Raw genomic sequence first — 144,179 nt, 5'->3', positions numbered from 1 at the left:
CTCCCTCTCCCACTGCTATGACCTTGTTTCTTGTTTTCTGTTTCCCTAGCTGGGCAGAGACAGTGTGTGCTATGGCTGACCAGTATTTTAGTGTGCTAAGGAAATGTTTAACAATACAGATCTGCTCATCTTTCCCTTGCTGAAGTCACTTATTTGATTTTCTCTTCTTTACTAGCAGCCAATTATTATGAAGTCTGTAGGAACTTACTTTATGATTTCTCTTGCTTTTTAAAAGTTCCTGGAATTTAGTTCAACACAGTTGGAATACTGTGTGACACAATTTTACATTTCTCTTGAAGTGTTTCTTGAGTACATTTTTCTTGTTTACGTATTTGTCAATGGCCTAATAGTACAGATGTTGGCATTTTGCAACCTGCTTTGCTACTTTACTTTAGGCTATAAAAGAAGAGTAAGCATTAATAAATGCTGTATATATCCCAGAAGTGCTATTATGTGCTAATATATGGCTTCTTATAGAGAGCTCAGTAAGGATGAAGAAAAACCCTCACAGTAGAAACGCAAAACCTCATTGCTGATCATTTTCATGAGTAACTGATGGGGATAAGAACAGCCTGATTCCTATTGTTTCCTATCAAATCAAAGGTAGTTTTCACACTGAGCATACTTACAATTTTTTTGTATGATAAACAGCCTAAAAAGCAAATAAATATGTCACATGATCCCAGGATTATGACAAAGACTCAGATAATGGCAGTAAAAGTTACGTTGACTTGCTGCTAGTAAATTATTCATACATATGAGAAAGTATACAACATGGAGCAAGGAAAATTCCAACAGGATCTAGATAAATTAATCCACTTCACAATGGGGATAGTCAGGGGTTGAGACAAATTGCCTAGAGAGGTTGTATAATTGCCATCCTTACATATACTCAGATTTTCTTTGGATCAAACCCTGAGCAATCTGAATTAACTTGAACATTAGACCTGCTTTGAGCAAAGGCATTAAACCAGATGATGTCCAAAGGTCCTGCCAACCCAGTTAGTGTTCTGTTCTAGATGATGTTCTACTTGATTGGGAATTTTACACTGGAAATAAGAGATCCCAGGTGGTTGGTTATGTGTGATCTCTTCTTCCTACCTGAGTAAATATGCAGTAATTTTAAGTAAGTTGCTGGCAGTTTGCGGGAGGTTGATCTTCCTCTCTATGGTGCAGCACTGATGAGGTGACATATGGAGTGCTATGTCCAGTTCTCAGAACAAAAAGGACATGAAGCAAGTCTCAGGGCCCCAAAGGGCCCACGGGGCTCCAAAGATGTTTAAGATATTTGAGAATTGTTCATATGTGGAGAGACTGAGAGCTTGGGGACTGCTCAACTTGGAAAAAAAAAAAGTCTCAAGGGGATCTTTCCAGCATATATAATTCCTTGATGGGAGGGAATGAAGATGAAGAAATCAAGTTGTTCTCAGTAGTGCCCACTGACAGGAAAATAGGTAATGGGTACAATTTGAAACACATTAAATTCTATCTGATAACAAGAATTGGGGGTTTTCGTTTGTTTGTTTTTACTATGAAGTTGATCAAAACTAGAACAGATTGCCCTAAGAGTATGTACAGCCCCATTTGTGGAGATAGTCAAAACTCAGCTGGATACAGTCCTGGACAACCTGCTTTAGCTGACCCTGTTTGAGCAGACACATTGAATTAGATGATCTCAAGAGGTGTCTTCCAACCGAAAAAATTCTGTGAAATGTTCAAGTTTTTGAAAGCTGTAGAATGGCATTTCCTTCAGCTGTCTAGAGAATGAGTATCCAGTGAAGGTGAATACTGTGGTTCTCTCTAAATGCCATTCAGATTGCTACACAATTCCTATCAAGAAAACTGGGGATTGTTTGTTTTGTTAGTTTCCTAGTTCAGATGTGCCCGGTTAATTCTTCCATGTGCAGAATACAAGTAACTCTTAGGATGACTGGAGGGTAGTTAGAAGTTACCCGGAAATATACTCCAGAGTAGCTTGATAAGGATGTAACATTGTACCAATTGGATCTCCTTGCAAAGTTAGATTTACTCACTCATTTAAAATTTTGCTGAGAATTTTGCTTTCTTGACCAATGTTTATTCCTTCTCTGAAATTTACTTGGGAGCTGACATCAAGCATTGGTATATTTTAAGAAGTATTAGAGCTGCTTTAATGAAATCCTTGGAGTTCACAAGTTCTTGTGTGTCTTGGCTGTTCCTTTAAAAAGATACATTTTATTCATATTAAATGTAAGTAATCACTCTGTTTCACATCAGGATGATACAGTAGTTCTTTAGGGATTTCAGTAAACTACTCCTCAAGGATGATAATGCTTAGAAAGCAGCATTTATTTTCTATGTGTTAGGAAAGCTCATATATGTGAAAAAGGACTTGGCTTTTTTCAAAAAGTAAGCACTGTATTAGAGGACAGTGAGGACTGCTGAATAAAAGTCAGTTGATGAGAAAGTCAGAAGTTCAAGAAACACAAAAAAATGAGAGCAGCTGTATTTTCATCATTCATTGGAGGACTATAATCACCGTCTCTGTCATACCATGTGTCCTAGTGGTACTGTATTGTGTCCCCCACCACCTGCTTGTGCTGGATATTGAGTTCTGTGCCTTTTAGACTGGATCCAAGAGCGAAGGGAGGGAGCAGCGATGGCGCGCAGCTTTGTCTGCTGAAGCTTCACTTTTCCCCCAGGTTCCTTTCTCTTGGTGTGTTGTCTGCAGCATGGATAGAGGCATAAAGCTTTCCTTTGCTTTTTAAGCTAGTTTGTAGTCTGTGAGCTGAGTCAAGAAAGTTTTTTCCTGGGATGGTGGCTTTTTTCTAGAACTGCTCAGCTTTTCTCCAGTGCAGAACACCAGGACAATTGTGGCTGCCCTGTGGCCTGAACACTGAGCCCGAGCCCTGGAGAGACTGAGCAAGAGCTGAGCCACACTCACAGAGGACTCTCTGGACTTGCCATCTCTTCAGAACAGTGAGAGGCTTTATCGTTTAGTATTATTCATTTTTCCATGTTTGTGAATACTTTGCTTGTTAAAGAAACAGGTTTTTTCCATTTTCTTCATGGAGATTTTCTCCTGAACAGGTTGGGGAAGGGGCTGCTGGAATCTGCCTTTTCAGAGGAGACACCTTTCGGATGCTTCCTCCCAATTTTGTCTCAAACCAGGACCAATATTTTAGCGCCCAGTGTGGGGCTCAAGAAAATGGAAAAAAGAAAAAAAAAACTGTACTAATTGCATTTTGGTTTTACTTACTCTGTATTGGGATAAAGCAGTCAGTAGCCATGCTGCTTGAATTCATAATGTCTCTCCAGCTTGAGGCATTGGTGTCTCCCTGGTACATTGGCCTGTTTGAGGTAATAAGAGTTTTCTGGTCCCTAGGCTTGTTTTCTTACCCACAGATAGCTCCAGTTTTGTCCCTAACCTGTAGCTTTTACAGAAGAAGGGCACAGATTAAGATAACTATTTTGCTGTGTGTGGCAATTATAATTTATAGAGAGTTAACAAAGGTACTGGGGTTTGTTGAAAATGTGTATGGTCTATTATTTATCAGTCCTAATCCCCATCCTAGCTTCTGTAGCCTGTTTTGGGGGTTTATTAGTAACTGCACTCAGTTTGTTAGAGGAGGAAGAGAAGGGAATGAGGTTTCCCAGCCTTTCCTCTCATTCTTCTTCTTTAAATATGTTATGTCACCTTTTGAGAAAGTTCAGGTACCCCTGAATGTTAAAGAGACCACTTTCCTGATATTTTATCTGGTAAGCTTCCTCTGTATGGTCTTCAGCTTTCTAGAGTGAGGACTGAGATGTCCAGAGGAGTTGAGGAGACATCTGACCCAGGCATGGACCCATGCATGGAAAATCCTGAGTGGTGTGGGGAATGGGAGAAAGTGGGCCAGACCCTGAAGGAATTTTCTGACCCAATAGCCTGGGACTTTCCTCGTCAACAAATTCAGAACCCAGATGAGGTGGGGAAATATTTGCGAGAGAATCAGGACACCATGCTTCCTGTCACTAATATATGACACTTACTCTGATGAGTACTTACTCAGTTAATTTCTTAATTCTGTTTCTTTCATAATATGAAATGACTGCCTTGTTTGATTCAAACACTATTTTTGTTACCTTTGAACTGCTATAAGTAGATCAAAATGCTCACATCAGTTATATGGACCTGTATTTTTAAATGAATCTGTTGCATGCAATGATAGGAGTTAACTATCTCTGAATTTTTAATTAATTCGTAAGCATTTATTAACATAATTTGCTTCCTGATGATATGAAGCGTAAGTATTTTAGGATCTACTTTCCTGTGATAATGAAATGAGAGCTTCTTCTGTACTGCTTCTCATTTGCTCTTTATGTTGTGGTCTGGAAAGGTGCTGAAAGCCTCAGCTTTCATCACCCTCACTCAGCATCTCATAAATACAGCTTGGTACCAGCAGGACTGAGTTCCTGCAGTGTGGAGAGATGAGGCAAGAATCTGTCATGTACACTGTCACTTACCTGGCATGGGACTGCTTGTCTTTAAAAGAGGGACTTCAATATGACTTATGGGAATCAATACCAGTTGTATGTTTGCAAGTAGCCCAACTGCTGTGTGAGCATTACTGCATGGCCTACACAGTATAACAAATGACACAACTGAGTTTTTAATGTGCTTGAATAGAATACTGTGCATCTATTACTGTGTAAACACGAGCCCAGCTGATTAATTAATTTAGAAAATGTTGGGTTCTTTTTTTTTTCAAATGGGACGCTTGATAAACTATGCTATGAAATCCCAGTTAGGATACAGTTTAGTTTTTAAAAATGTCTTTCCAAATGCAGTGGTTTGGAAACAGCCAAGAGAGCATCAGCAGTTGCTTGTTTTAAATGCATGTATATAGGTTTAATAATGCTGTATCAAACTACATTTGAGCGGGGCCACTCTTATGTACATTCTGAAATAAGTCAACTTCTACTAAACTGACTGAATGTGACTAATGAAAATATTCCCATGAGATGTATACAGATGTATACGAGTTTTTGTTGTCTCTTTCTCTGTTTAGTGTTCTTTAGCCTGTGACTTGTCAGTGCTTTGTGGTATGAAACTGCAAACAGTGGTTAACAGTAGAAGGTTTAAACCATTAAAACACAATTCTGTTAAGCTATACTTAATCCTGGGGTATATGTATGTGTATATGTATATTCCTGATGCATCAGGCACGCCATCACCTGCCAGTCAGAGCAGGTGGCTGCTGTGCCATTCTGCTCTACATTGGTACAGCCTCGCCTTGAGTGCTGGGGTACTTCTGGCCACTTCAATGTAAGAAAGAGCTAAAGCTGTTAGCATGTGTCCAAAGGAGGGCTGTGAAGATGGTGGGGACCTAGAGGGGAAGACTTATAAGGAACGCGTGGCTCAGGTTGCTTGACTTGTTCTGCCTGGAGGAAACTAAGAGGAGAATCCATAGAGTCTGCAGCTTCCTCATGAGGGGAAGCAAGGGGGCAAACACTGGTCTCTTCTCTGTGGTGACCAGTGACTGGACCCGAGGGAATGGCCTGAAGCTCAGTCAGGGGAGGTTTAGATTGGATATGAGGAAAATGTTCTTCACCAAGAGAGTGGCTGGGCACTGCAACAGGGTCCCCAGAGAAGTGGTCACAGCACCAAACCTGACAGAGTTGAAGAAGCAGTTAGACAGTGTTTCCTGGCACATGGTGTGACTCAGGGATGTTCCTGTGCAGGGGCAGGAGTTGGACTTAAGTAATCCTTGTGGGTTCCTTCCAGTTTGGGGTACTCTATGATACTATGCAGCTTCAAAAAATTTTTAGCTCTATAAACTTTTGTTCATGTTGTGGAGAAATAACCTCATACAAGATCAACATTTTATCTGGAAAAACCATTCCAAAAATCAACTCTGTTGAATTACTCTGTGTCTGATTTATCATGCATTCATCACTGTACTGTAACTTTAATTGTAGCAAATTTTGATGCACCTGACTCAGACTAGCCATTGAATTGATGTAAATTGAGATCTATTGCCTGGTAAATATTACAGCAGTAGGACTAGATGGCAGAAACAGGCCAAAGTTATTAAAGCCTTCTGCTGTTACAGCACTTACACAAGGATGAAAGGGAAGAGTGCGCTGGAGGGCCGCTGCAAAATAAGCATTTATTTCAAAAATTGCAGAACAGAAAAGCAAAGACTGAAAACAGTCACAGGTAATGTGGTGGCATTGCAGCTAATACAGGAAATATGTCTCCTTTTGTTTCTGTCATTACTGTGAAAAGCCGTATAAAAGAAATTTTCTAGAAATGGAACAATTGGAAAATTAAGGCAGCATCAGTTTTATGGATAGTTACCTGGTAATGTGATGGATTTCTATGACTGTGGCGGGGGGGGAAAAAGCAGATGCACTGAGCCACGGAGACAGCTTTTACTCGTGCTAAGCTCTTGGCCCGGTTCGAGGAAAGCACACGTATTTTCACGGGTTTTGGGCTAACTTAGCGCAGTGTTTAGTGTTTGCGGTTTTTGCGGGCTGGAGAAACGGGTTTAACTTCCACCCTTGCCCGGGCAGAAGCTGAAGTTATTTTTAAGAAGGCGCCGGTGCCCCAGCGGGTGTGTGCCGAGCCGCGGGCCGGGCGCCGCCGCTGCACTTACCTGGGGCGGGCAGCGCCGCCGCCCCGCTGCCGTCCGAGCGCGGGCAGCCCGCGGTGCGGGGCCGCGCTGGGCTCCGGCCGCTGCCGCCCCGAGCGGCGCTGCGGGCTGTGGCGCAGCGGGGCTCGGCCGGGAGCAGCGCCTGCGCGCCCGTCCCGCCCGCCCCGGGACCGGCCGCGGCAGCCCGGCGGGGAGGAGGGAGCGCTCCGAGCGGGGGAGGGAGGCGCACGGCGTTTCCCTTTCTCTTTCGCCGGGCGCCCGCCCGAGGCCGCGGGGCTTGCGCCAGGTACGACCGGGGCCGCGGCGGGGGCGGGAGGCGCCGCAGGTGCGGGAGGGGAGGGACGGGAGTCGGACGAACGGGGGGACAGAGCCGGGCGGCCGCCGCCCTCTCCGGCCGCGGTCCCGCGGGGCCGGGACGGCGCGGGGGCTGCTCCCCGCGGGGCCCGGCGCGGCCTGCGGGCCCGGCCCGGCGGGGCGGGGCGGCCGCGGCCCCTGCACCTGTCACCGTGGCCCCGAACCCGTCCCGCCGGCGGCCGCAGCCCGGCGGGGCGGGGGGCGCGGCCTCGGAGCTCGGCTGCCGGCTCACGGCGGTTGCTGTTATGTAAATTACAGCCCCGTGCCGCTGCCAAGTTCATGGCGACGCTGGTCCTCCGGGGCATCGCCGCTGTCCGGCCAGGTTCACGTAGCTCTCTTTTTCCACGTGTGTTACAGGTAGGAAAATGATTCGACCGGCACAGGAGCAGGAGTTATGAGCTATGTCTCAGTGAGACCTGCGGAATTAAGATCAAATGCCCGGAGAAGTCCAGTCGCACAGAGCAGCGCCACAGCTCTTGTGAACTGTGGGCATCGACACCTCTCAGACTTGCTTCTCTGGCCCCAAACACTCTGCCAGCATTTCCTGCTCCACGAATGGCTACTCAGAGGAAGCACTTGGTGAAAGATTTCAATCCTCATATCACCTGCTATATCTGTAAAGGCTATCTCATCAAGCCAACTACAGTAACGGAGTGCCTCCACACCTGTAAGTAGTACTTTGCAAACTAGTCCCTCCTTCATAAGTTATGTGTTTTGAAAGTGTTAATGTGTTTAATATGACCACTCTGCTTGTTTTTTGTTTACTGAGTTTTTACATTAAATATTCTGAATTAATCCAGTTTCTTCTGGAGTTTCCTAAACACTGGTCTGCAGTCTGGGTCATCTTGAATGGTGTGCAGTTCTGTGCTCCACAGTACAAGACAGATATGGAGCTCCTGGAGCGGATTCACCAGAAAGTTGATAAAGGATCTGGAGAACCTCTCTTACAAGGAAAGGTTAAGGGAGCTGGGTCTGTTCGGGCTGAAGAAGGAGGGGCTGAGAGGGGTCCTCATTAAGGTGTGTAAGTATCTAGAGTAGTGTCAAGGGGATGGAACCAGGCTCTGCTTGGTGGTGCCAACCAATAGAACAAGAGGCAATGGGAAGAAACTGATGCACAGGAAGTTCCACCTGAACATGAGGAAGAACTTTACTTTATGGGTGACCAAGCAGTGGAACAGATTGCCCAGACAGGGTATGGAGGCTCCTTCACTGGAGATATTCAAGGGCAGTCTGGATGCAATTCTGTGCAATGTGCTCTGGGATGACCTTGCTTGAGCAGAGAGTTTGGACCAGATGACCCACTGGGGTCCCTTCCAACCTGACCCAGTGAGGATATGTCAGCTCTACTGAACACCTGGCAGAGTACTGAGACCCTTTTGTTTGCCCTAGGCTAGCGGTGATTGTGCTGGCTCTTAACACCAAACTTATATCACTGTTGCCTGTCTGATCACAGGTGAGATCATTAGGTCAGGTGTGCTCTTTTGATAATATAACCATGCTTGAAATTTAAACTAATGAATCTGTTGGCAGTACATACAGATGGATACACTAGTTTGGTCAGTTCTGGCCCACATCTCTCTAATGTGTTCCATGGTAAAATGCAGAGAAATACTTGAAAGGTGGCAAAATATTTACTTAGGGAGTAGATCTCTTTCAGTGAACTGTCTCAGGAAAAGACAGTTTATTTAAGTTGTCTTTGCTCCTACTACATCTCAACCATTGTCATGTATGAAGTATATTAAATGTATGAATGGTCCTGTCAAGCTCTGTCATCTTACTTTCAGAAGCTTATTTACATGCTTGCTGTTTTTACATTTATTTCTGAATAGTAGTTTCACTGGACCTCCTTTAGAATTTGACATCTTTCCAAATAACATTTGAAAGCTTCTAAAGGAAGAGTAAGGGGAATTGTTTGTCTTCTAGTAGATTCCCCATTTTTAAACTTTTAATAAATATCAGTTAAAAGCCTTGTCTTGGCATTTCCTGTCATTTCTATGCAGTGTTGTTCCTGCAGTTGTTACTGTCTTCATTGTTAATTTTTACAATTTGATGTTACATCCCTACTGTATGAAGCACACAGAGAATTAAAACAATGGAAGCCACTCTGCAGCAGGAAAACTATGGCACAGTGTCCATGACAGAAACATGGTAGGATAATTCACAACTGGAGGGATGCAGTGGATGGCTATAAAACTGTTCGGAAGGGGTAGGCAAAGAAGGAGAACTGGTGGGGTAGCACGGTGTGTTTGGGAGTGTTTTGAGTGTCTAGAATTCAGTGATGGTGATGCTAGAGTGTTCATGGGTAAGAACTGGGGGCATGGCCAGCAAGGCAGGTACTGTGGTGGGAGTCTGTTCCAGATCACCTAACCAAAGTGAAGAGGCAGATGAAATATTTGAGAAGCAGCTGAGGGAAGTCTCACAGTCACTAGCACTTGTTCTAGAGGAATACTTCAATTTACCAGGTACCTACTGGAAATAGTAGAAAGAAGACAGTCCAGGAGGTTCCTGGAGTTGGGTGGAGGGTAATTTCTTGACATAGTGGGTAATTGAGGCCCTGCTGGATCTGCTGTTTATGAACAGAGAAGGACTGGGTGATGTGACAGTTGGAGGATGTCTTTGGGCACAGCAATCACAAAAAGATAGTTTTCAATTCTTGAAAAAGTAAGGAGGACATTTAGCAGAACCACTTCCCTGAACTTCTGGAGGGCAGATTTTGGAGCCTGGTTGATGGAATCCCTTTGGGAGGCAGTCCTGAAGGGCAGAAAAGTCCAGGAAGGCTGTATGTGCTTTAAGGAGGAACTCCTAAAAGCACTGGTTGTCCCCATGTGCAGAAAGATGAGGAAGGTGACCAGCCTGGCTGTACAGAAAGCCTTGTGTGGAACTTAGTAAGAAAAGTAGAGTTTATGAATTTGGAAGAAGGGACAGTCAACCTGGAAGGACTGCAAGGATACCATGAAGTTATGGAGAGAGTGAATTAGAAGGGCCAAAGCCCAACCAGAACTTATTCTGGCTATTGCCATAATAGACAATTAGAAATGTTTGTATAAATACATTATCAAGAAAAGCAGTGCTAAGGAGCATCTTCATTCTTTATTGAATACAGAGGGAAAGTAGTGACAGAGAATCGGGAAAAGACTGAGGTACTTAACGGCGGTAAATTTATTAGAGAGAAGTAAATATACTCTTAAATTCTCTTTGCCTTTAAAGAAACTGGAAAAATTCCAGTATTAGCTAATTTTTAATGGTTGAAGTTTAATGAACATTAGTAACTTTTATAAGGTTGGAGTTAGGGGAAAACAGTTACAACAGAAATCAGATTTAAGAAAAAAAATATTTCGGTATCTTTTTATTGATATAATTTATTTATTTACTTTTCCTCCTATTACGAAACAATAATGGCAGAAGGAGCATTCTCTTCTCAGCAGCATCTGCTGCTTTTGTTCTTTTGTTGTTTGTGAGGTCTCCGCTGAACCAGCTCTGTTACTGCCTAGTTCCCAGGTTGGAGCACAGGAATTTTACTGAGCTGCCATACAGTTACACAGGTGTCCTTGCTGAAAAACTGCCACATGTTTGGGATGTTAGGTAGAAGTGCAGGAAAGAAGGTGGTGTTTCTTTAAAGCAAAATCTAATACAAAGATACTGCAAAATACAAAGCTTGCAATGATGGCGAGGAAAATTAAAAACTTGAAAAAAGTGGTGATAGGCAAATCTTATGTCTGCAAAGGAAAAGGTGATGGCAGAATTCAGGAAGATACTCTGCTAAGTAGTAGTGGTAGTTATCTTGTAGAAAGTATTTAATATTTTAATTTTTTTTTTCAAATATAGGTATTTTACCATACAGGTATTATTCTTCAGTATTGTCCAAATAGATACCACAGAATACAATGATTTTAACTGTCCTTTGGTATTTGTCTTGTACTTACTAATTGCTGTAATCGAAAACAGTGTTGTACAAATGATCAAAATCTGAAGATATTAATGGTTGAAGAAGCAGCATAAATTCATTAAATACTGGGAGTAGAGTGTATTACTCTGGACAAGATGAAAAGCATGTATTGACATAGATGTTCTCCAGGATCATAGGGGAACTAATGTGACCAGTAGTGACCAAAGCAGGGAATTAGTTCTGTATCACTGGAAAATAAATTCTGCTCTGAGAAGTGAGTGCCTTTTCAATAACAGATGTTTCTGATGGCGCTTTTGAAAATGTCGGACAGATAACTCTACCCTGGGAAACCTAAATGCAGGTTGGGTACCAGAAGTGAAAATTTTCCTGTCTGTTGGAAAGGAAGTGGTTGTGTTACTGCAAAATTATTTATTCTGTAAATTCAGTACTTCATTTCTTTTTTGCCTCTTCCAGCAGAATGGTTTTGTCTCATGGACTGAGACCTTTTTTTCTGGTCTGTTACACAGTTGTCAAGAATGTTTAAGAACTACTGATGGAAGCAGGCTGGATGTGAGCTAAAGGACATGTCCCATCATCTGTCTCCTGAGTCACTCTGTTGTTTAGTACAGTGTGCACTTCAAAATTTGCAAAATAAACTTTCCTCAAGAACATTCTTCAGTATCTTGAAAAATAACAGACTGTTTACACAGTTGTCGAAACGCTGGTTGAAAACATCTGGAGGTTGTCTAGGCCAGCTTCATGCAGGAGGCAGGTTAGTTGCCAACGCTGCCAGGGCAAGCCATGTCTCTGTGTAGTTGGCATTTGAATTTCTAAGCAGGGAATCTCCACAGCCTCTCTTAATAACCATATCCAGTGCTACAGTCTTTATCTAGTTTTTCTGAATGTCCTGCCAAATGTTAACATGTGACCATTCCTCCTCATTGTGATATTTGCCACTCCCAAGAAGATGAGCTCTGTCACTTCTGTAACTGCTGTTCAAATTGTACCAGCTATTATTACATCACCTGCCAACCTATGGCACTATTTGCTTTTGGCAAATTTCTATTGCCATTTCCTGATTACATTTTTGTCCCTCACATAGTTGGAAATTGACTCCAAGGGACATGATGTAATCTGCCATCTTCCCAGTGAGCTAGAGGAGGCTGTTTAGCTCTACTTCCCTGGGCCATCCTTCCTCTCTTCATTACAGGTGGGCAGAACACACTACCCTTTTCTAGTCATTGGGTACCTCTCATAATCACCCCGAATATGGTGATAAGCTTTCATCTTAGTGAATCCTACCTGTCCTGTAGATTTAAATACATCCAGTCTTTCTCAGTAAGCTTTAACCTCCTGTTCCTTGGCAGTTGATCATCCCTCTCCTTCCCAAGTAAAACTGGCATGCAGGGAGATTTGGGATCAAATGCTGTCTTTGAAGACCAAGGCAAAAAGATACTGAGGACTTCAAACCTTTCTGTATAAGCTATTCCTAATTTTTTTTTCTCTCATTCATTAACAGGCATGTTTTGTTTAAGCTTCCTTCAGCTATTAGCATACTTAGACAATTCCCTTATGTCTCTTATCAGTTTTAGCTGTGGCTGGGCCTTGGTTTTCCTACTTTTGTCTCTCTCAGAGTAGTGATTTTATATCCATTTATTTCCCATTCTTGTTTCCACTTCTAATATGATCTACTTTTGTATATTAATTAGGAACCATGTGCACTAAGCAATTCTTGTGCACTAAGCAGTTCTTCTGACAAAATTCCCCATACAGTGAACTGTATAGCTCAGCCTACTCTTAAGTCTCTTTCCAGTGATAGTCTCCTCGGGAAATGTGATGAGCGGTTGCTTAGACAAGCTGAAGTCCCATCTGCTGAAGTTCAGAGTCCTAGCTGTGCTGTTTAAGTGTGTATCCTTCCTCAAGGTCCTCAACCCACCTCAAGGCAAGCTGCTGTCTGTGGCTGTATTCATCGCCAGCTTTTCCCTGCTTATGAACAGATCAAAAGGTGCATTTCTCCTAGTTGGTCTCTCTAATATTTGTGTTAAGAAATTGCCAACCGAGACAGTCTAGGAGCTTCCAGAAATGTCCTTCCCTGCAAGAACTTTACCAGAGATGTAATTTTCAGTATCAAATAATCTTTCAACCAGAATGGTTTTCAGATTTTGCTAAAAAACCTACGCTGTCAACACAGGATCCCAAAAAAAGGTCACTGCAGCAAAATTTCTCAGCCTCAGACAAGCAAACTGAGCTGCCTTCAGACTCCTTCTCATGCAGAAACTTTGGTCAATGGCATGTAGGAGGGCCTACATGTTATTTTTAAATAGTTTTCAACACAAAAAGTCTTTCTTGGTTATCACATACAGAAATTCTCTCTCAATAGAAGAGAATCCAGTGTGACTGTGTCTGGTAATTGTAATTAAGAGTGGAGTAGTCCCACTCATATAGTTTCTGAGAAGGGTGGTTATGTGAATTGAATTTTTCTGTCCTGTTTTTAAGCAAACAGTTTTCCTAAAAGTAAGTGCTTCTAAAGCCAGGCTTAAGGTGGATAAGTAAATACTTCAATAAACATACCAAATGACTTGTTACACCTCTGTGCCATCAGTGAGGTGGGTTTGATGTTCCACTAGCTGTGCATATCCTATGCCCTTCCTTTGTCCTTTTCTCACTGAATCAGAGTGATTAACTTTGAGAGAGGAGATCCTTGGAAGAATTCAAAGGATGAGTTCTGACAAAGAATTTGTACCACAATTAACTAATTAAACTTTATCTTGCAGAATACTTCATTTTTAAAAATGCAGTATGTAGTTTATATGTGGGTACCTCATTAATCAACATTTAAACAATAACCTGGAGGGATACATGTATATGTAGATATTCATACGATACGTACTTTTTTTTGTTTGTGACATACAGTACAGTCTTGGCACTTGTATCTGTGTTTTTCATCTGATTACAAGGATCTGAAAGAATGTGTGAACCAGATATCTCTGTGTTGGAAAACAGCATTGTTATGATTGCCAGCCAATTAGCATATGTCACACAAGTACTTTTATCAGCCATAGAAAGTCTTCTTACATGAGTTTAACTTTTACTGTGCCTTATCTGAAATGTCATTGTACAACTATGAAATTCTGGTTCTCATTTCACTGGCATGTGTAGCATATACCTCAAAATTCTGCAAACTGTACATTTTGTTTAAGCAGTTTTCTTTCGCCTGTTTGCTGCCCTACCATGACCTACAGTAAAGCAGAGGAAAACATGTTATTTTGTTAATCTGTATTGGAAGCATTAAAGGGTTTTGGTTCAGAGTTTGTTTTTGTTTTTTTTTTCCCTAAGATGGTGAATTAACTATACTTTTCATTTAATTGTGTTTAAAGATTCCCTTTTTGCCTACCTTTTTCACCCAATATTTAGATTTCATCCCATTTTCTGAAGCTGCAAAGAGATAGGCTTTAAAAAATATTCAGTATTTTACATTGAGAGGAACAGAGGACGATTATATCTATTATATAGGAAAATATTGGTTGATGATCCCACCAGGAGTATCATGTATCAGTTCATTATTCTTGAATGCTGGAATTTTTATGTTTTTTTTACCCTTATATTCCTGTTGGTAAATCACATTTAATTTTGGTCAGCAAATCCTCATAGCACCATAGCTCTACATGAGAAAAAGCAGAAGTTGTTTTAGATTACTTCAGTATTGATTTACAGTTTCACGGGGGTTTTAATGGTATTGAGCTGGCTGTACAAACACATGATCCAGATCTCTGTATTTACTGGCATAGAGAAACATCCATATAGGACTGGAATAAGGTTCTTGGTTCCTTATGATATCTTCTCTGTGTCTGTTTTACTCAAAGACCTTTCCTACACTGGAAATGGAGCTCTTCATTAATCATTAGGTCCTTTCTTGGACTGTGCATGGCTTCCAAAGGTGTCATCTCCTCTCAAAAATGAAAGGTATAAATAGAGCATAAAAATATATTCCTACTAAGGAATTCAGTTCCTTTCCATAGAATGGTTTATATTATAATTATTTCTTCAAGTTAAATTATTGTGGATATTGGCATGCTTTATGTTTAGCAGTGTTTAGAGTTTGGGAGGATTTATGAAGTCAGTTATCTGACTTAAATAAGTGTATTAGTTACTGGTCCCATGGCATGGAGTTCTCCTGAATAGTAATAATTTCAGATTTCTTCTAGATGTAAATGAAAGCTGTAGGTCAGATAGGCTCTATTTGTCTTTAGTTTGGGAAACAAACTAAAAACCTAGGAAGCCCAAATGTAAAATATCTTTACAAGTCAAATCAGTGCAGTAAGAACAGTGTCATCTCATCACACACTTCAAGAACTTCTGCAACATGAGTGGAGCAGAAATCCTGAGAGCAAGTGAAGGGAATTAAAATCTCTTAAGAATTTCAGAAAGTTTTCCTAAAATGCAGGGAAACTCTTTCAGAAGGAGGCTAATTCTACTGCTTACAGAAAAGAAACCAAATCATTTTGGTAGTGATACTGAGCCCCTTCTCCTTTTGAAGAATTTTTGTGCTAGTTCTCCAAGTCTCTGTTGCAAAAAAAAAAAAAAAGAGAGAGAGAGAAAATGGTTTGGGCAGGAACAGACCATTAGTTCTGATCCTGCTCCCATGGGCAGGGACACCCTCCACTAGTTCAGGCTGCTCAGAGCCTCATCCAGCCTGGACATTTTCCAAAATAAGAGAAGGATATGGGCTGAGCTTATCAATTCCAAAATTAATATTGACCAGTTCCAATTACATTTATACAATTTTTCCACTTTGTTTATTCTTCATTAACTTGGTGTTAGGTGAGAAAGACTCTGTAGAGATGCTGCTGTTTATACCAGACAGAAGGCTGACCAAGAAGATAAAGACTAACTCCTTCCTTTATTATAGGAGTTAGCAGATGAAACTCCATTGAAAAAGAGTTCTCTTTAAGCTCAGTTTCTATGAAGGCAAGTTAGAAGAGCTCTAGAGTAAGCCAGATCCTTCTGTTACTTACCTCAGTGACTTTCAGCTGAATTTCCAAATGGCAGTAATTTACATCTGTGTTAGATTTCAGAATTTCATCATCATACTTGTTCCTCAGACATTCCCCTTCACACTCTTTAAACTGAGGTTTTCAACTAATGGCATTTCTGAGACAGCCAATGGCTCTTAACCTGGTGGTTCATCAGTATTGTCATCACCCACCACTCACCCATACACTTTCTCCTGACAGAAGCAGTGTATTCAGCACAATATAGATAGGATTATGAGCTATCAGGTGCTGCAGCTGAAAAGCTCAACAGAAGAGTTATTTTACAGTTCCCTGAGAAACTTGGTCTGTGAAGTTAATGTCTTTAAGTTAGTGATTTAGAGCAGTTGGAAGAAACACCTATGTGGAGGTTTAATGTGTGTGCATTATCAGCGTCAGCTGATATGATATAACCGTTCTAAGGCAAATACCAGCTTTGTTTGTTAAAGGAAGTTCAAGATTCCTAGAGTTGTCTTATAATTAGGATTTACCAGCTTGTTTAGAGATGTTCATACTTCTTTAAGTAATGGATAAAAAAAATTACAGTGTTTCAGCAGAAAGCATATTGCAATCACAGCAGTCCATTTATTTTTTCAGACCATTTACTGATGAATTTGCAGTTCTTATTTCAGTGTAAGTGAATTAATAATAAGAAAAGGATAGCATTTATCTCCATCCAGAACACTGTTGTGCAGTAATAATAGCAGGCATATTTGTTCTCATCAGCTTGGCTTCCATTATTAATGACATTAAAATCTACAGTCTGTAATTAATCATTTGGAAGCAACAGTAGTGTAGCACCTTGTTTAGTTTACTTCCAGTTGATTTGTTTTTAAATTCACATTGTTATTGGTTTACATTTATTGGTTTAATATGGTCCTGATTCTGATTTTTCATTATAAGATTCAAATACTAAATGTTGAATGTACATTTTATCATTGCTTTGGAAAGCACTATGTCAAAAGGGAAACGCTTTTAACCTGTGTGCAATTTCTGTGGCCTTTTTTCTTACAATAAGTATTTAAACCAGTATTTTCAGCTGCAAGCAACACCATTGGAGCAGAAGTGGTGTGTGTAAGAAATTTTCAGATCAGCTGAGGTGATGGTGAACTCTGCTGGCTGAAGTTCTCCAGCACACGCCTGAGAATCTGTCCTTTAAGGTGCTACAGGCTATGGGCTTGGTGTGTTATGATGCTGGGAGAATTTGAAGTAGCAAATATATCTCATAATTTAAAGCAGTGCTTTTCTAACCTGTGCTGCTGACCTTGGTGTCTCAGCAGAGCAGAACTAGCTGGTTTTGAGGAACAAGAAGGGGTTAAGTTCCATTGTAATTATTTACTTTAAGACAACAGTCTTATTTCTGATGCATGAAGTAGCTACCATGTATCATTATGTCATACTTGAGCAATATTATTTAGATTTTGTGTAAGTGGGTTTTTTCCTTTTTTTTTTCCTTCTTTATCTTAGTTTGTAAGACTTGTATCGTTCAACACTTTGAAGACAGCAATGACTGTCCCAGATGTGGCAACCAAGTGCATGAGACCAATCCACTAGAAATGTTAAGGTAAGAATCTGTTTCACAACATTTGCTGAAATGGAAGAACAACAACAACAACAAAAATACCTTAACATCTTTATCCTAAAAGGGAAATAATTGTTTTGCTTATTTATATAATGCATATATTAACATATATTAATGTTCTAAGCCATATAGGTTGTCATTTTCTCAGCTCCCATTACATTCTAAATTGATTTTTTTCAGGTATAGTAAAAGGAAGAAACATAAAGGAAAGACACAGAAAAAACCACAGAAATAGTGCTTATACTGTACAAGTTAAAAAAATAAATTTAATATCTCTATCAAACAAATAAATGAACCAGATACCTCTTATTCTTTACATGAAATTAAATTCTAGAGGGTTGTTTTTTCAAATTATTTCAGGCATTCCAGACCTCATGGCAACTTTTTCTTTTTAGAGCAACATATAGAAAATGAATCATGTTAAAAAGTGTTTTTTGGGGCCTAAGTCTACCAATCGGAATTGAAGTCTGCTGTAAGATTAATGAAAAGTCACTCATGAAAAAGGTTTCACATTAAAAATGCTCTTTTTGGGGGGATTTTTTATATTAAATTAATACACCTTTTTAAAAAAACAGTTATTTTCCTTGAAATTCTGGATTCACTTTTAGAGCTGTTATGTTGAAACAAAGATGATAGACATCCAGTAAGATAGAAAAATCAAGAAATGTCATCATAAGTGGAAGAATTTCATGTTTTTCTTGAGTGATAAAGGCCCTCACTCCCAACACTAACTCCACCCCACACCCCAGTATTATTATTCTGTAATACTGTTTTGAACTTAGGAGGACTTATTGTTACATCAATGTAAAAATATAAATTCACATCTGGAACTTACTAGACTTGGTATAATTTCCTAATGTCATTGGTTTTGTTACAATTTCTCATACATTGCTTTTATTTTTGACTGATCCATGTGTGCACTACCATTCCCATACTTCAATTATGTCCCAAGAGGATAAGTGAGAGAGATTGAATTCAGCAACTGTGAAGGGTGTTATCAGCCTAAGTCTTTGTCATCTGAATATTTTTTGAAGGGTGGTGCTCAGCAGGTTTATGTAGATTATTTTTCTGATTTCCTGTCAGTTTCTGAGGTGCTGTGTGAGTCATAACAGAATATGCTATAGGCTACTAATAAACTGAAAACAAAAGCATTAAAAAGTTTCTTTTATTCTGATAGGACCACTTCATATGAGATGAAAAATGCATTTTCTGAAACATGCAGTAGATGTTTAGTGAACAAATATTGTCCTCTGAGCAGGAAGTTGTAGATGGGTGAGGAAAGTTGAGAACACAAGCCAGAAATGTGGGAAGAGCTATTTCTATGCAATTATTTCCTGAAATTCCTTTTAGAGTCATTTGGTCTCTTTGCCAAGAAACTGCATATAGTTAGTAGCTTCCTGGCTGTATTTTATGAACCAACTTTAAACATTTGCTAAACTAATAATCAGAAGAGCATGTGAGCCAAGCAATGGAATGGTCTTTCCTGGATGTTGCCTGCCTAACTTAATACAAGTCTTACACTCTGACCATGGAGATCAGCCCTCATTGCTGAAGAATGCAGTCATTGTCTGAGAAATAATGTTGAACACCACTTAGTAGTTTTAACTAAGATCTCAGATAAGCTTTATAAACTACTTCTAAACTCAGTTCTGAGTAACTTCATAACTATGTGAGCTTTCTACATGTACCTCTTAGTTGGCAGCACTTAGGGTCTGTTGTAACTACAAGACTAAATCTGAAATTCAACATCGAGCTCTGAAATGAAAATGTAGGAAGAGTGTTAAATCTTAAGAATTGCCTTTCCCTGATTTACCAGAATTCTGTACCATCAGTACTCAATAGGGTCTATGTTGATAATGCTATGAAGGCAGACTTCTTTCTCTCACTAGCATACTCCTGTGTATGCAAGTTTTTGTCAGCAGTAGTCTTCCTTTGGTTCACATTTGCTGATAATTATCGAGTATTGATGTTGTAATTCATTCAGTATTACAGAAGAGGTGAAATAAGGAACTATACTAAGCTGACAGAAGTGCTTGGTTCTTCTTTCTATATATTCTGGTTTGGAGATTTGGAAGATGTGAGAGTGGAAAGAGGCATCTCTAAAATATCAATGTTCTTGTTTCAGCATTATCAGGAAGTATCGTAGTAGATGACCAAGACCACCTTTTTCAAGCACTTTTGTTTTGGAATGGGTTTGATATGAGTCATGGAAATACAAATCTTTATGTCAGTGCTTCCATGTGTGGATTATGGGAACACTGAAAGATGCATCTGAAATTGAGAATCTTGTCATAATTTCATTTTTCCCTGAAGTTTTAGTTTCCATGCATTTAAAGATCAGATAGGACTTGTTTTTTTTTTCTGACCCTTGTCAGAGTATTGATTAGTATTTATCCTCTGTAATGAAAGAAGGTTTTTTTGTTTAGTTTTTTGGAAGAAAATTAAGTCACTGACTAGAGTGGGAAGCCGCTTCTTGCTTCTAGCATTGTAAATTTCCAAAGTGTACTGGTTTTTTTGCTATTTTAGCAGTACCAGTGGCTTTTGTTATGGGCAATTGAAAGTAAATTAGAAAGTGGTAAATGGGAATTTTCAAAAATAAATGAAAGAAAACCAGCATGTATTATACCATCCTGAAGAACAGAGGGATTTTTAATTAAGGTAGGGACGTTCTCTTTTGAAGTCCTTATTTCATTTTTCTTAATGAGTAAATTTTGAAGGTTGGAGCTTTCTTACAGTGTGAAATGAATTCAAATTTCTAAGCCATGCTCCCAAGTTCCCAGTGCTCTGCTGTGGGGACTTCACAGAAAGCAGTACCATGTAGTTACCTTAGATACTGACAGAGGAGGCTACAAGATACACCATCAGGGAAGGTAGACCTACATTGTCATCTATCAGAAATCAAGCACTCAGACATCCTACAATTTTAATTTCCTTCTTATCTGTGAGAAAGTGCTCTCTGTGCTGCTTTGTTTCATGAGAAGTATGTTTCACTTGCTGAATTTTTGTTGTTGTTGATGTCCCCTTAAGAAGAAGCAATTACAAATGGATTGTGGTTGTAGCTGAAATATGAATATTCCTAAGGTAGGATTGTATCTACTGATGGATACCACAGGGATCTAGTCTCAGGACTTGATGGTTGAGTAATGGGTCTAATTGTAGACTTTGAAGTACAAGTACAAATTCTGTAAGGGGAACCTTGAATACTCATATATTTATTTTGAGATAACTGTTTTCAATTTATATGAATTGTAGGCATTCCTCAACAATCAAAACATTGTCTTACTCCTGCTTTGCAATTGTTGGTGAGCAAATGCCAGAACAGCTATGTTTTTTTTAACAGGCCTATAGTATTGGTACTACAATATTATTAATACCATGTATACACATGTATTTACAAATATATATGTAAAGAACTGTATTGTTATTGGGATGAAAAAATAAGGCAGTTTAAAATATGCCAGATTCTGACTGAATGTCAAGAAACTTGGTTTCTCTGTATTACTCAGTATTTTATTTTGTCACGAGTTTTTGTTTAGGTTGTGGGCAATGGGAGTTTCTGTAGACAAGAGAGAACATTGAGGGCAAAGGAGAGGAAGGAAAAGGAAACAGAATGAAAGCCAGAGGAAACTGCCGGATAAGAGACCAGGAGAGGAAGTAGAGCTAGAAAGCAGATGATAAACTAAATGGATGGAAGAGTTGGTTAAATTCAAAGAAAAGGAAAGTATTTTAGCTTCAGCAGCAAGGGTAACTACAGTGTGTACACTGGAAGGGACCATAATAACTAATTTTGGACTAATAACAGGGTATCAGAGGACCTGCCTGTACTGTGTGCTCTGTTCTGGTGTACAACACATGGCAGATTTAAATAGTTCAAATTAATTATGTTGGGTACTGAGAACTGTCAAGTGAGAGCAGCATGCATGCACTGTGGTCTTCTTTATCCTGCCAAGACTGGTTTGTCTGTGGTGTGGTAAGTAGGGAATATTCTGTTCAGTTTTTTGTAACAGGCTTATAAACAAAGCACTTCAACACTTAATATGATAATGGAGTTTATCATTTTCATGCTTACTACTCATATGCTGGACCTTAAAATTGGATACTGCTTTTCCAGTCTGTTCCTTCTAATAACACTATTGCTTGCATGTAATACAATTTCAAAAAATGAAAGTTTTAGAATATATTTTTCCCTTTTGTTTCATTCTTATCTTTATACATAAAAAAAAATTGCTTAGTTTTTTCTATGATAAATTAATTTAGGAGATGGTTGAGATAAGCTTTAATGCATGTCGTCTCCCAAGGTAAAATCAGTTGGCTTTGACAGGATGTATTATTTACCAGAAGAGCGTGACTCATTATTCAAAAGTTTTTGTTATTTAAACACTGTAAGTACTAAAAATGGTTGCTTCCATTTAATGTGAAATATATTTTTTCCCCTCTGAAAGGCTGGATAACACGTTAGAGGAAATTATATTTAAGTTGGTGCCTGGACTTCGAGAACGTAAGTTTCTCATTTGGTTTTGGGAACTGTTTGGGTTGGTGGAGGGAATGGATATTTCTAATTATATCCCTGGTATTGATTTAAAAATTCACATTATTGTTCTTATGATGTTAACTAGAGGAACTGCAGCGAGAGATTGAATTTTGGAAGAAAAACAAACCTCAAGAAAATGGACAAGGTGATGATTTTTTCATCTCTCATCTGTGTATTAAGTGACACTACTTATTAAGACCAGTTTCTTCACTTACACAAGTACATTTTGTTTTCACTGAATTCAAAGATACTACAGAAACTTATAACAAATCTGTGCAAATGTATGGGCCTTCACATACTATTGTTTATATCTATCAACCAGTTGGTTAACAAATCCTAGCTTCTTACCATTATTTTTATTTGCATTACCCTGGGCTCTCACTTTCAGTGCTCTCACAATTGTCCAGCTGAATTCTTAATTTTCTTAATAGAGCAAGACACAGAATTTTTTAACAGAGATTTTACAAATTACTTTCTGTTACCAAATTTGACCATCTGTTAAGTAGGAGGCTGTCAAGAATTAGTTATGACAAGTAGTAAAACAGTTTTCCACACATGCTAAGTAATTGTTTTATATAGATTCCACAATGCTTGCTTGCTTGCTTGCTTTCAGGTTTTTTTGTTTGTATTTTTTTTTGCTTTGTTTTGTTTCATTTTTGTAGTTGACCCATTAACTTTGAAACTCAGTATTGAAGTGCTAAGTAAGGACTACATACAGCTGGTTTCATGCCCCTTTAATTTGACGTCAGGTTTTCAATACCATAGCCTATTGTACTTGATTTTAAAGAACTGTTGAAAGATTCTCTTAAGTTAAAAAATAGTTATTTTCAGTAAAGGATAACTGTCAAGTAAACATCTGATAATATTCTTCTGCATTCATTTATTTATAATGTCTTCTTTTCAACTTCATAACATTTCATTTTCTTTCTCACAAGTTTTGTTGATTTGCATTTGGCATCCATTGTTGGGGACAATGTTATTTTCTCTATTACGCAAATAAATTAAGAACTGCAGAACAATTTATGTTGGTTTTCTGCAGTATACGATGTACTATACTATATACCAGTTCAGTTTTAAAAATACTTAGAAAATATTTTTTGTGAGATATAGACACTTCTTGACTGTGTAGAAAATGGTCTTCTGCTGTATATATAGAAAGAATTAAAAGATAATTTGCAAACGTAGAATGTGACTTACTTTTGACCAACTTACTCTTCTGGTTCTTACCTTCCTCTCCTATTTGAATTTTAAACCTAATTGAGATGATTTAGTAAGTGTAGTGAGAGCTTGGATTGTTTTGTGACTGAGAGGAAGGCTCTAACTCACAAATTACACTTTGGAGTAGCTACAGCTGTATCCAACTCCGTTAGTGACTGTAGCCTGGGGCTATGGAACTTTGTCCCTACAAACCATTTGAAAGCCATGACAACTCATTGAGACAGATTATGAGCACTTAAGCTATCTTCTGCCTTTAGAACAGCATTTAGAATCTTGCCTGGGAAGAAATTATTTGCTGAGAATAATTTAATTTAGAAGAGTCTGTTTCAGTTGTCAATATCATGCCATGCAATCAGATTGTCACTGTAGTTTAAGAGTCTGTCACTTATGTCCTCTGCCACAGGTCACAGCGCAGTTCCTCACCTAAGCATCTAAGAGCTGTAAAAAAATCCCAGGACTTAATATTTTCACATACCAGAAGGAAAAAGTTCCAATAAAAGCATATCTCAGGCATTGGTGACTCCTGTAGGAGAGTGGTTACCAGAAAGAATTGATAAATGATGAAATACCATAGTACAGAGGAAAAATAGTCATTGGTGAACAAATGCTTGTGACAGGTGACTGCATCTGCTCAATTAAAAGAGTTTGCTTCCTGGACTTTCAGTAAAAAAGAAATGAAAAAAAATCTGTAGTTTGATACTATAAATTGTGCTCATAGGAAGATGATGGAAGCAAAATGTATGTATGATACGCATTCAGCTAAATGTATCAATAGCTAGTAGGGACTTGGGGATAAATCTTTCATAATTACTGAAAACTTAAAAATTTTAAGAGAGAAAAGTAATGAATATAGCTTAAAACTCATCTTGAATATGTAAACTGAACAAAGGCAACTAATTACTGTGCCAAGAAATTTAGTCATGGCTTGGTGTTTATTAAAGTTTACATTCTATTTTCTCATCTGAAGTCTTCTAAATTCCTTTAGAAGTCTGGTAAGCATAGGAAAGTAGCAGAACTTGATTTTTTGAAGTTTTTTAAAAAATATGAAAGCAGCTTATTCAAGTTAATTGTGATAATGTTTTATTCCAACAGAGAGCAGCCTTTGTTTTAAATCAAAATAAGTAAGTTGGGGATACAGAAAAAAAAAAAAAAAACAAAAAATGAATATAATATGATTATTGTATACTGCACTCTAAATCTGTAAAATTTACTTCATTTTATGATTATTACTTAACATCCATTGCAGCCTTATTTAGATGTACTTGCTAGTCTTAGCATTTGAGTGCTCAACTTTGCTAAACTTTAGTACACTATACAAGGTATATATATACCATTTCCAAAGAGTAAAAATTTTAAACCAGGAGCCAATAGAATATGTTAACAGCAGAGTGAAAGGGGATAACATGTTGCATGCGATTATGTAGTTTGTATAATCTCTGCTAAAAATACACAGACCTCTTTTCTTATATTTTTTGTTTTTCAAGGGGAATAAGTAAATATATGGCTATTTAGTTATAAAATCCTTCTGGAGAAAAACACCTGGAGTTCTTACAATGACCTGCCTAGGTCTGGTCAGAAGTGGATGAAATCTAAGGTTTAGTTTACCTTGTGATTACATTACAGGAACTTGTCTTCACTGTATTATTGTGACAGTTAATATATATTGATTAGCCATGCTACTTTGATATATAAGTCTTGGGATAAGTTATTCCACTGTTTATTTTAAAACATTTTTGTCACTGAACTGCCACACTGTACACTAGGTTTGCATGTCTGAGTGATCATGATGCATGCACAGTTGCTGGGTTTTAATTTTTGGACATATCAGAAGTAGACAGCCATACCCAATATAGTCCATCAACTGATTATTTTCTCTTCCATAGAAATCTGTTGCTTGCGTATTGCATTAAAATTTCAGTACTAAAAATTTGTTTCCAGAGATTTTTAAATTTATCAGTTTAAGAAGGCACTAAATTAAAATTGTGTACAGTTAATGTGAAGAAAATAAATGGCTCATAAAAATGCTGTATTTCCTTAAATATGTGATTTTTAAATTACTTTATACTTAAATAATATGATCTTCATATTTTACAGATGAAAGTCCAAAAACTGATAAACCCAAAGTAGATGAGGAGTGTGATGAAAATGAAGAAGATAAAGACTATCACAGGAGTGACCCACAGATTGCAATCTGCCTCGACTGTTTACGCAACAATGGGCAGTCAGGAGATAATGTTGTCAAAGTGAGTAGCAAACAAGCTGTGCTGCAGTTATTGGTGACAGAATAGCATCTTGTAGGAACCAAATAATTTTACAGCCATTAAAAATAAAACCTTAATGTAGTGATCTGTTCCCACTTCCATGTTTATTTAGTCCTTCCCTTTGAAGCATTCAGTGCATCTCTGGAATTCTGTGAAAAATACAGTTCTATGCAGAAAGCCATCTGTGACAGTGGAATTTTTGTTTGTGTGTGGATTATAGTTTTGTAGTCTACAGCCTTTATGGGATATAACTGCATTACACAACAGATTACAGCACACCACAGAGGTATCTATAAAGCTAGCTGTAGGTGAGCAGCCTCATACCTTCAGGGTTACTGTTTTAATGTGCCAGAATGAACCTACTTAGCAAATATGTGGCACCCTGAATGCTTGGGATCCAGATCTTTCGAGCTGTAAACCTGATTCTGACTCTAATGTGTTATCTGTGGCCTTGGGGAGATCACTTCAGTCTGCAAAATGTGTAGAGTTAATACCTGCCAATTGCTGCTTTAAGAATTAGGGAGATTTGGTTTCTCTTTCTGAAGGGGATTACCTAACATACTGAGTCTAGAAGAAAGTCTTCAGAAACCACCTTAGATTTTAACAATGTTTTATTAAATTACAAATAGAAGAATGAAAAGAAAAATAAATGTAAGAACTTTCCTAATAAAAAGTACGTATATTTTCTGTGTGTTATGTTCCATGTGTAACTTTGGGGGTTCTTATCACTTCTAAGAAATGCAACATTTGTTTGACCCCCAGCATTACTAACACGAACACATAGATTTCTTAGGGTCTTGTGGGGGTTTTGATGGTTTTGGTGGTAGCTGGCTTTTGGTCTTTTTCTTTCCTTCCTTCTGTATCTTTTAGAAATATCTTTAGAACCAGAGATGGGCCAAATGACCTTGTTTATCATCTTTTAAATTTTGAAAACAAGTGAACAAAAATGAACCTCTAGTGTCATTATGAATTAGAAGAGAGTACAACTGGTTACTGATTGAAAGAATTATCAGTTCCAGCTGTTCTTGCACTAAAGATTGCTCACATTTTCCAAAATATCTGACATGGTTTTTTCTGATTTGTTGCTTTAGGGCTTAATGAAGAAATTTATCCGCTGTTCTACTCGAGTGACCGTGGGAACTATCAAAAAGTTTCTCAGCTTAAAATTAAAACTTCCAAGTTCCTATGAGGTACATTTGAAAGAAAGATGTTTGCATTTTTATTTCCCTACAACATAATCTATTTCTATGAAATTTAATCATGTTTGAACCTGCTTTCTCTTTGCAGGGATACAGGAATTTAGACTGAAGCACAGACTATTTCTTCAGCCTGTTCTCTTACAGGAGCCAAAGGCTCAGTGAAGGGCAGGCTGCCTTTAGCAGCTTTAGGTGCTTTAGCACCAGCAGCAGCCTCCCAGCTTTGGTTAGGGGTAGGGCTGAGCTAGGTTTGATGCACAGGTTATAACTGTGCACAGGAGTTTGTCACTGTGTCCTGACATGCTGACCAGCCTTTTTGGTGTCATTTGGTTTTTAATCTGTCAGGTATCTTAATGGCTTGTGTTATAAATAATCTGCTTACTTCAAAATGTTGACTCATTTTTTTGTCTGAAACCCAGAAATCCTTGTAGCTCTATTGCAGTGACGGGCAGCAGTAAGATGCTATAATAAAGTTTAAACTAGAAATTTTTCACTCTGAGATAATTTTTTTTCACTATCTTTTGTCCTTTTCAGTTAAGGAATGTCTGTATACTTTGAAGTGCATTTTTATTGTAATTTATAATTATTTTTAAACTAATTTTTGAAATTTTCTTTAAAATCTAATTTTTTAATTAAAATTGCTGCACTTCTAGTTTATATCTTTGGGTTTAAAAGAGCAGTGGCATAGCAAGGTGGCATTCAAAATACAGCACAAGGCTTTCTCTTCAAACAGATACTGTGTAGTGCAGCTAAATATAGGAAATGTTTGTCTGCTGGTGACTTCATACCTCGGTAGCAGACTTCCTTCTGTCTGCTGCTTCAAATAAAAATACAAAAGTGAAAGAATAGCAGCTGAATACCAGTGTACAAAATAGCATATTGTCAGCATGCTGTTTTCATCCAGGTTTGATATACATGTCTAATGGAATTGTTGTATAATGATAGGAGTGGAGGGATTACCTCTGAAGATTCACTTAGCAGTTCATTTAGGCATTAAAATTCTGCATCCCTTTGTCTTACTGTTTGTTCTGTTATATTTTAAGCTGGATGTACTATGCAACGGAGAAATCATGGGGAAGGATCATACTATGGAATTCATCTATATGACAAGATGGAGGCTAAGAGGCGAAAACGTAAATGCTGTTACATTATTGATAAATGATGTTTTGGTATATTTATTATAGAGACTATACATGCTTTCACATCTTAGGCCCAAATGTAATCTATGACCCTTCAAACAACCCCTATTTAAGAATGCCTTCTGCATGTTTTCTCAATTTCTTATGTAAAACCCTGTGGGTGAAACCCTACAGCACATACATTGTGTAGAAACTTCAAAATAGTGGATGTATGATGTGTACATGCAAGTTCTGCTCAGAGTTTTAAGTAACTAAAAACCAAAGCCCTTGTTCTTTTTCAGCAAGTTTGCTTTTGGTGACCTTTTGAGTTACAATAGTTGGGGAATCTGCATCCAGCAGTCCTTCAGTAAGATCCTGTTTTATTCAGTCAATAAACTGAAAGTGACACTGAAAAATTACTGGTGAAATCTAATTGTTTCATTACTGTTTCTGTTAATACTACATCTATTCTTTCTGAATATGCTCTCTAACAATAACATTCAGATAACAGCCAGATGGGTTTTCCTTGCTGCATATGTATATTTTTGAATTGCAGTATTTATCTTTTTTATTTAAAATACTTTTTTTTTCAGGACTGATACTCAGTTTGGTTTAGTACCGCCTTGTATATTTAATTTTTTTTTGGTTAGAAGTCATATCCCCTTTTCTTCTCTTTCTTTTATGCATTTGCTTGTGTGCGCCTGTTGATTGGTTGTCCCTCTTTATTGCTTTGTAGTGTATGCAAGTTTGTCTATTGTGACTAGTGGAGGCTAAATTGGAGTGCAGCTAAGGTTAAGCATTTAACATCCCTCAATGTACTGATCTGAAGAAAATTCCAAACTTCTGTTCTTTTTTTGTTTTAAGCTTCCTAGTACCTAGAGTAAAAAGCGCTGCAACATGGGCAGAGAATACAGAGGATTAATCATAGAGTTAAGAATTCACAAGTTTCCTAAAGTTGTGCCTTAATCTGAAGCTGGAGGGGAAAGGATAGATTTTGACAGGAATTAGGGAGGTCAATGTATATAGGGAAGTATTTGAGAAATTTGAAAGTAATATTGCACTGAAATTTGGTGATTGCTGAAACCCCAGTATTGCACAAGGAAGGGAGCTTTAACTAGAATTTTTTTTCCAATATTGCCTTGAAACCAGTGGATGTTTGTTTGGTTTGCCATCTTGTATTTTTGTTAGCACTGGCTGTCCTATTAGGAAATGTTGAGGCAACAGTGGCAGTGATAATGGAATTTTTTCACCTCATTTTGTCCTGCAGCCCTTGCCTACAAAGGGCTCTTGGCAGCTGTATGAAATTGGAGGCAACAGTAATATGATCTTGATAAAAAGATATTTGCACTAAAAATTTTCAAAAATCTCAGAACTATAGTTTTTAATATTTAGTGAATGCAGGAGTTGACAACTCCTGGTTAAGTTTGTAAGTGTATTTTTTTACACACAGCATAGCCAGGTAGGTGTTCGTCTTCTCTTTCACGTAGTTTTTAATTCACTCCTCCAAAGTCAAAGATGATTAAAACCTCTAAAAATTTAATTGTGCTGGTAATAAATCCAGTAATAGCTAGGCTTCTGTGATTTTGTTTTCCTCAGTGAAGTTGCAGTGGTAATTAATTGATAATCTCTTCTTCTGAATGAAGATCAAGAATGAATCCATTATCTTCATCTATGTTACTATTGACCATGAGCTTTTCCTGGCATAGCTGTGGACCTTACATGAGGTAGACAAGAAAAGGGAAAAATGTCCATTTATTCATTAAACAAGTCTTTCCTGTTTTTAAATAATTGATTGTAACCTTTACATTTAAAAATTTTAAAAACTCAATAAATGGTAAATGTGCATGTCCAGCTGTGGATGCCTCTTATCTGATCAGAAAATCATCTCCTTCGCAGTTTCGGTGTCAGAACTGCTCATCTTCGCAAGTCTGCTCACAGGATGGCACTTTCTATCAGGTAAGAGGCACTCACGACTGTACATACTACAGTCATTAGGGTCCTGTCAGCATCTCCATTGTAATTCCACTTGTGGAGCTTTTATAATTCCTCACTACAAAGTGCTAAAACTCTGTGAACCAGGTCTGAGCATTTTCATTCCTGCAGCACAAACTTTATTCAAAGGATTTAGGAATTGGTCTTACTTTGCCTTAGGTCAGTTTTTGTTTGTGACTTTTTTGAGAGGTATCATTCTATAGGTTGATATCCATATCAGCTTCAAAGGATTTTCTGACTTTTCCTATCTTATTCCTCTGACTAGGCAGTATTGGGCAGTCAATGACAAGGGATCAAAAATAAAGAATGTGAATTAAGAGACTACGCTGGTTTCATCTCTTTATGGGAGTGCATGTGTCCTTTTTGATGGAGTAAAAAAATGTTAAGTTTTTCTAATCTCTGTTCCTTTCACATTTTTAAAATTAGAAATGGAATAATTAGATGCGAAACCTCCAGAACTTGAAAACTGAAGCTGATTTCTAAGTTTCATTGACCAATCTGGTTTCCAGTACTATTTGAAACAGTATGTCAGTTTCCTCATTGAGAATTTTAACTAATTTCTAAAAGTTACTTTGCAACTTTGGAATACTATTTTTGTCTTGAGTAAAAAATTAGACCTAGTGGTAGAAGGTCACTCCCCACTAGTGATGGAAGTGAGCTACTGCACTCATGCCTCCTTCAATAATTAGAATTGTCCCAGCATAGTGCATTTGATTTGCACGGTTTTGTGATTTTATTCGCTGAAACACTGAGCCTCACTGGTTTACTTGGCAATTTCAGTGTGGTGATTGCTGTGTCTCTGCCTGGGTGCACTTCCAGTTAGATCTGCACACTTTTAGAAACAATTGATATACTCGAAGTCAAAACCATGTGAAACAGCATTTAAATAATATAGTAGTCATGTCCTGTGCAAAGAAAAAATTAATCAGGGACCAAGTAATTTATGATACCGCAGATACATGTTTGTTAAATGCACATGCAGAATACACGTGGTGCTCCCTGTCTTCTCTCCTAAATACTCCTGGTACTGTTAATACCTCTGGGTTTACCTTTCTCTAAACTCCAGTTTGTAAATCTCCTGCAAGTGTGACCAGTTTAGTTCAGGTGATATTTCACTACCATGGCATGGAAGTTTATTACCTTGTAGTTCTCTGAAGCTATATCTTTGTTTCTTCATCTCTGTTGCATTTGAAGGATGAAGCAGAATTTTTCTGGTTTTAGTGACAGCGTCTAATAATTCTTTATGTTTTCAAATTTGGAATTTAAAAAACTTAAATTAGCTTTGTTTCTCTGTTGTGTGGCAGAGAGGTATTTAAGGCCATACAGCTGCTGAGACAATGAGATTTGCTAAGGTTTTATGCTATTGGAAATATCCAGGATGCTAATGAAGTTAAGGGGAAAATTTGAGGCAAATGAAATGCTGACAGACTGAAAAATAAAAGGTTGAGTGAAACAGCAGTTTGAGCAACTAGTGCCCAGATATTCTACAGCCCTTTTTGGAAATCCATCTGATCTACTCTTGCCTTCCATTCCACAAGTTCAATCCAATTTAGGAATCCAGGAAGCTGATTTGCTTTTCTCTCTCTCTCTCTCTTTTTTTTTTTTTTCTTTTTCCTCCTCAGTAGGAATTAATAAAAATTTATCACTAGCTCTGAGATTAAGGAGTTTGGATCTGGGGGAGGAGGTCATCTCTCAGAAAACCAGCTGACAGAAAATTGACCTTTTGTAATAGTTTTGCTAGGGAACCTCTGTATATAAATTTCAAAGTACATCACCTGTAAATATACTTTGGTTTAGAAAGTATAAAATGTCAAGATTGCTTTTTATCAAACACAGCAACCCAGAAATAAGACTTGTTTGAGCACTCCCAAGGATAAATGTAATGAAACATAAATATTGAAATATATAAAAGCAGATACAGAAACTGTATATCATGGACAAATAGCTAATAGATTTGAAGTAAGGGGATGGGTTTAACTGTTGAAATGTAAGGAATTATTTCATATAAATTGTCATATACATCTGTCTTAGAGATAAGGTCTGGCTATTCTTAAGGTAATCTTTAATTGCATTTTCTTTGTATTGTTTATGAATCATGTCTTCATGCTTTCTTGTCCCCTTGCTTGTTTTCAGTCCTACCCTATGGTACTTCAGTATCGACCTAGAATTGACTTCGGTTAGACCAAAGGGCCAGATCCCACTGAGATGAATCCTGCACTATTTGTTTACCCATCGACAGATTGCACAATGAATGGATGTGCCTGGATTGGGGGGACACAGCCAGAATTTCAGCATGCAAATAAGGACATTGTCTTTCTTAAAATTGTCAGTTGCATCTCTGTTGTTTCTATTAGAGCAAGCCAAGTGCCATTCTGCTACTGAAATGTGCATAAGATATTTGTGTATCTTAAGAGTGTGCTGCAAATCATAGCCAAAATCATGAAGTGTACAGTCAAGACTCCAAACCTATGGAATACTTTTGCTTGCGTGTTAGAAAATTTTTCTGGTCCTAATATTGATTACACTAGCAAAATGGCAGAGTGCTCATTCATGTGGTGTTGCAGTGTCACACACTTACTATTTTACTGAATATTGTTGTTTAAATCATAGAGTACTGTAAAGATAACTAAGGATTATACCTTGACAATATTTTGTATAGAAAATATATTTAGAAGAAAAGTGGTGATTGGGCCACTACCTTTTCCTTGATAAGGTTCTCATGGGTCCAGGTATAGCTCACTCATGAGTGTGCAACAGTCCTTTTGCAGTGAATGAAGATTAATTACACTGAACAAGAGATGTAGAACATGATAATTCAAAATAGTAATTTTGAATCTTCTAAATTGCTAATATTGCTTACAAGCATTGCAGCCTTTGTGATTGCACTTTCCAATGGTTTCCCTGAGGTCTGGAATTTGGGATACTAGCTATTTTTGGAAAAATGGCTTCTGGTCAGATTACATTTCTTCTAATAAAGCCTCCATAAAAATGAAGGTAAAATAATATAAATGTCTATGGAACAACTAAATTCCGCTCCAAAATTATGACCAAGGCATTTTTTTTTTCATAATTATTACTTTTCATAATAAACATTTCTTTCTAAGATTGAATAGAGGTCTATAATATGCTAAGACAAAAATAATATATAGCTTTAATTACATACTGTACCTCTTGTGACTATCTGGAGTTTAGAATTCATTACAGAAATTTTCATTAGTTAAAGTCACATCATAAAACTATTTCTATAAAATTAGAAGTAATGCAATACTGAAGATTAGCAGTCTGACCAAAATAATTGTTCAGGTCATCTTTTTTTTTTCCTATGACCTGGTAGTGCTGGATAAAAAGTGATTGTTGCCTTAGGTATTGCAAGCATAGTGGTTCTAGTATGGGATGTTTCTTGGGTTTTTTGGTAATGTTGCAGGGAGCATAGCAATGTGTATGTTTTCTGTCTTCTGTTTTTTTGCTTAAAAGTCAGTTGAGTGTTTCTGATCAGATTCTCTGGAGATACTTAAAATTCAGTCACGTTATGTAATTTCTACTTAGTACATGCCTGATGCTGTTGTAGATAGCTGTTTACTTTCTTTATGCCTTTTGCATACAGCAAAAAGGAACCAAATCAATTTTTCACAAGCTACTGTAGAGTGAACTGATCATTCTTAGACAAATTGAAAATTCTTTTTTGGGATCAAATACAAAAGATAGGTGTAAGGCTGTAATTTCCTTGGTAAGTTTGTGTTCATGTACAGTGGTATGTTCTGTAGGAGAAATAAGCATGTTGTGGATTAAATCTGGCCCCTTGAATGTTGTTAGGAGTTCTAACATTGATGACTTGAGGAATAGCATGTAGTTGGGTTGAATCCTACCTACCACTGCACTCCAAAGCCCATATAGCATGCAGAAATCAAAATGCTGTCAGTAGCAGTCTGTTTAGGAACTCTGCCATTACAGGTCAAGGTTGCACGTATTGTGCAGATGCCAGTGGAACGGGGGAAGGAAAATGTCTAGGAAGAAGCTGCTGCCCTTTCTTCTATTTGTGCTGGCAAATACAGGCACTGCTTTGCCCAAAACCAGGCAGGGGTGCAAATGCTGGCTGCAGGGAGCAGACATCCCTTTGCCCACCCAGTCTGTGATGTGCTACTTGACAGAAAGAAAATACTCTTTGTAGGCAGGGCCCTTCTCTGAAGAGTCTCTAGGGAAAAATAGATTCTTTTTCTATATAGAAGTCCACCTCATGGAGCAGCTTGGAAGAGCAGATTTTCTGATTGAAAATCATTCTTCTCTTTAGTATATACGGTTGTTTTGTACAGTAGAAATAGGATATTATTTGTAAATATTTACATGCACATACAAATTACACCTTACAGTTTTTATATATCTCATGTGTTTTTATACCACTATTTTCACTGTAGATTTGCTTGACATAAAACACCTATTTCAGTTTATCACAAAACTAATGCTAGGATGCTTAAGTATAATTTCTGCTTGGTTCAGGGCACAATTTTTTTCTCAACAATTGTGTGTGCTGTTTTGAAAAAATTTTAACAGACTTGTTTTTAAAAGACAGGAACATACAAGTTTTAATCCATCCACCTAACAGGGCCCTTGGAATAGCACTCTTTTGCCTTGGCTTTGGAGTGGCAACTAATAGAAGTTTTCTCTGACTATTTGGTAACTTCCTGTATTCATAATTCAGAGAACCATTAATTTTCTCAGTTGGAGTTGGACATTGGTTTTGATTCCTGGTATTTTCTTTATGCAAGTTAAAGCTAGATTACAGAAGGCAAATCTTCATTTTAAGCATGGAAACTACTGGCAGATCTGAACCGACGTCCCCAGCTGCGAATGGTGGCATTAAATGCATATGAACTAACCACCTACACTTGTATGCATTTCTGATTTGATGGCACGGTGCCAGAGTGCTGCTGTAGTTTAATAGTTTTTGTAAAAGTGAAGTGCCAGTGAAATACGTATCTTAACTGGGCAGCTTGTGCAACACAGGCATTGCCTTCTTTACAGGAGATTTTCGCTCATATAGTACCTGTGTGCCATGTCTCTACAGATATGCAGATTTAATTCATTTGTGCCAATTAATAGTATCTGAGCATCATAGGAATATGAGAATGCAGATTCCTGTGTGCCAAAGATGGAGTAAAGTGAAATGAGTACCTAGGCATTCCCTTCAGATTGCACCATATGCCATGCTAGAGCAGATGCCTGGATAAAGTCACACTTTTTGAGCATTTCCATGACCACTGCATCCTTGTAAAGCATAGGAATATAAAATAAGTGTTGCTGCCACTGTGTTTCTATGACTTTCCCTTATTAGCAGTATCTAACTACAGAGGGACATAAAAAATTCCACACTACTACCTAACCTTGCTATCCCTTATTTAGCACTTTTGATGCTGCTTGGGTTTTTTTCCCTAGAAGTGAAAAACTCATTAATGAAAATCATTAACAACTTTGTTGTGCATAGCTGGTTGCTGCATTTATCTCAGAACAAGCCGTATGCTAGAATTTAGAAACAAGATCCTGTAATATCTCAAACAATATGGAATTAGATGATTAATCAAGAAATGTATCTTCCATGATGCATTACTGCACTCCTGGTAGCTAAGGGCCTAGTCCTATGAAGGTTTTTTTTTTTTAATGAAATACCAAGACTGCTACAATAACTGAAGTGACTCATCACTATAGGAGGTATTGTTCACATGGAAGCTTTGGGGATTTGGGTCCTAGGAGTATGCAGTGCAAGTAGTATATTGTGCATACTCAGCTAGCTTGCAGTTATGCAAAAAAAAAAATTAATAAAAGTATTATCTTGACTTTACTGAAAATGTTACACAAAGTGAAGTGCCTGATTACTTGTACAGAATACATTTTAAGCCCATTATTTTCATTTGACAGGGTAGTTTCTGCTTCTGAATTTTATCTATGGTCCTAATGCTTTCAGCAAGAATATATCATAAACATAGTGTATTGAGAAGCTTTCATGGGAAAAAAAGGATTTAAAAAATGTGTTCTTTTAGATAATTTAAATTAAAGCCGCCCTATCTCAATGGACAGTATATTAAAATAAGTACTTTCATGTTGAAAATATTCCGTTTTCTGCATGAGGAACCCTTTAATTCTGGATCTTGGTCTATTTTGCTCCATAGGTTTGAGTAATTTGACTTGACTTTTCTGCTCTTATCACTAACAGTTCTAGTGTATCTTGCAGGAGAAATGAGATTGATCCCATTCTGTTTAGATATCAGCTAGGCTCTTACTGCAGACAAAATGAGTAATGGTCCAGATTTTCATCTCATCTCTCCCATGAATGACTGTTATACATGACTTTGGGAGAGAAGTAAACAATTTTTCCTTCTCTGCTGTTTAAAAAAAACGTAGGCCATGGTTTAGTCCTTTAATCGAACCAATCGCTGAATTGTCTTGTTACATACATTTTTCATATAGCTGTAGACAAGAGGTATTTATCCACTTCCCAAAAAAAAAAATCATTCTTGAGAGAACTTGCAACAAAAGGCATAGCATCCAGCTCAGCCAGATACTACGTCTGGTAGAAATACTAGAAACCAGATTCAGGTTCAAACAGCAGTTCAAAACCAGTATTTACTATCAAATTAAATAGATTGAGCCTTGTTTATAGAGGGGCTACATAAAATACTGGTTAATAATATTCACTGATCAGACTCATTTTTGTCCTGGAAAAGGGCAAAGGCAATTAAGACTTACATCCTTAGCCAAGAATTTGGTCCAGTTTCTTCACTTATCTGGCAGATTTAAGGCATCTCTTTGCTTCCTACAAAAACGCATGTATCATGCTGTATATTCCCCTCTCGTTTTACTTCATGCTTTGCTGACTTAGTATTTTTCTCAGTTAAAATATGTAAACAGGCATCCTCTCTCCTGTAATTAATTCTAGGTTCTTGCATATCTTTTGGCCATTCCTATACCCCACCCAATTTCCTACCCAAAAACATTAAGGACTTATAAAGGTAAAATTGCACATGAGGTGTCATCTCACAGGTTTCAATGATCAGGCAGCTCTCATGCATTTCAGCAAAGTTTTCATAGTTCTGCATTTTCAATTCTTTATAGCCAGTTTGAGCAAGGTCAAACTTCCACAAGGGTTTCAGCTAAAAACACTTGTTTGAGGAGGGGTTCCAGGATGAGTTCCAAGACACGAGGGGATTGATTCACCTGAAGGAAATGTGAAAACTTCCAACTGCACATTTACCTCTAATTCTGTCATAGAGGGGTTGTCCGACCTTTGGACCTCAGCTGAAGCATCCCTTGCAGGAAAGTCCTTCAAAAGATTATCTTGCAATGTTTAAGTATTTTTCTTCATAAACAGATCTACCTATTGATTTCCTTTTCTACCTTCTGTCTACACTCTCTGTAGTCAGATTAAAACCTTAGGTTCCAGAATAGGAAATTAATTAATTAAATAATTAATTCCCAACAGACTTCCATCCAGGGTATGTGCCATAAATCTTTTGCATTCAGGTAGCTTTCCACTACAGCTGAGTAAGGATGCTGTTTCATTCTCTAGTAAGCAGTTTAGGTCTCTGTGGTCCTGGAGTGTGGCAGTGAAACGTAGGAGCCCTGTACATGGGTAGAAATGTCCAGGGTATCTTTTATATTTGCAAAAGGAGACCAAGTTCTGTAAGCTCAGGATGGAGGAGAAACTCTGGAATAAAAGATGTCTGTGAGCGGTAGCTTTTGCTGTTGCATTAATTTTAACCAAAGATAGGGATTGGTTTGACTTTGCTTGTTTTTCTGAACCATTAGGTACTTTTCTTTGAAGTAACTTTTATGTGTATTTCTAGGAAATGCTTCTAACATGGCTGACAGTTGACAGGATGAAGTGAATAGAAGTAGCTACTGTGCATTTTCCTTTTTCCTCATGACAGTCAATGTAAAACGAAGAGTTGGGAGAAACTTACTATACAATATACAAAATGGCTGCACAGTGAAATGGTTTTGCTGCTAGTTAACATACTGAGGGTTTTATTACAAATGAAGTTGTAATGAAGATGTTTATTGTCAAAGTGCAAGGCACATATTTTATAATGGTATTCTACTCTTAAAATTCAGTTTTGTATTATATTGAGTATGGTAGATATTGTTCCTGTTGTCTCCTGAATTTTGATGTGGTAAAATGAAACATGCTCCATTTTTACTGAAAAAAAAAAAATCACAGACTTACTGATTTAAAATTAGTCTTCATTGTCAGAACTTTTAGTTTGTTCTTAAAAACTGGGGTTTTTTAAAAATAAACTATTTTTATGGATAATCTGATTGCCTAATAGTTCTAAGGGACCTATTCAATACCAAAGGTAACGCCACCCAGAAATGGACTTGGAATATGACATTGACACTTTCCTGGAGTGCCTGAATGGTCAAGAGGTACCTGGAGTCAGTCAAGCAGAACTGAACCAGTGGTAGTTGTCTGTGTCACCAAGCTAAAGGGTTAGGCACACCTAGCAGTTTCCAAAACAAATTAGAAAAGGAAAGAAACAACAGGAATAGCGTTGAGGTTGAGTCAACGGACACAGTAGCTCTGAGTCCTAGCTCATGTTCCTGAAGAAAAGCACAAAGGCTTGCATTTACTGATGTGTCTGCTATACCTGGCCTGTGAACTGACAAAAAACTCAGTGTGCTGTCAATCCTGTAAACCTTCCAAAGCACAAAACAGTCACCAAGCTACTTTTGGGGTTTCCAGTCATAGTTCAGTGGTATTTTGGAGGGTGGAAAGGACAGATTTGGAAGATAATGAGAAGATACTAAGTATGTTTTACAGATTTTTATAGCTATTTTTTTAGCAAATGGCATTGCTGTCCTTGACGTGAGAACGTTGATTAGTAAGAAGTGATTATTTTACTTGGGCAGTATAAAACAGAGAGAATTGAAACAAATCCACATTATCTTGATTTCCTTTTCCAGGAATAGTGGTTAACTAAACTGGAAAGTAATAGGTCAATATAATTATCTAGCTGACTGAAAAATTTCATTCTAAATACTTACTGATCATATTTTTTTCTCTCAAATAGAAGCTTCTTAGCATAAACATGAAGCAATGCATCATTTTTCCCTTATTGCAGACTTAACTATTGAAAGGAAAGTATTTTGCATTTTTTAAAATTAATGCAAAGCCTGAATTGTTGGATGTTCCAGGCTACTGAATAGATGATATAGAGTTACTCTCAATGGATTTTTTGGGGGTGGGGGCCTAAGTGTCCTTATATAAGCTGTGATCCAAGTTAAAAGAAAGGAGCCTATGGTGAGCAGTAATAATGTTCTAATGCTTCCTTGCATTTGATCAGTAGTTACCAGTTTTTAATAAAGCAGCCCTCACAGTACTTAGAAGTTCATAGAACATATTGTGATCTTAAGTTGCTAATTTGTTTTAAAATATAAAATGTTTTAAGCTTTTTGTCAAAAGTGATAACATCCTATTACAAATAAACCTTTTTGTGGTTGTAAAATTTAGCTTATAAATCATTCAAATTGAAGTGAAAAGAAACACAGGTCATTGTTAATGACAGTCTATCCTACTATTAAGAATATATGTATTTTTGTAAAGGAAAAGCACTTGTAGATATTTAATCAGTCCAATATCTATGTATGTTAATGTTTTGGAAAAAAAAAATAGAAAACAAAATGCTGCTTAGAGAATCACTTACATATTTTTATTTTTTGTGCTTAAATGCATTTTCTGTTGATTTATGGAATGTTTATTCTGTGTGAAGCTGTATAGTTAGTACAGCTGGGCTAAATGCATTTCTCACCTAAATCAATTGTATCTGACTATGATAATATATTTTGTGTCCAATCAGAAAGCAATTACAACACACAGGCTTGTGGTGCTGTTTTTCATCTTTGGTATTAGTTTCATCCTGCCTTATAACTTTTCTACTTCATAATAGGTATAAAAAATGCTAACCATTTTTGTGATGCATGTGTTTCAATGGGCATTTCAGGGTATATCTATGGTTGTTTAGTTGAATCTTACTATGCTTATTAACATTTTTACAAGGTGACAGAATTTTACATACAGTATTTAATAAACAGTCCCCTGGATGAAAAAGCATGCAAGATTAGTCAAGTTTAATACTTACCTTCCTTCAAAGGAAACTACTGCTGGGTACATGTGTGGAATGTGAGTGCATCACTAAAGATTCTGAGAATTTGTACAAACACTATTTTTTAAATTCAGAATAATTCACTTCTTGTAATATTTTGCACCTATTTGAAACCTCACTTTCGACTGTATTTTGATTCATCATAATTCATTAACACAGCTTCAGGGAAGAAAAAATACAGGAAAGAATTTTATTAAAGTATAGTAAAGAGTGGCAACGATATTTGTTTGTGTACAGATTAGTGTACAGTCCAAAATCTCTCTGCTTATTTCTGTGGGGTTCTACAGATATCTACTTCATGGGTCTGATGCTTAGTTAAGTTTTTCAGCTTGACCTCAGTGGAGTGACTTTATAAATTATCCTTGTAGCTGAGACTTGAAATGAGCCAGACTTCCCACTTCCTCACTTAATTTCCTTTCATGGGTGACTAATATTGTTTAAATTTACTCTTATTATATTAACCTTGTCATAAGTAAGTTTTGCAATATTCAGTGTGTACAGTGGCAGTAGAATTCATTGGTAGGAACTCAACTGAGTAAATACTTGTGTCCTTGACAAACTGGGGGAGAATTTGACTCAGTTTATGAACACTTGAAATGGCATTCTCTCATTTATGTTCATGCTTCACAAAGATCTGCAGTTGATCAAGATTTGATGTGCTTTATTACATTAACACTGTCCATTTTTATAATTTTTGTTAAGAGCTAATTTCTGTAGTAATTCATTAGGCTCAGCATCTCAGGGTCCACAAAGTAGCAGTTTAAAATCCATTTGATCTGGGTGCAATACCAGTACTGCAGGCTTTTATCTTTTGAAGAACCAAATATGTTTTGAAGTACTTTAAAAAGCACTGTAAATTTCACCCTTTCACCTCTAAATTTTGCCTCAGTTCTACCAAAGGAATGTGAGGAGTTTTTTTAATCTGGAATCTGAATGTGGCCCTAGAAAAAATGAGACACTTATAACTGAGTCAGCACTAGTGATCAATTTTCCATTTAGGGATGGGAAGTGCTGGTACTTGGGGGGAGTTTTGGCAAAACCCCGTGGTCGTTCCTCTTGAAGTAGAGTGAAGCCTGTTCAAATCTGCATCAACATTTGTAAGCAAGATTTGTTTTGAAACAACAGCTCATACAAACCCTGTGAATGGGCCTCTTGTGTATAAATGTATCAGGTATGTAGTGATATTTCTAATAGTGAACTACTTGTATGACTCAGTACCAGTGATGTTAAAATGGTGTTTCATGCTAATGTCAAGAAGGTTTACAGCACTTTTATAATGGTTGATAACAAATTACAATTTGGCCTGACCTGTATGCTGCAAGATGCCTCTAGCCCAGTTGGATTAATTTTATGAAAAATCTAGATGAGCAAGAAGTATAACTAATCTGCTTACTAGCACTGAATTGCTCCTTTCTCAAAGCAATAAATATATTCATGTTGTAACATCTGTTGTGCAGCCTACAATACGAGTTGTTTTGTTGCATTGTTTCTATATAATTTATTTTGTGCAATAAAAAAAAATCTCTGGTTTTATCTGACTTCTTTCTAGTTTGTAATAACATTTTAATTAAAACATTTGCTAGCTTTGTATCTTAATCATGCAAGCATACTGTCAAATCACAGAAGTGCAAGCAGAAAACAGAATGCAGTAATATTATTCATTATAGAAAAAACAGAAGGTACTCACATGGCCTGATTTCATTCTAGTTAATGTCATAGAGTGCTACCATGAATTTTCATGGGTGCAGAGTTCTGCCCAACATTAAAGTTGTCTGGACTTGGCACCCGATTTGTAAAATATAACCTGGTGGATTACAGTGTGAGTGTGTGCTTGAGGCTTTTTTTTTTAAACAATCCCATAAGGCTTCTGCAAATTTTTTTAACCTAATTTCACTGCTTTTTGTTCTTTCCCTTTTTGATGTTTTTGTGAATTAATATGGTTTCCGTAGTATTTATTATTCTGTGCACTTATTCTGTCATTGAGTTGTTTTAACTCTAAGGTAGTGTAAAATAAACATGCATGCAAATTGGAAGGTAGAGGATATCCTTACAAGTGAGCCCTTGGTGTGAAGTAACATTCACACTATATACTGAATTACTGCAAAGAAAAACAATGGACTGAGCCCTGTTACTCAAGTGAACTTGTACCTTTTGTCTGAGATGCTCCTACAAAACCTGCAATACCACCACATGAGCTCTGAGATGTGGCTCAGATTTGGAAGTAATAGAAAGGATTGCTGATTGAACTAAAGTGATCTGAGACAAAGTGCATTTTATATCTTCTTGTAAAATCCTTCTATATGTTACCATAAAACAAAACCAATTGCTTGTGAGCATAAAATGTGAAGGTATACGTAGCACATTGCAATACATCCATATGATTAAATAGGATTTGTTAGTTACGTTGCAATTGGCTGTTAACAGGCTAAGAGCAGCTGTGGCACCACTGGCTGCTCTGTAACGTGCAGATGAAGCAATGCAGCCTCAATGGTTTTCTTTGGACCTTTTTCACGTGGGATATTTGACCTCCAGTTTTGTCATAAACTAATCATTTCCCTTCTTCTAAAAGTGTCCTTGAAACTTAAGGTCACTCCATGAAAAAAAAACCCAAACTTTATATAATGCATCTACATAATGTCATTACATTATTTATTAAACAGAAATTGAATTGTATGTAAGTGCAAAATTCTGCTCCTAAATAGGGAACTTTTCCTCAAGCAAGGTTTCAATTTAAAATGCAGTGATTAATTTATTCTAAATAATTACTTTGTTTCGGGTAGCTAAAAAGAGAATCCTTGCAGGAAAAGAACCCCATGCATAAGAATAGTAACAAACACCTGATAAGTCATCAAGCTGGGTTATGTTTTATAGAAGGAGGAAGGTAGGTGGTATACAAACAGCTGTTTACATCAGGGGTGTAGCACATGAATTTCCCTGTTGGAACTTTGATTCACATTGCTTTCTGCCCTAATTATTTTTTCCTCTTTTATTCTAGAGGAGAATGTGCAATGCAATGTCATTATAGGCAATAGAAATGTTTTTCAGAAGAAGAGTGCTTTCATAATTTAGGTTTCATTAAAGCAACAGAAATTTGCTGGCAGTGTGTAATATGAGCACCTTGTTCCAGTGGCACACTTCCAACATCTTCATTTGGAAAGAAGACTGCTGCATTCACAATTCATAAAAGCATTGGCATCTATCCCATTAAACTCACACAGGAAAATAAACCACCCTATCTTTTCTAAACTATTTATAGGTAATGTTTGGTCCTTTCCTGTAGTACACAAATAATGACAGTAAGTGCACTTCTAGATATGGAGGAACTTAAGGAAAGGTGTACTTAAAACCAATTTTACGGACAATTTAAATGCCTTGGATTTAATGTCATCCTTTTGCACATGTATGTTTCCCATGCCCCTGAAGAATTCCAGTCCTGCTGCCTACAGGCAGCCTCTACAGATTTGTGTCCTAGTACATCTCCAGAACCAGCAGAACTTGTTCCTAGCCAGTATTCCTCCTTTAATTTCCCTGTCCATATCCTTCTCAAAGTAGCATGATTTTGTCTTAACTAGTTTCTAAAATGTGTTTTAATCCCATGCTCCTCCCTACCACCTGCTAGGAGTGGTGCAGACGTAGAGAGAGTGCTCTGTGTGCTCCTCATGTCCTTGTACTACACCCAAGTCAGGAGTTCTAAACACCTTAAAAAGTGACCTCAGGAACGTTCACTGCTGCTCCCGTGCTTTGCTAGTTTATGATGCTGGATTTGTAAAGCACCTCAGTACTCACAAAGAACTTGTGGAGTGTATTTGATACTATTAACAGGGAAAGAGAAAGGGATACACTCCCAATAGGAAGCCCTTGGAAGCAAACAGCATCTGGAATAGAACCTATAGAATAGAACCTCTGAGTACCTCCCTCATCTCCAGTGTTGATTGCTTTATAATGCTAAACAGTAATTACTTCTTCCAGACCCTTTCTCCAAGTGTTCAGCTCAGATTGTTATTCCCTGGTAATCAAAGTCCCTGGAAAAAGAGACAAAAAAGGCATGGATCTGTCCTGCTGAATAGCCCCGTAACTTGCAGCAGTCAGCCTACCCCTCTTTCCATATTCTGCTGATTGCCAGACTCTTTCTTAGACTGAAAAGGTGTTTCCGGAGTACCTTATAAATAAGCAAAAAAAAGTTACTACACTGCTTGAGGTAAGCAATATGCAACTTGTTTTTAAATCATTTTTTGGAAAAATTACTATAAAAGAGTTTTCTGGCTAGTACTTTGAGTGGATGAATGTGCATGTTCAGAGCATTATCCATGTAATTTGACTTTGAAAAAAATTATTCAGAGACATAAAAAATAAAAATGCTTGCTAATAAAAAATTTAGTTTATATAAAAATAAATGCATACATTATGCTAATATAGCTTATTTAGAGAAGTGATATTATGAAGGAAAAATCTGCACTGTTGTTTTTGACCTAGGGCTGCTATAGTTTAATTTTCTATACTTGCTATAAAAACGTGTTATGTCACATCATAATAACAGCATGAAACTAAACACATGTTATGTAGATGCCTGATCCTGTAATGACTTGTGCTGAAAAAATACATGTGTAACATGCAGGACATGTACATAGGTTTTTAGTGTTGTGGAAATGCAAATTGGAGAACATGCTACCAGCAGGCCATTTGTTTTACAGGTTGTATTTAAAACAAGAAAATCACTTGCAAAATAGATGCCTACCATTTCAAAAGAACCCAAAGTTCTTTGTAGGTTATGTATTTAAAACATACACATGCTGGAGTGACTTTGCTATGGCAAGATGGCCATAGGTAGAAAAGTAGAATAGAGCAAAAAAAGTAGAATAGAGCAACTCATCCCAAGAAACTAATTCAGGTGCAAGAGAAGTGTTCAAGGTAACAGTAATGTGAAATTAGAATTCACACCTAAATCTATTCAGGTCTGTTCTCCTGACTTTGGAGAAAAATGCCAGCAAACCTTTTCAGTGACTGCACAGTGAAGTGCCAACCATCTGCATTGTCTCAAAACACTGATTTCAGCCTGCAGCTCCTATTCTTTGGCAAACAAATTCTCAGGTTAAGAAAAAAAAAAAAGGAGTAAAATGCTTTATCACTATGAACCTTAATATAGTCTCAATTCCCAGCATGGGGAAACTCCAATAATCACTGTTTAAAGAAGCTGAAAAGAAGCTAATTTATTCCTTGTAATATCTTTTAGATTTTGAGAAGGAGGTGGATGTGATAGGCGAGCCCATTTGTTTTTCTAAGGGACAAGGCTGTACACTAATTTTCTTGACCCTGATGTCATCTACTGCTAGTCAAAAGAGGAGACTGGCTAAAACCAGATTTGAATAGCCCATAAGAAATTCAGTCTTCAGCTCTGGTAGTTCCCTCTCTCAATTGCACAACAGTAGGTGAAGACAAGAATTGCCAGAGATGTAACATCACAGAGAGTACCATGTGGAGGAAATTGCTCAGCACACCAAAACAGTGGTGTGCCAGGCAGTCACAGAGCAGTACTGAGCCAACCAGCTGGGCACAAGCTCCCCAGCTGCATTGGTGCAGTAACGTTCAAGCTATCTGCAGCTCTGTGCAAGGAAAGTGGCAATGCACAGGCAGTGGCTGTGGGCTTTGAACCCTTGTAGAGCTCAGGTCACTGCCAGCCAGACTGCCTGTACACCACAGGTGTCTGTCCATGGGTTATATAGAAAATACTATATATATTAATTTGTACAGATACTATGTGACCTTTCACCAATAAACATTTTTAATACCACCCACATTTCTAACTGCTGCTAGGTCAAAGTACATAGCCAGCAGATAAACTGTGGGTTTTTTTCTGAATGTCCTCACATTTTGCTATGAGGAAGTGTAGGCTTGGTTTCAGCTGCTGTTTGGAGTCTGACATTAAGAGTTAGCAAAGACCCTCACCTTGGCAAACAATAGGAAAGGATCCTTGAGCCTTTCTATAGGGCTGCAGGCAGAAGTTCTGGCAGAAAACAGGAGACTTGTTGGTGTGGCCATCAGCTTGAGACCACAGCTGTGAAACACAGTGCCTGAGCCTGTGGATCACAGGTTTCTTGTTGCTAAACTCTTTGGGAGCATAGGTCATGGGGAAGGAAAACCACCTGTGCAGCAGCTCTATCATCTGCTCTGCTTTCATTTCCCCACAAGAAACTACTGGAATAAGAATAGTGGTAAGGAACATACTGTGGTAAAGAGTGCACAGTTGTGAATATAGATCAAAAGTTTCTGTGGGAAAGTAAGCACTAGACAGTACTTCATACTATTAATAGCTTCTAAGAAAAGATAAAATGTCCCAAAAGCAAAGACATCCAGGGCTGTAATCTGCTGCTCAGATAACTCATCCAAATGTAGTCCCTCCCAGATGATTATTTCCATTGACTCTCTAAGTCAAATATGTTTTCTTCCACTTCAGCACAGGATCAATTATAATCATCTCTAAAAGCCTACAGGTACAAGCATCTCTAGTGCAGCAGACCACAAGGCACATACGCATTTTTAATTTGAGGAGCCAATGCGGAACTGAATCCCTATGTCTTCATGCATCAGTAATATTTAGAATGTTGATCAACAAATCCTGCATTAAGATAGCTTAAAATGTCACTGATCCCTTACAAGCAACGCTTTAAGCGGTCCCACTTGTGCCTCTATGAAACTCACAAAGGGGGGTGGTTGGATTTTTTCTGACTTCCATAAATACCTGAGCAAGGCAGTAACACCCAGATGCTGAAACAATTCTGACTAAGAATGGGGAGCAGCAACCCAGCACCCAGCTGATTGCTCTCAGCAAAGCCATGTGGATATATGCAAGACGTAGGTTCCAGGGTGCAACACAAAGCCAGCACAGGTGTCCATCCCAAGGAATGGGAGGAAAAGTTCCTCAGGTGTTCTTCAGAATCAGATGGATCAAGGCTTGTTTAGCTTTCACCCACTTCCAGATCTTTTGTTAAGGGTGGGATGCGCATGGAATTTCTGCTTTGCATTCAAAGAAAAATTACCTGTTGACAGTTTTCCAAAAGCCCCTGGCATTTTATTTTTCTAAATGTAATGATAAAGCACAATACTGGAAAACCAAAAGGCAGAGCTCTCTCACTTGCACTGTGAGAACTTCAGTGACAGAAGGAGACTACAAATATGGCAAATACAACTACAGTAAAAGAAAGAGAGGTCTGTGAATGGAAAATGTCTTATTAAATAGAAAAAAATTACAAAAGAATGTTTATAAAAAATAGCTGAAATATATCAAAGCAAAAGCCAAGGAAATAAGAAAAAAAAAAGAGGAAAAAACCAAAACCTTGTTAATGGTTTTATAGATGTACTCCATGTTCATTAGTATCTACCCTTTTTCCTGTTAAGCCTTAAGCAGTTGGTGTATAATTTACTGCTGTTAATTATCAGTGCAGAGCAGCCTTCCCCTGGGCTCAGATGTGTCCAAGTTGAGGTTTTGAACTGTAAACATAACCACCTTTACAGTGCTCAGGTAAAAACTGAGCTTAAATGCAGGAGACAGCTGCTGCAGATCAGATGATTGCTGGGGAGGAGGTGTAGGGAGTTATCTTAAGGTCTGGAAACTCCATCTGTGTGCAGTCTGTCATAAGCCCTGATTTTTTTGGAGCTTGGTGTTAGGAAAACAGTGAGTCCATGCCCAGGCAGGATGACACACCAAACACCACTCTGCAGCTGTAGTTTCTTATGTGCTAAACATTTCTAGCAATATCCTTAATCTTTGTTCTTTTCAATATGTGCCACAGCTGGGGCTGGACTCTTCTGATAGCATTTATAGCAGGTAGTTATGTAGAAGAACAAGGGTAAATTGACCTGGTGCTCTGCTGCCCAGGTCAGAACAGAAGAGTTACTCATATTCTGGAGCTGTAGGTATGAATCTGCTGGACCTCCACGTTTTAAGTTCATTATATATGATACATGTCACAGATGTCTGTTTAAATCACAGAAAGAATTTTCCCACTATCTTTTAATATCAATTCAGTTGAAGCAGCCCACTGGCTTGTGAAGGCATAAGCTTTTGCCATTGATTTTAGCAGCAGCTCTAAACTTGCTTGCTCTCCAAACCAGAAGCCCCATGTAAGAAGCCAGCTGTATTTTGTTAACCCACTTCCATCCTTTCAGGTTGGATCTCCTATCAAATCAGGTACTGCCTTACCAGGTTTTCTTAGAGAAGTTTTCCCTCTGCTTGTCATTAACCTGTCTTTGTCCTTTTAATAGCAACAGCTCTGCTTGAAATTACAGAGGTTAATTTCTTTGCAACCAGCTCTCCCAGTGCTTGTTGTGTCAGCAGGATGGAAGTTGCTGCTAAACCAGCAGCCACAGGTACGTGCAGTTGCTAAGGTCTGAATGCAAAGCTCTCTTAGCACTCAACCCCTTCCTGACTAGCACAACATCAAAGCAGGGGACATCCTCCCCTTTTCCAGACTCTGGAAAATTCCTATCCCACCTGCATGAGGTGGCACAAACTCACAGGAAGACTCCTGGGACATCTACAGCATCCCCCACCCAGCCCTACACTGGAGCACAGGGCAATTTGATTTGCCTCTTCCTTTCCACTCATAAGATTCCTGGGCGATTAACTCTGGGATATGGGCTAATTTTGTCTCTTAACTGGTGGCACCTGTAACATAAATAGTGTCGTGCTGGGCCCATGGTAGTGAGATCCTTGATGCTACAGAGATAGGGGGGTTGTACTGGGTATGTGAGTAGATTCTCTAAGTGCCCTGAGTGGCAGTACTCAGTTAAGAATGCATTATATTAATCTAAAACCCTGCTAAATAGTAGGTAGTTAAATCAGTTTTTCCTTTTATTCTCGCTGTAATAATTATTCACAGTGTTTCTCTCTTGGTTTTAGCTCATATCATGGACTTAGACTTAGACTTAGACTTGATGGTCCCAGTTCCTCCACACCTTTCATAGGTTAAGATTTACATCTGGGTGCCTTTTTTTTTTTCCCCCCCTCCCCTTTTTTTCCCCCTGAGCCTTCTGTTTCTGTGGAGACCTATTATTCCTGAGAATACCTATTTCTTTTTTATTTTTCTTAAACATTAAATTGTAACCTTCATTTTCTTGTTTTCTTTTAAACTTTATCTAAGACCATTTAATGCACTCACTAAATCTGTGCCCCTTCTAGCCAAGTGTGATCCACACAGAAATTTAAACTGGGGCCAACTGCTATGCTGCCTTTGCCAACATGTTCAAATCAGGGAGATTGCATATCCTTCTGCAAGAACCTAATTCTGAACTTTCTCAGTTTAAGTCTGGACTTTCTCTGTGAATATCAGGTTCGTGTAAAACGGAGTAGATTTGATCCCAAGGTCCCCTTTTTATTATGTACAATGCTGATTTTCATGTTTCTTATTCAAAAGAGAAGAGAACCAAAGCGGGTGCTGTTGTGTATTTCATTCCTGTGATCAATGCTATTGTTTATTACTTCCCACGGGTTTGCAAAAACAGACTGTACCCAAGTGGGTTTGAGGGTCTCCCCAGGATTATCCGTATGTTGCAGGGTTTCCTCAGGCTCTCCAGGTGAGTCTCTTCTTCATTTCCAGTGCAGACCTTGTTTAGGGATGAAATTAGACAGTGGGACTGGTTCCTTCTGTCCCACTGGGACAGTTTTAGAATGGTGGTAATCTGTGCTGTCCACATCATTGGGCTTTACTATTAGTTGAACTTCAACTTCAAATTTGTTTCAACATGAAAAACATGTTTATCATAGAAATGGGTTGAGTCTAAACATAGCAAGAATGGACCAGAGCTCATCACTGCTCTTTATGAATCTTTCACTCAACTAATTAAAGAAGCAGAACACAGTCTTGCTCTTTGCATTGCTTCCTAGTATAGACAAAGTATTAATTTCAGCCTTAGCTACGGGAGGACATTGGCAAGAGGTGTTTGGATCTGAGTAGGTTTCCAGGTTTGTTTTAGTCTGTTTCTTAACATCTGCTGAAGTGGGTGGCTGTTTCAGGGGGGAGAGAAAATTAACTTCATTGATTGAGTAATTTCCTTTATGAAGGCTCTGAAGGGGATGGCTGCCTGCAGAAATAATATTTGTTAAATGGCCATATTTGGAAAGTGAGTCAGTGAGAAAATAGCATGCAAATCCCCCATCTTATCTTCAGCAGGGAAAGAACAGAAATGTGCTAAGAAAGGACAATAGATGCTGTCTTGGAGATGACAAGATAAAATGACCCTAATAGTTTGGGTTTATTTAATTATTAACAAAAAAAAAAAAGTTGGAACTGGCCCTTCCAAATGCTAAAACTTTTTTAATGAGAAAATTTGCACAGAAATAACTGCCCACCTCTAAAATATATTTAGTTCACATTAATGCTGTGTGTGCAGGGTTTTGCAGTTCTATCCTTCACTTATCTTCACCTTGTTTTTCTAAAAAATAAACAAAAAAAACCCCACAAACAACTAAAACAGGACACAATGATGTATTCAAGATATTAACAATAAAAGAAAGGGAAAAGAAACATCGTTTTGTTGTATCAACTACTTCAGCATAATACTCAAGGATTGCAAGACCCTAAAAACTTAAAATACCTCCCAGGTAAATCCTTAGGTTTCAGAGACCCAGGCAGCAGCCCATCTAATTAGCTACAGTTACTGTCTCTTTAGCAGCTTTGTCACTGCGGACCTCTCTCATTTACTGTGAGTCTTTATAAGAGAACCTTTTCCACCGTCTTTTGTCCTGGTAGCTTACTCTTTAAACCCAGGAGCAGACTGAAATAGTTTCTACTTTCTACCAGTTCATGGGCGTCTTGGGTCTCGTTTCCTCTCGTGTTCCTGAAGAGATGTCGTGGCCTCACTTGGCTTTTATGATGCTGTGGGCTTGGAGTGCCTGCTAGGGAAATGGTAATGCTTACTATTTGGGAATCTTGGGGAAGGGGAAAGGAGACCAGTAGCAAAGCGATGTGAAGTTAAATTAATCCTTTTATCCTTAGCCTTGAGACTGGGGTGGGAAGTGGTAGAAAAAACAATATGAAATCCGATATTTACTAAGCAAGCTTTTAAAAGTCACGCATTAGCCTGGGAGGCTGCCCGTGGAGCAGAATAACTCTGCACTGGTGCAGCAGAACTGCTCCGAGCCGGCGCTAAGCCCGGAGCAGCGGAGCACCAGAGGCGTGTGCGGGGCGATGCTGCGGGAGCGCTGCGCTCCGACTGACACATCCTCCCCTCCCCTCCCCGGGGACAGCCCCCGGGGGACACCAGCGGCTGGGAAACGCTCTCAGGCCTCGGGCCGGAAGGTATAAAAGGTTTGCAGCAGTGGTACTCGTTTTCACTGCAAATCCCTCCCCATCATTTCTCTAACACGGGTGATAAAGCACGCAGTAGGGAAAGCCAGCGCTGTGCGTGTCCCGGGCTTTGCAGAGCAGATACACAGCCCCGGCAGGGACTGCGGGTTTGGCAGTGCCAGACGTCAGCCCCTTCCCCCCCCTTCCCTCCCCTTCCCCCCCCTTCCCTCCCCTTCCCCCCCCTTCCCTCCCCTTCCCTCCCCTTCCCTCCCCTTCCCTCCCCTTCCCCACTGCCTCGTGCCTCTGCTCCTTTCCATGAAATTCCCAAGTCTCATCATTGACATGAATGTGTTCTGGCCCACCTGAAAATTCTCTCTGGAGTGGTTTTGCTGTATGATTTTTCAGAGACATAAGTTCCTGTACAGGGCACTGGTGAGTCTGCACCTCCAATCCTGTATTCGCTTTTGGGCCCCTCACTGCAAGAAAGACTTGGAGGTGCTGGAGTGTGTCCAAAGAAGTGCAACAAAGCTGGAGAAAGGTCTGGAGCGGCTGAGAGAGCTGGGGTAGAGAAAACGAGGCTCAGGGGAGATCTTGCTGCTCTTGAAAGGAAGATTATGGCAAGATAGGGATCAGCCTCTTCTCCTAGGTAACTAGTGATAGGATTCAAGTTACACCAGGGGATGTTTAGACTGGATATTAGGAAACATTTCTCCATGGAAAGCGTTGTCAGGCATTAGAAGAGACTGACCAGGAAAGTGTTTGAGTCACTGTCCCTGGAAGTATTTAAGAAGTGTAGATGTGGCACTTGGGGACATAATTTAGTGGTGGTCTTGGCAGTGTTAGGGTAGCTGCTGAATTTGATGATCTTAAAGGCTTTATCCAACCTAAACAATTCCATGAATCTGATCCCAAATGTTCTTATAGGAATCAGTTGATCAGAGCAGTACTGAAATACAGTACGGTAAATACAACCAACAAAGGGAGTGTGAAGCAAGCACAGAATGAGTAATAAGACTATAATTAGGTGTGTGGCAGCCCTTCCTAAGGTTATCATTAAGATGAAACATTTAAAAAAATACAACTTCCTACAATTCAGAAGGTACCAGGTCTGGCTAATGAACATTTTGGCACTTCTTTTAAAGATAGTCCTTCTAAGAATATTATTTAAACCCTCTGTTTACAGTGAGAGTTGTTTTCTTGCCCTGGATTGTGGAGTGGTTTTATCCTTATTCTGTTTGCTTTAATAAAGATGGAGGTATCACTCTGATGTCCCAGAAAAATATGAATTAGGTTATTTTCTTCTAACTGAAGTTCTTCTCTGTACCTTTATTTGATGTACTCTAATTTGCCCCATGAGGCTGGGAAAGAGGAACATACTGTGCAGAAAATCCTGCCAGTCCAGATCATACAGGAGGTCTAATGAATGGCCTGCTGAGTTTGTTCCATCAGCTCCCTTGATCTGCCCCAGAGCCTCCAACAGCTTGCAGAAGCATTGCAATAAAAATTTTCATAGTATTTACAGGCAGAGGACGATCTGTACTACTGAATGTAGTGTAACTCAGTTGTTTAAATGGGGCAACATGTCCTAGTCTTCCACTGACTTTTCTTCCAGAGGCAGCATATTCAGAATTGAAAGTGTTGTTGCTAGTGCGCTTTTCATGCCAGCCACGTTACCTTGAGCTGCACCTTTTCCACTAGACTTTAGTTATATGTTAGGGAGCTCTTCCACTGGAAGTGTCTCAGGGAAGTCCAACAAGTGTCAGTTCTGATCTCCATATTGAAATGGGAAATACTGATCTGCTCTGTGTTGGATTTGGTGTAAAGAATCAGGTTGGTTATACCTGTTTGAAGTACATCATCAAACAGTGCTGGATTCGCTGTATTCTCTGTGGTAGATTACAGATTTACTCCAGCTCTATCTGGCCCTCAACAGGGACACAAGTGACTCTTCTACAACTGATTCCATAGGCAAGAAGCAGAATCCTATCTTAAAAAAAAAAAACAAACCATAAGGCTTTAATGTCTTTCATCTGCATTCTGGTATATTTGGCCTTACTCCCAGTAGGAAGACTGGGGGATATATATATATATAAATAATGTATTTTATTATTTAACATATATTATTAATATATATTTCTTCTTAATCAAATGCTGTTATTCAAAAATATATTAATTCAATGGTGAGCCATTAAAATGGGGATCTGAGGAGGACGCTGAGCAAATGGCAGAGAAGAGAGGCAAAGGAGGGTGGGTTTGTTTGCCCTGAGACAGAAGGGATTGGGAGGATCCAGTTGCATTCTTCTGCTATCAGAAGGGGTGTTAGAGAGTTAAAAGGTAATTTCAGTAAACAGAAAATTTATTAAATAGTAAAATGCTTTGTAGGCAGAAGAACAGGGACTGCCACTGAGGTTGAACAGTACTGAGAATTAGGATATACTCTGTATTGGTAATACCTGTTCACTGCTAAAAGTAAGCCAGATTAAGCAATATTCCTCGTATATTCCATTCTCAAAATTTTGGAGGGGCTCTAATTGTTCTTGTGATTTCCAAACATGTACTGTGCCCTTGGAGTTGCTGTCCTGACAGCGGTGGGGAGAATAAAAAGCCTCAAGTTGGAAACCTGAGTTTCATGTGAATTGTAAATATCTCAATGCATTTCAGTGGTTCTTTAAGGAAACGAAATGAGAGACTGCTGCTATGCCTCTGTGTAATCAGTTTCAACATTTATGACTCAGACTATGAAACATGCAGTGCTGAATTATTCACTCTGGGCCAAGAAGAAAAAATAAGACAGCATCTCTTATTACACTGTGAAATATTACAGGACAGCAGTGGTATGTTGAACTCCTAAAAATTTTCTTAGTGTAAACTAACTGGAAGCAGCAAAACATAACAGTCTTGGCTTTTGGACATAAACAGCTAAATTTCATAGTCTTTTAGAGTTTGTTTTTAGAACTGCACTTTTCTTAAAGCACAGGGAAAAGCTGAAGGGAAAAAGCCACACATTTGTTTATTGGAACAGCATGATCTAACATGATAATTGTTATTTCTGTTGCCTTTGATCTTCGGCACACAAGACAGTGTGGCTTAAAGGTTGGGCAGGGTCACAGTCTCTCTGGCCCCGGGGCCTTTGCTGTGGATGCCTGAAGTGGTCTTCATTTGGCACCTTCACAGTAGCCTAAAACACTCAGCAAGTGATCTGTGTCCAGCTTGTGAATCTCTTGGCATTTTTTCAGAAAGCTCTTGCCCTGAGAAAATCTTTTTGCACTTTGACTAGCTGTAAGTAACCCAGACCCAATGCTAACATTGCTTGTAAAGAAGCTGTGGGGGAAAGCACTTTTCAGGAAAAAAATTCAAACAAACAGAAACAACTAAATCAGGTATAAGATCATTTTACTTGAACTTGGACTTACTGGCTCAGTTGAGAAAGCCTTATTATTACCATAACAACTTTTAGACAAAATCACTGGTTTTATTTCTTTTCTCCATGACAGATTAGCAGTCAGCCTGAGGAAAGAATTATGAAAAGTCTGTATACTCACCAAGAAGTTACTTGAAGTTACCTGAGTAAAATGTCCTGCTACAGCTTCAGGGTAAAGCCTTCCTGCAGGAGCCTGGTCCTGTCTCTGTCCTGTTCCATGGTGCATTTCCTCAAGGAGTGGGCTACAGCTTGCTGTATGTCTCAGGTGTGCACCTTTCCCATGGCAGTGTGTGGTTACTGCCCTTGCAGATAAAGCAGGGGCTTTACATTTGGTTCCCTTCTCAATTTGAGAGAATTCAAATCCATGTGTCCTATTTCCAAGGCAACCACTCATCCTGGAAGAACACCCTTCTCTCCTTTTGAATGGGTTCTTCCAAACCAAAATTAATTAAATGGAGAGAAAGCATGAGTACAAAGAAACAAAAAGGCTGCAGGGTTGTGGGCTGCAGCTTAAGGCAGTCATGAGGAAGAGGGGAGTTGTGAGCTTTGGTTCCTGCCCCCCGAGATGAGTTGTGTTTGGCACTTGAGCAGTAATGTATGCCAGCACTTCTGGCAGCAGGGAGAGTAACCAGAACTCCCTGCTCGCCCTGGGGTGCCCTGAGCATGGCGAGTGCTTCCCTGAACTGCACCATGGTTTCAGCTGGTGAGATGAGGAGTGTTGCCTCGTGGAGGATGAAGCTGTCCCCCAGTGAGAAAGGCATTCTGCTCAGAATCACAGCTTTCTTGCCCACAGGCAGAAGCAGCCAAGCATCAGATTAAGTCATTTAGAGAACCCCTCCTCATTCTCTGTTCTGCAGGAAGACAGGAGGTGCAATGGCATCTCTCAGCATCTCTGAGACTCAGAAACCCACTGCCCCATGACTGTGTTTCCTGCCACCAGACTGGACTAAAGCCCTGCTTCTCCAGTTTTCTCCAGTGCTAGGAGGCAATCGGGCAAAGAGAGTCTGGGATTGGGTATTGAGTCCTGCACAACTCTTTTGTGATGGCTTGTATGCTTTTTTTTTTTTTTAAATTATTATCCCAGGTCTGTTGGTCTGAATTCTCTCATTTTAAGATCCCTAGCAGTGAAAGGTTTTGATTTTAAAGGGATTAGGTACTTCCAGTGCAACTAAACAAGGGTCCTCCTCTATATGGAAAAGCTATTCTAAAACCTGCTTCCAAGTCCTCCATTTAAACCAAAGGTTGTCTATTCAAGAAGCTTGTGAGGAGTCCTGTTCATACTAGTACTTAGTGACAAAGTAATACGGCTTTTGGGGATGTGCAGATTTGTCTGTAATGATGTTTTATCCTGGACATGCTCAGCCAGGACATGTTAGAGAAGAGGGATCAGCATTGGCTCACTCCTGCTGCATTGGCAGGCATTCCCTGTCACTGATGTGTCTTTGCTGTTGGAGCCAGAGAGAGGAGGCTGAAATGAAAGTTAGGGTAGGCAGGGAAAGAGTGACATTCAAAATCATGAATCTCAGCATTCTAATCATAACCATGGTTATAATTGGTGATATGGCAAAGATAAAATATGCAACATGCCTGAGGGACCTATATGTCTGCTGCTCCTGGATTGCTATCTGACAAGCTTATTAACCACAACAATGTTGAAATATATACTCAGAATGGTTGCTTGGGACTGGACTGACTATTCTTTCATTATAGTGACATGGAGAGAGCAAAGAGAAACTTCAGAGTAAAGGAGGTAGTGAAATGAAGGACCTATTTTCTCAAACAGAATGAAGGAGCTCAGACTAGCAAACCTGCATTACAACTGATGTGGGAGATGAGTGATCTCCCTCCCTTGGAGACTTCTTTTCTTGTGCTTACATTTTGGATTGTCTTCCATTTTCTTTTGCCCAAGAATGGGCACTTCTAAGTCAGCAGGCTTTCTGTGGATGCAGAACAAGAATACAAGCAGTGGAATGGTGATGGAGCATTTCTTCAGGGTAAGCTGAGTGAGGTTCCAAATTTGGCTTACTAAATGAAAAGCTTTCTCAGCTGTAGGTGCTTGGGTAAATGGTGCTGAGTAACTACTCTTAAATACGTCATTCCTGTTTGGTATGTGCTGGCAGATTCTGGTGCAGAGAGAAGAAATCCTTTATCTAAAGGAGAAAAATGCAGAGGTGGCCATAAATGACAATTTGTCTCTCCTGTGAAATGCTACTGCATCAGCATGTGTTCTTGTCCTACCTGCTTGGGACAGAGAGGTGAGATAATGAATGGGTTTTTTTTTGGTTTTGACCTGTAGAAGATGTCAGTCATGTGGAAAGTTCTCTGGAAAATTTCAGATGGGTTTCTATACTGACTATACCTACAGTGGCCTGGCAGGGCACCCTGACAATCCTTTGGTGGCACTGCTTCAGACTTGCTCACACTTTTGGTCTCTTTGCTGGGTGTACGTCAATCCTTTCCTCTGTAACTCCCACAGAATGATTGTCCCATGGTCTATGAATTCAAGTTACTTGTTCTGTCTCCTTAGCCAAATGTGGCATTTTGAAGTGGAAGCCATAGCTGATGCAGGGAAGTTGCACACTCTTGAAACTATAGGTCTAGAAATGTGAAACTATTAAAGAATTGCAAGTGAAATATGAAACTTGCAAGTGAATTGTAGATCTCTAGTCAGACCCAGTTTCATTCCTGTCACAGGTGGAGTCTGACATGGCAGAGAACAGACGTGTCTGTAGGAGATGGCACACATGTCAAAGGAGTCTGTCACCATTTTCATGGGTGATGTGTTCTGTACAGGAATTAGAAGGGCTTTTGGGAGCGCCTTTCAAATTTCCACTTCTTTTCTGCATTGTTAGCAGAAAATTATAGAAGTGTGTTTATGCTTGGTCTGATGCATCTCTTGAGTACATTATGCTTTTGCAGAAGTTGGCTATTAAAGGAGCTGCTTACAGGGACTGGGAGGTTTGTGGTGGAAGCTCCTCTCTGTACATGAATGTTAGGGTTACCTTCATTTCCTGAGTAACTGATGAGCAAATGGGAGCACCTCCTCCAAACTGAAAATTTTGTTGAAGTTTAGGTAGCCTCAGTGATGATTAAACAAGCCCAAACTATCTCTTAAATTGAGAGCTGAATAAGTTCATACTTTGTTCTGCTCAGAGATAAATATCTGTGTTTGAATTAAGTCTTTTCTACTGCACTGTTTATTCACCCAAGAGCACCTCAGCACAACGTCCATCCCTCACCACAGTTTCTTGCTCTCTTTTAGCTACTAATACCCCATTGTAGTACAAAGCCTGGGGGGAGGGCATGGAGGGGGATTAAGAGGCCAGTAGAGCCATACTTAATTATTGCAGGTGGTAAGAAAATGTCCTCACTTGCTTTAATTTTGCTGCTTTGCAAAAATATGAAAGGTCAGCATGCCACCATATTTTGGGTCAATATTTAAAATTATTGAAAGAAAAGAGTAAGATGTAGTAGAGGTAGCTGAGTGTTGATCTTCATTTTAATACATGGGATATTTCTGACTGAATGACAAAGGTCCACAATGCCAATGGACCAAAATGAAGTTTTGGCCCAAAAGGCACATCTTGTAGCAGTTAATCAAGCAAATATCCTAAAAATTCAGATGGAAATCTTGCTGCAGGATCTTTTTTTTTTTTTTTTGGCTATGAAGTGTAAGAATAGCAACTACATGAATAATTTTTCACTTGATATACTTACTCTCTTCTTTGTAAATTACTTGTTTCTTATTTGTGCTTATAATGCTAAATCTCCTTCTTTCTGCACAGACACAGAGCTTGCTTTAAAGTCCAAAAATTGTTATTGGCCTGTTTTCAGCTGATTCTCTTGACATCAGTAGGGAGATCTGTCTCTCCCTGGAATGCATTAGTGGATGGGAATGTTATAAATACATCAAGCAATAAAGACATTTCTCCAAAATAAGTGAGCAGCAGCTCCTACCTCAGCAGACACCTTGCCACATCCACTCAGCAATAGGCAGAAACATGGCCTCATGGTTGCACAGAGCAAAAAGCTTCTGAGCTGTTGCCTTACATTTTAAATCCATTACTTCTAGGGGATTCAGTCATATCGAGTTAAATCTAAACTAAGGAAGGTCTTGACAAGTCAAGCAAAGAAGCAGTATAATTTTACTACAGAGTCAAAAAAAACCAAAAAAAAATAATAAAACCCACAAAACTTGCTATAGTTTTATATCCCCTGTGCAGAAAAACTGCCTGCTAATCAGTCATGATGACTGTTTTGTTTTCCCTGGGCTTTCATATTGGAGGAGATGCAGAGGGTAACCTGGGACATGGGTAAGTGGCTTTTCTTGTAACATGAGATTTTCCTGCAGCACACAAGCAAGCACAGCATTTGTGTGGAACTCAGCACAAGTAATCCTGCAGAGGTGATCACACAGTGTTATTGATGGAAAGATGACACGGCTCCTCGATGGCTTGCATTAGTTCATGGAGAAGGCATCCAGGCTATGTCACTGCCAGACAGCTCTGCCTTATTAGGATGAGGAAGTTTTTGTCTGAGCCTGCACCTCCCTGGCTTGCTCAGAGCCTGATGAATGGGTGGATACCAATTAACTCTCACCTTTTTCATGCCAAATTGGTTATCCTGTTTTAACACAAACTAGAGCCCTTTTCTTTAAGCTGTATGTTGGCGTTTCTTTGAGCCTAAATCTGTGGCTTTCTATCTTGGGAAGGCACAGACTGTGTTCATCGCCGTCTGTGGGTGAAAACTATATTCCTCACATGTTTAGGTTCACAGCAAATCCTATAGTGCTGGTGCAGAAGGGAGAATTTCTTCCTGAACTTCTTCCTTTCTCTATCTGTCAGCAGTGGGGTTTTTTTCATAAGGGAACTTCCTGAGGGACTACTTTAATATTTAAAAGCAATTATTATTAAGACTACTTGCACCAGAGCTTGAATGGTGCTGTGAAGGAAACACAAATATAAAGCATGTGCACTGGTATTTAGCATTATTTGGCAATTAAGAACACGACTGTTTTTTTGCACCAACAAATTCTTTACTTTAAAAAGCAGCTGCTGCAGGAAAAAAAACAGTTTCAAGGAAGTAAAATCATTCACCCATTTCTCTAAAGAATCGCAGCATGTTAAACATGCTTTTTTTCAACACTGAGAAGACCCTGTGCATTATGTAAGTGAAGGTCTCCATTTGCAGACACTGGAGATACAATTTGACATGTGTTTCTGCAGGGCAGCTGGGCGTTTCTGCAGGTCTGTGGGTGAAAGTGCTGGAGTCTGGCAATGGGACAGCTCAGCAAGGAGTTTGTTTGTTTCTAGGAATGGATGGGCAATGAGCATTGTCGAACTTGGCTCTGATTTCCACCATTTGATGTAGTCTGGCCCAAAATGTTCAGGCAACAAGGTATCCTGATACTTGCCACCAGCTTCAAATAGATGTTTTCGCTGAAGCTGACAATTTACTCCTGTTTGTTCTGTGCTCTAATTTCATGAACAAAACAGGACTTTCTGAATACTCAGAAAACAACTGACAGTATTGTTCCAGAATAGACTTAATGAGGGTAACTTCTGCTTTTAGGGGGAGAAGTCAGTCACATGACTCCTTTGAACATTTTCTGAGACCCTGTTTGTCAGTAATAACTTTTTCCAGTAGTAAGTGTAGGCTGTTACAGCACCACCTTAGGAGAGGCACTGAGGTCAGTGGTGAAGAGGACAGGATTTGGAGTCCCACTGCATTGAGTCCCACTTATTTGGTATAAATCACAAAATGTTGACAAGTTCCCCAAGTGGTTTTGAATCCTTTTCTGTTGTCTAAATTCCTGTCACAGCCATAACTAACAAAATAGCAGAATAAAAAAAAAAATTCCTCTCATTTCCCCTCCAAGTGAGAAGTGCCAGTGACCGCTCTGGGGGAATGTCTTATTGCTATAGCATTTCATTTCTTTTTCTGCAATAAACTGTGAATTCCAAGAGGAAGATATTACTCTGCTAGACTCTCAGTCCAATAGGATATTAATTTGTCCTAAGGATTTATATAATCTCTCTTATCTAAATTTCCCACTTTCTTTAGAGCTCTTGTTTCTGTAAATTTTGCCAGGGCCATCCCACAACACTTCCTGCTCTAGTCTTTCACCAAAGCCAAAGAGTGCAGCAGCTACACCCATAACTTCCTTAGACAGATTCCTGAGAGAATGCATCATCTCCCTTTTCTTGGCTTGCTGCAACATGCTTAACTTTTATAGGCACTAGACCTTTTAACACTTTCTAAATTTATGCTAGCAAAGACATGAGCAGTGTAGAACCCTGAACTGTATCCATCACATTGCTCTGTGTTAAATATACCTGGGAATGCAATGCCTCTGGCCTCTCAGAGATTCTACTTTGTATCAAAGACACATATTCTTAATTAACAAAAGCTGAAAGAAGGCCTCAAGCAAAGGTGTTCTGTAAATTCATTAAATTCTCAGGGTTTTAATATGCATGGAAAAAAGTGTTTATATTATTACACCTGTGCGGATCATGACTACCTCCTCTTCAAGGATTATGATTTTGGTGAGGAAGAAGCATACAGGAGGTGTGAAAAAAAAAAAAGGAAATTAGAGATGAAACATAATGCTGGCCTGGATAATGCACCATGTCTTTAAATATATGTTTTTATTAGCCACAAAGCTTATTTCTCCATTGTAAAATATTTACAGTAGCAGCTTTATTACTGTAATGGAATTCTAGTTACACTTGTAACACCAACAAAAGTTCTTTAGAGCTGTTTTTACAATGATACCTGCTTAGTTAGGATAAGTTTGAAAACTTTCTAATATTTCATCCTTCTTAAAGACCATTCCTTGGATATTCATTATACTTTTTTCCGAACTCCTGTTTTCTTGGTAATTCTGTATAAAAGCAGCATATTGTTTTTCAGTTACTTGTGAGCTTTCCATTAAGTCTGTATGGGAGAAAGGTTTTTGGGTTTGTTTTTTTTTTTAAACCTTTTCGGTGTTGATTAGAAGAACATTTTGATTTGAGAATTCTCATGTTTACTCTGCAAACAACAGACTATAGTCAGAGAACCAGAAGATCTCTCAAACAGCTACTGGAGTGTGAATGACTTAGAGTAGATCCACTATAAAGTGTCTTCCATCTGATACTTGCCTTCTTTGGCCTCACAAAGGAATTAATGTACTCTCTTGTGGTTCCCATGGAGCTGGGGAGCATGAGCTGCATCAGATAAAGTGCTCTATAAATTACAAGTTTTGAGGTTTGTTTGGGTTAGTTGGCTTTGCTGCAAAGAGGTTTGTATCTAATCTTGTTTCCATTGGTTTTATTGAAGGTAATGGCTGCTAGTTGACTAATTGCTGTACAGTACAATTCCTGCCAGAATGGAAGTCAAGCATTAGAAAATATAAAAATTAAAATCTAAGGGTTCCTGAATAATACAGAGAGGCATCAAGCATAAGACAAATTTATGATCCTATCTGTTCATTTTTGCACTAAGCATCCAAACTCTAAATTCTATTTTAGGTAACCTTATTGTCACCTGAAAACATAGCTCTTTTCCCTAAACAATCACTTTAAAATTTGGAAGCACCTCCAGAATGGCAGTTCAAAACAGTTTTGATGGTGTTCATTCCTGATATGATTTCCATATCATTGGACACCTGGCTTCATAGCTTTGCAGATTTTATATCTGAGAGAAAGGGACAGATATTGCTGGTGATAATAATTTTCTTACTGTACGAAGCACAGACTTAATACCTTCTAGGTAGTAAGATGAATGTTTGTCTCCTTCCACTGCTGCAGTTTTTGGTATGGGCACTGCTGTGCTGGAGGGGCTGTCTCAGGAGCAGCTCCCCAGGTCTCCATCACTGACTTATAACACTTTGGGTGCTCTCTGGTCCCATCTAGACTGTACAGTACATGGGGGCTCTAAGTGCCCTGTGGCTGCACAGTGACAGAAGGCTGCTCTGCAAAGCCTGGCTGTTCAAATGAAGTCTGATCTCTGCTGGGGCTGTGGGAAACCGTGGTTCAGCTCCCCACGTGCCAGAGCCGCTGCCTGGGCTTGCTGTGAAACCTTAGTCCAGGGATGTCCACCTAATCCTCTGCAGGTGGCTGATAAAGTCCTGAGCTGGCTTATGGCTTAGCTTGACACACAGCAAAGATGGGCACGTGGAAGCAGAGACAGCCACGTCAGCCCTTTGGTGCAGTGGTACGAGGTGCTCACCACCCACCTGCTGCAAGGCTCGGTGGGTCTCTGCTCCAGCACGTCCGTGGCAGCAATAGAGGCATAGCAGCAATAGTGCTACTGCTGGCTGCCAACACCAGAAATCCACTGACTGAGGCTCTGCTCACCTCTGCCTCCAACACGTCAACTGGGCTGGTAATGGAAGAACATTTACAAGGCAGTAATTTCTAATTACTGTCACCCGTTAGTGGCCACAAACACAGAGGCAGGGTGGAAATACTTCTGTCAGTCTTCCAAAAAAGTAAATGTCTCAGCCATTTATTTGGCCTTACAGTAAAAAGAGAAAAATTAAAAAAAAAAAACCCACAAAAAAAAAGAGCCTGTTAAAAGGATTTATCTGCTTCTCTGAACATGTAGCTCATATGAAAACATCAGTGATATCTAGCAAAAAAAAGGCAGGGCTGGCTTGCATTTTATAATTTCAAGAAAACAATCTTGGGCCTTGTACAACTTATACATTTCATTGTATAATGAAATGAAACACGGAGAGAGGTGGGGATATTGGCTTTGCTGAGTCCTTTGCCCCACGCCTTCGGATCCCTCCTTAACTGATTATTTTAGGTGGGTAGGACTACAGGACTAATTGGATGGTATCTTTCTCCCCCTACTGCATTTTTAAGACCCTTTAGAGAGTTTTCAGAACATGCTTTCATCTCATGTAATTTAAGTATTTTTTTCCTAATAAGGTTTATGATATTCTTGATTTTAACTCTTCCTTTTTTCATGGTTTTAAAAAGTGACATTGGAATCAGCACCAAACCGGAATATAATCTGAGGTTTTCTGTAACATAAGACAGGGAGGAAAGGTTTTTCATGTTACTGACCTGCTCAAGGCAGCTGAAGACTTGTATGGCATCCAGATGTAATTTTATCCCAAGCTTTGTTTGAGAATTGAGTTCTTGCAACACCCTCAATGAAGCCTGAAGTGCAGTACATGAAGTTAACCCATCACCATCTTCATCTCTGATGTGCTGGCAGGAGGGACAGGACTGACACTAGCTCCTTCACTGGGGGAATCCTTCATACTGTAAAGGTGCTAAGTTTTGGTTGAAGTAAATAATGCTTGAACTGTGACACTTCTGTACCTGGGGAGTTGCTGTCTAAGAGTCTCAGCTGAGGCCAGGGTTTCTTTATCTTCTATGTTTGACATTTTAAGTTCCCATCTTTCTAAATCATATTGCTGTGAGCTGCCAATACTAGTCAACTAGCTAAGGAGATTACTTTGTACTGTTGTTCATATCTATTGCAATACTTCATTGGTTTTCTAGGCTGCATGAGAGGAAGGAGAGGTTAGGTCTGTCAGGCCTGTGTGTTACCTATGCCAGGATGGGACTAACAACAACCGAGTCTGATAATGTCTCCAAAACACTTTGTCATCATTTCTTGGACATGTTGGAAATTATAATGGGCTTGAAGCATAGATTTTTGGGCCTGGATTTCCTCTTCTTTTCCCTACAGCTGTTGCACAAAATTCTTGTATCTCTTGTGAGAGATTCATCTCTAATCTCTGCAAACATGCTTCTACTTGCTGTGTATGTCCTTCTAATATCAGAGCCCAGTATTGGATTAATGTCAGGGCTAACATTAACATGCATTTCCTTAACAAGGAGAAGTGGGACAGCACGTGAATATTATCTTTGAAATGCCCCTGCCAGGTTTTGCCAGCCCTCTGTCCAAACTGTGCAACAGCCATCATTTATTTAGACTGACTATGGTGCTCTGGTTTAGATCTGTATCACTTCCCATGTGATCTAACTCGCCTCTCTCTACTGTAACCAGTGCATCCCAGCACAGAGCTCTCTTAAAACATGTGGAGTGTTTAAATTATGTTTTGTGGTGTGTCAGAGGAGCCTCTCACTCTGAGAGAGACTTGCTCCAGAACGGCCAGCAGCCCGGTGCTTATGGCTTATGCACCAGGCAGGCAGCAGAGCCAGGGAAAAATAAGGACTCTACCTGATAGGGAACAAGAACTTGGCCTGGACATGCCATGAGTGCCTTGAATGACAGGCTGCTGTTGTTCAAAAGGTTTCAAACTTTATTTTTATCAAGCAGAGAAGCTTTTTCCTTCAAAGCTACACTAAGAAAAAAAAAACAACAAAAAATAATCTATCTTTCTTTGGCAACTACTACCTGAAAGTCTAGCAGTTTAAGTTCCCCTAATAACATCTATATGAAGTAGGGAAGGTCTGTTTTGCTACATTTTATAAACTAGGACATGAGAACAACCATCCTGCAATGTAAAATAACCCTAATAAAACAGAGCACTGACACAGTTCTTCTACTTGGACCACGCAGTCCCTCTCTTGGTGTCATACTCTGGGTGGCACAGGCTGTGGGCAAACACAGCAGCCACTGGAACATTTACACCTAGTCCCCCTCCGTGGTATTTCCCAGCTGACTGGAAGACCTTCCTAACTTCCACCTCAGATTCCCTGTCTGAAGAATCTGGATCTGCCCTCTCAGGTCTGAACATGGATTCAGAAATCAGGCTTCTATGTACATTTTGCAAAGATACTTCTCAGAATCTTCTAGTAAGGCAAGCTAAAAAAATCTACAATTTCCACACGAAAAAACACATGATGCATGTTTTTCAAAGGCCTAGCTAGAATGAAGTGTGATAATTGCCAACATGTGTATCTTATTTCCAAACTGTAATCCAGCCAATCTCCAGTTAATAAACTGGATGGTGTATTTGTTTACAGTGTTCTTCGTTGAAAAGAGAAGTCCCATTTATAATAATCTCAAACATATGGAAGTAATTTTATTCGTGTCTTATCAGTTGGTCATGCTTTTCGAATAGTCTTTATTCCAGTTGCACTAAAGCAAGGAATATTTTAGTTACAAATCTGATTAAAGAAAAATTAGTGAAACTTGTTTGCTAAGCACTGCAGATAAAGTGAGAATTCTTTCTGTGTTTTCTGTTGTTGTACAATACTGGTATATTCTGAGCCTGCCCAAAAACTCTGCCACATGCCAGGTCAGGCCAGTATCACCTTGTTTTCTTCTTTTATTCCAGTCTTTCCCACACTGAGCACGCATTTCAGGCATTTGGAAGATGGAAATTCTGCTGTCAGTCAGAACAACCTTGCAAAAAATGTCTTTCAAATGCTGCTCTCCATATTGTGCAGATTGAGTAATTCCCAGGCAAGCTGAGCCAAATTAATGACTTTTTGAATTCCTCACTCCAAAAGAGTAGAGAGCCTGTACATAGGTTATTAAAGAAGCAAGGACTTGCTGACAAAACCTGCAGTGAACTTAACATCACATTCACTTGTTTTTAACAGTTGCAAAACAGACTATTCACATTTCCAGTTCAGTTTTACAGCAGATTTAGACTAAGCTATGATTCTATTTATATAGAGAAGTAAATAGTGATTGAGTTTTTGCTGGAATATATACTTTTTTCATCGTTGTGCTTCAGCTTTTATGTGCAGAATCTTTTTAGTTTATCCAGTCTTTGTTCAATTTATAGATTTATGTTCCCTATTTTCCTGTATTTTGCAATCCCAAACCAAATATTAAACCATACAAAATGGATTTTTAATATTTCTTACTGGTTTTTCTCCCCTTACTTTCATATTCCTAGCAAGCAGATCAACTGAGAGACACCCATCTTCCCTCTGAGCAGTGTCTTGCTTCCCAAACAGCTTCCTGGACATCAGTGGATGTCCTTGTTGTGTCTGGCAGCAGCTACCAAACTGTGATTTACTAGCCCAATGAGATTCTAGCAGTTCCAACAGGGTGACTAGCCTGACAGAAATACAATTGTTCATTTAATTTATATGGTTACAAGCCCAACAGAAGCAGGATGAAATGAAGGAAAATTTGGGAAGGGAATCTAGGGTAAAAGCTACATAGCTGTGAACACAAGTATCACAATCTGGCTCTTGATCATAAACAGTGCATTGAATGCTGTAGGACTGTTGCAGATGTTTTGTGATGCAAGAGAGAGAGGCAGTCTTTGGTGTTTGAAGATCACCTGTGCATGCCAGGATGCTTCATGCACAAAAACATTAATTTTGCACCCCATCACCATCTGTAGATACCATTTCAGCTCCATTGCAGAAATCGTGCCAGTAGCTTGTCTGGACAAATGGAAATTATTATGTCTTGGCTTGATTCAGTTACAATGTCACGAAGGATTTTTCTTTATAAGACTTCATCCTACTTATACCACGTGTGCCCAAATCATCTTACTTGTTTGGCTGTTTCAAAAGAATCACTTTACAAGCTTATCCTTTTGGTTGCTAAATGATACAATAAAAGTGCAATTCAAATGCAGAGCAAATTCCACAACATTTCATTTCATTTCATTTAGTTTATTGTTTCATCATGTTTATAAAATGTTTAAGAGGTCAGAGTCTTGTAATACCTAAAGAATGGAAGTTAGTTAAATCCACATCTAAAACAAATAAACTTGTCAAAACATATAGGGTCTGACAATAAACATCGGGTTCTTTTGTGATAATAACTCCATCTTTATAGAAATCTGCACTTCATAAAACTGGAATTGCATCGTTAGATTCGTGTGTGTGACTACTGTGAACAAGGATGCTGGGTACTCAGGAGACTGGCTGTGGGAATGGGCAAGGGCATGCAAAGCCACCTAGCTCTCCCCCAGAAAACAGTGCGGGTGACAAAAGGCCATTGAGGGAAAAGCTGCCCAGAGTATTTAGAGCAGTGAAGTGTCACACTTGTGAATACCAATTTTAGAAAGTCAAATTTTCTAGTTCATTCAGTTCAGAAGTTGGAGGATGGGAAGTACAAGTCTGAGACTTTGGTTCTTTCCTCCTTTGAGGTGGTTCCCCACCTTTGGGCTGCTCAGTGACACGGAGTAGTCCGGAGAAATTATTGCCACGTGCTCAAAGCATTCATTCTCTTTGGCTGCACTGGCCATGCTTTATGGGCATTGCTGTGCTCTCAGTGCCCTCACCTGGGGGATTTCACCAGCGAGGGGCAGGCAGAAGCCACCGTGCTGATCTCTTTTAGTCCATTCCCAGTGGCCTTTGTTATTTGAGTTCTCAGTGTCAGCGTCCACCTGGATGCTTAGCCAGACTTCAGGAGCCAGGCAGAAGCCAGAACAGAGGAATACTCTTAATGCAAATTGCACCCTATGAGAGATGGGCTGCTGAAGGTTGAGTATGAGTAAAGGAACAGGAGGGAACTTGAAAGGGTGAAAAGCCTGGACTTGCAGGTTGTTTTCCTCAGTGTGGATGTTGCATGAAGGAACTGTGGTAAGAGTCTCTGAAAGCACATCTGCAATGCTGACACCCCCGGCAGCAGGTTGTACACAGAGTTGTCCTGACCTTGGCTAAGTTACATGGAAAAGATTTCCAGCTTCATACTGCATGTCCTTCCAGATGGAAGGTTGATTTTTTTTTTTTTTGGGGGGGGTGGGGTGGGGTGTGTGTTCTGTTTTGTTTTGCTTTTTTTACTACAAGAGAAGTGAGGTCTAGTGGGGAAATTATTTACTCCAAAGTGGAAATTCTTGGAATTTCTTAGCTCCAAACATGTAGGTGCCTAAGTATACCTTGCTTCCTTGCTCAGGCAATTGATACTATGTCAAACTGACCTGGAGGATTAAACAGGACTTTCTTTGCTTAGGGGTACTGCTGGAGAATGCCCAGTATTGAAATTGAAGGTGGCTTTGGCTTGAAGAGAAAGAAAAGTAAGGGTTAAGTGTTAGCAGTTTTGCATCTTTTGTACTAATGAGGACATAATTGGTTGACTGCAGGGATAACCCCATGACCAAACCGTGTCACTTTCTGTGGGAGACAGTAAAAAGTAAAAATGAGGAAATACAGAAACAAGAACTTTAACTGTCAAATGAAGATAGTTTTATAGTGTAGACAATATAGAAAAGTGGACTTTGCCTTTTATATAGGTCCTATTGAAATAATTAGCACTGAAGAGATGAAGTTTTGGAGAGTCCTGTAATGTCGTGAAATATTCATTTCTAGTAAGTCATTTAAATTAGAAGCATTGAAAAGAGAAATTATTCCAAGATTTCTCACAGTCTGATGAACTGTTGGACTGAAATAAGGAGGGGGAGTGAGGAAGGAAAAGTTGTTTTGGTTTTGTTTTCTTTTTTAACTGAAAGTCTGAGCTGTCGTTTACCACTATTATTGATGAATGCCTTGCTATTTCACTCATGTAGTCACATGATGCTGCCCAAAACTAGGAAGGAAATGTTTGAAATGTGTACCTAAGCCCCTTCTCCTGTTTCAGCAATTTGTAATGTGGGATCAAGAGTAGTATCAACCAGAAAAACTGCCCAAGGTGTTTATTTATAAATAAGATTTATTACTATCCAAAATGTGAAAAATTCTTCTCAGTTGGCTGGCATTATAGTAGTGAGATCTCAATAGAAAACAAAAAAAGCACATACTGTGGCAATGTTTGCAAAAATTCCCATTGTACTATTGTGTTGCCACCCAATGTCATCCACATGTGCTTGACAGTGAAAAGATTTTCAGCATTTCTTCTTACTGAAATGAAACATTTTATATATATGTTTAATTTTAAATCAAATCCCATACCTTTAGTTCTACTTTGAGAAGGAAAACAAGGTTCACACCACTTATGGTTTGGCTTCACTTCCTATCATTCAATTCTCTCTTTTTTTTCAATTATCTTTAGGCAGAAACTCCACTATGCCAATCAGCTGTAAGTAGGATGCCTTGGATTAAATGGGCCCAAGCTTATGCAGCAGAGAATAAAGGGCACAGTGCTACAGCTCTAAAGGAAATTCCACCAGAGGAGTTTCACCCACAGACTGGGAGTCTGGAGTCTGATTTACCATGTGAGCTGAGTTCACATGAACCCCGAGTTCATCACAGTTAGTGCTTTGCCCACGAGACTACAAGAAGCCAGGAGAGCAGTCAGGTGGTCACTTTGCATCATGAGCAAATGGAAAACTACTGAGGCAGGGACGTCTTCTGTCCTTGACCTGTGTTTCCAGCTGTCTGTTACCATTAATAATTCCTACTTGTTTGGGTTGGGACTATGTTATACTTGGTGCAGTACAAAGAGCCAAGTAATTTGTTTTTCCACTTGAAATGTGTTTGCCATGACCTGTGGACACTGGCAGCATCTTGGTCTCTATTTTACTCCCTTGATAAATCTTGATAAATGAAAGACAGAGGTGCTGGATTTCTGTCTGCAGACCATCACTGCAATGCTGAACTCTGGTGGGACCAGTTTCAACCATAGGACAGATCCCTAAGGTTAAGGGGATCCTCCTTAACCCAGGGATCACAACTTTGTAGCCATCCAACAGCATTCCACAATCATTAATCAAAAATGCTCAAAGTGTAAAAGGAAATACTTCAAACTCACTAGATACCCATCAGTGTTAAGATGAATCTTCAGAGAGACTGGAGAAAGACACTGAGCAGTCCTTCTACTTGGAAACAATATTTTTTTCTAGAAAACAGTAAGTTTTTACCCTCTCTCACCTTCCCTGCAGATCAGTTCTTCAAAAGGTTGAGAAGCCCATTACAGTTATTTCTCTGTTTCCATCTATTAGCACTCATTGATCTGTTGTATCACACAGACTGCCAGCTGTCTTTGGGCCTGTCTATTCCAGTTCTAAACAGCACTGAGCATGACAGATTCAGGGACTTCAAAAACGGGGATGAATAATGTCTGTACAGAACTCCATTAGCTTCTGAAGTGTAGCTCTTGGAAGTGTGGACAAAAACCCAAATTCATATTATTTTACCTCTGTTTCCCCCATTCACAGGGGCAGTAGAGTGAAATCTCTCCCTCTCTCCCTGAGTTGTTGCAGTGCTGAGCCAGTTGCCTTCTCAGTTATGCTCCTGAGAAGAATGGGCACAGAGTGAGCCTTTTGGGGTGTCACCTCTCATGGGCAGAATAAAAAACCTGCCAGCAGATTCCTAAATGTACCATTGCTCAGGAAAGAGATGGTAGCAACAGCTCCGTGCAAAAGTCTGCCAACTTGTTTTTGCAGACTAAGTATTGTACACATGCATATTAAACATCATGATTCTCCTGAAGAGCCTTAAGTACTTAATGAATAATATAAAAGAACAAACAATGTTTTTTAAGCAATCTTGGTGCTCTGTCACCCCTTTTTCCTCATAGCATACAGTCATAATAAACATAAAAAAGTGACAAAGGAAAAAATATTTTAAAATCCCTAACATAGATGTCACTCAGTACTTTATTAAAATTGACACTTACAACATAAGAAAATGGAGAACAACTTTTTCAAATCAATTATAAAGCTGATGAAACTTTTATCTTCATACAGGTTTTGGATTGTTAATTTTGGGAGTGCACCTTTTAGATGCAATTAGAAGGCACATCTGTTTTTATAGCAGATAAATGATTAGTGTGTGCAAACCTAACCCCAATGGTGTTTGCATGGTGTTATGTTCCGCTGGACACGCAGTTCTGTGCACTCAGTGGCCCTCTTGCACATATCAGATGTTGTCAACATTTTGGCATGGAATTCACTCAGTGCCACTTTCTGGATCTGTACTCACAGCCCTGAGGTGCCACATTGCTCCTGTGGGCATAGGGAGCAGACAGTTGCATCATCCTGCTCTTGCACCTGTTCTGGAGTTTTTATTTTCCTCTGCCTCTTCTGCGGCTATATTGATGCTCAGACAGAAAATGGAGAGGGAGTGGTTCAACAGTAATGCAAGAGTGTTTTATGACCTGGGAGTGTAAAAGAACTAGTTTTAATGGGTACGTCTGGAATTATTAAAATGCATAGCAGCGGAGAAACAAAAGAACAAGTTGTTTTTATTATAACTGGCAATTTACCAAGAAGCAGATTGTTGTTAATGAAACTACTTATATGGGTAAAATGGGCAGGACTGTGAAATTCAATCACTTTGGTTAATTTGTTATCTATCCAGAACATATTGTTTATTATCTCATTGTCCTTCACAAGTAAATTAGTGTATAAATGTCTCTGCTCTCCCCCTTTCTGATTCTATGATTATAGGACCTGAAGGTATCAATTTAAATAATTCAGCAGATGCTGCTCTCTGTAACTATAATTTCAGACAGGATCTTGGATACTTTTTCTGAAAAGATTGTCAGAACAAGTCTTGTCTCTTGGATGCTCTCTTAAACCACAGTCATGGTGTGCCACCCAGAGTTGGGATAGTAGAGCCTGGGCACAGGGGCTTTGGGGAGAAGATGAGGTCCTTTCCTGTCAAGTATCCCCTCTACATTTCCCTAGAGATGAGTAACTTTAAATACATCTTAAAAATAAATGCATCTTCCCATGAAAAACACAGGGAAGAAAACAACGTCTCCAGTAGCTACACAGATACAATGTGTGATGGAAAATTGATGCCTAATATGGCACAAATGATTACCTATGCAAGTTTTATTTAGCTATGACTCACTTCTAAACAGATAATTCCTCATCCTGCAAGGGACAGAGTGGAGAGAGGGATAAAGAATATCAACCCAGCCTCAGTTTATCTTGCTGGCAACACAACAAGGCTTCCTTAAAATGTCCATTTTCCCTCTTCTGTGGTGACTTCTACTGGGGTCGACATTCCATGTCCCACTCTGCATGAGATAACAGTCTGCATTTCCATGTGCCAAAAAGTATTTTTAGCACATATTACAATTCCTTAGATGGAAAGCAAAACGCCAATGTTGTATCTCAGTCCAGTGGTATCACTTCAGGCTACAGCCATGAGCTGGTACTTAAGTCATACATCCTTAATTATATCAGATACATAGTGGGATCACATTCTGAGCCCTGGAAGGTTGCTGTGGTATGTCATGTGTCAAATCACACCACAAGCAAAAAATATTCACTGTACCTTTTTTGGGCAGTTCTTGGAAAATATAACCTACGTGTACATTCCCCTTCTGTGCACGTGTAGCCGGGCACCAGAAGTGAACCTGGGCTCTGAATCCCCAGGGTGCCCTGTCTGAGTCTCTCCCAGGGGTTGATTTAGTCACCCTTTCCTGCACAGCAACTACATCAGTGTAGTGAGTGGCAGCCTTGGAGCTGCTGCCTGACCTTCAGGTACTGCACTGAGCCACTGCTGAGCCCAGACCCTGCTCCTGGCCCTCACCATCTTCTCAAGGATGATGTACCAACTTTTCTGAGTCTTTCCCTGATTTAAGCACAACTAGAGCTCCACATGACCACACAAAATGCTCCAGCAAACACAGCAGAAAGTAGGATGACAGCAGGTAGCTGTAGGGTGGGAGAGGGTGGACAGATTCTTTCTTGCAAAAACAGAACTGAACACACCAGAACTGAAAGTATTCATTAAACTACAGGCACTGCTGACTATCAACAGCATGAGCTACCTACCAAAAATACCCACTTTGTCCTTGTCTTGCTTGAAGACAGGTACAGATGAAACTCTTGGGAGATAGAAATCTCTGGCATGAACCATGATATTTCCTGAGGGGAAACTTTGCAATGAGACCTGATGTTCATGGAAGCTTAAGAGACACAAAAAGCATCTAGACAAGGTGTATTCCATTTATTCTTCTGCCTGTATATTTCTGGGCTGTCTCGTTTTTATGCTCACTAGGGAAAAATACAATCTCTAATTTTTTTTTTTTCCAAAGCTAAAGGATTGATAAAGAAGAATCCCTTGTGGGTTTGGGATTTTTTCTTTTTTATCTGAACAATTATTTTAACATTTTAAAATTGTTTTTAAAATTCAGAATCGTACCAAACTGAGAGTTATAGGATTTTTAACAAACAAGATTTTGTTTAACCTCCATGTTTTTAGAGTTAAGAAAATGGTCCTTACAGAAAATTACTTTTCTGTAAATAACCTTTTAGAGAAATGATTCACGGAGCACACAATGACCAGAAAACATGTTTGCTATTTCACAGGGACAGCTGGAGCAGGAAGGGAAGAGACTTCTGACCAGGTACCCATCAAATGATGACATGAGATATGTGACCTTCCTAATAGAATTCTGGAGCATCTGTTTAAGAGTATGCTCCTGCTGACATGACTTCAAATCCTAACCAGAAATTAGTTCTCATCCACAGCTGTCTAAAGCCCAAATAAATTAGCTCATGTTTTTCACATTGCTTCATTCTGACAGGAAAGACTAAAATGTTTGCATGTCATGAGTATTGTATGTTGCAAATCTTGGCCACTAAATAGAGCTTGATATGGTCTTTCCTATTATTTTGATACAGCTCAACATTTTTTTGGTATAGATTTTAGAAGATAAATTACTGCTGAAGACCTCGGAAAAGAGGTATAGCCAGTGAGTGTTGAAATTCTACCATTCCTCAGAGAATATAAAATTATTGAGGGTCGAGTATGTATTACATATGAGCAAATGCTTCAGGCTTATAATCATGTGACTTTTGTGGTCTTTATTCATATTTGGATCTAGTTTGATTCAGTAGAATGAAAGGGTCTAAACTTAAAAATATTTTTTTCTGCAACCATTGTGACACCTTTTCTTTGTTTTTTAAACAGATGGGGGATGCCTCCTCAAGAAGAGTAGAATAAAGAAGTCACGCACACTAACTCGTACTGGCACAAGTGCTTTTACAAAGAATAAATTGCTCACTGGAAAAAATACAGCTATGAATTTGAAAGTTATATCAAATTACTATGTTCAGTTGAAACCTGATCACAGTCCCTGCAACCTGTAAGTATTTTTAAAACTGACAAAATTAACAGAAACCTACATATCATTTATTCATATATCAACATGACTGCAAATAATGGGATATTGTCTCCACTTGTCACAAATGGAAACTTGAGCTGCAGAGAGATCTCTGACTAGGCAGGCCCTCCCTGGCTTTACTGTCCATCCTGTCCTTTCAGGGTTCTTAGAAAGGAAAGAGGACAGGGTATGTCCTTAGGTATATGTCATGTTTACATTGACCTGCCCTCTCCTGTAGCTGTTGGCAGGACATTCTGCAAGGAAGCTCCTGCGTTTTACAATCTCTCAGTTTTGTTTTCTAGTCTACCAGAGCTTAAGTCATGGCAGAGGGCATTTCTTTGGCTGCACAAAATAGAGCAAAGGGGTCCACTTGTGGTTATATGTATTTGGGTTGATTTATTCTGTGAGGGGCAGTGTGGATGACTGAACATAAGTGATCCATACTGCTACAAGTTTTCTGAGTCATTATGCCTTAGACTTTAATGCACATACTCAATAAAGACCATGGTGGAGGTAGAGCTGCAATGATTCCTGGAGGAGGAGGTTTCAGTGATCCCTGAAAGAAGGTTCTTCCTTGTCTAAATGGGAGTGTTGGGAAAACTTCACAGTGCTGGGGATTTTGCCTGTCCTTTCACAGTGCTGTCAAGCCATGGGTAGCATTTCAGATGTTTTCTCAATTACTTTTGTTTACGGTGACTTCGTGAAGATAATTCTATTTCACTAAAAATCACCATTATTTACACCTGTTTCCAGGGCACACCATCCTTGGATTATCATTCTAGTGTGATCACTTACCTTCTTATTCTTCACTGCTCAGGACTGTAATGCGAGATAATGGAATAATGCTGGAGAAAGGCTACAGAGTAAGCTTCTGTATAGTTGAAAGAGACAGAAAACGAAAGGATCTGCAACCACTGCATAAATAAGCCACTTGACACCTTTAAAAGCTTCAACTTATTCTATTTTTGGAATAAAACTAGCATCTGTGCTGACAGTTTATATGCCAAGTTTCAGCTTGATGCAAATTTGAGAAATCCTGAATAAAAACTGCTAAATCTCAGGAGCACATAAACACTACCTGATCTTAGCTGGCATTCAAAATAATGTAGCTAAGCTGCAGTATTGATATAGTACACTACTTCATACTCTGAAAGATAGAAACTAATCTTCTTTAGACATGCTTTAGTGTACAACTGGGTCACCTGAAAGGTTATTATAAATAGAACTACTTGGATAAATACAAATGACATCATAATTTGGCATTACTGTCTTGGGAAGGAGCCTGTACTCCTGCAATGCTCTCCAGCAAATCAGGCACCTTTATGCTCAGTAACAGTAAATTCTGCAATTTACTTTTTACAATTTTAGCTGAAAATGTGGGAGACTGTGTGTATTGGGTTGAACTTGGCTAGACACCAGACACCCACCAAAGCCTCTCTATCACTCCCCTCCACAGCTGGACAGGGGAGAGAAAATATAACACAGGGTTCATGGGTAAAGGGTAAGGACAGAGACAGGTCAGTCATCAAATGCCCTCATGGGCAAAACAGATGCAAATTAGAGATATTAACTAAATTTATTACTAACAGAATCACAGTAGGATAATGAGAAATAAAATAAGACCTTCAAAATACATTCCCCCCTCTTCCCAGCTCCATCCCCTCCCCAGCAGTGGAGCAAGGGAGTCAGGGAATAGGAGTTAGGGTCAGTTCATCACACGTTGTTTCTGCTGCTTGTCAGAGAGAGGAGTCCTTCCCCTGCTCCAGCATATTTTCAACAAGTATTATAATTTATACAGGGAACTGGTACAGCTGTTTATTACCTCTTCTTTATATTCAAACAGTGTTTTGTAATTCCAGGATTCTCTACTGCCTTACTATGTGTGCTCAGGAACTCCACTGAAGGTGAAGGCTTTTGCAAAAAATATCAAAGTATTTATGTTTTAAGGAGAACAAGGGCAGGAAAATTTTAAAGGGAAAACATTTCCTGAAAGATAATTCAGGAGAAAGTCAGATATATGAATCCTATTATCTAGACCAGTTCTTTGCTTTTATAATGCTTCTGCCCCTACAGTCAAGCACTGTAGTAGAGTTTTCTTAATACAGGGACACTGTGTGGGACAAGGACAGAGGATGGATTATTAACCACTTGGTGCACATTTTCTCTGAAGGTGAGAGAAGCAAAACAGCATTATTTGTTCATTCATTAGGTAAATTCAGTCACCATTAATTTAATCACCAGTTGTGTTTGCATAGCTCCTTCTATCCCACACAAACCATAAAGAGTTCTTTGTGCTTTTGGGGGGACAAGGAGGTTTTACTAGAACAAATGCTTTAGGAAGGAACAAGTTTAAAGTGAGTGTGAGCATTTATGTAAAACAAGCTAGACAGTATCCATAAAACACATCTTGATCTTACTTACTTACATTTGTGGTTTTATTAAAGGCCCTTGGTGAAAGCATTTATGCAACATGCACTGAGCACTGCCTGTGCCAGTGGCGCAGGTTGTTTGAGTGGCATCCACATCACAGAGCACAGGGATCCCCTTGGCACTCATCTGTAAGCACTTCTGGTGCTTCTGGAAGATCATGAGTTGTGTCACTTGCTGCCTCTTGCTGGCACACAGGGAACTTCTCGTGTCTGAGCCCACACTGACTGAAGAAATGTCCTGAAGCTGCTGCTTCCACCCAAACCTGCTGTGAAACCTCAGGTTTGCTCCTCAGAGGTATGAGCATTTCAGTCTGTATGTGTGATGGGCCTGCAGTGACACTACAGAACAGTGTGGGGTCTTGTTGGGAATTTTTCTTTCCCTTCTGTGGTCTGTGGCTGTGGCATAGCACTGCAGGGTGTTCCTTGTCTCTACTCTCATAGCTACCCCAGGCAAGTTGTTGAAAAGCAGCCAGTGGGGCTAGAGCAGTGCCTAACAGGAAATCTGCGACTGATAGCAGTGGGGAAAAGTTAAGAAAATCTTGGGAAGAATAAAGAGTTGGGTTTGAAACTGATGGTTTTTACAGGAGACAGGAGAGAGAGTCCTCTTACACTTGTAGAAAAAAACTGGCTTTCTTAAACAACTTGCCATGAGCAGGGAAGATGGGTAAGTAAGTAACCCTGGAAGGGGAAAGGCTGAGCCTAGGAAAGGCCAGGCTGGCACAGCACCCAACAGGCTCTGCTTAGCCTGGTGCTGAGCTGGGGCACATCAGTGCCTGTGCTACAATTCTGCAGCTGGATCCAAACCAGGTTCCTGCTGCACAAGAAGAACCAGATTTTCAGACAGCTGTCCTCACGGCTTGCTCTGCTGCAGGAACAGCACCACTAACACTTGTAGAAGCTCACCCTCCACTTTGGATATCCCTAGGGTTGTAGCCACAGATGAAAAGCAGAGGTGATTTATTTTACAAATCAGCCTGAAACGTCTGGCAGGAAGGTTGCAGATTCAATAGCAAGGGCTGCACCATTCAATGGTAGGGCAGCATCTGCCCCAGCCCTCTGGTTCTAGCTACCATCATATGTTTGGCAAAGGCCTTTCTTCCTTGGGAGATTCAAGACCTCCACCAATTCAGACATCTCTCCTATTTGTAGATGTTAGCCATCAATAAGAAAGGCAACTAGAGTTAGCTAATTAAAATACTGGAAGAAGCAGACACTGTACCCATCCCATTTAGACATTACAAAGGAAATACCACAGGCTGCATTACAAATGTGACAGTCCTGTCTCAATTGTGCCCAGAACAACATATGGGATTAATATTGTCTGTACCATTTGCCCTAACAGTTTCAAGGATACTCGTGCAAATCACTGTATGCACGATCTTATCCCATATTTATTGCCTCCAAAGCTCGAAACCTAGGTACTTCCACCCTGACAGACATGTCTGCCAGCTAATAAGTAGTTTCCAAACAGCGGGAACCCCGAAAGCGGTGCTGTCTCAGCGGGGCCGGCCCCTTCCCTGGGAAAGCCCTGGAAAAGCGCTGGAAAAGCCCTGGAAAAGCCGCCGAGCCGGCACTGGAGGGAGCTGCAGCCCCGGCTACCGACGCCTCCTCGGCACCCTCCGTTCGCTGCCCAGCGCCCTCTGCTCCTCTAGCTCCTCCTTGGCAAGCAGGATGAGCGTATTGACATTATTTAAATTGCATCTCTCGCTGTCACTTCTGTTCAAGAGCGCCGTCTTTTTGAAGAAATCAGACTCGTTTGTTAACCGCTATGTAAGTGGGGATTTGCGCAAAGCCATGCTAAACAAATGTTAATTCTAACAGTGGTTTACAATTTTATAGGTCACATGACAAAGGTACAGAAGCTACTTAAACATAATTACTGCCACCTCATTTGAACCTTCTTTAGCATGGCATATTTGTTTCTTATTTCCAGTTTGAATAGAAATTGGATAAAATTCTGTGCCTAGTATCTGTCTCTATCTCATTTAAAAATAAATTCCAGATCAGACTTGACAAAAGTAGTGGGCTATCTCCCAGCCTTAACGTCTGTCCCCTGCTGCACCTTGGGGAACACCATGCTACTGTTACATTCTGTACAAGTGAAATTAACTGAAATTTAGATTGAATAACCCACACCAGATTTCTGGAGAGAAGAAGTGGAAAAAAGTAAAGCTGAGAGGTCACTAAGTGAATGCCCTTCACTTGGTGAGTTTTTCTCTTGCCATGTCTTTCTTCCAATGTTCGCATAAAGTGCATTATCACAGATAAGCTCCCACTAAAAAGCCATTGCACTTCTAAAAGAGAGGCTACTAAAGGCAGATAAGGGCAAATATATCCAAAAGGAATATTATATTACCTCCATGGCAAGAGGTAATATAATATTCACCTTATTCTGGCAGACGAAAATGAGTTAATCACTAACCTACAAGATAATCTATAGCTTAGGCACCAGAGTCCATAGGCCTTTTTTGTTTGGCTGGAACAGCTGTTATATTGCACCAGTCAGTGATGACAAGGAACCCAAAGTGAAAACACAACAATGCCAATAGTTACAGACAGAACCTCTGATTACCTCTTCCTTCTCTGTACTAGGAATGCCCAAGCTGGATGCATCTCATCTGGTGATGTACCTTCAATCAAATGTTTACCATTTGCCAAAGAGAAAGACATAACTGTCTGCCAAGACAATCCAATTTGCATGTAAGTGCTTCAGATGATTATCCAAGTTCTTTGTACCATTTTTTAATAAATGTTTATAATTTTATTTTTCAAATGAGACTTTTCAAGTACTAGAGGATAGCCAAAGGGTAAGCAAGAACAATAGATCCATCCAATGTTAGTCATAAGGGAAATAACATGGACTTGGCTTAGGATGGTTTGAGTGTACTTAGCTTATGTGCTTCTGGAATAAAAGAAGTTTTTCTCTCTTGCAAACGAAGGTGTATGATGCAAGGACTAAAACAGTAAGCCAAGCTCAAGCTTGACATATTTTCAAATTTGCAGCAACAATAACAAATATAAATGGACTAGCTTGTTCGCAATGGCAGATGAATTCACAGTCATTTGGACTCTTGGGCAAAATTCTTCAAATTTATACCTTAGTCCAAGGAAAACAGGTGGCTGCAGAAAGGGGAGGTTGGACAAGACTGGGGTCATCCCTTACAAACTCTGAGGCTGTGCAGTATCAGAACAGTCATGACTTGTGAACTTCCATCTTCCCTAAATGATTATGTGGGCAGGTGGCACAGGAGGGTACCACAGCTCTGGAGTTAGCAGGCCAGGGAGTCCAGAAGCTACAGTGTCTCTAATTTTTGTGATTCACATGGCGAGTGTGGTGAGCTCTCCAACTGAGTCAGCAGAGTAACAGGTGGATTTCAGTGGCATCTTGCCTGAGTTCTGCTAAAAGGTCGCTGAGAAAGATGGTTCTTTGTAAAACATTTCCATTTCAATTAATCAGATCTTTCTGTTGAAACAGAATGTTTTGCTGAAAACCTGTTGTGTTGGAAAACTCCCAACCATTTCTTTCTCTCCTACTCCCATAGAGAGGAAATGGGTTGTCTCCAGCCTTTGCTTCCTCTTTTGATGTGTCAGTCATACTGTGCTTCCCCTTGTGCCCACTCAGGGTCCATCTCACAAAGCACACATCTCTTAAATGGCCCAAATCTTTTTTACTGGGAAGTGATCTTCAAAAGGTATAAAGAGAAGACATAAGAGAGACACAGTACAGATGTGTGATGGGAGTACATCAGCAACTGAATGGGAAAATTCAGCCTACCTTTTCTGAAGGACACATATTATTTTGATTCCTGTAATACCAGTTTGCACCAGAGATGTCTGACACCCTTTGATTTACTAGCAAACACTAGCAAACCATTTGAGGATCAAGGAAAATCCTGTAAAAGCCTAAACGTATTCCCTAATGTTACTGAATTAAACCAGGGGAGATTTTATCTATAGCTGAATTTGACTTCTGACTGCAGAGAAAAACGAGAGATCCAGTCAGTATCTGTCATGACAGTATTAGGCAGGGAATTTTGCCCTTTTTATTTTTTACATTTGTGTGTCACTCCCAAATGCTGGTCTCTGTGAGTGTATCTATTACTTGTAAGTATTTAGTAATCATTTGTGAACAAATGTTAGCATTTGGTTTGGTTCCATCTGTCACTCCTAGCGGCAGTCTGTGCCTGGCCACATCATTGCACAGAGATGTGCCAGTGACTCTTCCCCCTTCCTGACAACTCAAACTCTTTGGATAGAAGAGATGTAATTGTGAAGCATTTTAAAATAAGGTGTCAAGAAGGTCTTATTCCAGTGAAAGGGTCAACATCCTGCTAAGGCAGGACTGTTCTTCCATAAGTACAAGAAAATCTGTTCAGGGTCTGTGTCCCTCACAGTTACTCAGGGGTGGTACTGCAGTGTGCATATGTTTATCTGAGCCAGCAGCACGGTGTGCCAGCATGGGGTCCAGCGAGCCTGCAAACTCCTCTGGGAGCAGCAAGAACTGTAGACCCAGGCAATGTGTACTTGGGCATGAGCAATCACTTTCAGTTGAACTTTACCTTTGCCCCTTTCACCAAAAATTTTGGTGAAGTAGCTGGCACCATGTGATTTAAGATTTTTAAGCAGCTTACAAGAGATGTAAAAAATCAAGGAAAGTGTCCTTTGAAATACAAGCATTGAGTGTGTTTGGCCCTTTGTCAAGGCTCCCAGGCCAACAAATTCATGAAGTCTGTAGAATAGCAGCTGCATACTTCTGTTTAGTTTTGAAAATTGTTTATGTCGTATATCACACAAATCTTACTGCTAGAATGTCTTTATTCTGTTTTCTGACTGCTCCATTGCCCACTATGCCAGTTCATCACTTTGGCAACACATTACTGCAGGGTCTACATGCTTCACCTCATTACATGCAGCACTGCTTCTCCCAGGCAGCATCCATCCATGCTAGAAAACTGAAAGCCGATTTAGACATGTCTTTCCCAGCGGTGGTTATATCTCTGATAGCCTTATGGATCTATGAATGATATTGAAATACTTTTAGTTTCAAACCCTGGGCACGGGATGCATGCTACATTAGTTAGAAGTAAGAAAATGTGTTTGCTTGTTCAGTATTTTTTGCTCTCTTACAAAAATAGGAAGAAATTTTTTGTGCCTACTTTCATAATTGTCATGAGTCAAAATATTCATCTGAATTAATTTAGTTCAATAGAGCACTTCAGCTTCAAATAGCACAGGAGAGCATGGACAATAGAAATTGATGTCTTTGATGTTGCATTAGCTCTTTTGTGAGACAGTCTTGGTAAACTATTTCAGTGTTTTTGACATTCTCAAAAATCAGGCCTTTATAACTCAATGGAACTGAAAAAATATGAATCTGGTTCTATACTTGCCTTTCTACATTTATTTTTTTTCTTTACTTCATCTCTCTTTGCAGGCTCAAGGGAGCAAATCCTTCCATGTTTCAAGCTGGGACAGCTCCACAAAACAATTGTGCCAATTATTTCTAGCTGGGGACTGCCACTGGGTGTAAAGCTGCTTGTACTGAAGCTGTTGAAATTACTATCATTATGTTATTTCTTGGCATGGAAAGTAAAAAGATGAGTGAGTGTTTGGGGGGCTTTGTTTAAGTGCAACAGGCTGCTTATTCATGCAAACTGCTGAAAACCACTGGGAAGTAAGCACAGCAAGGAGAGTGAACTTCTTGGAAAACCAGATCTCGTATTTAACTTGGTAAGGAGACAAAGCCATTTCTTAATGAAACATTAAAAAACTCCAGGTCTGCCAGTTCCTTCAGAAAGGAAAAGCCTTTTTCAATGTGTTAGATGCAGTACTTATTGTGCCACTGCTTTTATGACTCTTACAGAAATCTTTCCCACAGCTCCTGCAGGAGCTACTTGTGTGGTGCCAATGCTCAAAAAAACCATCACATGTTTTTCTTCCACCTGGAAAACAATCTTGAAGATTTGTTTCATGTGGTCTGTAATGCTATTCACACTCTGTTCCTGAAGCGGGGAGAAAAACTCTTCTTCAGACACAAAATTAGAGTGGTCTGAAAGAAACTTGTTTTGTCTGGCAGCTAGTGGTTTGAAGAGCTTAAATTGGATGTAGGCTGGGGAACCCAACATTGTCCGCCTCTCATGCAGCAGGACTCCTGCAGCTGTACATACCAAGCCAAGTGGCAGGTCAGTTCCTCACAGCCAGTATGTTACATCTGGTCTACATGTGTTGGCAACCACTTCTGAAGCACCTCTTCTGAAGATGCTATTTCTTCACACACTTAGAGCAAAGCTCCAGCACAGCCAGAGAGCTGCACTGAGGCTCTGACACTGGATACCACATCAGGCTGCCCAAGACCTGCCTAAGTGGAGGGCCAGGACACACCACGGCACAGCCCTGGCACCGCTCGGGCTTTGCCACAGGGGACCGGACCATGCTCACACATTCATTACACATTCATTCCTCATGATACAGTGCAGTCCTTCACAATAAGGTTTTGACTCCACTATATGGTATAGTGGGCACGGTTTGACTTGATCATCTTGAAGGGCTTTAACAACTTTAATGATTTGACGATTTCTGTATTTTCTTGTTGGAGCATGACCCGAAGCGGTGAAGAATGTGTGTAAGGGTGACAGCGTGGTGCCAGCACGGCCTTAGAGCGGTGTGAGAGGTGCCACTGCCAGCAAGGCCTCAGAGCGGTGTGAGAGGTGCCACTGCCAGCACGGCCTCAGAGCGGTGTGAGAGGTGCCACTGCCAGCACGGCCTTAGAGAGGTGTGAGAGGTGCCACTGCCAGCACGGCCTTAGAGAGGTGTGAGAGGTGCCACTGCCAGCACGGCCTCAGAGAGGTGTGAGAGGTGCCACTGCCAGCACGGCCTTAGAGCGGTGTGAGAGGTGCCACTGCCAGCACGGCCTTAGAGAGGTGTGAGAGGTGCCACTGCCAGCACGGCCTCAGAGCGGTGTGAGAGGTGCCACTGCCAGCACGGCCTCAGAGAGGTGTGAGAGGTGCCACTGCCAGCACGGCCTCTGCCGGCACAGCAGCGCCCGGCACCACCCGCCGTGACGGAGGCGCGGCCGTGCCTAGCTGTAGCCCTTCACCCAGCTGTACATCTATATATTTTTATATATTTATGTTTGTGTTTGTCTATTTCTCGTCTATTTCCTCGTTGCCACTCCCGGGTCCCGTCAGTGCCCCACACCCGGCCCGGCACTCCTTGCCAGGGCGGCTGCGCGGGGCCAGCCGCAGCCCCGCGCCGGTTCCTGCGCCGCGGAGTTTCCGCCGCCGTGTCCTCCGCTCCCCCCGCCCCGCGCCGCTCCCCGGCCGCCGAGCGCGTTTCCCCGAGCCGCCCACGAGCAGCATGGCGGCGGCGTCCCCTCCCGCTGCCCGCGGTCTGTAGGTGGCGCGGCGGCGAGGGCGCTCCCGGCCACCGGCTCCGGCGGCGCCTCCGCTGCGCCGCGTCCCGCGCTCCCCCGCTCGCCGGGGCCGCGGCGGGGGCGGCCGGGCTGCGCTGCGCTGCGCTCCGCCCCGCCGTGCGGGGGCGTTTGGGCGCCCGGGAGCAGCGCGGCTGCTGCAGTGCCGCGGCGGCCGAGCGGAGCTGAGGGCGCCCGCGGGGGATTCTCGGAGGGAGGAGAAGAGGAGGTGCGCGGGGTCGCGGGCGCCCACGGCACTGAGAGGCTGCGGCGAGCAGAGACGCGGCCGGGAGCGGGACCATGTCGCTGCAGAGCCCGGCGGCTGCCGCCGAGCTGCCCCCCGGCCCCGGCGAGGGGCATCCTCCGGGCGCGGAGCTGAGCCAGGGCAGCGCCGCGGCCCCGTCAGCCGAGGAGGGCGGCGAGGAGGAGGAAGAAGAGGAAGAAGGGGAGAAGGAGAAGGAAAAGGAAAAAGAAAAAGAACAGGAGGGAGAGAAATTGCCGCCCATCCCGTCGGCGTCCACCGCGGCTGCCGGGGTAAGGTCCCGTCAGCGCCCGGGCAGCCGCCCGCGGGCCCGCCTGTGCCGCTTCGTGTTCGTTTGCTGTGTTTGCCGCTTTATTTGGGAGGAGAAAGGGAAGGGGGGAAGCATCGTCTTCATTTTCTTTCATGTTCCTTTCCGTTGCGAGGCTTTCATTCAAGTTTCTTAAAAATAACAAGTGCATCTGTAAGCAATGACATAATGAAGCTATAAATTCTCCATCCGCTGATAGTTAACATTTTACAACGGTCTGTTCTGTCGGGTTAGTCATGACTGAGGGTTTGCAGCATTGTGAATGTTCATTAAGGGTTCTCGGGGGTGGAGGGTTTCAGGTCTAATACGCTTAATGCCAAGAGAGGTAGCTAGGAAATACGTATATTTAACTTTTTCTTTAAAAATCTTTTCCGGTTTTTTGTGTTGAAGCAAAGATGACAAAACATTTTGATGAAATGACGAATGAATTAATGCAGGGGGAAAAAATGGGGGTAGGATATTTTCCTATAGCTTCATTTCAGAAGCCATTTTCCAGGTTTTTAATTATACAAGAGTTGTGCTTTTCTTTCTGCTGACCATACATTATTACAGAAAATTTTCCTGGCGTGAGTTGGGTATCTTACATAGCTTAACATTAGAACTTGTGGTAAGTTCCTTCAGTCCAACAACATAACAAAAATGTTACTAATCTTGTAGTAATACACTTAGGAGATTTTCAAATGTTCAGCAGTTCTGATAAGCATCTGACTTATTAGAAATTACCATTTATTTAAATTCATTATTTGAATTTAAAAGATTGCACATATAATACTTATAACTGTCAGGAAGTAATTGTGATGTTAAACTAAGTAATTGTATGCAAACTGCAAACTCCTTGGAGCAATTCTGCCAATTTTGTGTTTTGCCTAAATGTTCCAATCTGCTGAAAGACTTTCAGCTTTGTAAATCTGTCAGAATGTGTAAGAATATGTTTATTCTTGTGATTCAAATACTGATTTGGTGGGAGAAGTCTGTAATGGACGAGTGCCCAGGAGTTATTTTTACCTTTGAATATCTGCACCTTAGATTTTGAATGGCAAATTCCAGTCCCTTAGAATAAAGATGAAAGTGCTGGCCTAAAATGTGTCAGGCTTAGCTCAGCTAAGTGTGTCCCTGGATGGCCATATAGAATTCCAACGACCTTAGAGAATCAGGAGAACTTCTTAGTAGCTGGACATCTGTCATTTACCTCTGAAGTGTCACCCACAGGCAGAAGCTGTCTCAGTGGACCTGTGGCAGAGGAGCTCAGACTGGGCTGGGTGTGGTTGTGTGTCCAGTGCAGGGTGGGATTTGAATTTACCAAGAAACTTATATGGGGTTCAATAGTATGTTATGGGGGAGAGATGTCAAAGACTATCACCAAAGGGGGGATGGTTTGCATATCAGCATTCAGATTCTGGAAAGAAACTTGTGGAATGCTAAATAATTTGCTCCCTAATAAATAGGAACAATTGGAGACTTCTGTAGAGGAAAACCAGTCCAAAATTATACCTTTCAAGCTATGAGTGAAAGGGAAAATCCTGCTTCTTGTGCAGCCTGTTGCACTGTCACATGCCTTTTGGAAATCTGTCTTCCATGTCTTCTTGCACGGGGAAGAAAATACTTTTGTCCTCATTAGTATTTGCTTGCCTTATACATAAGGGTCTTGAGTAAGCAATGTTTGGGCTAATGCAGGATTTTCAAGAAACTCTATTAGGTGATCTTTTGTCTCTTCCAAGAAACCAGTCTGTATGTTCTCTTTGCAAACATTTTTTACTTGTTTTCAGCATTTCATTTAACTTCAGTAATGAAAAATACAGTTTTATAAAGTAGGATCTCTCCAGTCTTATGAGGGCTTAATGTTTTGGAAAACTTCCACTGAGAAGGCAGTGGAGTTGTGGCATATTAATATGATTTTAAGACTAAAGATTACTTTGATCCACTTACTCCTTCTAAGCACATTCATTCCTTTTGGTGGATGTTCACTTTTCTGATGGCAATGTGCTTGTAGAGTCTTAGGCTCTAAAAGCTCAGTGATCTCCTACAAAATTTTGAAGTAAGACATGGTGCTGTGCACTTGCCCTAGATTGCTTCCTCGGGTTGTCAGAGTTTCTCATTAATGAGCATGAAGTTTCCCTCCAGGGCCTCCCAATAAAGCCTCTGTGCATATGTTTGTTTAATACTGTTGGAACTGTACTTGAAACAGGATGATGGAGTTAGAGAGGGCATGCAGTTGCTGTTCTTTGTGATCACTGCTGAGGGAGGTGGCAGTAAGGAGAAAGTTTTTTAAAAACTGTTCACCTACAGTATTTCAGTAACATGGCTGGAGTAAAACCTAGAAAGCTAAATCAGTCAAAAAGGCTGTCACAATAATTTATTTAACTAAGAACTCGTGTTTTCAATTCTCTCTGCTATCTATTCCCTATTAATCATAATTAGACTAGTCTGTGCTTCAGAGCTTTTCTGCCTGGAGCATACATTTTGTGACAGAGCAAATTAAACTCAGATCTGGATTTGTTTAAAAGTTATTTTTCAGTCACTAATGTTTGTCCAGGGTCTGTTTTTCTCAGGTCACTTGCCAGGTGATTTTTAAGAATCATCTTAATGATATTTGAAAGGTTATAGACTAAAAGGAAATGTTGATCTGAAAATTACACTGGTAATTACATTTTATTTTGTAATGTTTATTGCATATAAGGAATTTGGAACTAGAAATTGAAATTTGGTAAAAATACCGATTTTAAAAATTAAAATTTGTTGTTTTTAAAGCCAGAAGTCCTGATGATTATTCAAATTTACAATTTAGTGAGTTATGAGCCATAGAAAAATAGCTGTATGTGCCACAGTTATTTAAAATTCCTGGCAGTGTACCAGCTTGGGTACACTGTGGTGTGGTAGGTTTATGGGCTGTATTACTACCCTTCTGGTGGTTTTTCAGAATGTGGTCAAAGTGAAGTGCTTTCCTTAGAACAGGTGTTGTTCTAAGATGATGATGGGTTTTAGCTTTTATATACTCTTACTGCATGTCTTAGTCGAATGTATTTCTGTTAAGGGGAAAGGGAGATGTACATATTAAAAAAATTTGATAGGTTAATACTTTAATTATTCTAGAATGTGTATTCTCATTTGCAGAATTAAAGTTTAGATTTGTGTGGAAATATTTTTCTAACTGAGAGCACAGATGCCAGATAGCAGGAGCATTAGTCTTTAGGTTACTGTGAGGTTGAAAATCATGATGTGCAGGAAGTGTGTGTATATTTTTTATGAGTTGATCTACCTTCTTCTGATATCAATTGATGACTTGGAACTGAGATGAAAATTAAAATATTCATAGTGAGACTTCTGTCATCTTGGGTAAGCCTCTTAACCCCACCTATGCTTTGCAAATTCTGTAGTAACAAACTATATCTAATAGCACCCAGTGCTGATTAACCAGATGAACTGGCACAATCTTTTGGAATTCTGATGTGTGATTTCACTTCTCTTTGCTGTTAAAACACATAAGTGCTCAACACTTCCCAGCAGGGACTTGTGCAGGCTCGTTGGTGACAGCACGTACAGGTATTCAAGCAAGGAGTCTTTTAGCACTTTTTTAACCAATGTTTGTTGGTCAGCCTTTCTTCAGTGGCAGCAGATGCTGACCATTTTGAATCATTAGGGAGTTTTACCCAGGTAGTCAGTGTTGAAATTTTTTGTCACAGCTTAGGATTTTTGGCCTCACATTGCACATCCTGGGAAATCTGTCTAAACTACTTGAATATATTAGGGCTGTTTGGAGAAAGGCACATGTGTCACTTTCTTCTGTTTAAACTGAGCTGGATGTAGTGAGAAGTATAAAAGTAGACATTAGGATGCAGGAAGTTAGACTATCATTGATAGCATCCTAATTGTATTGTGTTTTCCTCACAGTAATCCAAGGATATCTTCATATCTTGCAAATTAATACTTGAGTTTTTTAGTGTAATGGAAAGGAATTTTATGGTACCTCCTGAATCAATTTGAAACAAACTTACAGAATTATTATTTGTGTCTTATTTTATTACCAGTCTGATTTCAAGATAAAAGGTATTTAAGAATTCTGTGTAATTCCTCACTAGGAAGATTACTCCAGCAGTAATGTAATTACTCTAGCCCTTTAGAGCATACTGTCATCTTAATTACAGGGGTTGGAGGAAGGAGCCAAAAATCAGTTTTCCACTTTCAGCAATTTCATCACTACTATCAACCAAAAGAAAGAAGGCATCGGAAACAGAAATTCGCCTACGCAACTTGTTATACCCAACATCAAAAATGGTAAGAGGAAAAAGGACCTGTGTTACTTAGTTACCAAGTTTAGAAGGTGCTCAATTTTCTGCCAGTACTTGTATTGTGGTAGTGCCAAAAATCTAGAAATCTAGATTTCATTAAATTACATGGTGTTGTACACTGTACAGGTAGTGATATATATGATGGCCCATCCTCAGTAGAGGTTGTGTCATAGAGACAAGTTGGATAAGAAAAAACAAATAGACCTGGAGGATGAAATAACCAGCTGAAGTTTTAAAGAAGGTACTGATTTGGCAGTCAATCTGCAGATATTCTTTGTCTAGCCGAAATCAGTGTCTCTAGAAATTGTCAGAACTTTAGAAAAAAAAGATTATTGTCATCTGAAGGATGGCAGGAATGAGGCAAGCATAAGGCTTTTAAGGGAGACAGTTATTGTGAGATAGTGTTTTTAAGTGAAAATGAAGACCAGTGATGGCAACAAATAAAATGCACAGGCAACACCTGGTAAATTCTGAAGAGCTTGATAAGTGAGAAGGAAGGTGGTTGTACTGTGATGAAGTAACAATACTTGATGAAAAGATGGAAAGTGTAGCTCTGTATTCAGTGTGGTAGGCTAGAATCATGAAGCCTAGATAAGATGATGTTGTGGTCAGACCTATTCTGCTGTGGTTCACTAAGTCTTTGCAGCAGCCAGTGAATTTGAGGCAAGGAGGAGGCTGAACTGAAAGATCTCAGTAATGTGACTTTGAAACAAAACTGTTGACAACTATTGTCAGTTTCAAAGTTGTGCAGAAAAAGGTGGTTTATAACTTGCAACATTCGATTCTTACTGAAATAATCTTTTATTGGTCCTGTTGGCTATACTGCAAAACTAAACATGCAAGACTTTTTTGCTTTTTAACCTGTTTTTTGTCAAAAAACCCAAAACAAAACAAAAAACAGAAGGAGCTTTCTACTTCCAAAACAAGGACAATCACTGAAACACAGAAGGCTTGAATGATACCTCAGACAGGATTTTTTTGCTTAGTTCAAATACCTTTCTACTACAAAGGAAACCACAGTGGCTGGAGATGGCCAGTAAAGAATTCTCCCACTGTGGCATAACATACCAAAAATCTGCTTCTCCACTGACCCCTCCCCCCCCCTTTTTTTTTTTTTTGGTACCTAGCAAGAATGATAAACTCTAAACACCACTCTCTTGAAGTGCCCTCAATTTTGCTGCAAACAGTGCTGTCCTAGTTGTAATTACTGTCTCATAAGTACTCACTTGTTAATTTTCACCACACTAATGTGTGGCAATATTTATTATAATCAAGGATATATTTGAGCAGATGCTGTGGTAGTTTCAGGATCAGAGTAACCTGCCTATATAAAACCAGAGTATTTTTAGGAACAGTAGAAGATGAATTCAAAATATTTTGAGCCAGTATGTGTATTCTGTGGAGAAATTTAAACAAATTATCAGTTAAAAATGCTGCTTTTGCTAATCTGGCATTCAGATATTGCTTGGTGTTTTGCTGTTTGGGCTTTTTTTGCACTTTATCTATACATGTGCTATGTCTGAACATGTGTAGCTGTATATATATATAGAGTCATAATGGAAATACTTCGGGCTCAGAACGTTAGTTTCATTGAAAACAAAAGTGTGGAAAAGCTAACACTGGTAAACACAGCATGAAAAGTAGGGGGATGTTTGTGTGCTACATAGCTGCCACATGTATCGAGTCTTCTAGTGTAACAATGATCTGGTGTGAAATTCATATACTAAATAGATTGTTCTAGTTCTTTTCTAATGTTAAAAGTAGAGTCAGTAAATTTTGTTTGCTTCATCTTCTTTGAAAATCTTCATCAGCCAGCAGGTCTGGTGTTCATAACAAAAATAATTGCAGTATTTATTTACCCTGAACTTCCCTGGACTACTCAATTCTGATTTGTATCAATGAGATTTTCTTCACCAAAGTTTTTGATCATTCCTTAAGCAGTCATGCATTGCTGAATCTTTTTACTTGATGTAACTGGGCAAGAAGCCAGAAATTACTGGTTTTTCTTGTCTTGTAATATTGTGTTATTGCTGCTTATCAACTCCATAAATAAAGTTTCCCATTTCTACTCAATGAAAGTCAAGTGACGGATCTTAATTAGTATTCTTTACTGGCAGAAGAACAAATAAATCTGTGTACAAATAAACTTGAATGATGACAAAACATACTGAAGTTGACCATATGCGTTAAAGATACTCTTCAAAATCAATTTTAGTATACGTAAATTAAACTGCATGTAAAAGAATTTGTATTGCTGGCATGGTACAAGTTACCAGCTCAGCACCTGCAGCCTCAATTTACTGAATTGAGAAGCAGTGTCTTATCTTAAAATAGTTAAAGTTCCAGCTGTGAGAATGGACAAGGTTTCATATCAGTAATCGACGCCACCCTCAGGGGATTGAGGGCAGTTCTGATCTGTTATCTCACGAGTGGTGGCTGAGTTTAGTCACAGTGACAGTGTCTCTGTCATGAGCGAAAAAAATCTGCTTTTGGATTCATGGGACTTTGTTAGCATCTGTCACCCTGCTGTGATAAGTGGAGTAGGCAGTAGTGTAGTGATACTACTTTGATGTTTAGCTAATTTAAAAAACCCAAATCTTCAAAAAGCCTTAGTGGGGTCTTAGACAATTCATAGAGGATTTTCATTATTTTTATATGGCTTTCGAGGACACTTTTATTTTTTGTAGTGTATTTTATTCCAAACATATGTGACAATTCTTATAAATGCTTTTAAAAATGAGCAGCATAAATCAGACTGCAAGAGTGTTTGAGGATATTTGTGAAGACACTGTCAAAATGAGTGTTGGAAATGTAGTGGAAATCTTTTTTCATGTTTTGGGTGGGCTTACTGTGGCTGACTGCCAGACACCCACCAAGCTGCTCTATGGCTTCCCCTTCTCAACAGAACATGGGGAGAAAATAAGATGAAAAAGCTCATGGGTAGAGATAAAGACTGGGAGTACATTTTGCAATTATTGTCATAGGCAGAACAGAATTGAGAATATTAATTTATTGCAGTTAAACAACACAAAACTCAAAACACCTTCCCCTTCCCTGCTTAGCACACTTTCCCTTGTTCTCAACTTCTCTCCAGTTCTGCCAGCAGCCTGATCAGACATGGGCTCTCCACTGGCTGCAAAGGAATCTCTGCTCCAGACCCTGGAGCACCGCCTCTTTCTCCTTCTTTTCCACTCAGTGGGTGTCTGTAGGGTAGTTTCTTTCTCTTTTTTCCTTCCTTTTTTTTTTTTTTTCTTTTAATCCCTCCTCTCTCTCAGCTATTGTGCAGCTTTTTTTACCCTGTCCTAAATATATTGTCACAGGGGTGCTACCAGTGTCGCTGCTGGGCTCAGCTTTGGCCTGTGCTGGGTGTGTTTTGGAGCTGTGTCAGTCACAGAGGCAGCCTCATCTCTCCTTTCACAGTAGCTGCAGTGGTGCCAAGCCTTGCCACACTAATCTGATCAAATATTCTCAGATCAAATAGAAAGGAAGGAGTAGAATGGAAAGACCTTGGCAAAGCACTGCCAGTTGTACTAGAATAGGCAGCCAGATTTATTGGTAAGTGTTCAAAGATGCCTCTGTTTCACAACTAATTCTCTGTTAGGAAAAAAAAATTGCTTTTCCCATTTAGTTTTTTGGAGAGATTCTTCTTGGAAGCTGTAGATGATTCATAATTATCTCTAGCTAAAATTCTATATAACAGTGTAGAAAAATGGACTGAAGTCTTGTCCTTGTATGATAGTTGGACTTCGGTATGGTTGTTCATGAGATTTTTCTTAGCAGTAAGGAGCACCAGTGTTGCAGTTTGTATATTAAATATTTACAATCTATATTGGAAATATAGTAACGGGCAACACTGCTATTTTATTAGTTAGCCAAATTTTCCATCATGTCTGCATGTGGACATGGTAAGAAAAATTCTTTTTTGAAGAATTAGAATCAAACATTTGGTGTTTCCTTTTTTCCTAATACCAGTTTATGTTAGATGCATTGTATTTACTCTTCTTTACCTTTCTTTCAAGGGAGAGACCTGCCACCTCTTTGCCTCGATGTACGGCAAAAGCAGCGTATGTCTATAGATGCATTACCCCAAGAACTGAAAGCACCATTTCCTCCTGAACCTTCCCTTCCAATTCGAACCAAAACTGTGAAAGATTTTCAGTAAGTTATACAGGTGTTCCTAGAAGTGTGGTTTCTTCCTTTCTTTGGAATTCTTTTCGTTTTTTGCCTAATTCGTACATTTGGTTTTGTTATCTTCAAATAAAGGAACAGTTTCAGCAAGACTGGTAAGGAGGTAGTCTGGTTATGATGGTGGGATTGATAACTCTGTTACTGAGAAAACTATCAAAATTCTTTTTCTAGCTTGAAATGTTCCACACAGAAAATGGCAAAACCTATACTTCAGAAGTAGAAATGCAGTGAACGTTTAGTTTTGGAAAATAATATTATAGCTTTTCGTAGGCTGGCAAATCCCTTGCAGTCTTACGTGTTTTGGTTATACTGGCAATTATTTCTCTCTTCCACGTTTGAAATTTTGTGCTTCCAGGGAGGAAAATAAATGCTTTTTGATTATTCAGTGTGTATTTGGTGGGAAAGAAAAAAACGGTACAAAGGAAAATTTGCAAAGAGGTGATCCTTTACTGGTATTCAGGTGATCCAAAGAGATGAATTTTTTTCCATATTCAGCTTTTTGTATCTATTGACTATTGTCTCTAGACAACCCGTGGCAGTGTTTGTAAAAAACTCCTTCCTTATAGCTAATCTAAATCAACCCTCCTGCCAGTTAAAGCCATTAGCCCTTGTCCTGTGCGCTTGAATCCCCAGCTGTGAGCCCCGAGCACCTCTCCATTTCCCCTCTCCCACCGTTGCCATCCTCCAGGCAGCACTAGGTCTTTCTCAGCTGGATCTTGAGCCTGCTCCCTGCAGTGAGCTGGGTTTAGATTTCCCCATGCTGAGGATTTCTTGCACAGCCTGCAGCAAAGCGAGAGGAAGCAGCTTCCAGGGGAAGGCCTTGCACAAGTCCAGGTAGTCTGTATCATTCTTCCATCACCCACCAGCACTGTAACCCTACTGAAGAAGGCCACCAAATCTGTCAGGCACAATTTGCCCTTAGTGAAGCCACGCTGACTGTTGCCAGTGGCCACCTTATCATGTGCCTAAGATTAAGTTCTATTTGAAAAATTTTAAAAGAAATAGCATTTTGAAGAAATTTTATTGAATTTGCGTAGTTTAGGAGCCCTCATACTTAAATTCTGAGAAACTTTATCATGTCAGTGTAGCTACAGCTTAATTCTGTTCTGTTCTGCTAATTATTTGTCCTAACACACTGAATTGTGACATTGTGAATTAACATTTTGAATAAAAGACATTGCTCAGATGTATCAAACACAAACTATGCTTTTGTTCTCTTATAATACCATGATCTTTAAATGACAAGGAAGAGGTTAGAATGATACAGATATTATGCTTGTTTGTCTTCTAAGTGTTCTTAGTGAGAAAAGCTTAAAGTTACAGTGCATTTTAAAGTCTAAGTGGCTGGAAAGATCAAACCATTACCAGTATTTGAATATATTTTCTCTAGGGATGATATGGAAAAGTCGAAGGCATCGGGAGATTGGAAAGCTGTACATAATTTTTATTCTACAACTTTTGATTCTTTCTTGGAGATAAATGCTGCATTTAAGGTAGAAATTAATTCCTAATACTATTTAGTAATCACAGTGCTTTGTATCTTCAAAATGTTTCCAGAAATACCTGTTAAAGGCTTTCAGCCTTTCAAGGCCACTAAGATAATTTTGTCATGATCTCACCTGCCTTTTGTAGACAATCTGTTACTGCATTGATTTATTGATTCCAGTTTAAGCAATTATTTTTCAAGTTTTTGGCACTTCAAAATTCCAGTATATAGTTTGTTTGTGTGACACTGTGACTGTGTAGGTACTTTCTACACAAATTACAGTTTTAAAACCTCCAAGCTAATGCAGAGGCCCAAGCAAATTTGCAAATAGAAATTCCCTATCCCTAAAAAAAGGTATGGTATGGGCTCTGTTATAGCTGTTCATGTATTATGATGGCATACTTGATTTTCCTAGGGAACAGTTATATTTGTGTTTCTGAGTTCATGCTAAATTATTATTTCCTGCCTACTATAGAGCAAAATGTGCTTATGATATTTAATATGGATGGTAGAACCTGAGCCGGGACAAAATAACCTGTGACCTTTAGTTATTTAACAAATAATGAATGCTTAAAATTGTCTTGCCTTTGTCTGATAATGAAGCAACAAGAAAGATGAAAGTTCAATGTAATTCATTATTTGAAACCCTCTTACATTTTTAATATGGAATGATGTCATGAATATGTGTAGTATTACTATTGTTTGGCTCTGTCTTCAGCATACTAATTAAGGAAACTTATATTCTTGTGTTTTGATTAGGAAAATATTTATATCTGAACATGTTTACCTAAGCTTGCTGTTAAACTTACATTTTCAAAGATAGCTATAAAATATTCAAAATGCTTCATCTATTACCTAACTTACAGAAAGATACCAGTTCTCCATTTAATACCATTGAGGACTCTGGAATCGATGCAAAATTTGTGAATGTTGTCTATGATGCCTTATTAAATACTGTAAGTAGAAAAAAAGGATTAATGTTTTATACCATTTATACCAAAAGTTTTTCCCAGATAGGCATGATTTCTGAAGAATCTCTCAAAACATACTTTAAGTGATCCCATGAGAATTTTCATGGAATCATGACAGCCGCTCTAGTAAAAGAGGAGGAAAATTTTCCTACTAGTAAAGCATAGTTTATATTGTGATAGGTCTTAAAGACTACATATCTTTGAGATATTACATGGCTGTGATGGGACTGCACGATGGGAAATAAAGCATGAGGATGGGGATAGTAAAATGTAGGTCCTGTGCCTAGTATACAAAGAGCAGGCGTAGTTTAGAATTTATATTTACAGGGTTTAAGTGTTGAAAGGCACCGTTGGCACAACCCCACACTCAGCTAGTACGTCTGTGAGGACGATACTTGGGAGCTCAGCATCTTAACACAAAAGATTTCTTAGCTGTCTTGGAATGCAAGCAAAGCAAAGTTGCTTATTTGTACAATATCTTGTACTGAATATGTATAATTACTTGAGATATCATTTTTCCTCTCCTTTCTTCATAGCCTCAAGATGTTCAGAAGTCAGTCCTAAAAGGAATAATTAATGGTCTACTACAAGAATGGACAGGGTAATTATATAATTATAATAAATGTTTGCATCAGTGCCATGCCAGCACTTAAATATACAATATGTTTGATCTTTATCGTTTTGGGCAAAGAAAGAAAATGTGATACGACTTATTTGATACATAAGAACTTAATTCTTTTTGGCAAATCTGCTGAAATAGATCTTGAACTCTGTAAGCTGGCATTGAACTTCTGAGAGGCGGATCCATACCCAGTGATGCAGTCCATCACCAAATCTCAGCTGCTTGTTGCCAGGGCATTTCTTTGGACATCTGAATTGTGAGATGAATTAGGGAATTTAACTAGGGTAAAAATTATTCTCATTGTCCACCCCCAACAGCAACTAGGACAATTCCCTGATCCACAGTTTGCTTCACAATACTGCTTGTGTGTGGCAGTACTACAGAAGGAGCAGTGCAGGATGCAGAAGGGGTTAGCCCAAAAGCAGGAAGCTTTTTGGAGATGGCAGCATCTTAGCACGAAGCAATAGAAGTGAGAGTGTGTAGTGTAATTCATGAGAAGGTATAGCAAGAGACAATGGTTTGTTGTAACTCACATGTGACCCAGATCTTAGCTACTCCTTTTTCCAACTTGCACTGCTTTTTGTGCTGTTGCTGACTGGATTTGTGGTTATGTAAAAGTCTTGATAAACACGAAGAAGTGCAGAGGCTGCAGTAGTACAAGTGTATGGAGAATTCTTGCAGAAATAGCAAAGAAGAGTGAATAAACTCCTTTATGGTGTCTCTTGAGATAGACAATAATGAAGATTTCCTTCTTTGGAACACCTCTGACTCTTCAATTCTGACCTTTTTTTGCCCTTCTGTCATGTTTTAAAAAGACAGATAATAAATAGCCTGCTGCCTTTAGAGAATTGTCAGAATCTTTAAATGTCCTTTTCAGCTTTTGAGAGCAGTGAAGATTCTTAAGTACGGTATTCTATACATATTAGCAAAGCAAAATAAAATCGTCCATGATTTTATGACTCTTAATGTCTGTAAATTATGGATACATATGGTTCTCTTTATTACTTCGTTTGTTCATAGGCCACGAACAAAAGATGATCTTAGAGCATATTGTATACTTTTACAGGTAAGGAAAAGACAGTATTTTTATGTAAGTATGTGTCTGTTTAACTTATTAATCTATAAACCAGTATACTATGCAAACCAAGATAGTTTGTATAGCTGAGATATTTCACATGCAATTTCCTGTTGCAAGAATGTATTAAAGTAAGGAAAAAGTGTAATGCATGATGGGAATGGGAGCTTAATGGAAGACAGTTGATGGGGAAAGGTTGCATAGATTAAAACAATGCACTAATAGACAAGTAATTGTTTCCTTCTATTTTCTGGGTTGAAAGAATAAATATATTACCTACTTATTTGTTCTTATGTTGTCCTTCTTCCCAGATTTGCTTTATCAGGGTGCTGTAACTCTGAAAGTTTCAGTATATGGACTTTGTGATGTTGCTGTAACTTTCTCCAGTGTTGCATTTTATCCAGTCTATCTGGCTGACTTTGTCCAGTCTGTCTGACTGGTTGCAGCATCTGATTGCACCTCTTACCTTTGCTGCTATAGTTAGCTTGCATTTATAGCAGATTTTCCCTTTATAATTTGCTAGTGTACCTAACACCTCTGCACACAAGGAGCAGTTTTCTGCTGTTATTTGAGAATATCAAATAGCAATTTAATTTATTGAGACAATAGTTTAATGTTCTGGGGTGGCATACACTAGCTGTGAATTAAAAAGAATATCTACTGCTGAAATGAGGGAATATGTGAACACGTGGAACAGAGGGAAAATTAGTTTGGATTGATATGGGATAGACAGGAGCTATAAGAATTTGTATTACTTACATGAAAAGCTCACTTAGGGAGTGTAGTTTGTGTTACAATGTAAAGAATAATCCAGAATATGAGTACTGCCTTTGGGCTACCTGTGGGCTTTCTTTTGGGGAAAAAAAGAAATCATACTTCTACAGTAGAGCAGTTGTATATTTTTTGGCTAGAAGTTGTGAGTTGTTTTTTCCCGTAGTTTTACCACTGTCACAGCTGTTTTGTGAACTACTTTCCTGTGTAATTGTACTGGCAACAACAAACATAAGAAAAAATCCTAATGACTTTTTTCCCTTTATGCAGTTTATTAACCTAACACTTTTTTTAATCTTTTTCAGAATCCTCAATTTAGTAACACTTCTACTTATGTCATCTATGCTCACTTGCTAAGACAGATAGCAGCCTTAACAGAAGCTGACCATCATTTCCTAGTGCACTGGTCTAAAAAGTAAAAAAAAAAACCAAAACCCCACGTTACAAATTCCATTTCTAGGATTACAATTGTTACTGTATTTCCATTGATGTTGACTGTTTTATAAATTATATAAAACTTAATTTAATGGAGTAAAGAGGTTGGTTTTGTGGCTTTCAAATACATGTGGACATAGCCCACTAAGCGATACTGATTTATAGATGCAAAATGTATATAATGTATAAAACAATACATTTATGCAAAAAAGCTTTAATCGCAAAATTACTTATCAGAGTTAATTTTCGCTAACACATGCAAAATAAATATTTGTGTATCAATTTTTAGTTATATGTTTACATGGTACTATTAAAACAAACATCTTTATGATCTGTGTTTAAATAAAGTTTTATCTTGAATAACTTGCAAAAGATACTATAATGTTGCTGTAATGTACAGGAACCACAAAGGAACTAGAGGCCTGGCTTCCTAGTGCAATAGAGTGAGAGAGTGTGGTTATGGCATTAGGTTTGTAATTAATCAAAATAACTCTAATAATACCTCACTAAAAAAGTCATATGGGGCAGCCGCCCAAAGAGCAGCTCCTAAGTTGCTGTGCAGATTGCCTTCCATGTACTGACTGAGCAAAAAGTTCAGTTTCAGGTAAAAACAAAGTTTGGCCACATGTGCAATTTCCAAATCTCCTAGGAAATCTTAATTAAGGATTTTCTTTTTTGCAAAGATGGTAACTTAATTTCGCTCCTTCTCCCTATCTCCAGATTTGCTTAAAATTGTGGTAAAATATTACTTCATTGGAACTGCATTTACAAACTGCATTGACAATTTATAAATGCAGTTCTGATTGTGCAATAGACATGTCAATGGTTTTAGTCTTAGAGCATGTATTAAAAATGGAAACCATTAAAATAGGAGAGCTCTTGTTTAGAAAAGGATAGTTCAGCATGCCTACACATATATGTGTGTTGTTGTGGTAGTATGGAAGTGGTGCAGCATGTAATTTAAAATGTGAACATGGCACAAGTATATGAAGCATATACCACGTTTTATTTAAAAGGAACGTGTATCTCAAATCAGACTTCCTCAGTATTCAGTGTGAAGTGGAATAGATAAGGATTTTTATTTTGTTTACTGAAAGTCAGGAACAGATAACAATTCTATTGCTCTTGTTCTTTATTTTTCCACAGACTTAAAGAGCATAGTTAGGGGTGCACTGAAGAGAATTACCATGTGTCAATATTTAAAAGCATGCTTCTTCAAAGTTTACATTTGGAATTTTTTTTTATGTATGGGACAAAAGCATTAAAAATATAATTTACACAATTAAAATTGAATCAAATATTTTAATGAAGGTGTTTTTTTAAAAAGCATTGAAATTTGATAACAAACTCTAGTGTAGACAGTGATCATATGAGAGTAAGTGCAGCATGTTTGTTTTAGGATTTCACAGAAGAGGTTCAAGCAGGTGGTGGACAGGTTACTGCAATTTATTTCTTTACGGCTGTTTCCTGCAAAACCTGAGGAGTTTCCACCTATGGTGAAATGTACCTGGTGGATTCCATCAGCAACAAAAGTCCTGGCTTTATTTAGTAAGTATTTTTCTTGAACTGTGTATGCATATATATGTTTTCATATGTATATTTGTGTGTGTATATGGGGTTTGTTTTTTATATACACACACACGTCTTGGGAGAGAATAGGTTTTTACTGCTCCTCTTCTGGGGGAAGCTAATAATGATGGTGACACTGTACAAACCACAATAAAGTGCTAAAATGTAGTAAGCAAGAGACTTCTGTTGGTAAGTCTTCCTTCTTGCTTTCCAGTAGAGGATAATTGCTGTGCAAAGTTTTCCTGTGACAGCAACTGAAGATCATTCAAACAGAAATCCACAGAAGTAACCAATGGTTAAGGTTTTCCCTGAGATTTATAAAAGAAACTGTCTTAAACTTGTAGCTGCTAGAATTTCTTCTGTAGTGCACCTAGCCCCACAGAACTATTTAGCTTCTGAAGGAAGTTAGGCAATGCAGGTGCCTGTTAGATCCAAAACTGCAGCTTAAAAAAAGTAAATCCCTGCTCTGTTCAATATAGAGCGCAGCAGATTTGACTACTGCAAATGTAAACCTTCAAAACTGCTGCCAAATGATGAGAGCACCTACTTTCTCCTTTTTAGGAGAAGACAAAACCACCAAATTAAAATTAAAATTGGAACTGAGGTTTTTTCACCATCAACTTAAAATTTTTACTTAAAAGTATTTTGCACAGTTGTGCCTGTCCAGAGTTAGGAATATTAGCACACGTGTATCTAAACCCAAGATGTGTTTATAGGCATCTATGAAAGAGTTGCTTGTTCCTCAATTCTGGAAAAAGAACCCTTTTTTCAAAAGACACTGTTTTTGTCTGACTGACCAAAATAAAATTATGCTGAAGTGTAAATAGAGAAAACCTGTTAGCTGTTTGACATTTTATGAATGCCATTATATAGTGAGATAGCTTAAATGCAAATTGGCTTTCTTCCTTTGGTCAAGTACTTAATTTTTTTGCAGGTCTAGATGGTATACTGGGAAAAATGTAGATTTTCTAGCCATAGCTGCTTGAAATTATATGGATTTCTTAAACACTTTAATTTATCAAGCTGCTTTTTCATCAATTTCAGCAGAACATAGGGCCCTTTATCCATAAAACCTTAATTTAGTGTATGTCAGTAAGGAAACCAGAGTCAAACTGAGGTTTCCTTATCATAAGTGGGCTGAGGTAGGGATTTTCTCTTTTCTACAGCAGTTAATGTGATGTCATGTAGTGTTATATTGTAGCTATAGCTCTGTAGCTAAGACCGAGCTAATTTCTGTAGCTAAGTTATTAATTTTTTGTGTTATTTTAGTCTTGGCTTAAAGTTTTTGAGATCACTGGTGCTCATGATGCCAAGAAATGAGATGTGCTGAATCTAGGCCTTATTTAAAAGACTTACATGTTTTCTTTGCAGATGCTGCAAATAGTCTGATTAGCCCTCCTATTATTTCATATACGGATTTCTATAATTCTACACTTGATCATATTGATCTTATGGAAGAATATCATAACTGGCAATGCTATGGGAATTCTCACAGGTAAGAGGAATAACTGGTTGTTTCTTGTTGAGTAGTACTTCAAAGCATTATATCGATGCTATGAATATCTGTATTGAATGTAGTGGATATATAGTGTATATATGGTATGCATACCATTTATGTGTACTTAGGTCCACATTAAATATTGTATTCTTATATTGGAAAAACATATTACAGCTGCCTTTGCAAACTAGAATAAATATGTAAAATATGGATGATAACAAAGTAATTATTAATTATTGGCATGGACTTCTGACTGTGTCTTACTACAGACATATTTTAGCCTCCAATACATTCATAGGGATTTTCCTTGCCTTCAGCTGTAGTTGGGGAAAACTTGGAGACCATAATTTACTCCACTGAATCAGGTATCTCAGACTACTCTTCTGTCTGATGCCTGATATTTTACTTGAGAAGGAAAAAAAACAACTAAACAAAACAAACCACAAAAAACCCAAATGACAAAAGATAAGTATTAATAATTTCAGTTTCTAGCAGTTTTTGCAAATAACAGTTTGTTCTATTGAGTCAAGTATCACTATATACAAAGTGAAAAAAACAGAAGCTTTTTGCAAATTTATTGTCAGTGGAGGGCTTAGTTACTGAATGATAATTCATTCCTATATTCTTAAACTGAAAATTGTATGTTAGATGCTACAAAGAAAATATGTGATCATCTTCTCTCTTTCTAGGTTTTCTTTCTGTCAATACCCATTTATTATTTCTATAGCAGCAAAAAAAGTTATTATTCAAAGGGACTCAGAACAACAAATGATAAATATTGCACGGGTAAGTCCCTCAATAATAAATATTTATGTCTCATCCATTGGTATTTCATGAGTATTTGTTAGACTGATATTACATGTGACCTGTTACAACTTCTAGTATTTCTGATTACCCAGAAAAGGAACTTAAACCATTTTTAAACCAAATGTCCATGCTGGGTTCTCCCAGTACTTTTTTCTTTTTGTGTACTTAGTTTAAGGATCCTTATAGATAGCAGTGTTTTAGAGAAAGTTATAGTATTTGACTTACTTTTTTTCCTCTTTTGAGAAACCAGCATAACATGCTAGCATAATCATAATCATGTTAAATGCTTAAGGAAAAAAAATTCCATGAGAATTTTGGACTGTTTTGTATTTTATTCTGTGGAGGTGTGTTGTCATGGAAGACCAAGATTCAACTGTATCCTTTCAGGTCATGGAAGAAGTACTGCTCCTGGGCAGCCTCTTGAGTTTGGAAAGAGGCACTGTCTGCCTCCCTCAGTGGTAGTTTTCTGCAGGTGATAGGTGATAGTCTTTTCCTCAGTGTTCTGTGTGGCTGCACAACCACCTATCCATTCCTGTCTTGCTGGATGTACCTTGTGAATAGCTAATTAAAGCATAAGCCAGTTTCCAGAATCTTACAGGTATATTTTTAACAGTTTTGATAAGCGTCACCTTGTTAAACCTCCAAGAAGTTAGTTCAAAATGTAGTGTAAATGTAGTAAAGGAATTTCTCTCCATCTCCTAGAAGATATGAAGCAGTTACAGTGTTAGGGAAATGTCTTTAATACACCATACCGAGAACTTTTACAGTTAACAAGTGTGACACCTTTTTTTTAAATGAAGATACTGCATATGTGATGTTTCTTTTTCATTCAAATAGCAAAGCCTCGTGGATAAAGTCTCTCGCAGACAGAAGCCTGATATGAATATGTTATTCCTAAATGTGAAAGTGAGGAGGACACACCTTGTTAGTGATTCACTTGATGAGGTAACAAAAATATAATTAAATTGTGTGTTCCTGTGGAGCAGCTATTGTTAGATTTCAGTTTGATAAGTCATATTTAAATCTATTGCACTAAGAAGTTGGGAATATAACTACATAATATGAAATAAAGATAATTTAATTACTGTCAAAATTGCAGTGCTGCAGAACAGATTGGGTTAGACATTTTGAAATTCATTTCCTGTGCTCATACTGCTCCATAGCAAAGCCCATAACAAACATACATGCTTGTACATGATCTGTATTTGCATTTATAATTTTTGTGTTAAAGATGCAGTGCACAATTATCAATTTCTGTAGGACTTGAGTCCACGATAGCAGCATGAATAGTATGTGACTAATCACTAATAAGATTGTTCTGTTCTAATTATTGGAATATTTTTAATTTTTTCCTTCTCTGTCCTGTAAGAATAATTTTGGGCTTTTGTTTCTTAAATTCTTTCAACTAATTCCTCACATCCTTCAATGTAATTTTTTGGTTTTTAGAAATAAAACAGATGTGTCCATTAAAGTAAGCAATCCACCAAACCTTGCTAATTAACATTATTTAATGAAATTTAGTTCCCTCTTTCTCAGCATTGAGAATAGCCTTTTTCAACATTGAGATATTGAAAAATAAGTCCAGGTAGTGAAAACAACATCAAACAAATTCTGATTACTCATGTCATACAATGTAAGTTTGAAATTTATTTTCCTATATTAAAACCTGTCTATTTTTGGCCTTTTCCCCTAAGACAAAAGAAATAGGATTGGTAATATTGCTTTCTCTCAGGCATTGTAGTTTTTTTACCACACTAAAATAACCAAGAGCAAATTCTAAAATTTTTATAGTCAAAATCTTCTCCTATTTATTTCCAATGTTTTCTTCTACCGATCTCAGAGATGAGTAAGAATGTATTATATATTCATAATCTCAAATTTATGGAGAATGGCAGATGGAGAGGGAATTTCAAATTTTAAAAAATAATTTGCAAAGGAAAATCCCTTCAGCTAATAAATGGCTTGTTTCAAATAACACAAATACCTACAGTTATAAAATAAAATTTATAGTTATAAAATTTATATGCAATAGGCATTTTTGTGTAATAAGAAATTATTTGAGCAACTAACAACATGGAGATTATTTTAGCACTTGCTTGTTCTTGACTGGTTTAAGCACTTTCTCTGGAGCTGGACAGTAATTAATGGTTTAAAGAAAGCTTGTACAGAGACTCAGTCTGAAAGGTCACTGTTAATTGTAAAAGGCTGTCACCTAATTCTTTGCAGGTTTTTTGTGTACCTGTATCAAATGCTGTCTCTTAGGACAAGGCAATGGAAGGAGCTTGTTACCATTGCCTAAAAAACAATTCTAAGAAGCAGCTGATGGCTGCTGGCAGGCATCTTACACAGAACCGAATGGTGTCTAAATATTGAAGTATTAGCTTACTTCCTTATTTCTAAATATTTCCTTATTATGTCCAAGTACTTTTTAAATTTATCATTTCTTCCTGGTAGCGCATCTTCTGTAAAAGGCAAAAAATTATACAGGTCTGAAATATTTCAGACAAACTCAGTTCATTGTATCTAATTGCTTATTAAGTCTATTTGTACAGCACATAGCTTCTTTTCAAGCCCTGAGAGTGACACCATGCTCCAAGTAGATGATGGTGTCAAGTAGTCACAGTTGTCTTCCTTCTGCAATTCAGTCATTATTTTAATATAGTTTTGGCCTGTTAGAAAATTATGCATATTAATGGTTAAAGCGAGAGCAGTAGAGTAGAGGCTGTGTTCTCTATGGCTAGTGGTAGTGATAATATGTTAAATTTCCTTTTTCTTCTGCCTTACCTATTTCACAATAGCTATCAAGGAAGAAGGCAGATCTGAAAAAGAAGTTAAAAGTCACATTTGTAGGGGAAGCTGGTCTTGATATGGGTGGCCTGACAAAAGAATGGTTTCTTCTTCTGATTCGACAGATTTTTCACCCAGATTATGGTGAGTCCTCATAATTCTTACATTATGAGAATTTGTTCAGACTCTGTGTAAGCACTGCTCAGCAATAATGGAAAAGTCTTTGCATTGTAAGCACTGTTTTCAGCCCAAATCCAAAATGTAGCCTTGCCAAAATCTTAGATATTAGCTATGAAAGAAATTATCTCACCCTAAAACAGCATAATGGTTCAGCAAATATTCAAGTGAAGATACTGCCGGGTGTATTGGTTTATCATTTACCATCCTTCCCTATTTCTTCACACGGTGCATTTTCTCTTTCTACCCTCAGTTATCCTCATACTGCTGGTTTAGGGAGGGAGTTTTTCTGGGTTTTCTGTCAGTTGGATGCTGTTACTGTGCTCAGTTCTGGCAAACTGCCAGCCTTGGTCTCCCATGTGTCAGCAGGGTTTTTTTTTTGTTTGTTTGTTTTGTTTTTTTTGGTTTTTTTTGGCGCTGATAGTTACACTGCAAGTGCCTGCACGTTCTAGTACTATTTCTGTGACTAGGATAGGTAGAGGTCAGTTTACTTTGAATCTTTGTCATCATACATTCTGTTTGTGGTATCTGTGTGGCCAGTATTCTAAAAGAGGTCTGGAGTAATCTCAGAAGGGAAAGATCCTTCAGTCAGGAGCAGAGACAGTGTAGGCAGGTGTGAGCCTAAATAAAAAAGCCTGCTTCTGCTGTTACCAGGACCTGTGAGCCTATACGGACATTCCATGTCCAAGGGGAAAAATAAGATTAAATAGGCGATTGTAAGACATGAGTGAGCAGTCATAAAGAAACAGTTCCATCCACTTGTTTTATAGTGATGTAGACGGATCTGGATGAGTTTTATTCACCACTCTAATGAGCTGTCCTCTGGGCATGGATACATTATTGATGACTTAGTGAGTTAAAGTGTTGCCAGGATGGCTTTTGAACTGATTTTCAGGGACTTAAGCATAACACCTGATAGTAATTGAGCTTGCCTGTCTTTGCCTGGAAGTGTTCATGTCCCTTAAAATCATGGTCCTTTGATGTTTTTAGGAGTACTTCTAAAGGTACAGAATTTTAAGTCATAAATATGTCGTCATATCTGTTGAGATTGTTATTTGCTTGTAGCCCTTCTTCTAGTAAAAAGGGGTCTGTGTGAAGACATGACATTGGTGAGAGCAACCTTAATAGGAAACAATTTATCCTTCAGAAAGCATTCTGTAAATTTGACAGTTCTGTTCGTAAAAATGTTGTCAGCAGAGCTTGGTAACTGATGAGTTTGGAAACATTCAGAGTAATTTATTTTTTCACTATCTCTGGCAGGCTTCCTTACTTTAAAGTGCAAATCCTTTCATTGTTACGACAATCAGCAATGTGTGGGAGGAGTTCAGAAATATTCTTGTCCCTTGAAAAGGGACTGTATCCCCTGCTGTCTTTAATGTTTCAGATGCAAGTAACATGTCAGAAGCTTGGAAGGGAAAATATCACTGTTACTACCCTTTCCATTTTAACTGATTCTTCAGCTTTAACTCCTGGAATTTAAAAGCTCTTAATTAAACTCACCTGTCTGCCTGTCCTGTGTGTTTTGCAATGCTTTCTCTATCTTCGTGTGGACAGTTAACAAATGGGATTCAAAGCCTATTTTGTTCCAACGTCCTTATGATCTTTTTAGTATATGAACCTTGCTCTGCCTTACAGGCAGCTGTTCTGTTGCTTCTGGCAATGTCTAATGGCAACGTCTAAACCTTCTGTGATGAGCACCTTTTTGAGCTGGAGTTCAAAAGATAAATTGGTCAGGAGAGGTGGGGCGGAAAATGTGAAGGCAGCTTTTTTGCCTGTAATTTTTCATAAGAACTGGATGTCCTTAAGACAAGCTGGATTTTCGTTTTTTTTTTTTTTAAGTCAAAAGGACTTTGATTTTTTTTTAATTTAAAATTATTTTTCAACAACTTTGCCTTCAAACAGAGATACAGTGAGTTGTTGTATACAAGATATGCTTAGAACTAGTCAGTGCTTTGGTGTGTACAGACCATAGCAAAAACAATTAACTTGGCCAATTCAATCCAAACAAATTCAAAAAGGCCATCACATTTTATCCAATTTACTTCTGCATTAGAGCATGCTTATGTGGAGTGCGTCTTGCCTCTCTGAGCAATACTTCCTAGGCATTTTAGAGCTGTTATCTGCTTTCATTATGTAGGTTTTTACTTTCTGTCACTCTTTAAAACAGAATGTTCTGTATCTGACGCAAATAGCAGTCAAACTCATTTCTACTCATGATTTCAGTAGGATCTGGCTTGTCATTTAGACCCATGAATGGCTTTTTTAGGGTACATGTGGTTTGGGGCTTTTTTAACTTACCTAGTATAATTTTTTGACAGAAACATGCTCCTTTGCTGGTTGTGTGTATGTATAATGTAAACCATTTACAGTTTTCTATTCTAAGAAGGTAAAGCTTATGGTATTTGTATCATGGGATTCATGCCAGCATTTTTAGGGATTGTCATCTGCTATTGACCTAGAAAGAAAGGAGGAAATAAGTGAGTTTACATTGCAGTAAGAAAATGTTTGCTTAGACAGTTAATATTTGTGGCAGTACCAATGCTGGAGCTCAATGAAGAAACAGATTGCATAGGGGCATTGCAAAATATCCACAACTGGAGGCCCTGAAGATCGTGTTGCACCAGCACTAAGCAGGGCTGGTGGGCTTGAGCCTGCTTCAACTTTGGCATTGCCCTTGGTGCTCCTTCCCAAGCAGCTGCCTGCAGCCTCCTCCCATGGGTGGGAGCAGGGTCCTGAGAGCAAGCATGGGGATGAGAGCATCCCCAGGAGCATTCCAAGGGTGCACGAGTAAGAAAGGTGAGGCTTTGTATGAATTCTTACAAAGCTCAAGCTTTTCAAGGGACACGTTACTGTTCTGCAGGCATGTTCACCTACCACAAGGACTCGCAGTGCCATTGGTTCAGCAGCTTTAAATGTGACAACTATTCAGAATTCCAGCTGGTTGGAGCTGTATCCTTTTGTGTCCACTAGAACGTTCTGAATGACAGACATTTGATGAGCTGGTGTGGGGATAAAATAAAGCACTGGCTCAAGCTCCTTCGAAGGTTGTATATACACCTACGTTCCATTTTAAATGTATTTTTTTTTAATATCATTCAAGCAAGTGAACTAAAAGGAAGAAAACAGGGTACATGGTACATTTTACAGTCAGAAAATACTAAGTCGATGTTCAACTTGCAAGTATTTTGTGTATAAGTTGTAACTTTTTATATACTTAAGCCTCTGAGTTTCTTTCAGCAAACATCAATTTGCCCTGTGTCCATTAATACTTAAGTCCCCATTGAGTAGTATGTGGCTTTTTGCCTTTTTTATTACAAACTGGAAGCCTGTTTTGAGCACAAGCTTATGTTCTAGGCTTTCTGTTTTGCTTATAAATTAAAAAACGTTTTATGATAGTATATGCTTATAAGTCCACTGAGATAAGGTAATTGTGTTCTTTTATTGATTTCAGTGGCATCAGGTTGTAGGTCTTTTCTAACAAGTGTATTCTATTCCTGTGAGAAGTTGAATTGGGATAGTTTCAAATTTGTTTCATGGGATGCACTTAAATGTGCTTATGGATGAGCTGTAGTACCAGGGCAGGTTTGTCTTAATGCTTTTTAGATTTATTTAAAAGAAATATTGATGAATTGATCTTCCACTGGAAAATGCATATTTATCTTTCTCTTTGCAATAACAAAATTTTGGAAAAATTTCTTGGAGAAATGCTTGTATAGAATATTATGAAGAAGATTCTCAAGCATTCTGTCAATGTGTATCATTTGACCATGTTAACCACTGCTTAATTTTAATGAAAAACTGCATTTAAAATTGTCAGTCCAGAAACAGTGAAATAATTTACATTCCTTCTGTTTGTTGAGCATGAATCTTAAAATATTTTTTCCAAGCTACAAAAATACTAACTATAATAAGGATTTGTTCAATTTTCCCTTAACTTTTGACATATATAGCTTATGGGACTTGCTGTATATAACAGCATCACCTTGGATATTCGTTTCCCACCTTGCTGTTATAAGAAATTATTGAGTCCTCCCATTGTTCCCTGTGATCATAACACACTTGTAGGCATCTGTGGTGTCACATTAGATGACCTGTTTCAGATTATGCCTGTAAGTATTGCATTTTCTAAGAGGCAAAATTACTGATATAAAATCTGATTTATTTATATTTTATGCCTGAGTTACAAACTTTTTAAAAGCAGCCTTTTTTCAGCACAGGCTGATAAAGTCTTCTTCTGATGAATACAGAAAATCTCTTGTGTTTTTTCTAGCATAATATGCATTTTAAAAATTCAGCTTTTTCCAAGATACTTTCTGTATAAAACAGTGCTTCTGGCATATCCTTGCAAAAGTGCATCTCTTAGTTTTGTAGATTTACTAAAGATTTTTTACTCCTATTGTAGGAATTGGCACATGGACTAAGTGAACTTCTATCCTATGAAGGCAATGTTGAAGAGGATTTTTACTCAACCTTTCAGGTCATTAAACGCACAACAATAAGTGGTTCTCAGCCTCGTTCAGTGATTTTCTTTCCCGCTGTTAGAATGGCAGTGGAGTGGCTGATGGCTGTGTGATTGCTGGAATGTGGAATATGGCAGTGCCATGTGCCTGTGAGGGGATCAGAGCTGGCCCAGGAGCCGTGCTGCCTGGCACCTGGCTCCGTGATGAGACTCGGAACTGCTGTTCCCTGACAGTGCAGGTGGATCCCAGAGCTCAGCACCAGGGTCACTTGGCCAGCTGCTGCTGCATTTCCAGCTCTTTGCTTTTCTTCTCCATCTAACCCAGAAGAAAGTCACAGTTTACTTGGTTATTTTCTGCATTTTGTCCAGGAAATCTCACTTCAGCTATAGCCCGTTGAATTTTTTACAGTTTTGCCTGACCTGTGTGTCGTAACTGCTGTTTCAGTTAGGAAGGTCTTTTTCAGTTACTCCTTGTTTCAGAACACACATACTAGTTAATGAAATTTCATATTGGTGATACTTAGTTCCTAGGTGAGCTACAGCAGAACAAATACCTTCTTAATTGTATTTGCTGCTCCTATTCTGTTCTTTTGTATGAAAAGCTCTATGGCTCCAGAGCCTGCGGGTCAGTATGACATGCCACTATGTAACAGGGTTGATTTTTGTTCTTTGAATACTAATTTTCTGAGCAATTTGTTGAAAATTGTAATATTTACCTTGTAAAAACCTCACAACCTTCAGAATTACAGCATGTGCTGAAGAGAGAGAGGGAATGCATGACATAATATAAGCTTTGTCATTTGTAAGTATATAAATTTATTTTCCAGTGCTGACCTTGACTCCTCTTTTTCTATAGGTTTTTCAGGAAGAATTTGGTGTTATAAAATCTTACAACTTAAAGCCAAATGGAGATAAAATTCCAGTCACAAATAGGAATAGGAAAGGTACTTCAATGTATATCAGCTATACATACTTAACAGATTTAAGTTGGTCCTTTTTCTCCTTTCTATAAGCTTATTCTTTCATTAACAAAGTGTGAAAACTAAATGGCTGTTGTTCTTTCTGGTATGCCTACCATTTTAGTGGTATCTAAAATTGAATGCATTCATTTTTCTTATTCACTGCAATTTTAGAGAGCAGAACAAGTGATTGATTAGAATTATTATCATGTAACAAAATAATTTTTTTTTTTTAGAATATGTGCAGCTCTATGTTGATTTTCTTCTCAATAGATCGATCTACAAACAATTTGCAGCTTTCTATTATGGATTTCATAGTGTCTGTGCTTCATATGCATTACTGGTAAGAATAAAGTGAAACATAACTCTCCACTTCTATTTCAAGTATTTGACGATGACTTATCTAAATTAAATTGCACTGGATAATTTTAAGGTTTGGAAAGAATCTTGACTGATCAATAGATTTGATTAATCCAACAGAAGTGAAGAAATTAATCAGGTAATCAACTATTCTCTGTAATCTTTATTGAAAAGAGATAAATAAATCCCAGAAGACAGGTTTGTCACTGTGTATTCACAGACACATCACAGGCTCTCCTGAGAATCTTTGCAAAGTTTCTGTGTGTTCCCTATGTCCAGGAACTGTCTGAATGCTCCTGAGTGACTCCTCTGGAAACACCTATTGCTTTTTACAGGAAGAGCACTCAGTGAGGTTGAAATTAAACATTTTTCTATTTTCAGTCCTGTTTGCTGTTGGAATGACTTTTTTAATTTACAGCATCCCTTCTGCACTGAGAAAGAAGAGAAAGTTTCAGTTTTTCTGAATTCTAGTGAAATTGGTGAACTGTGACACCTTGCAGCAAAGTGAGGTGTGCCTAATCACAGGAAAGGTTCTGGAAGGATGATGAGAATCCATTGAAATGCCATGGCATATTTCCATGCAACTTGATGATGTTGTAGTAAATGAATAAGTGGGTTCTGCAGGTGGAAGTTTAGTGGGTATTAAACATGGCTTATTGTTTTAAGTGTTTGTTTTGCACAGCACTGTACACCTGAGAGTTGAGTTCTGTCAGCCTCTGCTGCTCAGCTCCCCACACTGGGACTTGTCAGTGCAAATGAAATGGAAGTTGAAAACAACATTGACATCAAGACACTCCCTCAGATTTCCATATGTACGAACTTAATTTTCTTCTTGGTCCATTTGTAGTCTGATCACATGATAGGAAAGTCGGTGTAATAAATGCAGGAACGATGAAGAAGTGAAGAACAAAATATACTGAAATATCATGTTATCATGTAATTAACTTTCTACTATGTATGCCAGTAAGAGAGTCTTCCAAGTGCTGAGGGATTAATTTTTCTATAATCAGTATGTATCCAAGCTAGAGACTTACATTGAATGATATTCTGTTATTTTTTTCTGTAATGAATAAATATAAATTTAATCTTAATCTAGGAGTATAATTTCTCATATTTAAAAAAAATAAATAAATATTTTGTCCTTGATTTATGGCAGCTACTTCGTCCAGAGGAGGTTGAAATTCTTGTCTGTGGCAGTCCTGAACTGGACATGTCTGCTTTACAGAGAAGTACCCAATATGAGGGCTACCAAAAAACTGATCTGACTATACGGTAGGCCTGGGTTTTTATTCTAATTACTGAGTTTAAAATGACATGGAATGTTTGACTTCCATCAGGAATCTCTTCAAGGATAATCTGAGAATGACTGAAGTTTTAGAAACCTATTTCTAAATAAGACACAGACACTACTAAATTGTCATAAGTAGGAAGAATTAAATCCTTAATGGTATGTGTTTACTGAATATCCTTAAAAGATTATGACCATATTGAAGTGGGGTAGTTCGAAAAGCTCCAAATCCTGTATATGAAATTTCAGTATTTTTATTACCCAATCTTGTAAAAATACTTTTTTTACTCAGTTCTCTTTGATAATAAGGACTTCTATATTACTGAGTAGAAGGCATTTGTAGTTGTGTAGATAACTGGGTTGGGGCATCATTTGGCAAGACATCATTCTAAAATTAATAAAATATTTTACTTGTCAATTCCTTGGGAATTTAACCTTCTATATTGGGGTACTGCTGATGTCCTATATATTATATTAATTGAGCTCTCACTAAGTGATATTCATCATGTAGTACTTGTAGTTTTATTATCATCTTCATACTATTTTTTTACAATGTTGCTTTGCAACATTTTCTTCTCCCTCTGCCCTGAGTATAGATACTTCTGGGATGTAGTACTTGGATTTTCCCTGGACCTTCAAAAGAAGCTGCTACATTTTGCTACAGGAAGTGATAGAGTACCTGTGGGAGGAATGGCTGATCTGAATTTCAAGATTTCAAAGAGTGAAACATCCACTAATTGGTAAGTAATGTTTTGGATTTTTAATTTTTTTTTCATTAAATTTTTCCCTGAGAGCCTTTATTGCTCTTTAATGTTTTTACAGAAGAGCAAACAAATATACAAGGAAGAAACTGCATGGACTCCTTTAGTTTGCCTTCAAAATGTTATACCCATTTATTGATTGCATGAATTTAAAAAAAAAGGAAACTGTTTTTCCAGTCAGTGTTTACATTTGAGGCTGGTAATTATTTATAGGGATTATTTACATGTTTTCAATTCAAATAAATTATTTATTTAATAATTCATAACATGACAGCTGACCTAATGAAAATATACTTTGAACTACCACCAAACTATCTTAGTTTGGTGTTATTTGTAGCAACCCAGTTAGTGTTTTAATTGTTAAGACTGTAGAAAGTCAGTTTAAATAATTTGAAAGCTGTATAGAAAAACCTGCTGCTCTGGAGCTCTTTGTGAAGCAGTAATTATTGACTTTACCTAGATTTCTCAAACAGAGTAATCAAAATACTTAAACTATTTTTCAAAGTCTGAATATTAAAACTATATTTTTCAAGGTGTGAATTTTGCTGATTTTTCTGTGAAGAGCTGATCTAAAGACATAAACATAATAAATTTGGGGGTTTTAAATTTAATTTATCTCATTACTGTGATACTTCTAATGCATTTCTCAGTGAGGTAATAACTGGTTCCAGTAACATTAAAGGAACATGAAAATCAGATGAAGAAATGAAAAAAAAGTCAACATTTAATCACTCTTCATGTTCCTTCTGTAAATTGTTCTTTTTCATAAAAATGAGAAAATGTGTTTTGAAATGGTGTGCATTTTAAACTGCTGTAGGTCCATGTTTTGCAAGATAATTGTTGCTGTCAGACTGCCTGCACAAGGATAAATGTAGACACCATCATCATATTGTTCACACAGCAGGATCAAAGAATGTAATAGCAATAAGAATTGGCAAATTAACAAAAGCTTCTCAACTTTGCAAATTCTGCAGCCGTTACTTCAGTCCAATTAACAGATCTTTGCTGATCCTTTAAAGGGCAGGGAGAGGAAAAGTAACTTCGGTTTCCAAATTTGGGAGTTCCAACCCCTTTCAAGAATGTTTGCCAATTATCAAAGGCCAAGTTGGTACCATTCAAAAGACTGAGGGATGAAATGAACAGAGACCTAGAGGGCTTTTGAATCACATAATAAAATATGTGTCCAAATGTAATACATTTTTTAGTGTGTTTTCCAAATGGCAGGCTGAGCTTCAGCTCATTGTCTTTCTCCTGTCTCCCCCCCAAGTTATCAGCTGTAGGACAAGTCTGTATCCTCAGGGGTGTCATCCATGTCACTTGAGGATTTAAATAGCAAGAAGTTCCTGTAGCTTTTTATTACCTGTGGCTCTTCAAATTAATCCCTTCTAATGAAAAACAAAGTTTCCAGTGTTTCAGTGAGGCATCCCTAAGCCATATCTGCGATACATATATTCAAGCTCTCAGATTCTCAGAAGAAACTTGGAACTGGAAGTGTAGGTATAGCTGAGACCAGAATTTGTCAACTTGTTTTTCCAGCATTTCAGTCAGTTCTTCAGAATTCCCTGCTGAAGTCTGTAAGGACCTGTTTTAGCAGGCTGAACCCTGAGTTCTGTATCCTCACAGACATTTAACTGGTTCTTCTAGGTGTGTCTGTACCTACTGCAGGACTCGCCTCCCTTTTCCATGTTGTGAATTCTGTCTATACCCAGATTTTGTGTTTAGAGAAGTTATGTAGTACCTGGAGTTTCCAAAATCTGCAAAGAGATGTTTCCAACTTGAAATAAAAAAAAAAAAATATGGAGGAGGGAGTTGCAGGCAAACAAATTCATCTGAGGTACTTATTACTAGCAGTGGTGTTATTTGCATTCAACAGAACTTGAACCAACATTGGGATAAATGTTTCTTTTATAGGATTTCTTAGGAAATGTTTAACTGAAAATGTATAGGCAATTGTCAGCATTCTGGTTCTATTGCATTATTCTTAAATGTGTTTTGCTGGGTATTTTTTAAATTATTTTAGGTTACCTGTGGCACATACCTGCTTCAACCAGCTTTGTCTCCCTCCTTACAAGAACAAGAAGGAACTGAAGCAAAAGTTAATAATTGGAATTTCAAATGCAGAGGGGTTTGGTCTGGAATAAGATTAAATACTCCAAGAAAAGCATTTTTATGTAGCATTCACTCTCTTCTGATTGTGCCTTTAAGCTTTTCATTGTTATGTCTCTTGATACTGTGCCGGTTTTGTTGCATTTAGGTAATTTTTAAAATTAAATATTAAGTGTATGGTTTTTTTCCTGAATGGCAATACATTTGCTGCTTGCTTTGTCACAGAAAGTAGCTTTCTTTGTACAAAGAGCTCATCTGTTTCATAAAAGAAACCCAACTAAGAGAATTCCCAAGTTTTAGGTTTTTCTTAATTGCACTTTATCATTAATCATAATTCCTTTACGTCAAGGTGTCTCACTGGGAGATAATATACAGAGTATTTATTGGTTAATCCCAGTGGCAGATTGTTTTCCGTTAACATTAATAATAGAAAAACTATAACATCAGCATGTAGCCATTTTTTTCTCAAAGGCAAATAGGAATTTTAGTCTTTATAAACTGTATGTAGTTTTATTCTGGTTTTCCTTCTCAGTGAAACCAACTGTCTAAGAAGTATGTAAATAACTGCCTGTGAAGAAATAGGGTTTTGATAGTGCCATTTACTGCTAAAAAATTATTTTTTATGAATAAGAGGTTTTAGATGATGTATATTCAGCTTTTACACTTGACTGTACAAGAGTGTTAAAAGGTATTTTTTCAGCTTGAGGGGATTCGAGTTCAATCTACAGGTATTAAGGAATTTGTATGTTCATTCTTAACAGCACACTAGCCAAATCTATTGTAGCATTATATTAAACAAAACTAGATATTTAAAATCAATTCCACATCTGGTGAAATGCTTTAGGAAGAGAATTATATCCACAACAGGTGGAAAACTGGTATAGTGTATCATGCTATCATTTTTTTGCAGCAGCTTTGTTGAAAGTCTTAAATAAGCTGTGACAGAAGTGACTACAACAACATTTCTGAAGAATGTTCCAACTTTCATTAACATGGAGACCAACATTTAAAAATGTTTTGTGTTTTTCACTGCACAAACTCTGAAAAGAATTCTTGGTATGTCTGCTCTGAGTTAGTAAATTAGCAGCTGCGGAAGAAATGGGTCTAAAATACTGAAATAATTGTAAGTCTGGGTTTTATTCATTAAGTGGAAAGAATTTATCAGCATGCAGTATAGTATTTTTAAATATGAACAGCTGCTGTGTGTTCTGTAGATTTTTCTTGCAGCTGAATAAGGCCCAGATCATTTGAGACACTTTGGCATCTAATTTATCAGCTTTCCCCATTGATTTCTGCTGGGGCATGGATGCATAACTATCTTGTAGTGTTTGTACTCAAATACTATATTAGTCTTCTTTCTTTCTCTGTATTATTTACAAACAATCAACAGATGTTCAAATAATGAACAAATTAATCTAATTCATTATTTCAAAGTTGTTCTGATATTCCTCAATAACTAAGTGTGAATTTTATTTTTTTATTTCTCCTAGAAAAGTTACTGGTGATTTGATTTTACTGTTTCATTGAGGCAGAGATAAATATTTGAATATTTTAGAGTATTTGACACTGTATTAATAGTGCTGTCATTGAAACCAGTAATAAAATTTCCATTGGCTTTAGCCTGGAACTATACTGGATTAGCACGAAGAGTGCTAAAAGCAGCACTGAAAAAATCTGCAATTTTTCATTGTATCTCCCTAATGGAGATTTTAAAATTTATTTTAACTTGAAGAATTTCAGATGTTGAGAAATAAATCAAGCTTTCACTGTTGCACTGAATGAACCAGATAGCTGCAAGCAATGTTAGATTTCTAACACCTGAATATGGATGTAAGTAAGAAACCTGGAAACAAAGACCTACTGCCTTTCTTCTCTTTGTAGAATTGGATTCATGAGAGCTTGGCTTATGAATAAATAGCTATACAGTTTATCTGAAAACATGGCAAATTAGCCAAAATATTTTTTTAAGGCTTAAACCCACTTTTAATAACTATTTATCTACTATTGTTAAAATGAAAGCTTTATCTTTCTCCTTTTCACTGAACTGCACTTTGCCTTCTGTTCAGTTTTATTTATTGAAGCTTTTTTTGAGATAATGTGTAATATTACCTCAGAATTCTAAAAATGCTATTGTATTTGCATCGGTTTTTAAATCAGATTGTCATTCAAAGACATTTTATATATTTCCTGATGTTGATAAATTAAATAGTAAATTTTCTATTTGTTAAATGAAGGCATTACACTGTATTTATGAAATAAGCCTCTGATAATTTCAAAAAATTTATTCAGTGGTGTTTTGTTGTTCTTGTGTCTTGCCCTGTAACCCAGCAAATCTTTTTTTATCTCCATCATTGTTTTGTACTGTACAAAAGAAATCTGGTTTGTATAAACTTGTTCATTACTAAGTATCTATTTTTATGTATCAAAATAGTCCAGTCATTAAATCAAATATTTAAAATGTTGACCTCATTTGTATAATTTCAGATTTCCAAGATTGGTCATAATGGGTTTAAAATCATGATCAACCTCTCTGCCTTTGGTTTCTTTTTCTTTTGAGAAATTTTCCATAACAGTTCTGCTAAAATAATGCTTGGCTCACTGAAAGTCAGAAACTAAGTTTCAACAACCAAGCATACACCAAGACTTAGATTTCATATTTGTAGTCAAAATTGCAGGGGTTCTGGTGCATCCCATGGTGTAATAATGCTGTAAACTAGTACAGATCCTCATCATGGATCCAACAACTGGGGTTGTTCCATGTGGAGAAGAGAAGGCTTTGGGGACATGGAATTGCAGTTTCCCAGTACCTTAAGGGGGCTCATGAAAAGGAGGGAGAGGGACTTTTTATTTGGGCAGATAGCAGCAGGACAAGGAGAAATGGTTTTAAACTGAAAGAGGACAAGTTTAGATGAGATGTTAGAAAGTTCCTTGTTCAGATGGTGAGGCACTGGAACAGGTTGTCCAGAGAAGTTGTGGATGCCCCGTCCCTTGAAGTGTTCAAGGCCAGGCTGAATGGAGCCCTGAGGAACCTGATCCAGTGAATGGTATCCCTGCCCATGTCAGGGGGTTGGAACCTTCCCATTCTATGATTCTGTGATTCTAACTTAATTTTCCTTATTTTTCTTTTACTACCTCACTTGCAAGATTACTTGGAGGTGCAGGAAGAGACAAAGCCAGAAGCTTTGTTTGTTTAGTTGTATGTTTTATCTTTTATGTTTTTCTGCCCAATTTTAACATTAAAATCAGAAGGGACGGGTAACAAGAACATCGTGCTTTCTCACGGACACAGATCCTGATCACAGAACTCTTACCTTTGTACCACTCAAGTTACCTACAGATGGCAGCAAAGATGAAGATTGAAACAATTTAATTAGAGGTTAGACTTTCCCCTTAGCTAACAGTAGATTTTATAAATGCACATAATGAAGAAAAAAAGTTATGTCTTAAAATTTTGTATTACAAATAATTGCAGATCTGCAAAGTCGGCAAATATAAATTGACTTTTAGCAAACAAATATGGAGAAAGAAGAAGCAGCTTCTTGGATGTAGTGCTGGGTTTTGAAAGTGTCCTCTCTTTCCATTAAGAGCTCCTAATGTGTTTTTGGGACCAACAAAGACTCTGCCAAAACTCAGAGATGAGATTGGTTATTACCTGACCTCTGACCAGTCAATAGCCTCAGGACTGACGTTTGGAAAAAGGTTAAAAAGCCTGGCTTGCCTTGTCCTGTTTCACCTAGGGATCAGATGGCTGCCACTGGAGCTTAAAATAGAAATGCAGTATTTTCTTCTGATTTTTTTTGGCCGCAAGTGGTGAGATTCTTTCTCTGTAGTAGTAGTTGGTGTTGGTACTGGTTGACTTGCTCCAGAAGCAAATGTTATACCCATTGTTAATCTTCATATCTGTGGAATTCAATATTCCTTCAGAACTCCTTCTTGAAGAAATTAAAATATCTGAAAGGTCCCTGAAAGTCTCTGGTTTCATGTCCTGACTGTCAGACCATAATGTGTTTTTTCTTCTAGATTCCCTGGTTTTCTTCCAATAAATTTGTTTGGGTCAAGTAATTTTTTGGTCTATTTCTATTTTTTTTCAGGGTCTGTACTGGTGTATGTGTTGTTGAAGTTCTTTGCACTTTTAAATATTCATGTCTATAAGAAAATAATGAGATGGCCTGGACTGCCACAGCTGTTTTACTTGTGTTACAAATGTTCTAATTAATAGTGAAGTAGGTTTTGTTGTTAAATTAATGAGTGAAAATGGCCCCCAGTGATCTGTACCTTTCAAATTGTTAATTAAATTTTTACTGAATTCTTTGAACCCCAGTGGCTTTATGTAAAACACAACAGGTCAAGGAAGATGAAGAGATTTTTCCTGATGATCTGGTGAAGCAGTTGCTCATTAAGCTCTGGAAGGGTGGGAGAAGTTCACTAAGTTGGGCAAAATAAGTTCAGGTCTGGACTCTTCTGCAATGCTAGAGTTAATACCTATATGCATAATAAAAGGATATATCAATCAATGTCTTGTGTGTTTTATGTCCTACTACATCAAGGCTTCATTTACCATTTTTCTTTTTGCCATCAATTGAATGATTTGGTCCTTGTAGTGAGTGAGACTTTTACTTTTTGATGCAGTATTTTCTTCCCATGAGAGTTGTCCTAGATTCTGTAGATGTATGATGTTCAGGTTTAATTTAAGGACTTCTTGTTTATTTGCTGCTTTAACTCTATAACATGATTTCTTATTTACCAGGAGAGATGAGTCTGTTCTCACAGAGTTACTAGTTATCTTCATAGCAGGATCTCTGGCTGCTACCATACTATGGATAATAACAATCCAGCCTCCACTGGCATTACCAGAACAGAACTATTTGTAGCTACATTATTTAATTCAAACATCTTTTCAATGGGTGAGTTTACTCAGTGTACATTCAATCTCTGCTCTAGCAGAGAGCTGGAACATTAATTTCTTTTGCTATTTGTTTTGTGTCACTAGCAATATTGTGGAAGTCAAGAACTGTGTTTTGTCCTCTGTGAAAAATCAATCCAGCTGGACATCAAGTAGCTAAAGCACAGTAATTTTTGAAAGCTGTGGGGTTTAAACACAAACATGTAGGTCTTGGTTTTGATTGTCTTTTGGTGAAATTATGTAATTTCACATTCCTGGCTTCCAAAGACTGTGAGGGCAGGGTATGTACTGCTTGGGGCTTTTGACAGTTTGCCTTGATTAGTGGTAATGTGCCACACTGAACAAAGAAGGCACTTCATTGTGTTATCTTGCTCATCTGCTTTAAAGAGGGATCTTTACCCAAATCTTTCTGGATTCCAAGATGGAGCAGTATCCTCCTCAGATACTTGAACACCCTGACAAGACATGTTTTGTGATATTAAATGCATATTAATTCTTTAACATTTATGAATAGAAAATTTATTTAACCATAGCAAATAAATGTGGCCTGTGTAAAATAGAGATGAGTACAGTAGCAGAATAGAAGAAATTTACTTCCTTAGCATTTTGATGGAATTGCTTTTTAGTTGGAGACATGTAATTTTATTTCCTTAGCTGATGAGGTTTAATTTTTCTAGGGTAGAATATCTTAGTTTAAGAACTGAAATAATTTTCTTTAATTCAATAACTGTGTTAGATAAAGCTAAAATTTGAGTAAACTATTAATATTTTTCTACATGTACCTCTGTGTAGTGCTTATTGTATTGTCTAATTGTACTGATACCAATAAAGTCATCATTTTTATTTTGAAATTTCAACTCTTCTGGCAATTTTTACCATGAAAGAAAAGCTTTCCTAAGCAGTGAAAGCAGTCAGTATTTATTCAAAATCAGAGTTTTAAAGTAATAACAGACATTTGTTCCTGTTGCATATAAACAAGCTCATTGCATTTTGCTTTGGGTGGTTTTGCTTCAGGATCCAGAATCTATTCAAGAAAATATTTCTGCACATTGGTTGAAATGCATTAAGTTGTTACTTCAAAAGTCACATTCTGGAAGGTGAAAACTCTCTTTCCCGTAGCTTGTGTTACTGGAATTTACTGTAAATATGTGAAAGAATTCTTATTTAATAATTGTTTACATTGCTATGTTAGTTGCCAGATAGGGGCTGAAATCTTCTTGGATATTTCAACCAAGCTGTGTTTGAATTACCAGGGGGATGTTTGCTTCCTGTCGATCATGTCCTAGCCCATGCTGGCCCAGGTTCTGCTGGTGAGGGGTTTCATACCCTTACAGGGAATGTTTAAATGTATTTCTTACGCTGACAAATTTAATACCATTAACTCTTCGTTTCAAAAAGGGAGGTTGATTTCTTCAACAGTCTATAATGTTGGTCAAAGAGCTCTCAGGTACAGAACTAAATTCTCAATGAAATTAGTTTAAAAACTCTTTTATTTTCCTATACCGGATTTTAAACATTAAACACCATCCTATAATCAAAGGTGTTGAGGCAACATCCACAGGTGTGTCTTCTGTTCCTCATTCCCTGGCTGTTTTTGTGCAAACTGCTGTAGGCATGTAACAAAAACATGGTACATGCGTCAAGAGAAAGTTTTCACTTGAAAGTGATAGTGTTGGAATTTTTTCCCTCTTTGTTACAACTGCGTGTGAAAGCTGTAGCTCTGTGTGGTTTTCATTTGTAAATGTTGGCAGTGGGTACACTGCAGCTGGGGATGTGAAGGTGTAATTGCTTGCATCATTTTTCACATCATTGTTCAAAACAAAAATTGACCTTTCTGTGTTTCTCTTCCCTCTTCAGGGCACCTTGATGCATCAAGGCTTTTCTATTTTATGGTGTAAAGGTATTCTCAATTTATCTTTTTCCCTTGAATTTCTTCTCAATTTATTTGTTGCTGGCTTTATTAGTAGGGCTTATTAATTCTGTGTGACATAAGCACAGCTGCTATGCTTAATCATGCATTCAAGTTAGCATTTTCATACTTGTAGGTGTACTGGGAAGATGAAATTGCTACTTTCATGCAGCACAATCAGTCCTTGATTAATTTCTCCTGTCATTACTTATAGCAATAATCTGCATTCTTTGTATAGTTCTGCTGCCTTTCACCATGTTCAAGATCTACTGTCATTCATAATGCAGTAGATATATAATTGTGATTAATATGAATGATAAAGAAATAGAGTCTTTCACTTGGAATTTTTCTAGATTAGAAAATTATCCTGTTGGCTATTTGTGACAATTTTTCCTAGGTTTTTGGGTTTTTCTTAAGTAGGTATCAGATTTTATTTTGTATTTTCTCAAAACACAGGGTATCTTAGGGGAATTTAACAGGCATTTTAGAACTGAGTTGTCACTTGCATTTGTGAGTTATTTGGCTTGTCTGTCTTTATCCTAGCTACATGTGATGTCAATCCTGTATTTGCAGCACATTTTCATAAATCAAAGTGTTTCTAATATTAAGGAAGAATACATTTATAAAGCTGCTGCAAAAGGATAATGACTTTTGTCTCTGGGGTGCACCTTGTAAATGTGTCTCTGCCTCTTAGGAAAAAAAGGAAAGGGAGATTAAAAACAATGGGTTCAAGGTGGTGGCATGGGGGAGTGGAGAGCATTGCTGTGCTGTTCACTTCTTTTTGAGGAGCCAGACAGACTCTAGATATTGAATATATCCTGGGACGAAAATCCCTGAGAGATAACACTCCAAGCTTCAGATCAAACCTGCTCTTCCTTCTTGTTGCCACCAGCTTGTTATTTTAATTACCTTGGGAATCCTTAAAATCAGAGGGTTTTGGGAAAGCTGCAAAAAAGCAGGCCTCAGAAACAGCAGAACTGCAATTAGAGCTAAGCTGTAGCCGTAAGATTTGTCAGCAGAAAAGTTATGTGAGATGTAGAAAGCAAGGACAAATAGAACAATGGTCTGTGTATTAAAGCTTGGCTAGAATAACTCCCTAAGTTGCAGAAAACTATATCTAGCAAGATATTAGGAAGTTCTAAGCTTAACAGTGGAGCTCTGTGTGTTGTATTTTTAACACTTGCAAGCAGGTATTGTATTTGAAACAAGCAAGCATTGTTTTAACCAAAGGTATGTGTACTTCTAGTGGCTGGATAAAACTACTGTCAATATGCTTTTGCTTTTTGTGATTGGCCAAAAAACTTTCAAAGTGAGTTGTAACATCACGTTCTGTGGCTGCTGCCGAGGACGTGAGCTGCTGGCATCCTCCCGTTGTCCCAACCATGTAATGAGAGTGATGCTTGGAAAAATAAAGCAGCTTGAGATGTGTTCCACAGCAGTCCCATCCCGTTTGTGTTTCTGTGCATAAACCCATAGCCAGCATTAAACTTGGGGATGTTTGCTTTTTTCCCTACTGATCTTGTCACAGCCCATGCTTACCTAATTTATATTAGTCAGGGGATTCTCTTGCTCTGAATGTCAGAATTGAGCAAATGAGCCCCATTTAGGAGGTGAGAAAGCAGCCAAGGCTTGTCCTGGAATAGATGAAATCCTGTCCTTTTCAACAATGTGTAGAAAGCTCAAGAGTTTAACAGTATCTATTTCAAGTCTGTCTAGAGGGACCCCTTTATAAGCCATCCTGATCAATTCTGGTGGGACACCTTGTTTGCTGAGCCAGCAGAGAGGCTGCAGCAGGGTTTGGCAGTGCAGCAAGCCAGTTGCAGCCATTCCCTCCAGCTCTGAATGCTTTCCAGTTTTTCACTTTAAAAGTCATTGCCACTTGTATGTGTCACTCAGTCAATGAAGGCTAGATCACAGCTGAAGCTCACTGGGTATCTTGGCTCTGTTCCATTCATGGGATTCCATTCATGATTTCTTGATCTTTTTTAAACAGGTTTTGCTAGAAATTGGTAAGTGGAAGTGAGCAAGTAAATTTGAAATGTAGGCTTGTTACCGAACTGATAGATTAGTAGATCAAATATTAGTCATTTATTTTGAAGAAAATAATTATTTTAAAAAGCTCCACAATCTATATGCCTTTTTTAGCTTTCACTTGCTCATGCTTTGTAGTATGTGACCACAGAGCTGTCTTGTAAAATACCCTAAATGCAAAACCTTGGAGTGCTACATTTCTGCCATTAGCATTCTTCCCTAATTAGGTGCATATAGGTATCTCTGTGATTACTTCACTCAGTTTGAACTCCAGTTTCTTTTCAGGTCGAGGGTCAAAGGAGAAAACCAAGGAACCAGGAGATACTTGTGTTTTGGATGGATCCGATACTACTACTACCAAGTTGTCAACCAGCTGGTTGGTGACTTTTCTTGAGTTTTTAAAATCAAGACAGTTTTGGAAATGTGCAACATTGATACCATTGCTTCATTTGTCTCAATTATTGCAGATTAAAAGACAAAACATGTGCACCAAACACCATCTTAGAGGTTTTTATTGGTAATAGCAAAGAATTTTTCACATAGCTTATCAAACCTAAAAGCAGTGATATAAAAAGAATGTAGAAATTTATTGTTAAGATCAGAGCTTCATTACGATTATTGAATATTACCAGTCCAAAACAGTTAAATAAAGTAGTCTCATATTATCTTAACGTGCTGGGCATTATATGTCCATTGCAACTTGTAAAACTGGGTAACAGCCTTTCACATCTCCCTCACTATTTTAGCATAGGCAGAATGTGAAGACAGAATTACAGAAAATACCAAACCATATGCTGGCAACTTGCATATAAAGAGAAAATATTTCTTCATTTTTATGTTTGTAAGGGCAGGGTTTTTGGATTTGGATTTTGTTTCGCTGGATTTCTTGGTGGCGTTCCCAGACTGGCCATAAGCAGGGCAGGGGATGGCTTTGGCTGAAGGAAATTAAACACCAAGGTAACTCTAGGGCAATGTTCTACTTTGTAACTGCTCCTGACCTTCAGCATTACATCTAGCCAGTAGTGTTAAGTCCTTCTTTCACCAGTGGTTCACTTTTGTAGCAAAGGTGTCTGATTTTTGCAGTAAGATAAATGCAGATATACACACAATATACATCAGAAAATACATTTTATAAATAGAGAATCAGTAAAATAAAGCTACAGGCTTTTTCATACTTGCAGCTATTCAAACCTATAGTAATTATATCTTATGCATTCAGACCCTACTGGAGGTTCTAATTTGATCCACAATTGCTGATAAAATTTAGTGGCTAATTTCAATTTGTGGGGAGAAATACTTGATATACAAAGTGAGGAAGGTGTCATGCTTTTCCATCTGTCCCACTCAACACTCAGGCAGTCAGAGCATTTACCAGTGAGTGGGAGAATTGGCATTCTGAAGGCAGGACTTGAATTTTTTGGTCCGTAACTCTTGAGTTCTTAAATGTGTGGTTTGAATCAGGCTGGTCCTCTCCTCCTCCAGGTGAGTACACTGAGTCACTCACAGAGAACAGTGTTCTCCCACCTTCATGAGTGCTGCATGAGCTTTTAACTTCTGCAGTTGCTCTTGTTAAACATCTCCAAGTGGAATAAAAGCTTCATTTCTGCTTCAGTGGGAACCATGCCCACCTACTTCCTCACCTCAGGAAAATAAAATGCACTTTTATTTTGAGTTATCCTGACAACCCCACCTGGAGTACTTTGTCCAGGTGTGAGGGTCCCAGTGCAAGAAGGATGTTGACCTGTTGGAGTGAGTCCAGAGAAGGGTCACTAAGCTGATCTCAAATCTGGAGCATCTCTCCTGTGAAGACAGGCTGAGAGAGCTGGGGCTGTTCAGCCCAGAGAAGATAAGGTGCCAGGAAGACCTTACAGTACCTGAGGGGCTACAGGGGAGCTGGAGAGGGATCTCTGACTAAGGTATGAGATGATAGGACAAGAGGAAATGGCCTTAAGATGGAAGGAAGGTTAGATTAGATATTGGAGAGAAATTCTTTACTGTGAAGGTGGTGAGACACTGGAATGGGATGGCCAGAGAAGTTGTAGGCTCCCCATCCCTGGAGATGTCCAAGACTGGGCTAAATGGGGCTATGAGTAACCTGGTCTAGTGGAAGATGTCCCTGCCCATGTCAAGGGGTTTGGGACTAGATGATTTTTAAGGTCCTTTTGAACCCAAGCCATTCTATGATTGTATGATTTGATAACAATCTTTGTTTCCTGTAAATCTTAAGATTTCTTAGCTAAACCAAAATATTAGTTGTGCCCAAGAATCATGCCTGAAACCCTCCCTCGTACTCACAAGGCAGGTGTGAACCATGGACAAAAGAGGCTGAGAAAGGGAAAGTATTCTGGGAAGTGTGGTAACTCTAAAAACTAAATTACCATTGTTCTTCATGTCTCAGTGTGCAATTTTCCTGAGCAATGTACAAAAATAACAAGCTAGAACTACCTTATTGGCTGAAAATACGGAGAATACTGGGAAAGCCATCCTGAGAAATTGTCCAGTTATTACATAGCACAAATTTATTTTTTTTATTATCAAACTCTGAAAATTACATGTTTTATCATAGCACTGCAATCTTCAGGCTGCATTTAGCCTTCAAGCTTTCATAAACCTCTGAACAAGTCTGGACACAAAGGATTATTTTCTCTGGAGTAACTGCCTTCTCTGGGGAGCTCTGATGTTGGGTCAGGCTTTGAGCTCAATAGGCACTGAGTGGAGCATGCAGGGAACCTCTGCATCCCACACACATTCACCCTTCACATTGGGTGTGGGATTTATTTCCTTATGCCAGTTTGTTTTCTTGTGTGAGAGAAAGAGGCCTTATCACCAATTCTTGCTGTTACTTTTTAATATTCAAATCCACATTCCACACTGGATAGTAATGCTGTGTGAACAAGCAAGATTTAAGAGATCCTAAAATTTTCACTTCTATAATATATGGGGAGATTTGTATATATGATTTTTTAGTGATTATTTGCAAGAGCCATACCAGCCAGTGAAAATTTATGAATGCTTTCTAGGCCATTTCTTCTGCAAAATTCTCTACTGGGTTGCAGATAATTGGAGGGGAAAGAAAAAAAAAGGTTGGGTTTTTTTTTGTAGAAAAATCTTTGCATTTCAAGTGCTGGAGGAGAACATGACTATGGCACTTTGAAATTCTTTCCATCACTGAAGAATACACTGTCTTGCACAAAATCATGTTTAGATTTGAACCTGGATTTCATGACTTTTGGTTCTCTGTTCTACTCATTAGCTGGGTTTTTTTCATAGGGGTAAATGAAATACAGAAAGCTTTGAGGAATATTATATTGAAAAGTATGCATTTGGAGCTTCAATGAGACTGGAAATTTTTAATATGCTGAAAAATTCTAAGCTGAAAATAATCCATTTTTATTATAAAGCTTTGAACAGTTTTGCAGAGATAGGTGTTGAGATTTGCATTATGGAGTATATCCTGTTAAGGTACTTATTCAAGCCCATTAAAATGTTCACTGATTTCAGAAGGCTTTGGATGATTCCCATACTTACCAACTTGTAAAAATGCTGTCATTACAGAACTCAAGTTTTGACTGTAGAAATTTCAGTTTGACAACCTGATTGGCAAAGTCTTTAATACAACACTTTATATACACAGTGGTTTACAAAATACATTCCCCAGACTTAAGGATTTCATCATTCTTATTTATGGAAATTATAACTTTCTGCATAGAATTGCAAACTTCACAATGAAAAGGCATATTTCAATCTTTATTTTCTAGTATTTCTCCCCTTTATCAAACTTGGATGTTTTGTGAATGTTTATATAAAGCATAGAATACACCAAAACCACATAAAGCTATATCTCCTCTGTATATTCCTAAACAGTCTTATTATTAAGTTATTTCTTATAAACCCTTGAAACACAAATACTTCCGTTTTTAATTTAAGAGGTGTTTATTTTCAGGTAAATAGCATTCACGTAGGTTTCCCCCTCTGCCTTGAAGTACTATTGCACTGATTATTATGTGTATTTTTCAAGGAACCTCTCATTTTTTAGTGAACTGATCTTTGTCAAGACAAGGAAAATACATTGAAATGGGCCTGTAACACTCCAATCTGTGGGAGAGACCATAATCAGCTGCAGGAACACTGTGGTTCTCAATATACAATGAAGAAAAAAGAAAAACAGCATGAGCACTTTCGTGTCTGCTTCCCATGGGCATGGAAAACCTATTAGTTAACAGGTTAATGAAATTAGTAGTCCAGATGGGAATAGTGATATCATGCTTTGCCAGGTTAACTTTCAGTTAGTTTCACGTGCAGTGCAGATTAGGGGTTCTGTATAATCTGAATAAAAGCCCTGAGTTCCATTGTGGCACCTAGAATGTCCTGTGATACGGGACCAACATGGCGGCCTGCAGGAACTCCGGTGAGCGGGGGCAAAAATGGCGACCCCCGCGCAGTCATGTGACAGGGGGAAAATATGGCGGCCCCGCGCAGTCATGTGACAGGGGAAAATATGGCGGCCCCACGCAGGCAGGTGGGGGCACGCAATGACGGGGGGCGGGGGAACGCGACAGCACCACGAGATGAGCATGCGGCAAGGCCACGTGATGACGCAATGATGGCAGGGGAGGGGGATCGCGTGAACCTGGGGGAGGTGTGTCACGTGGCCGGAAGGGCGAGGCCATGTGACTCTTCGGGGTCACGTGGCCCTGAAGGCTTGTCCACATGACGCTGGGGCCACGTGGCCCGAGGGCGGGGCCATGTTTGTATTGGCACCTCCAGGTGGGTTTGTATAACTCAAAATCACATTTTGGAAATACTCCTAAGACAGCAGCAAAGAACGTCTGTTTTCCAGTTTAACTATTTTCAACTGGTTTTAACTGGTTTTTCTATTTATTCTGAAATATTTGGATGTTTTTCCCTCTGTTTCAATTGCAGATGAGGTGTTTGCCCTTCAACTCGGTCCAAGGCAAGCAGTGCTGTTGATAGGGTGGCATGGAGTTCATGAGGAGAGCTTGCTGGAGTCATGTATATTGTCAGCAGCCGGAGCTGTGGTTCAGAGTATTAGCAGAAAGACATCTATTCAAAGAAGCAGAGCCATACTCTATCCTAAAGGTACAAGTTCACACTCCGCAGGAATCTGCCCCTAAGGCTTTATCTCCACATAAATCCTCACTCAATGCGATGGAGTGTTTTCCCAAAAGAGTGATGATACTTCAGGATGTAAAAACCACCCCCTCTTCTTAAAAACTGTGAAAGATACTCTGCAGAAGCATACCCAGTCTTGCATTATAAATTTTTTAACCATTGTTAAATGTTTTCTTTATCTAATTCCAGTTCACCACCTAATTACCTCTACCTTTTAAATATAATAATGCATCCTTGAGGCACATTAAAACTTTCACTTAACGCTGGGATTTGTGCATGGGGATTTGTGCATTGTGGACATCAGCTTGCTCAGAGCAGAGTAACCTGGTGTCTGGCACTCACTCTCTAAAGCTGGGTTTGAGGGTTTGTGTGCTCTGGCCCTGCTGGTGGTCTGGTTCATCAGCAGGACCTTTCTCCTGGCAGAGGGCTGTGCCTTCAGTCCCAGTCCCACAGTTTCACAAAAGTGTTCAAATGGAACTGTAATTTAATTTACCTTTATGCTGTGTTAATTGTGAGCCCTCTTTTCTTCAAGGGTGAAATTGCTGATTTTGAGAAGGAGATAAATTCCCTTGATTGTACTCTTTCAAGTCTTCTGGTAACAGCCCACAGGGGAGGGACCCAACATTGCTTCTCCAGGATGGAGCCAAGGTCTGTTTGTGAGCTGGACTGGATCTGCAGCTGAAGGAACAACTTCTTGTGCCAAGGCTATCAGCCTGCCCTCTCAGTAACAAGGCTCTGGGAGTAGTGTGTTAGCATAACTTGGCAATCACAGGCATGCTTCAGGCAAGCAAAAATGCTATTTCAGACTATTCTTGAGCACCTTTCTAATACTCTCACTGTCATGTCTTATTGCAGACACTTCTTTTAGAGGTGAGCACAGCAGCTTGGAAAGAAACGGGGAATGAAGCAAAATAAACCAGACCTAAGGTTCTTTTTACCTAAAATTTCTGACTTTGTGAATTTTGGTTTGCATTAGGCCTTGTCTGTGACAACAGCTGCCTCTTAGCCTCTATGAGCAAAGTGTATTTGGCTGAGCCCACTCGCCAAGGCTCATACACTTCTGCTGTAGTCAGACTTCTGAGCGTGAACGGACACATGAAAAGGGAAATGGCAGGCAAGGTAAAGTGCCTTTTCCTTCCCCCATGCATTCCAAAATCCTGTGCTGTTGCCAGTTCAGTAGGACAACAAGTGATCACAGGATTCAGAAGATTACAAAAGCCAACTCATCTATCAGGTGCCATGGAAGAAAACAAAAAAGAGTCTGCTCACCCCTCTGGTGCCAGTTTACTGCTGAGGGTAGAGCTTCAGCATCTTGAACAGCCAGTGGCAAGAGGCAGCATCTCATGCAAACTGTAAGGTCATGGATACAACAATAAATCTGTAAGGATTTCAGTAGCAAGGCCTTTCTTGTTTCCCTAAGGCTGGTCATGTTGCTAAATCTGATCTGAAATCTGTTGTAAATTATGCTTTCCTAAGCCCTTTTCCAACCTCCACAAACTTTCTGCAAAGCGAGATGGGGATTTAACCACTGTTCTGCTTTTTCAAGCTTGCCTCAGGATTAATATTATAAAAATCAAATAGGAAAGTAATGAAAGTACATCTTCTTGGCAAGGTACATCTCTGGGGAATAGTCAGCTAATGCCAAGATTAAATTCAAAGCTGATACATGCATGATAAGTCTGGATAATACAATTTACAAAATTATACCATATTTTAAAATCGGGCTCTGATGCATTTTGTGTGCCTGCCTTCTCTGGGAGATGAGTCTCTTGTGAACCACTCAGATACCAAAGTCCTTCTTTCCAGCAGCTAGACACTGTATGTGGTTATGTCAGCTGAGCAGGCCATTAAATTTCTACCTAGGAATAGTAGGCTGTTACATCCACTGGTATATTTGGACTGGCAATTGTTACTAATGTCCCTAATACTTTCATCATAGCTAGCATTCCATGAGTAAAGATACAAATCTAGCTCTGAATATAACTAATTTCCTGCTATGATGCATGAATATGTTTGTGGGAACTTAGATGACAATGTTCATTCCCATTGCAGGTGTCTTTAATGGGTAGCCATATAAAGATACAAAGGTAATTATCTTTCATATCTTGCAGTACTTCTCTGAAGTGCATTTGCAGGGTAGCTGAAGAATCTTTCATAAAACTGTTCATTTAGAACAATAATAATGAATGTTAAAGGTGAACTCTCGTTCAAATATGAAATTGCTGATTTGCAGAAGGAATGATTCATCTGCTAATCTTTATGTAAGGTCCAAATGATAATGTATTGCTTTATAGGTGGACTTTTCAGGCTTGCTGCAGAAATCTCCAGCAGGAATACAGGTTTAGATGAAAAGAACAAGTAATAATTCTTGATAAAATTATTTAGACTTTACATTATAATTTTTATGGGACTCTTTCTATAAAAATCAGGCTTCATTTTTGTCTTCTGTGAGATTTTTCAATAAAGTAATTACAGTTTTTAGGTTTCTTTTTATGGTCATATACCTTGGAGACTAAGTGTAGGAGAATCGTTTGCAAGGTTAGTGCAGGGGGTAATCTTTCCCAATGAATTACAGCTGCACTGATTACAGAGGAGTGGAAACAGCCTTGCTTGCCCAATGAAGATGGGTGTTATAAAAGAGTGGGCTAGCTGGACGCAAGCTGTAGTTGGAGCTTGAGACTCAGAGTCTGCTGCAGTTTGGGATGGAGTTCCCTGGCTGTGCTGAGAGGAGGAAGGGACGTGGGGTCGTGCAAGGGACAGACAAGGTAAGATGTGTGAGGGACAGATGGGGTTAGGCAGCCAGGTAAGGGACAGCTTGGGAATGAGCCAGTCATGCAGAGAGGAGAGGAGTTAGTGCTGTGTGAAGCAGCTAATGAGGAGAGGAGACAGAGTTGTGTGGAGCTGTCTATGAGGAAAGGAGTCAGAGTTGCCTGAGAGAAGTCTGCAGAAGAGAAACAGCATGAAAGGTTTTTAGTAAAGGACTGATGATAGTGTTAATCCAGTCTGTCTCGACATAATTGCCACAAGTAAGTCCAAGTGATTTGATGGAAAATTAAAGGGATTCTGTATGAACTGGCCTGAAGTTCCAGAGCTCTGGAAAGGGCTTTTGTGCAGAGCACCTGGCTCTGTATCAGAGGTTTTGTGTGATCCAGAGCAGGCAGCAGCTGGTACCCAAGTGCAGCCCTGCAGGCCATAGGATGCAGACAGGACATGTTGGATGTGGGAGCCTGGCTCTGGGCAGAGCTTGGTGGCTCCACACTCTCCCTCCCTGCCAGCCAGGAGGTGCAGGAGCAGTCCTAGTCAAGCCTGGGGTACCAAGCTGTTCCTACTGTGACCACAGCTGATGCTCACCTGGGTTTAGGCGGAGTCACCAGCATCCCACAGAGCTGCCCAGCCCCTGTTTATCTGGTGAGCAGATAAACCCACAACCCCTGGGGCAGGCATCACCTCCACCACCTGCAGCCTGCACACGGCAGCACGCTCTCACCTTTGGTAGAGCATGGGGGTCCCTTTAGCTCTGTCCTATCCCAGGAACTCCTCCCAGCCACAGCAATGTTCCACTCACTCTCCATAGCTTTTTCCAAGGCTCCACTGATGCTCTTCCCATCTCATTGCAGCTCCCAGACAACTCCTCTGGATAATGTCTGTGTAAATGGAAGCAGCCACAGACTCTCTCTGATAAGGTAAATGTGATTGTTTTGCTTTTAGGTTTAGTACAGGCAACTCATTCCCTGAGCTGCATAGGGACACATGTTTGTCTGTGGCATGTCTTTTGAAAACATTGGCATGCTTTGTTACTGCTCTGGTTTGAAAATCAATAGCTTTTACCTGGGAATTATGGAATGTTTTCCATTTTCTCAAAAGAGGCTCCAACAATATTGGTAATTATTGACCCTACAGCATATCAGATGATCTCCCTAGGCTTCAGCTTTTCGTTATGAAAAAGTGAGAGCAATGCAAAGCTCCTGATAGTGAAGGACAGCGGACTGTGGCTGACTTTTTGCTTGCTGACAGGTCTGTTGACTTCACCAGAACTAACCTTCCCCAAAAACATTACCTTTGGATGGAGATTGTTTGTTTCAAGAATGTCTGTGTATCTGAAAGGAATAATAGTACACCGAGTAGAATTAAGATAAGGCTGCACTTAGAACAAACATAGCTGAGATTTCAGCTGGGGTGAAATTGTCTTGATGCCAGAATAAACACTCTAGTTTTACTTTGGCCTTCCTTTGGAAAAACTAGCTGCACACGCATGGCTGCCAGCTTCTGTTGGCTGAGTTGACACGCTTCTTACAAATACAGATTTAACTCAGCCAGTGATTACAACAGACTTTCTTTGCCTTTTTATGGTTGTTTTGTATTTCTCTGTGTCTAGCTCAGCCTACTCCAAATAATGTCATCACAACCTGAGAAACAAACTTTGTGTTTCTGGGCATCCTTTACAATTTCTTGAAAGAGTGTGGCACTGATGTTTTTATGCTTGAGAGGTGCTAAACCCATGACTTCTGGTTAATTATTGAAAGCTGATAGCATCAATAAAGAATTATGCTGATAAGTATTAGAGCAGCCTGCTTTCCCTCACAAGAAATATGTTTTTCTTAATTACCTTCCTCCAAGATTTATCCATACTCAGCTTCTTTGAAGGTGTTATTAAAGAATCAGACATCATTTATGCTTGGAATAATTATTTACCAAAATCTTCACCATATTTAAGCAGAAGGGTGTTCATATTTCCAAAAAAAGTTGTCTCCAGGATTATTAGCATTGGATTAGCAGAGCAAGAAAGCACAGCCTATGTCTCTATACATGATGTTTGTTTTTTGCTGCAAACCAACCTAATCTCAGGACTGTTTTGTTTCTTCATGGGAAGCTTTGCAGAGGGCAAATAGGATAATGTCCTGAGTCTGTGAGAGACAGCATAATAATACCACAGACTTGCAGCCAGCCTCAACTTCTGTTATTCCTGGGTCAAAGCAAGGTGCCGGGGTGCTAGAGTGCTGCTCTTGTTGCTTTTTGTCTGCCACCACTTCCTTGCCACAACAGTCATTGCTGCTCTTCAGCACCTGGTAAGGTGTGGTCAGGTCTGCACTGTTTGGCACCACTTGTTGTGACCCCAGCACAGCTGCTAGGAGCACTGACACCATGAAATTCCCTCTGTAGTCACAAAATTCCCTAAGGAGGGTTTAATAGAGCAAGTACCAGAGCAGTATCACTCCTAGAGTCTGTGTTTTGTATTTGTGGTAGTGTGGATCCTCTCTGTGTCTGAGTTCATAGCACAGCTGCGTAGCTCTGGGATATAAATGTTCATTGCTTAAACATAATTGAAAATTTTTATATAGTTGTGATTTTATTTAGTGTAACTACCAGGAGTTGGCTCTGGTTCCAGTGTTGGTGGATGAGACCTGTGGGGCTGCATCACATGAATGAGGTTGTCTGCAACACCAAGCAGCACATCAGCTGTTTGCAGGGGGGGAGTTTGTGTTTTCTGTATCCAGAAAGTGAACCTGTTGGTCCACACATCAGCTTTCTGGAAAACTCCAACACCTTACCTCATGGCTCATAGCAAAATAATTTTAATATCAGCTGGGAGGGTTGTGTATCTTCCTACACTTGCTATGAATGTTTCAAGCAACATACAACCATTTTTCCTAAACAAAATCCATTTCCAGTTTGCGGTTTTTTTTGTTTGTTTGTTTGTTTTTTACTATTCCTAGACTGAAAATTACTTTAAATATTCTTAGGGAACTCAAATGACAATAGGACTGCCTGTCAGAAAATTAGCCCCAAGGTGTTTCCATATTTAACAGCTAGTAGGTATGAAGAGAGGGTGAAAGCTACTTTAATTTTTTGACAGAATTGCTTTTCAAGAAGTTTAAAAACTTGCTTAGAGGCCAGTTGAAAAGTTTGCTTAAGGAGGCAGGAGAGGAAGGGAGAAGGGAAGGCCTCTAGTTCATGACATGAATTTAGTTCATTAAACTTCAGAGTAATTACATTTTTGTTTGCCAAATGCAGAAACAACCCATCTCTCTTAGCTGACAGCAGAATCCAGAAAAGAGCGTTGAAATACAAAAAGTACAGAGCCAAGGAATAGTTTATTGTGCTGCAGCACACTTGTCCTGTGTGTTTATGGAAAATATTAGTGGAAGAATGTGTTCTAAAATATATTAAGAAAAAGAAGGTTCTTACATTTCAGAACCATTTCATGCAGTTCCTATATGGCACAGAACTTTGTCAGGAGTTGTATTTCTCCTATAACTAGACAAGTCATCTCTGCTTTCTGGTGCAGAGGGCATAACAAAAGCTTTACTATCACTTCCTTACATGCCTACGTCAGCTCTTTGAGTGTTGTATCCTAAATTCCAAGTTGACATGTGCTTTTGAACCAGGCAGATGGAATTGAAGCACTATGTATGTGTTAACAGAATTTGGTGGTAGCTGTTCATTTTACTGAAAGCAGGTTCTTCATTCTGCTGGAAGTTTGCTCCATGGCATTTCCAACAGAGTCTGAAATTTGCTTCCGGGCTTCAGAGATTCCTGTAACATTTTGGTGATGCCTGGGGATCCTGTGCCTGAGGAGTTCCTGCTCTCAGTCCTAGGCATAAAGTCAGCACCTGATTATAAAAAATAAACAAACAAAGTTGAGCCGGTGATACTTATTTCCAGCCTCTAAAACCACAGAAGAGCTTTCACTGCTGACTTTATTTTGAATTAATGATAATTGGATTTAAATGTGATAATACTTTGCTAATTGGATAGCAGGAGAGATCTTTGTGGAACAAAGTGTATAAATGGGGTGAATAATGATATTCACAGTGGCAAGAAGTAACCTCTTAAAATACTGGCATTAAAGACAAACTGTCGGGGGGGGTATTTTTTGAAAGGACAGTCTGAGGTGGTGCTTTTGAAAAAACAAACCCAAGGCAATGGTGACGTGCCTCAAGGTTATCCAAAGTAGGTCAGGATGGGGATGGGGAGGAAGCACACAGGGCACACAGGAAAACTGCCAAGTGCAGGACCTTGCTCCTTTTCCTGAAACAGGAGGATCAGCCTCCAGAAGTTTAGGAAACCCTGCCACAAATTAAGATAAATGGTTGTATTGGTGTTCCAGACAAAAAATTAAATCTGCATATAGGAAGAAACAATAAGAATAATGGACCAAAAAGGTGAACCTAGTGTTTAACTTCACCTTCCCTGGTGCAAAGCAAGGTATGTGCAGGGCACATTCAGGTTCCCGTTTGTCAAAGTACCACCTAAAAGAGACTTTAGAAGCTCAGTGTGGACTAAAATTCTCTATTGCATAGCTATAGTTGTCCACATCTGGGCTCTGTGGTACTTTATAAGCTGCACACTAAAAGAATGGTACTGCTGTACTGGGGAAAGGAGGGAGAAGAGGGAATGAGAATACTGGTATTCTTTACATTCCAGCTCTAGCAAGCAAATCTAACTGTTTTTACAAACAACCTGCATTGCTTTGAATTCATCCTTGGAAAGCTGAGGCAGAGTTCTGACTTTAGCAGTACATGCAAACTAAATGAGAATAGATTTTGCTGTTGATTGTTCAGTCCCATCGTGAAGTCCCCAAATCAGTCTATCATTTATTAATTAGCATCACTATAGAGTAAGTATCTTTGTTTAGTGAAACATGAAAAGTGCTTTGGCAATCCCGTTTTAGGTCTAATTTAGACCTATCACCAGAGTAAACTTTTAATTTTGCATACCATGAGATTCTCATTGAACGTTTTTGTGGGCTTTTTTAACTTGAAAGGTGCTCAAAGAGCACAGAATCTTTTAGTGAATTGGATCCAAGAACCATTTCTTCATGCTCAAGGCAGATGTTATCAGGAAGGATCATTTGTATTGGCAGTCCTTCAAAGGTTATCCTCTAACTGTGCTCAAATTAGGTGAGGGCCAGAGAACTCCTTCTTTGATTTTGGCCTTGGCTTCAGAGTCTGCAGCCACACAAACTGAATGCCACTGTTAAATTTTAACAGATGTTACAGTTTCTGTTTAATCCATTGAACTGAGTAACCTCTGATTGGTAAATACGTATTTTTAGACATCTGCACATATGTAAACATACGGAGGCTGATCAAAAAAATTTGTCTCTCTTGGGGCCTAAATGCAACTTTTTTAGTACAAAATTTGAATGGTTCTGTCTTTAATGGATTGTAAGGTGCTGGTGTGTTTTTTAAACAGCAAATGTTACAAGTTAGCTATTTTTTTTTTCTCTTTCATCACCTCTCCTCTCCTTGAAGGAATGAAAAATTTTTAAAGAGCACCAACAATTATTTTGTACAAGTTGAGGTACCCTGTTAACTGTGCTGGACACATGACCCACTGCTCAGCAGCCCAGGAAACTGGTACTGATGCTGCCCCTCATCAGATTCAGATTAAAATAATAAATGGCAGTGCTTATTTGCACTTCTTTTACAAAATGAACTCTGTGGGTGAATCACTTAAACAAAGCACCAGACCCAGCAAATAATGTTGGTATTTAATTTACTCGCAGTGGGTATTTAGATATTTGCTCATGTGAGAGAGCGAGTTGTGCCCTTTCTGCACTCTTGCACCAGGGCTGCTGCAGCCTCTCCAATCACTTTTGCTTGGGGGCTGGGAAGGAAGGGATCTAAGGCTCAATGCAATTGTAACTGTGAGAAATGTTCTTTGTATTTCTCTTTGTCCGCGTGTGATATCTTTCTTTGGTTTTCTGCTCAACAAAGTCGTGTTGAAGGCTGGGGGGGAAGGCTTGTGAGATGCCTTGGGCATTTCTGAGCCCTGATTCTTGCAGATTCAAAGGTCTGTTCCAGAGTGCTCTGGGGCACTGGCAATACACAGCTTTGCTTTCTGTGGGGAGGTGGATCTGCCATGTAGTCCCATCTCGTGGGCAGGTATCTTGATGAGGGTGAGAGGCTGGAATCACATAGATTACAAACACCATCTTCCATACATCTAAAAAAGGAATAATGTACCACAGGGAGCAAGATCTTTTTCCTATGAGGGAGGCCTCAGCTCAACTCTTAAGATTTTGCTTATAGGAAAGAAAGGTCAAACATGCTTGGTGGTTTTAGCCAACGTACTTTTACTTCTTTTCATTTTTAAAAGATCTAGCACATATTTAATATGGCTCTGTAAAGTTGAGACTCCTCTTTCCCTGATAGCTCAAATTTTCCTTCCTGGGCATTAGTTTTCTGAAACACGTCACTTTGTCTAGCTTGTCACTGATTGAACATTAGTTATTCTAAAAATGCCCTCTTTGTGTCAGAAGGGATTTGGTCTGGCTGCCTGACAGAAGGTTGTGGAAAATGGCCCCTAGCTCTCTTTTGGTCTGTCTCACTCCAGTGTGGAGCCCAGGCTGTCACTACCCAGCCATCCTGCAGAAGATGCTGACAAGATGCACCACCTTCACTTCTGAAAATTACCACAGTCAAAGGGAAGGGTGGAAAGGATATTCTGCTTTTCACAGAAGTTGGACATGCAGCAAAATGGGTGCTGTAACCTGAATGCTTGCAGCACGCTATAGCTGGACAAAGAGGCTGCACAGACCCAATCAGCCTGCTATCTCCAAGATAAATATTTGAACTGAAGAAGGCTCTCCAGGCATGTACTGCACACTGCATGCACTGGCAGCTGTCCCAGTGACACAGTGAGCTAGAGATTGTGCTGCTCAGGTGCATGTGCTCCGTGTTCTGAGCTAGCTTGGAATACAAAAGGTCTTTGTGAGCTCCAGTTCTGTGCCCGTTGTCTTGATCATCCGTGGTAGTCAGAAGGAACTAGGCATGTCTCCCACAAATTTACAAGTATTACTGAAGTTGGGCATCATTATTACAGCTGTACTTTGGGAAATTTTTTCTTTAAAAACTTTTTAAAACATAGCCTAAGAGATACACCAATACTTTCTCTCTACAAAGATCAATCCTACAGGGCAAGCCAAGGAGAAATATTGCCTGTACAGGGCTTTCTTTTGCTATATTTTCTTTTTCAAATGTGTTTTTATTTCTTTTAAAATATATTTATAGTGTTCAAAAAGCATATCCACTGGTCTTCTCACTTTAGGATTTTTTCTACCTGGTGACAATGCTATGCAAAAAGAGATATTTTGCATTTTTTCAATTTTCTGAGGCCGAAAGAATGTAATGAAAATCATAAGCTGAAAGACACATGAAGATACTTAAATTCACTGGAACATAAGTTCCATTCAGGAATGCATTTCATGAAGTATAAGAATATACTTTATATAGAATAGACCATTACCTGAAAGACCCTGTTCCTGTTTAAAGCCATTTCCCCATTGTCCCATCACTATATTTAGAATCAATTTGTTTTTAAAGTTGGTATTGTTAGAATGTCCACAATAGTCCTTAGCAAATTGATCCAGCAAGTCAAATGGTCAGAACTTTGCAATTAGCTTCAAGCATTTATTATCAGCTCCTGTATCTTGAATCTTGTTCCATGTATAAGTTTCTGGTCCTCTCATTCTCATATTTCTGATCTCTGTGTAGGTACTGAAGAATCACATGAGGTGGATGTTGGCAGGGACCTCTGGAAGCTGTCAAGTCCAAGTCTTCTGCTCAGAGCAGCTGCAGCCAGGGCTCGTGTCCAGGGCTCTGCCTAGTCCAGCTTTGAATATCTTCAAGGGTGAGCACTCCAAAATCTCTCTGGGCAACCTGTTTCAGTGTTTCACTACACTGAAGAAGTGTTTTCTTATGTTTAATGGCAATTTTCTATGTTTCAGGTTTTGTCCATTGTCTCTGCTCCTGTTACAGTCCTGTCACTGCGGAGAAGAGTCTGGATCATTCTTCTCACCACAGCTCTCAGGTATTTATCAACAATAATGTGATGTTCTGTTAGTTATTCCCTGTGATCTCAAATTCTTTTTAGAACCCATTTCTTTCCCATTCAAAGACTACTACCTGGCTTCTCCCAGTTTGGACAAATTCATTCCCATTTGCAAAAGTACATTAATCATTCATCTTGTTGGCTCGTACAGACTGAATTATAGCAGTGGGTTGTCCTCTTTACAGTTTGCCAGTTTTCTATCTTCCTGGTAAATTGTCATAAATTGAATTTTTTCTGTATTTGAGATTTGTTGAAGTGGTTCAAGTGGAAGACCATAGTTAACTTGCTTAACTCTTGTTTTGAAATCTATATTCCATTTGTGTAACAAGGGAGAAGAGTGAGATTGGAAAGAGGCAGAGGAAGAAGGGACACTGGATGACTGAATTTGGTGAGGGACTTGGAAGTTCATAATAATTTTCAGTCATTTATTATTCTTAATTGGTGATTCTATACTAAGAGCAGATTTTACTTGCAAGATCTGGCAATGAGATGGTTATAATTTTTAAATACAGCTTTGTTATTCAAAGGAGAGATTAAGATAGAAATGAATTGACAGTCTACCCACAGTTGCACTTTACAATTCATAGTGCAGTACAGAAACAGGAACAGTCTATTCTATAAACTTGCTTAGGTTCCACAGATCTATAGATCTGTAATAGACAGGCCAGTGACTCAAGGAAATCCTGCTAGAAGATGCTGTAGTCATGGCTCACAGAAACCCACTGAAGTCACGACCAGTGAGTATGAGTCATGTCAGTGTGAGCACCATGCCCCTCATCATGCACCAGGTTTTTATCTGGTTTCTTTCCTCTTAGTGAGAACTTGAAAAATGCCTCACTTCCCAGGAAGATTGATAACTGCTAATATGCAACCTTAGGTTGTTGAACTCAGCCTGAACCCAGTTTATTTTTATTTCTGCAGAGAGGACGTGAATTATCATTCTGACACCAGATCTGAGTAAGCAGATGCACTCTGTGTGATCACACGTGTTCTATTGCAGGAGGCAGCAGCTTCAGCACTTCCTCCCAGCACTCTGTTCCTATATATATTCCTGCATGACATGGATAGGTTTGCATGGGCACGTGGAAGAGGATTGCATGCCCAGGGGAAAAGTGTGTAGGAGGGAATTCTTCTCAGACAGCAGAGAGTCTGCAGTTCACAGCTAAGAACGACCCTCCATTCATTAGCCACCATTGTAACAGTATTTTCAGTGGGTTTCTATGTTGCCTCTGTTTCTCTCATAAGAAACAAAACTGCATGTTTACCACGAAGACTGTCAGGAGCTGTATTCAGCAAAACCACACTTCAGAAAAATCACTAATTTTAGAATGATCATAAATATTTATACCAGACAGACCATAAACAGCACCTTAGAGACCATGCTCTGTTTATACAAATCCCTCCTAATTTAGAAAATGTTGAATTGATAGACTGAGACAGCCATAGCCAACAAATGCATATTTGAGAACTGCTCTACAGTCTCCTGTGACCAAAATTTCCTCATTCATACAGTATTCAGCTTTTGTTTCTGATTAAACCTACTTATGTGAGTTGCATGCCATATTTTTTTATAACACTCTATTCATTGTGAGTATTCACATAAGAAAGTTTGCTCAGGCCCAGGGATGACAGCTGGCAGCAAGCAGGCAGATCCCCCAGCCCTGCTCCCAGCCGTGCAGAGGGTTTCTGCCCAAGGCTGAGGGTCCCTCGGTGGGTGCAGGGCTCCAGGCTGTGAGCTCTGGGACCACACCGGGGTGGAGAGTGAGCACACTGCAGCTCCCAAACTCCTGAGCTGCTGCACAACTAGGTTATTAGTTTACAGCAGTCAGAGAAGTACTGGGATTGTACATGGTTCAAAAGCACTGCTTTAACCAAAATTGTTGGTCTGCTGAAAACTGAACACAGCTACGAAAGAACATGGTTACAGCTGTGTTCTGCTGCTGTCACTGTCTGATTCCACGGGTCCAGAAGAAGGCAGGAAGCATAAAGGCAGTGGAGGATGGAAAATGCACCTTACAGCTGGACAGATTTAGGGTTGTTGAGAAATCATCACACGAGAAATTACTTCTCTAAATGTTTCTAAACTTCGGTCTTGGTCTCAGGCCATGTAAATCTCATTATCTGTGCAGAACAGATGATTATCTCTGGAAACATTCTGCCATCCTCAGGTTATAATTGCAGTTAGAAGCTAGTTTCAAATCTTCTTAGCACAAAAAGACTTAATTAAATGTTAGTTCTGTACAGAAGCTGTGTATACAATAAAACCATGCTGCTCATAATCTTTCCATTTCATTTTCAGATTGCAGTGGATTGTGCAGCAGGGCTGTTCACTTAAAAGTCATCTTTTATTACCACAAAGTAAAGCCTGTGACTGTCCTTTTCTCATCAAAAGGAAGGATTACCCATCTGTGAGCAGGTTCAAAGCTCTCATATATGGGAAATAAGGGAGTTGCTGAGTTTCAGGACCTTCATCCAAGCTGCTACTGAGTTGGACTGGAATCCCCAGTGATAATGAAGCCACATTCCCCAATGCAAAAGTATTATTAAACTAATATTTCCTATCCTGTTGCAGGAAACAGGAACCCAGTTGAGCCAAAACCTTGTTAATGAGAAATTATTTGCCAAATTTACATGCCAAATTATCATGGCTCAGTATTTCATGCACTTGCATTATTGTACTTTTCCCCTGAGTTTAAGCCCAGTTTCCTGAAATAGAAGTAATTTCATACAAATTGGGAAGGCATGATGTGAGGAACAGTAGCTGAGGGCTTTGAGTACACAAATCCCATTGCTGCATCTAGTTTTAGTGGCATGGATTGTGGGAAAGGACAGCTCTTCTAGAAGGATTTATAAGTTTATGTCATGGGGGCAAAGTGCAACTGAGCTACAGTATGTTCCGTATTTTCTCTCTGATATCCTCGTCCTCTGATATCCAGATTATGTTCCACTGTTCTTGGCCATGCTCTGTGCCTTAATATTATAGTAGTGTAACAACATACTTAGAAAATCTACTTAGTTAACCCAAATGAAGCCAAACTCCCAAGAATCTGCTGGGTTTGGTGGTTTGCTGAGTCTGTGATTTTATCAGAACATTTATTTTTGTGTTTTGCCCATCTGCTAGACCTCTCTTGTTGCTTTTTAACTTTATTATTCATTGTTGCTGCTGTGCACATAAATCAATGATGGCATCATATGGTTTTGACTGCAACTTTTCTAAATATAACTGCTTTATATGGAATAAATTGAATTCACTGGGTGGAATAATGAATCCTTCAGACAATTACCCAGAAAGATATTTCTCAGGAAGCAATGAGGCTATCACAGGGTTGTAAAAAAACACTTGTTGAATGCTACTGGCTCACTGGTCCTTCTTAATTTTCTGTCAAGAGAAGGAGTGTTTCTCGTAGGATAGCGTATTACCTTCACATGAACTCTCTCCCTTATTAAACTAAACACTGTTTTTGGAAATTTTTTTGTTGTTTTCTAGCATCCAAAGGAGTGGCAGAAGAGTTTGGACTTGTCTGCACTGAGCTGAGGTATATGCAGGGGAATATTTTAGAAGGGGAGGGGAGCATAAGGAACAATCAGGACTCGCTGTCTACAAAGGATTTCAAGAGTAATCATAGAATCATTTAGGTTGGAAATGACCATTAAGGTCATTGAGTCCAACCATAACTGTGACACTATCTAGTCCACCACTAAATCATATCCCTTAATAACACATCTACACATCTTTTTAATACCTCTAGGGATGGCAACAACCATCCCCTCTGTGAAGCCTGATCCAGTGTTTCACCACTCTCATCATAAAAATTTCTTCCTTATATATAGTG

At 38.9% G+C, this 144,179-nt stretch overlaps 2 protein-coding genes across 3 annotated transcripts; both read left to right on the top strand.

The window, feature by feature from the left end:
* The first annotated feature begins 7,408 nt into the window (after positions 1-7,408).
* PCGF5 (polycomb group ring finger 5) lies at positions 7,409-31,966 on the top strand. 2 transcript variants are annotated; one of them, XM_062496353.1, is made up of 9 exons: positions 7,409-7,638; positions 17,355-17,451; positions 21,912-21,967; positions 22,086-22,145; positions 25,313-25,461; positions 26,571-26,669; positions 27,719-27,808; positions 29,690-29,749; positions 31,919-31,966. In XM_062496353.1, the coding sequence occupies exons 1-9, from the start codon at positions 7,527-7,529 to the stop codon at positions 31,964-31,966; spliced, it is 771 nt and encodes a 256-aa protein (XP_062352337.1). In that variant the 5' UTR covers positions 7,409-7,526. The 2 variants fall into 2 exon arrangements, with proteins under 2 accessions (XP_062352337.1, XP_062352338.1); XM_062496354.1 differs by lacking the exon at positions 29,690-29,749.
* Positions 31,967-84,660: 52,694 nt separating this feature from the next.
* HECTD2 (HECT domain E3 ubiquitin protein ligase 2) lies at positions 84,661-115,569 on the top strand. Its single transcript, XM_062496314.1, has 21 exons — positions 84,661-84,894; positions 89,072-89,201; positions 93,235-93,373; positions 94,794-94,896; positions 95,756-95,845; positions 96,397-96,461; positions 97,503-97,548; positions 98,634-98,743; positions 100,163-100,311; positions 101,704-101,827; positions 102,520-102,616; positions 103,475-103,582; positions 105,436-105,568; positions 108,462-108,550; positions 109,552-109,710; positions 110,004-110,078; positions 110,917-111,004; positions 111,256-111,362; positions 112,536-112,651; positions 113,264-113,407; positions 115,449-115,569. Exons 1-21 carry the CDS (start codon positions 84,661-84,663, stop codon positions 115,567-115,569), a joined length of 2,427 nt encoding a protein of 808 aa, XP_062352298.1.
* The last annotated feature ends 28,610 nt before the right edge of the window (positions 115,570-144,179 follow it).

Source organism: Cinclus cinclus, chromosome 7, assembly GCF_963662255.1.
Source record: "Cinclus cinclus chromosome 7, bCinCin1.1, whole genome shotgun sequence".
NCBI lineage: Eukaryota > Metazoa > Chordata > Aves > Passeriformes > Cinclidae > Cinclus > Cinclus cinclus.
Note: the sequence above shows the minus strand (reverse complement) of the source record. Positions and strands in the feature narration are given on the sequence as shown.

What these genes read in the sequence shown, in the direction of transcription:
- PCGF5 (XM_062496353.1), top strand. Translation starts at nt 7,527, where the DNA reads ATGGCTACTCAGAGGAAGCACTTGGTGAAAGATTTCAATCCTCATATC. An exon ending in GGTGCCTGGACTTCGAGAAC is followed by an intron (nt 21,968 to 22,085) that starts GTAAGTTTCTCA and finishes GATGTTAACTAG; the next exon opens with AGGAACTGCAGCGAGAGATT. An exon ending in AACTTCCAAGTTCCTATGAG is followed by an intron (nt 26,670 to 27,718) that starts GTACATTTGAAA and finishes TTATATTTTAAG; the next exon opens with CTGGATGTACTATGCAACGG.
- HECTD2 (XM_062496314.1), top strand. Translation starts at nt 84,661, where the DNA reads ATGTCGCTGCAGAGCCCGGCGGCTGCCGCCGAGCTGCCCCCCGGCCCC. An exon ending in GTGCTTCATATGCATTACTG is followed by an intron (nt 111,363 to 112,535) that starts GTAAGAATAAAG and finishes GATTTATGGCAG; the next exon opens with CTACTTCGTCCAGAGGAGGT. An exon ending in AGTGAAACATCCACTAATTG is followed by an intron (nt 113,408 to 115,448) that starts GTAAGTAATGTT and finishes AAATTATTTTAG; the next exon opens with GTTACCTGTGGCACATACCT.